The 144,179-nt window shown below is 35.9% G+C and overlaps 2 protein-coding genes across 3 annotated transcripts; one reads left to right on the plus strand and one right to left on the minus strand.

Moving 5' to 3' along the window:
* Positions 1–9,588: 9,588 nt before the first annotated feature.
* LOC136027018 (galactosylgalactosylxylosylprotein 3-beta-glucuronosyltransferase P-like) lies at positions 9,589–109,306 on the minus strand. Of its 2 annotated transcripts, XM_065703925.1 has the most exons (8): positions 109,001–109,306; positions 93,261–93,381; positions 85,032–85,145; positions 80,409–80,606; positions 68,044–68,204; positions 46,136–46,312; positions 20,069–20,179; positions 9,589–9,933 (listed from the first exon to the last, which is right to left on the minus strand). In XM_065703925.1, the coding sequence occupies exons 1-8, from the start codon at positions 109,118–109,120 to the stop codon at positions 9,826–9,828; spliced, it is 1,110 nt and encodes a 369-aa protein (XP_065559997.1). In that variant the 5' UTR covers positions 109,121–109,306; the 3' UTR covers positions 9,589–9,825. The 2 variants fall into 2 exon arrangements, with proteins under 2 accessions (XP_065559997.1, XP_065560007.1); XM_065703935.1 differs by lacking the exon at positions 85,032–85,145 and having other exon boundaries at positions 109,001–109,262.
* A 12,090-nt stretch (positions 109,307–121,396) lies between these two features.
* LOC136025679 (uncharacterized) lies at positions 121,397–122,065 on the plus strand. Its single transcript, XM_065701685.1, has one exon. The coding sequence runs from the start codon at positions 121,397–121,399 to the stop codon at positions 122,063–122,065; it is 669 nt and encodes a 222-aa protein (XP_065557757.1).
* Positions 122,066–144,179: the final 22,114 nt, after the last annotated feature.

Consider the following 144,179-nt stretch of genomic DNA (forward strand, 5'->3'; position numbering starts at 1 on the left):
TGAGTTGACAAGTATCGATGAGGGCTTTGATTATAAATCAACATGATTGTTCTTATAAAGTCGAATAAGTCGAATTATTCTTATAAAGCGTTCAGCCGATTTTGCATTTATAGGAATACGACTACGATATAGTATTTTATTATATTTCAATAAAACCTTTTTTTACATGGGGATTAACAAATTCACTACCTCATTCTGTTTGAATTTTTCTATATAAATCTTGTTCAAAAATAGATTCAAGGGCTCTAGTAACTTCATTGCCTCTCAATGCAACGGTATATGCTCAGCGACTAAAACACTGATTGCAATTAGAATATACTTGTTTGGGTTATTCTGGCGTCTTTGAATCTCGTCTAGAACCAAAAGATCTGCTTGTAAAACATGCAATGGGAAAAAGGCTTTAGTTTTCGATAATGATTGCCGCGAACTCTATCATTTCGATGAAGAGTGCTACTGGGTTCAATCTGTAAATACTCTGTTCCCAACTCCTTTTCATTTCCAGCGACAGAAGCGAGTTTCGTGAGGAAATTTGAACTAACCTTCTCGCCAATATTTTCATAAATATATTTCAAAACTTGAGCCATTTCTAACGTGAACGCGCTGTGAAGCATCCGCTACCTTTTAGCATGCTAAATGTGGTGGAAAAAGGCTTTCCTTTAATACCTTTTAAATTACCGCCCCCACTTCCGTGTGGTATCCGAAAAAATATATCTTTCTATATTTTACCATTATCTCTTAATCGTTTTAAAACGTGTTTATTCCCAATAAGACTTTTTGGAACATTCGATTACTATAAATATTTATACAAATGACTATCAAGTGATTCATATCTTTTATAATATTCAATTGAATCTGATACTAAATCAATTAAATTGTAATTTTTGCCATGGATTATAACTTTATTCCTGCTACCATCAATTTGTAAATGTTCATTTTAAGCGATACATGTCAAGAGTCTTTTACTTTGCTCATATACGATTGAGGCATTAAGTCTACAACAATTGATAAAAATTTAAATAAATCTTCTTCTTGTTTTGGAGCTTTCGAAGTTTCAGAACTTTCAGAGTTTTGAGGTTGATCAGTGACATTTAATTTGACGGGTCTTTCACGGTAGGGTTAATGCTTGTCTATACGTTGAAGGAAATTTTAAAGAAAATTAATTTTTCGTATCGGCAATTGTTTCATTGTTAATAAATTTATCAAGATTATCTTCAAGGTACTTCACGAACAAGTCGTTTTCTTTTAAAATATGTTGTTTTCTTTTTGCAAGATATGGCACCTACAAGTGAATGACGTTTCTTTGTATGTTGCCCAGCTACATCTGGCAGTTGAACGTTGCCTTCAGATAAATTTACAAAAAAAGCTCAGATAAGAGATTAATGAATTCATTACGAATACCCTGTTTGAGTATAACTTTCCTGAGTCAAGGTTTTGAATTACTTAGGACAGAAAACGACTGTTTGTTTTCATGTAGTTTCTTCAGTGTCATGATGTCGACTAATTACCTTTTTTTACTATTCAAGGGTAGATATACGGTAATTTCACTATAAAAAATATCCTCGACTACGCATAACTCTTCGGGCGTGTTTTGATTGAGATTCAATAGAATGTATCCATAGGGCATATTAGTAGCTTTATTATATGTCGAGAGTAAAAATTTCCGTTCACCAGGATATATTTTTAAAGTTATAAGAGAGCTTGAATCACTAATAACTCTACGGATGATATAGTAAGTACAATGGAAAGTAAGTGTTCTCATACATTTTCTCGGATGAAAGAGATTTTGGAGAACAACGGTTACGGAAATTTTTCATGATGAGACCGGACCGTGAATAACTGTATCTTGTCCTGAGACCATTCTTTAATGGATTTAGCTAAATCATCAATAGTCAACCACGAGTTTGGTTCAATAATATTAAACACTTCAAGTCCCCGTATGAGTTTTATGTCTGCTGCATATCTTTATTTATCGTAGGACTTTTGCCATACTCTATAGGAATGACAGATATTCTTCGGGTTTTTTAACAACGTTTTATCACGATTTTGAGTTATATCGATTAAAAGTGTTGTTTTGCAAGACATTGAAGGTCAGCAAAGAAATCATCTGAATGGATTTTTAATGGATACTTATTACAATTCTCGCTTTCACAATAGAACTAACCGAACATAACCTCTATTTGTAGGATAAATACTCGAAAATAAAGAAAACATGGTTTATTCAATAGAAATAAAACCACTACGATTATTTTGCAAATTATGTTTAGATAGACATATTTAAATGGGCAGTGGACATTAAAACAACATTTAAAAGGGCACTTAGAAATGGGTTCCAACCGGAGGGCCGTACGCGATCGGATCCCTCCAGGGGACGCGGCGACCAGAAGGCATGGCGTCTGCTGCGGCGGGGTCGGTTGACCGCAGGTAAAACAATAGTGTAATATTGGACACTTTTAAAATACAACGATTCTGCTTTGCACAAAAATAATTAAATAACACTACAAATAAAAAATACTACTGATAAAAACATTGGAAAACTACTAGAAAAACACACTGCTGAGCTGGATACTATCAGAGATAGAGATTGAGAAAAAACGTGGCCCACCTCCCACCATCTATTGAAGTTTCTCCAGACCGAGACGCCGTCTGTGCTCTACACGTTCATCTCGATCTGAAGTAAGGTAATGAACGAGTGGTGATCCCTTTACAGCGTCCGCGCGCATATAAATTTTATTCGATATTGCTGACATGACATTTTCTCCACTCGAACTGTATAGTTTTTATATTTTAAACAGCAAATCGCTATGACCTTCTCTCTTGGAATTAAGTTAGTGTCTACACAGTTGCTATGAACAATCGTATCGAAATTTTCCTTTACATAGTGCGAAGGCACCCACTTGCAGACTTTTTTGATATCCTCAATGTGCGTTTTCACACAGCTCACATTCGGATCTGCAAGCACACCAGTGGATATCAAGTCACTCCCCATTTCGGATTTTATGATTAACAACTTATTTGGGGCCTACCGCTTCACTAGTTCCGGTTAGATGGACTTGTCCTAATTGGTAAATTCCATTCGAGAGCTAATGTGCTTACCATTTTGTAAATGATCCAACAGATTATCTGTTTTAACTTTCATCAGGAGTGAATCAGTGTCTCCATAATACACTTGAACTTGCCCCTCTCCAGGCCATTGGAGCTTACACCCATTGTAATAAAATTACACCATGAGTTCCTTGGGAATTTCTAAAATTGCGTAACCAGCAGCAACATTTTTATTTAAAACTACATTGTTTCTATGTAAAATGACCATATTTGAGTCTATGATCGTGAACGATGTGAAATTCGGATATGCAATGTTTGGGGCACATTCTTTGGGTTTGGTTACAACGTCACAGTGACTCCTATTGCACACAGTCTCGCACATTTTACCGAAGGCTGAATTTAAAATGAGTTTAAAGATTTCCTTCTCAACCTTTGTTTCCGCCACAGATCAGTTACTGATAAACGTATCAATAAACGTCTTCATATATGGCTTTTCGTCAAACTGGAGGACTCTATGAATCTTTGTGACCTTGAAACCGTTGGCCAGCATCCACCGTAAAAGAACCTTATGTATGACAATATTCTGTTTTGGATGAAGGTCGGCAATAAGATTTTGTTTTGGAGGTGTCCAATGTATACCCAATTCTCTACCAAAGATAAATTATAGTGGCTCAATGAATCCTTAGGCACCGGTGTTTTTATGCACAAAACCGCACGCGAATTTTCACCAGTGCGTTGTCCAGTTGGATCGGTTTCCAGGATACGATCCCCGTGAAGAACTCACCCCCCCCCTATTGATCTCTCTACGAATAAGTGCTGATCCTCATTGGTGGTCAGACCTATTCCTTCTTTAAAGATTTTAGAATTAAATCCGTCGCCAGATTTGGAGTTGAAAAATAGTACCCGCAATCCAACCCAAATTCCTCGTAAATTTTGTCCGTTTTTTTTACAGATAATATCCAACAACGTCAATACATCAATTGGCAGGTACATTTTACAATAATCCTCCCCATCTTTACGCCTTCCCTTGGCCCAAGCATTTTTTTTAGAAAATTCATAGTCGATAATGGTGCATTGACAATCGCGAAGTGAATCATAAATCGCTTCCATGGGCCGTAAGTTTTCCTCACATAGACCCGTGGTCGAGGTGTAGTACTCTTACGGGTATATGCCCATACACGTTAATAAATCATACATTTCATTTTCTGGAAAGTGTTGTTTGAGGAAGGGGAATTATCAAAATCATCACTTTTTTGTACTTGAATGATTTGACTTAGGGATCTTGGGAAAAAACTATAGGAACCTAACAAACAAATTTTATTCAAGTATATAATACCATTTTCATCCATTTTCCATTTGAATTCTGAGAGCAACAACTTCTCAGATGACTTTGGTATGATATTATAAGAAAACGACCCATCTACCCATACGCCATCTACAACTTCACCTTTCTGCAAAATGGGCAACGCTGGTAATATGAATTTCAGATCATAGTTTGAATTTTGCATGTAAACCCGTAGAAAGTATTGTTACTTAACGTTTAATTTACAAGATTTATGAGCCAGTCCCTGAAAGTTACTCCCCCCGATAAAATACGATTGCTTAAATTGTCATGGTCGCGGACTGACATTTCCTACTACCCTCTACAAATTTTTCTTACAAGCCAAACAAATCTATTTATTTTTAATTGCCAATTCGTCTTCTGGTGACAGAGTCATTGGATAATTTACCTTGCGCAGCTGTAAAATTGAATTATTAGCTGTTTCAATAAGTGCAACCATAGCTGTGCCTACACAATCTTTCCCATCCAATGTCTCAAATACCTCTATCAATTGCATGGTATTGCTCGAGTCTCTTTGAGCATGTACATAAGAGACCGCAATGGCCTCATGTTCCTTAACACAATTCGAGCTTGATGGATTGCTCACATTCTTGGGTTTTCTTCGATGTCTAATGTCATCTTGTCGCTCTTCAAGAGAGAATTCCGAAAATTCTGAAACTGCCAGATGGCATGGTCGCCCGAAACCGTTTCTAGATACTGATAACCATGACGAGTCTAGTGCCTCAAGTAATGTTTTAGTTTCAATTCGGTACAGAATTTAGATAGACACATTGGACAGTAATAGCACGTCCCATAACGACCCGTTTTACCCTCACCTAAAACCCGACTATTGTGGAATTCGAAAGAAATGTGCAATTGACGCAGGGTCTTCGGCAGAATTGTGAAGAAGCTATACCGAGTGATTCACCGATATCAAACAGTTCGTGGTAACGAACTGTAGTAAGGAGCGACCCGGCTCAATAGTAACCAAAACTCTAAAAAATTGAATTTTGATATCAATAGCTACATCAAAAGAATCGCATTTTAATGCTGATTTAAAATATATAAGTTTCATCAAGTTTAGTCTTACCCATCAAAAGTTACGAGCCTGATAAAATTTGCCTTATTTAAGAAAATAGGGAGAAACACCCCCTAAAAGTCGTAGGATCTTAACGAAAATGACACCATCAGATTCAGCGTATCAGAGAACTCTACTATAGAAGTTTCAAGCTCCTATCTACAAAAATGTGGAATTTTGTATTTTTTGCCAGAAGACAAATCACGGGTGCGTGTTTATTTGTTTGTTTGTTTTTTTTTCTTTTCCCCAGGGGTCATCGTATCGACCAAGTGGTCCTAGAATGTCGCAAGAGGGCTCATTCTAACGGAAATGAAAAGTTCTAGTGCCCTTTTTAAGTGACCAAAAACATTGGAGGGCAACATTGGAACGCTCATTTTTTCCCAAAGTCAACGGATCAAAATTTTGAGATAGCCATTTTGTTCAGCATAGTCAAAAACCATAATAACTATGTCTTTGGGGATGACTTACTCCCCCACAATCCCTGGGGGAGGGGCTGCTAGTTACAAACTTTGACCAGTGTTTACATATAGTAATGGTTATTGGGAAGTGTACAGACGTTTTCAGGGGGATTTTATTTTGTTTGGGGGTGGGGCTGAGGAGAGGGGGCTATGTTGGAGGATCTTTCCTTGGAGGAATCTGTCATGGGGGAAGAAAAATTCAATGAAAAGGGCGCAGGATTCTCTAGCATTACTATAAGAAAACAATGAAAAATAAACATGAAAACGTTTTTTCAAATGAAAGGAAGAAGTAGCATTGAAACTTAAAACGAACAGAGATAATTACGCGTATGAGGGGTTCTAAAAATACTTTAGCATAAAGAGCGAGGTATTTAGGAGGAGATAAATACCTTGCTCTTTATGCTAAAGTATTTTAGTAATTTCAACTATTTATTCTACGACCTTTCTGATTCAGGGGTCATTCTTAAAGAATTGGGACAAAACTTACGATTTAGTGTAAAGAGCGAGGTATTAACGAGGGTACAAACCCCCTCGTATACATAATAAAAATATAAGGTTATGAAAGTTTGTTACGTAAGTTAATTCTTAAGTTACGTGTATTATTTACTAATAAAAACGTTCATTAAAATTAAAAGTTCTAGTTGCCTTTTTAAGTAACCGAAAAATTGGAGGGCAACTAGGCCTCCTTCTCCACCCCCTTATTTCTCAAAATCGTCTGATCAGAACTAAGAGAAAGCCATTTAGCCAAAAAAAAGAATTAAATATACAAATTTCATTTTTCTAATTTATGTGCGGAGAGCCAAAACCAAACATGCATTAATTCAAAAACGTTCAGAAATTAAATAAAAAAATTAATTTTTTTAGCTGAAAGTAAGGAGCGACATTAAAACTTAAAACGAACAGAAATTACTCCGTATATGAAATGGGTTGTCCCCTCCGCAATCCCTCGCTCTTTACGCTGAAGTTTGACTCTTTGCCACAATTCTACTTTTTAAAACAATTAAAAGCTTTAGCGTAAAGAGCGAGGGATTGCGGAGGGGACAACCCATTTCATATACGGAGTAATTTCTGTTCGTTTTAAGTTTTAATGTCGCTCCTTACTTTCAGCTAAAAAATTAGTTTTTTTTAAATAATGGACAGAGTCCTCACTGAATCTAAACCCCCTTTTCTGTTTCATACTGTAACAATAAAACCCAAATTTTTAAATTCTCATTTTCCCTCTAAAAAATGTCTATCTCCTTACGTTTTACAGGATATTACCCCTTTAATTAGTTAAAATCTACTTTAGGAAACTCCGGTCCCTCCCCGCCCCCATTAACTGCAAATTGTCCAAATGCGTCTTACTAGCATTATCTCTCGAGGGTTTATGCCCTGCTACGAGGACTGAATACTTGAAGCACTCTAAGCCCGTATCGAAACGAAAGCGCTGTACACCTCTGCAACTCTTTAAATCTGAATTGTGTTTTTCAACTCATTCCTCCTACGTCTTAAATTCTTTTTTAAACTTTGTGGCATCTAAATCTAATTTTTCTATAAATGAAATTATTGACCCAATCCCATTTCCATTATGACTCTCCACCCTATTAAAAATACTTCTTACCAAATCTAAAAAAAAACTTAAAAATTCTCTAAGTCCTGGTGAAGTGTCGGCTTCTCTGTTTGTAGGTAATGCGAGTACACCTCGTCTGACTTTTCATTTAAAAAATATTTTTGAGCGATTGATGCTTTCATACTATCCCGCCTCTCGAATCTGTCGTTCAAGAAGTGCCCGAATCTTGCTGACATAGGAGTGTCTTATGTCAACTGTATTCGTATGGATACTAACACTTGTAAGAGTGTTTAAGGGGTCTCTGAACTCAGCTCCAAAAAACATAGATATTGCGCAAAGCGGTGTCAGTTAAATAAAATTCAGGTAAAACAGGGGGTTGGCTGTCACCACTTTGCCGTGATTCCTCCATATTACTGTCACTGTAAGGGGTTAGTACTTGATGTTCTAGTACCCTCTCAACCTCGCTAGATGGCACTTGATTTAATATGTTGTCTAAGAATTCCGCACCGAGCCCAAGACCCCTCACTACATAGTTTAGATCAAAGATGGGGGAAAGTATACTAATGGGGATCACCCGCTAATTTAATCCCCCTCACGTTCACTTTCCACTGGGGCTTTAAATGAACTGTCACGAAGTTCTGAAGGCAATAAAAAATACGTTCCCGATATACGCCCCTAGTGTAGGTGGAAATTTCGGTATGTGAACCTAAAAAATAATAAGCGCTTAATAACTCATTGAAACTCTTTTGATTTCGTACTATGAAATAATTTATATTAGGCTTAAAGAGAATATATTAGTACTCAAAAAAGACGCTTGTTTGCTATTTTTAATTACTATAAGAAAGAATGTCATCCGTGCCCTCATTTAATGTCTAATTAAGTAACATTTATGCAACCGCTCTGCGCTAGAATTAAAATTTGTTTTGGCGGATGTTTTCCAGACGAATGCGCCTGGTATAAAATCGGGTCTTTTCGTGCAATTATTTAACGGTATATATGTTTGATACGTGTCCTACAGTAATTATGATCTAAGCTGAAATACACCCTACGCACGAGGGATAATAATTAACTTGGCTTAAACACATCTGTCAGCGTATGCAATTTTAGCCTGCTGATGGAATATGAAACCAGTAATGGAAAATGTGCTTTCATATGTGAGACATGTATTTCGTGATAAAAATTAGATACATTTATCACTGAGAGAATCGTGCAATAGCAAGAGGGAGAGGGTTTCTGGTTACTATTCCAATATAAGGAACTAAAGTAGGTTAAATTTTGGTATGGACACCTTTCTTTTTGGTGGGGGGTGGGGGATATATAGATAGAGAGACTCAACAGCATATAAGCAGAGGTCCACTCCTTTTTCGAATTTCTATAGGAATCCATTTTAGAAAATCTTGATATGTCACTTTCAGAATCTAATACAAGACTGGTGGGTAAGTTCGTTCTAGATACCCATAGAAAATGGCGGCGAAAATCCCTTGTTAGCTGAAATAAAATGGCTGTAAAGCAGGAAAATATTAGGTGATGAAGAATCAGGAGTATGCCCTTACTTGAGGGGGACCTTAATGTTTTTTAAGAAAAAATCACTCTCTATTAGGTAACAAACAATGCTTGCTACATAACAATCAGGGAAATCCCGATTTGGTGGGCCCCTGCATCTTTTAAAAAACCCTACCTGTTACGTAGCATTTGTATAACTAAACAATCCATATTATGTAACAGGCATTCCCCATTACGTAGGTGTACTATATAGTTACAGTTGCACTTTAGTATTGCGCATGTGCGCGTAATATCGTTTGTAGGGGCTAGTAGTTCTATGTTTACCCCCTATGTGTCCCTTTTAAATCATTGTTCTGTCACTACTGGCCCTGTTAAACTCAGAATCTGCATTGATAGAAATCAGTTTTCGACCAAGCAGTAAGATTGACTGACTCAAGTGTTGAAAAAAGATCAAATAGATGCATCTTTTGATCTTAACGCGAGAGCATTGATCCCACAGCTCAAGTGGCTACCTGACATCTTCCTTAAGCCGGGATTTAGAAGGAAGTGGAAGAGTGTGTTTTCGTTAATGCTGCTTCTTTCTTAGTTGAAGGGTATGCCTGCTAGCCATGCTTCTAAGAAAGAATTATTGAAAATGTTTTGCACTGACTCGAACTTTAATATTGGAAATTGTACTAGAAATAAGTTCGTTAAATATATAAACTTTGAAATCACTTGGAATTCAAATAATTACATAGGTCAAAGTCAGAATAAGCATCATCTGAGCTACATAATGGCGTGATATATCAATTTACAATCTCACAGCCCACTGAACGGAAGGGTCGGTTTGGCGCAAGTCTGAAGGAATTCTATCCCTTGTTTGAATACAAAATTATCACAGTATTTGATCCAGCAGAAATGGAATGTTTGTGTTGTTGTGCTTTGCCCCTGCTGCCTTCTCAGCTGGTTTGCTCTTCTTTGTTTGTGTATGCCAAACCAAAATCTAAAAATAAAAGAAAGGAGAGGTAAATAAACAAAACGAAAAGTTCAAGCATTGAACGATGATGTCTGGCAACATTGATACCAGACTGGACCAGGGGAGTCAATTAGGGAGGGGGGACAGCACTAGACTAGATTTTAAAAAGCGCATTTTTTATTCCGGTATTTTTATTAAGAAATACTTTCTTGGTATTTTCACTGAAAAAACAAAAAATTGTCGCTCCCCCTAGGTTTTGAAAAACAAATTTTAGCCCCTTCCCCACGATCTTCGCGAATTGACGCCCCTGGACTGGACTAATTTTTGAAAATAAGAATTTATTAAGATCTTAAGAGGAATAATTAGTTTTCCTAAGATATAGCTTGCTAGAGCATTGTGTATTCCTTATTATAATTTTTAACTGTTGAAACTTCTATAAATTTAGTTTATTGTAATATAATTTAACTACCTCAATTGGAGGGGATCAGCTCAGTCTATCACTAACGCAGGGTCTTGCGAATCAGGAACGTCATCCCAGGAATCCCTATGGTAGGATTATGCTAGATCTTTTGGCTGACCATTTGTAGTTGAGTATCTCCAGGTAAGTTTATCTACATCAACCATTTTGTCATCACCGGATTTGTTGCAACTTTAAGTTTTAATTTTGTTTCCCAGAAGAAAAATGTTACTTGAAAAAACGGTTTCTCTGGAATGAAATTTAAATTCTCGTGACTTTCTGTGTCATTTTGGAATGAGATTATAGTCCTTACACAATTTCAGTCACTGCTTTCTGATTTTCTTACATTTTACTTACTAAATCCTTTGTTCAGGTTTCAGATTAAAACATTAATTCACCAGGTTCTGACAACATCACTATCCCTATGCTTACCTGCATTTTCAGAAGGAAATTCCGAGGGAAATAATCCTATTTGTTATTTGGAACTTTTGAAGAATTAATACATTTAAAAGTAAAAAAGGTGACATCGAATCATTTAAATAATTGAATTGAATTTATTTATAACCCTTTTATAATGCACATGAAAAACGGAGTATAATGTGAATAAAAGAAAAGAGGAAAAAGAAAATGACCTAAAAAACTAAACGACACTTCCTCTTACTTAAAAACAAATAAAACATACAAAAGCAAAAGCAAAACATTCCTTGTATCAAAATAGCGCTCCATGGGTGCCGACCAATTCTACTATTATAATTTTCTATGCTTTTTCTGATAGAAGCATTGAGGTGTATGATGCCTTATCTTTTAGTGACCCAGTTGCTTGACCATGGTAAAAGGGTAAGCAGGTATTTGGCATACCGGAAATAGATTCGCCGAAGCTCCTTCGTCTCAATTATCGTAAATGTACGCCAAAATTGCAAGGTATAGGAAATTCGGGAGTGAAAACATGAATCCCAGTTCATGTTTCTAGGAAGGAATAAATTTCTTCCTAGAAACAATTTCAATTTTTTTGGTTATTTAAAATCCAATTATTTTATAATATGGCCCAATTTTGCTCAAATTTCGTCAGATCTGGACACATTTTGAAGAGATGAACTGAGGAAGGGAAAAAACACCTAATACAGCCATGTTTTAGAAAACCCATAAGAAACACACCAAGAAGGAACATTCCCGAAAACTGAGAAAAAATGTGTGTTTCTGCAGTATCATTCGCATTGGAAATTATTTAATTCTTGTCTCAACCTCTAAGGAAACCTGAATGATATATCTGCACGCATGGCCCTAGGCAGGTTCTGCCAATCCCATGTTCTCCTTCAAATGGTGTCCCTTAATATGAGCCGAAAGCGATATTTTTCTGATAATATAGCAAAAGTAGTAATATACGTAGAACTGGCACATTTTGTTCATAAGAACACATTTTGCCACTTCTTCTGTTGATCACAAATTTGTGCATGTCCACAAAAGAATCTAGGAATTCTCGATTAAGTATTAAGGTAGATATTGACATAAAAATGATAATTCATTGTTACATGTAATGTTTGAAAATTTCAAAATACGCAGTCTTTTCGCAATACATTTTCAAGGTGCTGAATGAGACTCTTAGTACTAATGCCCCTCCCTGAAATGAGGAAGGGCAGTAGATAATTGGCAAATTAAATCTAGTTTTCATAGCAAGAGGTTGTAGAAGTCATATGGCTATGGGAGGGGGGGCAGTGGTCAAACTTAAGTTTGTGTTTCAAGTTACTTTAGTTACTTCATATTAACTTTTTCCTCGCTTATGTCCACTCATTCAAATGTCAAAGCTAATTTTTAAGCAATTAAAAATAAATTTCTCAGTGTTTCGGTAATCCCTGTTTGATTGTTACTGGCAAAATTAAATAAACAAATAATTGGGAACATCATGAGTATCTGAATGGTGAGGGGAATGGGGAATTCCTCCATAGGTAAAAAACAATCTTCATAGAGTGCAAAATTTGTCTGATGTTCCAAAAATTTTAACGATTTTTTTTAGAAATAGGTTTGTACTTATTACTGTTAGTAAATAACAGTAAACGAGCCCCACTCGTTAGTAAATAATATATAAACGAGCCCCACTCTCGTTTATAGCCGATAATGGGCCGAAACTGTCACGGGGTATTGTTTGAGTTAGTGATGCCAATGCCCAAAAATGAAGGGAAAAGGGGGGTAGGGGCAAAATTTATTTGTCAAAATCCAGGGACGGCAGTTTTTTCTTTGATTTTTCCAATAAAAATAACAAAAATAATTTTTCAATGAAAATACCCAGAGAAGTATTTTCCTACGTGGGGGGACTGCCCAACTCCCAATTGGCACTGCTGACTTCAATAATAAAAACAGAACGGTTTTTATTTTAGCACTATTCACGTTGTTGCCAAAAAATGAAGGACTCTTGTTACCGTTGTTCGGCAATTAAAACAAGCCACTGTACCAATTAAGACGGATTAAAAGAGGAAATTAATAATCGCCATGGCATAACAATAAATTAGCCGTAAACAAAAAATTCACTTGTTGGCACGTCGGCCTCAGATAAGGATCATATTATCCACAAATAAATACCAAAGATAAGAATTATAATGTTGACATGCAAGGAATATGGTTGTATGTACGATAGACGAAGTTTTTACAAGGACATGTTGTTTCATAGCCCAAAAGATATGAATAGATAAGCAAAATGAACTGAAAATTCTGACATATATCTTGTTGGAAGACAACTTTTCAGCTAAATTGTTGTTCAGGTCTTATTTTAGAGCCACCTTTCTTACGTTCGTTTTAGGTACCAGTCAATTCAGTTCGGCTGGGGGGTTGATGGGGTCCCATGTCCTCCTAGATTTCCTCTCTCTTGATTTTGAAAAATAAAGTTTTTTTGGAGAGGGGGGGGGGGGTATTTTCATTGAAAATACCTTCTTTTGTTATCTGAGTTGAAAAAAACGACAAATCTATGTGTTGACTCTAGTTCGGCATTGTGGAGTGACATGAGAGGTGTAGCATAATGGGAAGTGGTAACGTCGGGAATGAGGGGGAGGGGAATTAACGCCATGTTTTTCTTCTCACTCAATTGGACTATCTGTCTTGGCTTTTTCTACAATTAGCGATGACTTGATGACCACGACTATTTCATTTTAATTCAAAATGACTTTTGAATTACAATGGAATAGTTGTGTGCATCAAGTCACGGCTAATTGTAGAAAAAGCCAAGACAGATAGTCCAACTGAGTGAGAAGAAAAACCTGGCATTGATTCCCACCCCCCTCATTGCCGACGTTACCATTTCCTACTTATGCTATGCCTCTCATGCCACTCCACAATGCCGAACTAGAGTCAAACATATTCGGTTCTTTCAGTGGCTTCACTGTTAATCACGCTCGGATTTGCAGTTATAATGGAAAATCATGCATTATAATTGCTAGTGGTAATTATAATGGGAAGTTGTCCAGTATAATGGATAGTTGGAAATATAATGGATAAAGTATAGTATAATGGATAGTACGTCAGGAGAGTGGAAAATATATTGGAAAGTTGGACTTATGCTGAAAAATCGATTTGAATGCCTGCCAAGATTCTTAGGCAGGTTGACCCAAGAATTTCAAATTGACTGCATGGAATGAGAGGTAAACAAGGGACGCTTACCTATGGTCTTAGGCAGGCTGAGCCAAGAATTTAGAATTGAAAAATGAGACCAATAATTTTGCCTAGAATCAGAGGCAAACAAGCATCTAAAGTCAAAATGTGGGCCATTCTTCTATAATAATAAATAAATAATCTTTATTCTTTTCCTTTATCACAATGCAATAACATGGGTATCGTCAAACAAAAAAAGAGAAAAACGCAAAAAGACGCAAAATAAAGAACACACATGATGAGCTATCACTTCGATTTGAGGATATTGTCGTTGTAGCGCTTCTCGTAGTATGGAACGAAGGAGTTTAAAAATCTTGTCGTTGGGTGTGTAGGCGGGCATTCCAACAGTTCTTTTCCCTCTTTAAAAGTTGCCAGCCTTGTCTTGTGTGCGTGGGTCACTGAAGCAAACTGGGGCAGGATACCTCGGTGCGTTGGGGACTTCAGGATGTCAGCTCCAAACTTCATCAGCGTTTCGTGCCTCCTTTCATCCAGGCTTGGGAGCCTGAGTTCGCTCAAGCTTTTATTGTAGTTTTTTTTTAATTTGATCCAAGAATTATTTTGCAGGCTCATTTCTGAATTGTTTCAAGCTGACTTCTGTGTTTCTCTGTGAGTGATGGGTGCCAAACAGAACAGCCATACATGACTACGGGCATTACATAAGTTTTGTAGCACGAAAGAAGGAGTTGTTCTGTCATTCCAAACCTTCTGAGACTTGCGTAGGATTTTAGAAGACCAGCTGCTTTTGCTGTGATCTGGTTGATGTGATATCCGAACGTAAGATCGTCACTTAGTGTGATGCCGAGTATTTTGGCTGATTTCTTTGTCTGGAGAGGTGCAGATTCGTCAATGCTCTTCTTCTTCAGGAAGTTGACACGCAACACATAGCTTTTCTCGAGGCTTAGCTGGAGCTTCACTTGATCAGCTTGATCCCGAAGCTCTGCAACCAGGAGCTCGAGTTGGCCGTGTGTTTGTGACAGGAATCGCTGTAGACTTATTGAACAATCATCTGCGAACTTGTACCTTTGTTTATGTTGTCTCATCAGTTGGTTGATTACTATGACAAATAAGATGGGACCTAGCTTGCTTCCTTGGGCTGCTCCACATGTGATGTCTTGGAAGTTGGATGCTTCCCCGTTTTCAAGGTGTACGCACTGTTGACGACCAGAAAGGAAACTTGCGATGATGCACAGCAAAACTGCGAGACCTCCAGGGCACGGGCTTCATTGATAACAGTCTCGTGGTCAAGGAGATCGAAAGCTTTCACGAAATCATAAATTATTATATCAGCAAGGGCCTCCGAAGTTTCTAGGTGCTCTAGTAGATCATGAAGTAATCTGACCAGATAATGTGTTGTGCTGTGCCCTCGACGAAAACTGAACTACATAGGTTCGATTTTATGTTCTACTTCTGCTAGTAGCCACTGTAGAATAAAGTCGGCCTAAGGTATGACGGTGAGGTCGGTGATGTTTTCTTCGGAATAGGTGTGATAAACGCCTTTTTAAACTTATATGGAAAAACGCCTTCCAGTAGACACTGGTTATACATCATAGCCAATGGCGTGGCCAGGAAGGAGGATCATGCGTATATCAGCCTTATAGGAATTTCGTCGGGGTAAGGGGCTTTCCTAATATCTCAGTGTTCGATTTTTTCTTGGACCTGGGAAACTGTGATGACAGGGATGGTTTCGATCGAACCATTCTGTGGTAAAGTCTTGAGGGGAGGCTGTTGGCGGCAAACATTTGAGAAGTGGGCATTAATTATTTCTGCGGGTAAATTTTTTCCTTGCTCGTCCCTCAGAATGGATTTTGACTTCTGCTGTCCCATTAACTTCCGTACAGTTGTGTGGAACTTCCTTGGATCACTGGCTGACGACTTAGCGAATATTTGGTGTCCATACAAACGCCTAGCTTGCTTTAGTAGTCTCACTACTATATCTCAGTAACCCATGGTAACTCCGATGAGCTTCAGGCATTGTGGAGTTCGGAGTTTGTTTCTGTAAATTTTTCTATTTATCGCTCAAAAAATATATATTGGCTGTGGGACCGGGTAACTGCCACATATATTTAGATTTGTCCCTAGTTACTGAAAAATATATTTTACCCTCACCTAAATTGTTGTGGATTGATATTTAATAGAAAGAAAAAAGTTAGACTGTAGACAAGCCGAAAACAGGTGTATTTTTTTTGAAGCGAAAAAATACAAAATTGTAAAAAAATAAACTTAATCTTAATTTAAATCACGAAGTAACTGTACTGAATAAATAAAGATAAAAAAAGGAAAAAGATTCTGCAGAGTTATTGCTAGCACATCAGGCATCGAATTGACGGTTCATTTCTCGGTCTTTTACATGGGACAAGTGGAAAACCCATCCCCCAGCCTTGTCACAAAATAGATCGATCCCTGGGCCTCACCAAGCAAAGTGCTACGACAGGGTATTGACTAAACAACGGTATTAAATTCTTTTATTTGAAAGTTTTCCTAACATTAGTACGTCCAAATTTTCCTTTAAGACCGTTGGATCAAACATCGGGGTGGGGGGAGGGGCAAGATGGCAGTTCTCGTTGCTGTAGCCCAGTGTGGAGGTTGTTAAGTTTATTAAAAAAACGCAGAAATAAACAAAATCAGTAGATGGACTTAATTTACCGAAAATCACATCCCGCAGTTGGCACAAATTAAATTGTTTTTCTTTTTAAGGACCAAATACTGTAATATTAATTGGTATTTCAGGCACACTTTTGACGGCCAAATTTTAGTTAGTGAAAACTAAAATTGATAAAATGACACCAACAAAGCTTTTGAATTAAATATACTCTTTCACCCGATGAAAAAGAGAAGCAGCAGCGTGCTTGCAGTATTTTTTTTTATGGACTAAAAACTTAGGGTGACTGGGGACACATACACATGGTTGAACAGCAGTAGCGCAATTTCGTCAAAATTCTGGGGGGGGAGGGGCAAAGTTAGAACGGATTTACCCAAGCCGAGTGAAAATGACAGCAAAAAATGAACCATAAATGAATATATATAACAAAGAAAATTTATTTCGTTTCTGTGGATGCTTGAATCATGCAGGCTTATGTCAGTTCCTACAAGATTTCTGAAGACACTAAGTTCGAGCTGGGAGAAAATTGGGGTCTGGGGGTACATCTGCTCTCCCCTTGCCCCATAGAAAATCACGCCCGGGTAGAACAGTGGGTCCGTGTCCCCACGAAACCCCATTATTTTTCCTTATTTTCCTACACCTGTCACATAAATCATCTGTTTTTAGTTGTTGTTTCGAAAGATGAATCCGCCCCTACTATTGTTTTTTACTTACGTGCCTAGAACCTAACATGAGCTAGCAAACTTGGTATAAAATGTGATAAAAATTTAAGAAATTGTGTCCCGACTTTTTCTAAAATTGTTAGAAAATATTTTCATTTGAAATGAGAACAACGACAGATTTGTTTCTGCTACTCAGTTCATTTCCACAAAGGATTATTATGTTGATTTCTAAGAGACCACTTATTCTCTTCAATCTGTAATCTTTGATCTAATATATATTTGTGATATGATTGACCCACTCTCTGTGAATTCTTGTTTTAAATAACACTTACTGACATGCTTTTGAACCCTTACGATTTATTATGCTATTCAGTGTCAAAATAAGAAGAACAAAACTGAAGCACTGTCCACAACCTACAAGACTTCCACGGCCTAGAATACCCGCAGTAGCAGAATACGGATAATGCGTCAGGTTTAGCAATTTAAAAGAGAAGGTAACGAGCTAAAACATAAATTTAAGAATGTGCTAAGTTAGATTAAAAAATAGATTGTATTATATAAAAGCAAAATAGTTATATTACCCACTATTCTATCCTTTCATGGAATAATCTTCAAACAGAATTTTTATTATTTGAGTTATATATTGGTTTTAGGAGAAGAGGAAAATATTGAGGGGGGGCTCAGAATCTTCGCTTGAAAAGGGGCTAGACAAAAAATCACATACAATTGATGAATATTGGAAGAATAGGCTATAAGAAAATACGGAAACAATCATAACATGTTCGAAATTTCGGGCGGGGACGCAGGGTTGCCATCCATAGGATTGCTATCCAGGGTTGCCATATTTATCACTGTTCCTTGTGATTTTTTCTCTTTGCGAGTGTGTGATAAATTGGAACAGTTTCATAAAGAAAAAAAATCTGACACGTTACTCAGAAATGCCTTTGTAGGAAATGCATATACAAAAAAATGATATTTTTAGCGAGTTTTTTTTCACCCTTATATATGCAGATAACAGTACAAAAAAACAACTCATAATTCAGTTTAGATATAGGTAAATACAGTATCGTAGAAAAGAAATATGTGTAAGTTTTCCGACCGGAAACCACCTTCAGGACCCATGCTTCTACTGCTCCCAGTTTTCTTGTGGTTTCCCGATTCCGGAAACCTAATTTTATTTTGGGAAAACTCTGAGAAAAGTCGGGGGACAGAAGAAGCACTGATTCTGAAGGTGAATTCTACTTGGACAATCTATTGAAATTAATTATCCAGGCTGCTGCATTGAATTAAATGCGAATTGAATTGAACCTTTCCCACATAAATTTTTTGGGCTTCCCGACTCCGAAGAACCCATTTCTTTCGAAACCCCCCCCCCCACACCTTAAAAAAGGATCAGGGGATAGTGGAAGTACTGTCGAGAATGGTCATTCAAATTTCAACGTTTTACTTATCACTCATTCTTTCTAAAGAAGGTGGTGTAGGAGTTAATAATACTCCCCTTGTTTATTTATGTTGTGGGCCAACCATAGAGTGACTGTATTATTTTTCTTTAAAACCTTTAATCTTTAATATTCTCGAGTGGCAGAGAGAATTACTTCCTTAGAAGCCTTAGTTGATGAACATGCAATAGAAATTAAAAATATCGACGTTGTCAAGGTCTCGTCCATTAATATTTTACCCGATTCTTCCACAGAGAATCCTAAACACTAAAAAGTAAGGAAATTGCAAGACAAACAAGAAAGCAGCAGTAAGAACTACGTTTAAGCGATTCTTTAAAATAATTATTGCTGATCCGATAAAGGAAACTCATAGGGAGTAAGAGTAGACAAGGTAGTGGGTAGCATAAGATGGAAGGATTTTGCCAAGGTACAATTAGCAAAGCCTTATTTAGAATTTTTGTTCGGGGGAGGGGGTAATCTTTTCATAGGGGGAGGGTTTACAAATAAAACATTAAAAATGCATTAAAATTTGTCTATATGTATTTTTGTTACGTTTTTGTTTGAGTCAAACAAAAATTTCGAGGGGGCGGTTTGCTCCAAACCCCCTACTCCCATGGATATGGCCATGGGAACTAGAAAAGAAAATTATTCCAATTGGTATAGCTACGGTTTGGGTATCACGCGTGTCCGGTTAATTAATTTTGGAAGGCGCAAAATACCCTTCCGGATGGGGGGAGGGGGAGATAAAATGCCTAAAATGAATAAGTTATGCAAGTTATAGAAGCTCGGATATTTCTTAGGGAATAATTGGCTAGAAGGGTCCATGGTTTTATTTTTAACTAAATCTTTTTGAAGATTGACCGTAAAAAGGTTAACGGCAAAATCTGACCATAAAAAGTTAGTAGAATCCGGCCTCTTTCCTTGTTTCTGTCCATAGTTCTAGCAAATAATGCCCTCCACCTTCTTTTCTTCAAAGGAATGGGCTTCTCACACGAGAATGGAAGTTCGCATGTCGAAAATCGAGAATTATACATAGAGAGAGGCATCGAGATATGCATCAGGGATTTTTGCAATGTCGATCCTGGAAACATTGAGCGAACACTGTTTTTAACATACAGGTCCCAATTACGTTCAATAATTACAACCCTATTAATTATAGTGGGATTTCGTAATTAGTGCTTTTAGAAAAAATAATATAATTTTCAAAATAACTGGAAAAACTACAGCTCAAGAACTTCGGCCAATACTGGCGACATCTACAGGTTCTTCAACCTTAGTCGCTAGAAGAATGAAAATACAAAAATGTCCTTTTCTTCATCCCCACCTCCTTTCCAATTGCCACCACTGGAATCCTAACCTGGTCTCTTACCTTTGTACAATTTTCGGCAAGTGGTTCAATATCATCCTTCGTGATGTTCAAGGCTCTAAGAAAACCTGTCTCTTCGTATCCAGGCGAAAAAGGCATCGAAATATTTGGAAACTAGAAAAGTAAGTGAAAATTCATCAAGTCGGAATTCCAGGAAGCCCACAAAAAGTGGCTTCTTAGCTATATAAAAAGTTTCAAACTAGGCTTGGAGAATTTTCTTTCGGTTACTATGTGAGCATTAGCTCCAAATAAAAATTTTCCAGCTGAAACTAGTTTTAAAAATTATCTTAGAAAATGAGCGTATCTTGAAACTTGCCTGTAAAGAGCCTTGAGTGTTAATGTTCTAGCTTCGCTATTTTTTTCTAATATTAAAGTTAGTTATTAACGAGGCAAAATATTTGAGTTTAGCTTAACCCGATCCAGAACAATTCTGTAACAGGCTCCTTCCTCAACCGCAAGTTACAATATAACGTCAAGAGTGACCAAAGAAAATAAAAAAGTGGCCAAAGCTTTTTTTTTGGAAAAAAATGGCCAATGAAAAATGCTGTTGCAGATACTTTTTAACCTTGCAATTTTCAAATTGATTGTGAGCTTCTGAACCCTAAAAAACGTTTAAACTAGGCTTGGAGAATCTTCTGTCGGTTAGACATACTCTGTGAGCATTAGCTCCAAATATAAAAAAAAACTTTTTCCGGCTGAAACTAGTTTTAAAAATTATCTGAGAATATGAGCGTATCTTGAAAGCTTGCCTGGAAGGAGCCTTGAGTGTTAGTGTTCTAGCTCCGCTATTTTTTTCTAATATTAAAGTTAGTTATTAACGAGACAAAATATTTGAGTTTAGCTTAACTCGATCCAAAACAATTTCTGACAGGCTTCTTCCTCAACTGCGTGTTACAATATAATGTAAAAGTAACCAAAGAAAAAAAAAGTGACCGAAGTCTGTTTTTTGCGAAAAAAATGACCAAAAAAGGCTGCTGCAGATACTTTTGAACCTTGCAATTTTCAAATCGGTTAATTATTGTCGGTGCAACTATAGATCATGGGCACCGGCAGGAGGGCCATGGCTCCCCTGGAAATTTTGGACTATAAAGTAATTATAAGGAAACAAAAGGAAAAAGAGCAGAATAGGGAAAAATCATGGAAAAAATTTGTATTGCCCCATTATTGCTGCCTGCCAATAGATTTTGACCATTAATAAGGAAAATATAAGTTCTAATTTGTGACTGAGTGACCCCTTTCCAGTTTTCCACGAACATTTTCTTTTTTATATGATTTGGTTGGAGCAACAAAAAAAACATGATCAAACTTTGCATAGTAATGAATGGCAAGTAAATAACGATCCATGTCAATGACGAAAGAATAAGAGCCTAACTAGTGATTACATTCAATCAAAGAATCCACTTTTTTTGGTGATCTTAAATATATATTTGTTTATTAGTAATTAGTGTTGTTATTAGTACACAAGAAAGTTAGTATAATTATGGAAAACACAAGGAAAAAACCTAATAAGGGGTAACTTCGGTAAAAATATGCCGTCAAATTTTGCTTGCATTGCAAGAGTGCTCATGAGCTGATCTATGAAGTCACTATAATCAGAAATATTTCTCCTTTACGGATTGCTGGGAATTTTTGTATTTTCCCTCTAAACAAATATATTTTTAGTTCTTATAATCATTTATTTTTTTCAGGAGCGATTGTATTTCTCTAGTTGTCACTTTGAAAAAGATTAAATAAAAAAAACTAGTTTTTTCAGCTGAAAGTAAGGAGCGACATTGAAAATTAAAACAAACAGAAATTACTCCATATGAAATGGGTTGTCCCCTCCTCAACGCCTCGCTCTTTACGCTAAAGTTTTTAATTGTTTTAAAAAGTAGAATTGTGGCAAAGAGTCAAACTTTAGCGTAAAGAGCGAGGGATTGCGGAGGGGAAAACCCATTTCATATACGGAGTAATTTCTGTTCGTTTTAAGTTTTAATGTCGCTCCTTACTTTCAGTTAAAAAAAAACTTTTTTTATTTAATTTCTGAACGTTTTTGAATTAATGCATGTTTGATTTTGGCTCTCCACACATAAATTATTAAATGAAATTTGCATATTAATTCTTTTTTTGGCCAAATGGTTTTCTCTTAGTTTTGATCAGACGATTTTGAGAAATAAGGGGTGGGGAAGGAGGCCTAGTTGCCCTCCAATTTTTCTGTTACTTAAAAAGGCAACTAGAACTTTTAATTTTAACGAGCGTTTTTGTTAGTTAAAAATATACGGAACTTAAGAATTAACTTACGTAACAAAATTTTATATTCTTATATTTTTATCATGTATATGAGGGGGTTTGTACCCTCGTTAATACCTCGCTCTTTACACTAAATCTTAAGTTTTGTCCCAATTCTTTAAATTGACCCCTGAATCACAAAGGCCGTAGAATAAATATTTGAAATCACTAAAAATACTTTAGCATAAAGAGCGAGGTATTTATCTCCTCCTAAATACATCGCTCTTTATGATAAAGTATTTTGAGAACCCCTCATATGCGTAACAATCTCTGTTCGTTTTAGGTTTTAATACTACTCCTTACTTTCAACTGAAAAAACTTTTTCATATTTATTTTTTCATTTTTTTTATAGTAATGCCAGAAAATCCTGCGCCCTTTTCATTGAATTCTTCTTCCCCCATAACATATTTCTCCAAGGAACAATCCTTCCAAATAGCCCCCTCCCCTCAACAACATCCCCCAAACCAAAAAATCCCCCTGAAAACGTCTGCATACTTCCCAATAACCATTACTGTATGTAAACACTGGTCAAAGTTTGCAACTTGCAGCCCCTCCCCCAGGGACTGTGGGGGAGTAAGCCATCCCAAAAGACATAGTTATTATGGTTTTCGACTCTGCGGAACAAAATGGCTATCTAAAAATTTTGATACGTTCACTTTGGGAAAAAATGAGCTTTGGAGGGGGCCTAGGTGCCCTCCGATTTTTTTGGTCACTTAAAAAGGGCACTAGAACTTTTCATTTCCGTTAGAATGAGACCTCTTGAGACATTCCAGGACCATTAGTTCGATACGATGACCCCTGGGAAAAAAAAACAAACAAATAAGATCTGAACAAACAAAATACTGATCTGTCTTCTGGCAAAAAATACGAAATTCCACATTTTTGTAGATAGGAGCTTGATATTTTTGCTATAGGGTTCTCTAATACGCTGAATGCGATGGTGTGATTTTCGGTGTGTCTAAGATTCTATGCCCTTTAGGGGATGTTTCCCCCTATTTTCCAAACTAAGGCAAATTTTCTCAGGCTCGTAACTTTTGATGACAAAGACTAAATTTGATGAAACCTATATATTTAAAATCAGCAGGAAAATCTGATTCTTTCGATGTATCTTTTAGCAAAAAATTTTTCTGGCAAAAAATACGAAACCTCACATTTTTGTAGATTGGACCTTGATATTTTTTCTATAGGGTTCTCTGATACGCTGAATGCGATGGCGTGATTATATATATAAAATCAGCATAAAAATCCGATTCGTTTGATATATCTTTTAGTATCAAAATTCCGTTTTTTAGAGTTTCGTTTACTATTGAGCCGGGTCGCTCCTTACTGCAGTTCGTTACCACGAACTGTTTGATTTAATTTTTTTTTACAGTTAAGAAGTATAAAGGCATCGAATATATCGGTTTTCGTTATTCAGAATTAGATTAAAAATATTTAATTAAAAATTTTTATTTGATTTTCTTAATTTTAGTTTTAATGTTTTATTTTTAACTAGCTACTTTGAAAATGCTTTACTTTTTATAAACAATTGACTCTAAAGGCTCTAAATATTTTGGTGTTTGATTACAAAGTTTGCTCAATAGAACTGAATACTGGGAATTTATATCTTAGTTTTTGTAAGTAGGCTATTGTTTTGTGTATTTTTTGTAATTAATTACTTTTTTCATTTTTATATACTTTTACTTTAATTGACATACTTTTTCCATTGCCTTTAGAAAAATGTTTGTCTCTAAGTTTTTTCAACTGAAATCGAGAAGCAAGATTGAAACTTAAAACGAACAGAAATTATTACATATATGAAAGGGGTTGCCCTTCCCCTCCTCAACACCTCGTTCTTCATGCTACAGTTTTCGGCACTTTAAAAAAAGTTACTTATTGTTCTAATTAAACGATCCCTGTGTTTCAAGAGTTGGTTTTAAAAAATTGGGACAAAATTTAAACTTTAGCATAAAGAGCGAGGTGTAGAGGAGGCGGCAACCCCCCACATATATTTAATAATTTCTGTTATTTTTAAGTTTTAATGTTGCTCCTTACTTTGAGTTGAAGAAACTTGTTTTTAAATTTAATTTCTGATCGTTTTTTAAATAACGCCAGGATATCTGGCTCCACTTCCACGGAAAAAACCCACCTTCCCAAGGAAATATCCTCAATGCAATTCAACCCTGGTTAAAATTTATTCTGGACAATTACCCTTAACTTCCCCACGCCTAAAATTAAATAGGTAAAGAGATCGGTAAAGCAGGACATATAAAGAAGTTACGGATAGGAGTTCTGGCGAATTAACCCAGTGTAAAACTTTCCCTGAAAAGTTCACTCCTGGAAACTTCCTTCTCCATGGAAAATCCTCCCAGCAAAAAATTTGTCCTCCCCACCCGAAAAATGACTGCATACTTTCCAATAACAAACAAAACAATGGGTTTAAAACACTTAAAAAGGGCACTAGAACTTTTCATTTCCGTTAGAATGAGCCCTCTCGCAACATTCTAGGACCACTGGATCGATACGATCACCCCTGGAAAAAAAAAACAAAAAAAAAAAGCAAACGAACAAATAAACACGCATCCGTAATCTGCCTTCTGGCAGAAAACACAAAATTCTACATTTATTGTAGATAGGAGCTTGAAAATTCTACAATAGTGTTCTCTGATACGCTGAATCTGATGGTGTAATTTTCGTTAAGATTCTATGACTTTTAGGGGCGTTTCCCCCTATTTTCCAAAATAAGGCAAATTTTCTCAGGCTTGTAACTCTTGATGATAAAGACTAAATTTGATGAAACTTATATATTTAAAATCAGCATGAAAATTCGATTATTTTGATGTATCTTTTAGCATATCTATTTGTATCAAAATTCTGTTTTTTAAAGTTTGGTTTACTATTGAGCCGGGTCGCTCCTTACTACAATTCGTTACCACGAACTGTTTGATGAAAGAAAGCTACTTTTGATGATCTTTAATTGCGTATCAGCTATAATAAGGGGAGGTGGGCCAGGATATATTCCTAAAAAGAACATTTCAATGGAAAAACTGCTTACTCTTCATTAGGCCTCAGATGAATGTTGAAAGAGGTAAGGCGGGAGTAGGAATGAATTAAATTGTTTCTCTATACAGCTAAAATGTTACATTCCCATATCTAAAAGCACACAGGCGGAAAAGGCAAGGCATGTCATCATCAGCTCTGCCAGCTCTTTGGGAGGGCAAGTACTGCTGGTAACTTAGTTTTCGGCGATTTTAAAAGGAGTTATTTCCTTTTTCTATTTGTATGAAGTACTTTAATGTATTGAAAGAAATGTATGTAATGTAATTATCGATAAAAAAAATCCTATTGTAGAGGTTGTGATGGCTTCATTTATATAGAAGATCAGAAGCTTCACAGAATTTCCATCCATACTAACAATAATACTCCTTTTCATCCAACCGAAATCCTTTAGTAGGAATATTAACAAGGAATTTTTGCCAAAATTACTATTCGCCAATTTATTAAATATATTCAAATTTTATCCAAAATTGATATTGCATATTTAAACGTAGGACTGTTCTATTCAACGTACAATTACTGATTTACACATTTTAAAAGTAATTGATCAGGGATTTAAGGAACCAGTAACTCAAATTATATCTTGGTTATGTTTGGGTATGATTTGGAAACAATCAGAAATTAAATAAAAAAGAGCTTTACAAATGAAAGCAAGGAACAGATTTGAAACCTATTGGAACAGCTTATTCTTTATGTTAAGGGGGATGTCTCCTCCTTAGCTCCTAACTTTTTACTGTGAAGTTTGGAAAATTTGCAATTGGAAAGATAAGATCTTTCAAAGCACTAAAAAACTTGCATTTAATGAGCAAGGTACTGAGAAGAGGGCAGTCCCCCTTATACACAGTGTAATTTATATTTGTTTTTAGTGCTAAACTTGCTCCTTACTTTATTTGAAAAACCGGTTCTATTTTGGATTTTGATGCAGGAAACGCTGGAAAAAAATCAATATTTCAGTGATCTCTGTTTGGATTTTGATGGGTAGTCAAATAGTTCGTGGTAACAAACTGTAAGGAGCGACCTGGCTCAATAGTTACTGAAACTTTAAAAAACAGAATTTTGATACCAATAGATATATCAAAAGAATTGCCTTAATATGCTGATTCCAAATATATAAGTTTCATTAAGTTTAATCTTATCAAACATTTCGTGGTAACGAACTGTAGTAAGGAGCGACCCGGCTCAATGGTAACCAAAACTCTAAAAATGGAATTTTGATACCAATAGCTACATCAAAAGAATCACATTTTAATGCTGGTTTTAAATATATAAGTTTCATTAAGTTTAGTCTTACCTATAAAAAGTTAAGAGCCTGAGAAATTTTGCCTTATTTTAGAAAATAGGGGGAAACACCCCCTAAAAGACATAGCATCTTAACGAAAATTACACCATCAGATTCAGCGTATCAGAGAACCCTGTTGTAGAATTTTCAAGCTCCTATCTACAAAAATGTAAAATTTTGCATTTTCTGCCAGAAGGCAGATCATGGATGCGTGTTTATTTGTTCGTTTGTTTTTTTTTTTTGTTTTTTTTTCCCCAGGGGTGATCGTATCCAGTGGTCCTAGAATGTTGCGAGAGGGCTCATTCTAACAGAAATGAAAAGTTCTAGTGTCCTTTTTAAGTGACCATAAAAATTGGAGGGCACTTAGGCCCCCTCCAACGCTAATTATTTTCCCAAAGTCAACGGATCAAAATTTTGAGATGGCCATTTTATTTAGCGCAGTCGAAAAACCTTATAACTATGTCTTTGGGGACGAATTACTCCCCCAGAATCCCCGTGGGAGGGGCTACAAGTTACAAACGTTGGCCAGTGCTTACATGTAGTAATGGTTATTGGGAAGTGTACAGGCGTTTTCAGGAGGATTTTTTGGTTGGGGGGAGGGGTTGAGAAGAGGGAGATATGTTGGGGGAACTTTCCATCAAGGAATTTGTCAAGGGGGAAGAAAATTTCCATGAAGGGAGCGCACGATTTTCTAGCATTATTAAAAAAAAACGAAAAAATAATTATGAAAAAGTTTTTTCAACTAGAAGTAAGGAGCAGCATTAAAACATAAAACGAACAGAAATTATTACTTATATGAGGGGCTCACCTCCTCCTTATACCTCGCTCTTTACGCTAAAGTATTTTTAGCAATTTCAACTATTTATTCTACGGCTTTTGTGATTCAGGGGTCATTCTTTATGAATTGGGACAAAATTTAAGCTTTAATGTAAAGAGCAAGGTACTGACGAGGGGGTGAACCCCTCATATATGTACTAAAAACATGAGAATACAAAAGTTTGTTACGTAAGCTAATTTATAAGTTAAATCAAAGAACCCTATAGCCACAATTTCAAGCTCCTATCTACAAAAATGCGGAATTCCGTATTTTTTGCCAGAAGACAGATCACGGGTGCGTGTTTATTTTATTTTTTTTCCCCAGGGGTCATCGTATCGACCAAGTGGTCCTAGAATGTCGCAAGAGGGCTCAGTTTAACGGAAATGAAAAGTTCTAGTGCCCTTTTTATGTGACCAAAAAATTGGAGGGCACTTAGGCCCCCTCTCACGCTCATTTTTTTCCCAAAGTCAACGGATCAAAATTTTGCGATAGCCATTTTATTCCACATAGTCGAAAACCTTAATAACTATGTCTTTAGGGATGAATTACTCCCCCACAGGCCCTGGGGAAGGGGCTGCAAGTTACAAACTTTGACCAGTGTTTACATACAGTAATGGTTATACAGTAATGGGGATATGTGTTGGAGGATCTTTCCTTGGAGGAATATGTCATGGGGGAAGAGAAATTCAATGAAAAGGGCGCGGGATTTTCTAGCATTACTCTAAAAAAAACAATGAAAAAATAAACATGAAAAAGTTTAATCCTCCAACTCCCCCGAACGTCACAGGATCTGGTCAGAATTTAAAATAAGAACTTTAAAGCTCAAGATCCTTCTAAATATCAAATTTAATTAAGATCTGGTCACCCTTTCGTAAGTTACAAATACCTCAATTTTCAGAATTACCCCCCTCCAATTCCACCAAAGAAGGCAGATCCGGTCCGGTTATGTCAGTCACGTATCTTAAACAGGTTTTTATTCTTCCCATCCAGTTTCATCCTGATTTTACCGCTTTAAGTATTTTCTAAGATTTACGCCCCCCCCCCCCAACTGCCCCCCAATTATGCTTGATCCGGTTGAGATTTAAAATAAGAGATCTGAGTTACGAGGTCCTTCTAAATATGAAGTTTCATGAAGATCCGATCACTCCTTCGTAAGTTAAAAATACGTCATTTTTTCTTATTTTTCAGAATTAACCCCCCCCCCCCCCAATAGACCGGATCCGTTCCAATTATGTAAATCACGTATGTAAGAATTCTGCTTATTTTTCCCATCAAGTTTCATCCCGATCCCTCCAGTCTAAGCGTTTTCCATGATTTTAGGTTCCCCCACCCCAAACTTCCCCCAACGTCACCAGATCCAGTCAGCATTTGAAATAAGAGCTCTGAGCCACGATATCCTTCTAAATATCAAATTTCATTGAGATCCGATCTCCTGTTCGTAAGTTAAAAATACCTCATTTTTTCTAATTTTTCAGAATTAACCCCTCCCCCCAACTATCCCAAAGAGAGCGGATCCGTTCCGTTTATGTTAATCATGTATCTAGCACTTGTGTTTATTTTTCCCACCAAGTTTCATCCCGATCACTCCACTCTAAGTGTTTTCCAAGCTTTAGGTCTCCCCCTCCCAACTCCCCCCCAATGTCACCAGATCCGGTCGGGATTTAAAATAAGAGCTCTAAGACACGATATCCTTCTAAACATCAAAGTTCATTGAGATCCGATCACCCGTTCGTAAGTTAAAAATACCTCATTTTTTCTAATTTTTCAGAATTACCCCTCCCCAACCACCCTAAGGAGAGCGAATCCGTTCCGATTATGTCAATCATGTATCTGGGACTTGTGCTTATTTTTCCCATCAAGTTTCAGTCTGATCCCTCCACTCTAAGTGTTTTCCAATATTTTAGGTTTCCCCCCTCAAACTCCTCCCAATGTCATCAGATCCGGTCGGGATTGAAAATAAAAGCTCTGAGACACAATATCATTCCTAACATCAAATTTCATTAAGATCCCGTCACCCATTCATAAGTTAAAAATACTTCATTTTTTCTATTTTTTCCGAATTAGTCGGCCCCCCACTCTCCCCAGATGGTTAAATCGGAAAAACGACTACATCTAATTTAAGCTGGTCCCGTCCCTGATACGCCTGCCAAATTTCATCGTCCTAGCTTACCTGGAAGTGCCTAAAGTAGCAAAGCCGGGACCGACAGACAGACAGACAGACAGACAGACCGACAGAATTGACGATTGCTATATGTCACTTGGTTAATACCAAGTGCCATAAAAAGCGAAATTCCACATTTTGAAGATTGGAGCTTGAAACCTCTATGGTAGGGTTCTCTGATGTGATGTATCTAATAAAGAGATATTCTCAATTCTAATAAAGGGATATTCAAAAATCAGGCAAATTTTTCACAAATGTTTATCACAAACAAAATGTACTTATGACAAAATTTTTTTAAACCTGTTCATTTTATTTAGTTGAATAGGACAACAAAACAAAGAGGGTTAATTTGACAGCTGGGTAGTAAGTTTAAATTTTGTTTTTATTTCGCTATTCTGTTTTTTCAATGTCTGAATATATAAGGGATTTAAGTCCAAGGGGGGAGGGGAACTGTCCTGTTTTGAAAGAGGTACATTTTACTTTGACGTTATAAAATCAAAACGTAGTACTTATGCAGGAAGGATGGTTTTTGAGTATCACTAATCCTTCTATAAACTATTCAAAGGCGTAGAAAATTGCATAAAGACAAGTCTACACAGTCATAATCTACGGAAGCAATTAATCTTTCTATAAAATTGGTTTGAATTTGACTTTCTTTTAAGATTAAATGCATAATAATTGAATATATTATTGATGAAATAAATTGATCCATTTGCCAGGAATCCATGCCGTTTAAAATTTACTGTATTTTGTTTCATTTTGCATGCAATTTAATTTCTTTTTTTATTTGAGTTATTTCCTAAAAGTATTTAAAAATAAACTTATTCTTACGAAAAAATTTCCTGAAATATATTCCCTGTCACCCAACCACCACCGATATTTTGGCGTTTGATACCCCCCCCTGGTAAATTCTCTGCCGGCGCTCTTGCTGTAGATTCAGTTAATAAATGCCATTTTTTATGTCTCCATGCTTTTCTACAATCATTCTGCAAAAAACCTCGACTGATCTGAGTTTTCTGGTTCATCAAAATTCTAAAACACATTCTTTTTTGTCCGTGTTCACCATCTGAATTGGGAGTAAGTAATTTGGGGATAATATAAAACTATCCAGACTGACTTTTTGGAAGATAGCGAACATATCAGAGGCAACAATTTAGTATTGCCTGTAGTAAAGAGCCATAAACCTTCACTATATTGTCTATTCTTTTTCTCCAGAGCCACTTCATGTGGAACGGATGGTCGTAACAAACTTTATGGGGTATTCCATCGAAAGAAAATTGAAAGTTCTAGTGCCTTTTTTAAGACACAAAAGTCATCGGGGGCAACCAGCCCTCCCCCATACCCTTTTTATCTCCTCCCTTCCCCCGAATACATTCCAACAAACTTCTAAAACCTAGTGTTTACGAAGAAACACTAAGAACAACTTAAGTTTCTAGTCGTAGATGGAACGCTGACAAGATAATGCTAATGAAAAAAAAGCGGCCAGAAATAGGCAAATCACTTTATCTATGTTCACAAAAAAAAAAGAAAAAGAAAAACTAAAAAGAATCAGAAAACAAACTAAATGATGATTCTCGATAACTTTGGGAGCCGAAGCGGTTTTAGGACTCTTAATCTGGAAAACCAGGAATATAGTTTCATATAGTATCATAGTCGGAAAAACCAGGGGGAGCAGCCCCCTACCCAGGCCTAGAGCCACCACTATTAGGGAGTTAAATATTTAATAAGAAGGATTCAAAGAATTCTTGACAATTTTTTGAAAATTTATAGTGTAAACACTGCCAAAACATTTTTTTTTGCACTAATGGAAGATCTATCAGCTCAGCTAGACTCTACGCAAAAAATAAGCTTCATAAATAATTTTTGACTCAAAATGCAAATACAAATCATCTAGCCCTGTCTCAGCGAAATGAATTGGCCTCGCACTTCAGTTTATTAAATCTCTGAACCTACAGAAATACACAATGTGAATCCATGTATAACAAATTGCTGGCAATATGTGTCTTTTCCCTTTGTGCGTTTAATTAAATTTAGGGAACTAATCTGTGAAATAGGGCTAGACACTTGCTATTTGATTTCTCCTGGGATAATCTTTTCCATGGCACTGTGAAGCCAATTCATATTGCTTAAGTGACAATAGTTTCTAAAATTGAATGTGCTTACTTAGACTTAAAGTCAGCAATTGAACAATAATGATTTTTGTTTTCAAACTTGCTACACCGTGAAGAATTTTAGCTTAATATAAAACTCTCCAATATACTTAAATATTTTTTAAAAATAATTTTTTACATTAATACTTAAATTAAATATTTTTGTGCAAAGTAAAACAAAAGATGAAAATATTTATGAAGCCTTCAAAGGAGTAGTCATGGCAAGGCCAGTATGCCATGGAGGGGTTTTAGATACGTATATTTTAAATTAGACTCGTATATTTTAATTTTATATTTTAATTTAATTTATATTTCGTATATTCGTATATTTTAGATACGTATATTTTAAATTAGACTCGTATACCCTACACTCTGAGATTTGCATGATATCTTTGTTATTTCCTGTACATCCACTTAGTTATTTACAAAAAGTACAAGATTTCAGATTAGTAGGTTTAAATTTTGGCATATCGTCACATGAATGTACGTATAACCTATTTTGGAAGAGGGGGGGGGGTATAAACTCTAAGAACTGTAAAAGATGACATATTTTTAAATGCGCAATAATTGGATATATTTATATTTTTTTTGACATCACCACGATATTAAAAAAAAAACTGGTATACTAAAATTGTCTGGCATAAAAAATGATCTAGATAGGTCAAGACTTTGGGAAAATTCTTTACGAGGGGTAATTAAGAGGGCGAAACACCGAAAAACCGTGAAAATGAAGTTCAACAGCTGGACAAGGGTTACCGAATATCAGTCACTTCATGACTATTCATAATACTTCCGACCTGAGCTAATTTTGCACAGCCGCCTTAATAGTCAATTGAAGCCTTAGCGAGGAAAAGTGACCTTAGCAAGATATTCAGCTAAAAACACAAATTGTTTCGGACTGAACTTTTAGTAAAGTAAGTTTGGTTTTCCTTTGCACAGTTCGGGGGTGCCAATTCACGAAGGGAATAAACAAAAGAATAAAATGAATGTCAATACAACTAAATCTATAAAGAAACATTTTTTCAGAAACGAAGAAACATTTTTTATCAAAGAAACGAAAAAAACATTTTTTATAGGTGAATCAAAGTATGGGTGAATTGCATTTCCGTGGGAGGGATATCCAACGCTAGAGGGAACACGCCAGACACCGTTTTAATGAATCAAGTTCGCTTCTCCGATTGAAGTTCAGTACCCTGGTATCAAACAGTTCGTGGTAACGAACTGTAGTAAGGAGCGACCCGGCTCAATAGTAACCAAAACTCTAAAAAATGGAATTTTGGTACCAATAGCTACAACAAAAGAATCGCATTTTAATGTTGATTTTAAACATATAAGTTTCATCAAGTTTAGTCTTACCCATCAAAAGTTACGAGCCTGAGAAAATTTGCGTTATTTTAGAAAATAGGGGGAAACACCCCCTAAAAGTCATAGAATCTTAACGAAAATCACACCATCCGATTCAGCGTATTAGAGAACCCTCCTGTGCAAGTTTCAAGCTCCTATCTCCAAAAATGTGGAATTGTATATTTTTTGCCAGAAGGCAGATCACAGATGCGTGTTTATTTGTTTTTTTTTTTTTTTTTTTTTCCATGGGTGATCGTATCGACCCAGTTGTCCTAGAATGTTGCAAGAGGGCTCATTCTAACGGAAATGAAAAGTTCTAGTGCCCTTTTTAAGTGACCAAAAAAATTGGAGGGCACCTAGGCCCCCCCCCCCTCCTACGCTAATTGTTTTCCCAAAGTCAACGGATCAAAATTCTGAGATAGCCATTTTATTCAGCGTAGTCGGAATACCTTATAATTATGTCTTTGGGGACGACTTACTCCCTCACAGTCCCCGTGGGAGGGGTTACAAGTTCAAAACTTCGACCAGTGCTTACATATAGTAATGTTTATTGGGAAGTGTACAGGCGTTTTCAGGAGGATTTTTTGGTTGGAGGCAGGGGTTGAGAAGAGGGGGATATGCTGGGGGAACTTTCCATCGAGGAATTTGTCATGGGGAAAGAAAATTTCCATGAAGGGAGCGCAGGATTTACTAGCATTACTTAAAAAAAAACAATGACAAAATAAATATGAAAAAGTTTTTTTCAGCTGGAAGTAAGCAGCAGCATTAAAAATTAAAACGAACAGAAATTATTACCCATATGAGGGGCTCACCTCCTCCTAATACCTCGCTCTTTACGCTAAAGTATTTTTAGTAATTTCAACTATTTATTCTGCGGCTTTTGTGATTCAGGGGTCATTCTTAATGAATTGGGACAGAATTTAAGCTTTAGTGTTCAGTAAGCTTTACTGACGAGGGGGCGAACCCCCTCATATATTATGTAATAAAAACATGAGAATATAAAAGTTCTTTACGTAAGCTAATTTATAAGTTACGTATATCTTTTACTTATAAAAAGATTCGTAAAAAATTAAAAGTTCTAGTTGCCTTTCTAACCGAAAATCGGAGGGCAACTAGGCTTCCTCCCCCGCTCTTTTTTTCTCAAAATCAATCGATCAAAATTATGAGAAAGCCATTTAGCCAAAAAAAAAAATATACAAATTTCGTTTTAATTATTCCTCTGCGGAGAGCCAAAATTAAAACATGCATTGATTCAAAAACGTTCAGAAATTAAATAAAAAAAACAAGTTTTTTAAATGAAAGTAAGGAGCGACATTAAAACTTAAAACGAACAGAAATTACTCCGTATATGAAAGGGGCTTTTCCTTCTCAACGCCCCGCTCTTTACGCTAAAGTTTTTTACTGTTTTAAAATGTAGAGTTAAGAGAAAGAGTCAAACTTTAGCGCAAAGAGCGGGGCGCTGAGAAGGAAAAGCCCCTTTCATATACGGAGTAATTTCTGTTCGTTTTAAGTTTTAATGTCGCTCCTTACTTTCATTTAAAAAACTTGCTTTTTTATTTAATTAAAACTTAAAACGATGTTTGTTTAACGATAAGTCAATATTTTTTATTTAAAATGGGAAAGAAGAGAGTAAGGGATTGTGCATATTATAATATATGTAATATATATTTACAATATATATATATATATATATATATATATATATATATATACATATATATATATATATATATATATATATATATATATATATATATATATATATATATATATATATATATATATATATATATATTTATCATGAAAAGAGAAATCACCAATGCTACAGCACAAACACAAAAAAAAAAAAAAAAAAAAAAAGAGAGAGAGACAGAAGGAGAAAAGGAGACTGTTTTCCTAAATTAGTGATTAATATAGACCAGCACTTGAATGAGGCCTTAACCCTACTCATCCATACAATCACACAGGTCAAACAGCATAGCCACACACAATCAACCATAAAGAATAATCCATGGACAGGCAGTCATGTCGTCAATAAGTATAAGTCGTCATTTACCAAACAATAGAAAAAATAATATAGACAAATAATTCAGAGGCAACACCCAACCTAAGGGCTCATCAGGAGAATACACTGGCCTATAGAGGGTTTCGCCACTCTAAATTCTCTACCCAGCACAGTGTTGTGGCTACCACAGAATATCCATGGCATCCCCACGTCAGGTATCACCCCCAAAATACATGTCTATGAAAAAAAAACAAAAAACAGCAAATGTAAAACAGCCAAGTAAAACCAAAACAAGCTTATCCTGTTAATATATCCCTCCCTTTAGCAACAATAGGTAGACTAAATATTATAAATTTTACTAAATCACAAATATTAACACATTGCAAAAAACCTGGATGAACTAAACTATTATAGAATTCATCTTTACCATGTGGCTAATTTTTTAGAAAATCCGCTCAATTAGAAACACAATTCAAAATAAATGGCGCTGTGACAACATTTCTCGAACCTCCGAAATTAGTTAAAAATTTTTTTTAAGTATTTCTAGATAATTCTTTTGATATTTATTTAAAAGTTCGTTATAATGAAAACTAAATTTTTTAAATTGCCAAGTTAATTTATTTGCAGAAAAACCTCTTGATATCAATTTTTGGCTTAAGATTTTACATCTATTTTTAAAATCAATATAATTACTACAAATCCTTGCATAACGAAGTAACTGTGAGAAAAACGCTGAATATGTGATATTTGAGTGTATATTACTTTCAGGGAATAGGAAACTAATCACTTCAAAATCAAAATCATCCGTTTTATATATTTTAAAACTTAATTTATTATTATCACAAATATTAGTATTTAAATCTAAGAAATGATCTTCATGACCAGCGCTGTGACTAGGCTCAAGAATAAGCTCTGATGGATATATATCTTTGGAAATATCAATGAAATCCTTACAATTTAAGACCAAAATATCATCTAAATATCTTTTATTATTTGACAAAGCATGTTTTAAATTAATTGGATTATACTTATCCATCATATATTTATATTCTAGTTGACTTAAAAGTCAGCTATAAATGGGCTGGCATTCCCCCCCCCCCCCATGGGAATTCCCATAGCTGTAACATCTCAAGTTAACTGTAGTATTAAAGCAGTTTGTCCATATAGCTTTTTTTATTATAAATGTCTATTTTTAAGAACCTTTTACTAGATAAGAGGAAAGATTTCTTGATAACAGTTTTTAAATTATCAAACACTACATTAAGTGATAAGTATATATATATATATATATATATATATATATATATATATATATATATATATATATATATATATATATATATATATATATATATATATATATATATATATTTATATATATAATATTTTGTAATATATATATAAAGGGATAATATATAAAGGGATTTGTGTATATTATACTATATGTAATATATTGCTGTATGTGGTAAGTATAAATTGCTATACGAAAAATTGCTATATGTGTATTGATGCAGTAAATATTTGTAGTAATGTGAAAATCATGATTCTTGTATACAAGATAAGCTATAATCCCAACAAATCTTTGGACTCTTTATTTTCAATTTAGTCTAAAGATCTGATAAATTTCTATTTTGGGTTTGCTTCTATTTTTTTCATTTGTAAAACCCCAAGAAATTTATTATAAGAAACCCGGAATGAGAAAAAGGCTCTTAGACTCTCCATTTGGCCAGTTATGACAATTGGAAGCGAGAGAATATAAAAAATACCTTCTCTTTTGCATCTTTATTAAAAAAAAAAAAAATTTGCACAAAATGTTTTTTCTTATGTGAATAAGGGTATGTGGGTTACGCAGTTCCGCGGGGTGAGATACGCAGGACACCCTTTTTTATGTGTAAAATTCATTCACCAAGCGATCTTCGGTCCCCTGGTAGGTAAATTATGCAGGAAACGTGATAAATTGCAAGAGAAATCAAGAATATGATGAACTGGTAAAAGTTAAAACAAGTGCTTGTGTCAAAAAAAGAAAGAAAAAAAAAAAGAAGGCCGTCCTGCATTCGGTATTTATTTATTTATTTTTTATTAATTTATTTTTTTCACTAACGTCGTAATTCTTTCGGACTGGAAAACCCATTCACTAAGGGATAATTTTGTCTCAACACCCATTCCTAAGAATTGTCTTATTTTGCTAATTAAATACAAGAATACAAGTTTCTTCTTCCACTGAAAGCAAGGAGCAAGATTAAAACTTAAAACAAACATAAATTATTCCACCAATGAGGAGGACATCTCCTCATTCCCTCGCTCTTTACACTAAAGTTTTACTCTTTGTCAAAATTCTTCAAGAACAACTGCAGAAACACAAAGGCCGCTGAACTGGAATGAGAAAGCACAGTCAACGCGGATCATAGCGGATCAACGCGCTAGCCTAGACACACATGTATCTCTTGTATATCATTTTCTTTCCCCATGCTATTGCGCATTGAACTTCTCGGAAACTTTGAAGGAAGCTCATTTGATTCGAAACAGAAAGTTTCAGTGCAATTTTGGGTGACAAAAAGTACGTGGGGGTAACCGTTCCCCTTCCCGTACCCATTTCAACCCGGTCACCCTCAACAACACTCCTCCCCAAGATATCAGATCAAAAGGCTTAAAAAATATGCCTTTTGATAGGAAAAACCCCACGCAGTCCAGGGGCTAGCCCCTCAAAAATGGGAAAAAACTTTTTTAAAGATCACTTCAGCACTATTGTTCGTAAGTACTTAAACCAGGGGAATCTAAGGCACAAAATAAATATTTGTTGTGTCGAAACTGGGCCCCAAAAAGGGCCAGACTAACTTTTTTTTTCCGAGTGGTTAGAAACTTACATTCGTAATTTCCCTTGCCAAGAAAACCCCACTAGATACACGCACATGCTAAGGCTGGGGACACGACCTCCCTGATTATAGACCCAAAAATTTAGTTCTCTGATATGCTTGAAAATTGTTACCGTAAGTCATTGGTCAAGGGAGCCAAATGTAGAGTTTTTATTTTTAAAGTATTGATGCGCCCTAAAAGAGTGTCATTTCAAACAGCAGAATTTGTTTTCCCGGTCGGCTTAGAACTGACGTCCGAAAGTCCTTGAGCCAATCAACCAAACCAACAGCACAAAAACCTTAAAAAAAATGTTAAAAAAGAATGCAAGACTACAATTTAAAAAAAATCGAACGAAATATTGGGCTGTTCAAAAAACGGGCCAAAACTGGGCGAAACATTTTTCCCCTAAACGGCTTGAATCTTATATCCGTAATTCCGTGGGCCAAGGGAAGCTCGAAGTCCGAATAACTTTATGTTTATATCTCATCAAAGCAAAATACAGAAGAAAAAAAGTTTTTCTCAGCGGCCGGAATCTATTACTCACAAGCCCTTGGGCCAAAGAAACACTAGCACACAAACAAATTTTTAGGTCTAGGGCCCAGATCCCTTCAAAATGGGTGATAAAACTTTGTTTTCCTATCAGCTTGAAATTTCTACCACCAATTCCGTATGCCAAAGCGTCCTCAACCCCCCCCCCCCTCAAAAAAAAGAAAGAAAGATAAATAATACTGAATCGCCCATAAATGGGACCTAAATATTTTGTTTCCCGGAAATTTGTTTTTCTCATTGGCTTTAGAGTTATCTCTGCAAGTCCCTGAACAAAGGAGATCCCAATACACAAAAAAGGGCTACTTGAATTACGATGTTGGTCAGCCTAGCCCGTAAGACCAAATGATTTGTGTGAAACAAAAAAAATACTGGTATCGTAGCGTTATTTTAGCAAAATAACAATTTTCGTAAGCTCTGCTGTATTACGCCCAAAAGCGGACCCGTATCCAGAGAAGGTTAGGGGCTTGTACCTCTAAAATTTTTATCTCTAAAAAATTACTAATACCCAATAATTAGCAAACAAAAAACCTTATTAATTAAAATCCTACACACATTATTTTAATAAAATCCAGGAGAGAAGTTTGTTCACGGAAAAAGTAAATGAAAAACCCCCAAAAAGTAATTAAAACCCAAGACAAGCAGAAAAAGATACATTTAATAATTCAAAACGGAGAATGAATATAATCTGCTATTAGTGACTAAATAAACTCTAAAACCAGCAGAGATTATATCTAATTATTAAAAAAACTAAAAAATAACATATATTGCTAGGGACAAATGAAGGAAGCCAAAATGAATAAAAAATTAAATGAATAATCAAGTCAAATTTGCGTGAATTTTAACTATTTGCGTATTATTATGCTTTAAGCAACGATTTTAACTTCATTACCCTGACAGGCAGTGAATTTTAACCAATACTTTCTTTTAACTTTACATCAATTTAAGAAAGGGGATAAAAAGAAAAAAGGAAGAATGCCCTTTGAAAATAGTAAAGTTAAATAAAAAGCCATTAATGTGTTTACTTTAAGAAATAATCTTTTTTTGTTTCCCGTAACCTTGATTAGTATTTTAACTCTTTTTTCGTCGTTAGTGCTGTGATAAGCAAATATACCCTGTTTGATATGTATGTCGTTTTCAGTAAAGTGGAAATGGTACTTTAGCCTTTTAGAGGGTTTAAAGGGTCGATAGCCTGTCTCTTATTTGTGGAGATTCTGTTTGTTTTAAGTTTGACCTGATTATTAATTTAAATTTGTGTTCAGTTTATGCCTTATTTATTCATACAAAGTAATTTGTGTTCGTTTTAACTTTGAATCATATGACTTGATTTCTAATCGCTTTGGGTTTTAATACACCTCTTTACTCTTTTTTACTCTTTAACTTTCCACTCTTTCAAAGAAGTTGTCAGATGTGCAGTAAAGTGGCGCTGCTGTTTTTTCCATATTTTCTTATTTCAAATTGCCAAAGACCTTATTATGTGTTATGTATATGTTTTATTTATATATGTACTAAGCATAACGAAAGACCTTATTATGTATAAAGAAGCTTAACATAGAAACCGAGAAACCTTGATATCTTTCTGGGGGGAGGGTGGAAAGGACCACTTTATGCACTGACCTGTACTGTTTACATTCGTTAGACCATTGCCTTTCTTTATGCGCAAAAGCTTGGCTTTTGGCTGTTACAGAGCCAAAGCTATCAACTTCTTTACTCCTGGTTCCAACTGCTGCAATTTCGCGCAAAATCCTGCGACATGCGACAAATGACGCAAATCTTGCGACAAACGAAGCAAAAACATCCGTTTTGCTGCAATGTCGGATGGGTTGAATAATTTCAACTACAATGACAAATCGTATGCGTTGTTCTGATTAAAAAAAAAAAAAAAAAAAAAAAAAAAAAAATCATAACCATGGTCATGGAGCTGATTGAAAAGCCAATTTTGGCTGTTTGTCGCAGCGACGCAAAAGTCTGCGTTTCTTTGTGAACCTCCATCCGATTCTGTCGTACGTCTGCTCCACCAGAAAAAAATCGGGATTGACGCAGGAGTGGGAATCAGGGGTTACGTTCCTAGTTTTCCAGAGTTTCTCCAAAGAACTGTACCTGTGGAGTTTTCTTTTTATGTAGATGTATCAAAAGATGGGTTTTCAGGCTAAGATTAATCAAATATAATTCCAAATGCAGCTTGCTAATCAAGTATTCAGGACGGGATGCTTCCTTTTTAGGTAATTAAACCGCACTATGTTTCTGCGTATTTGCCGCATTGTTTTGACGAATGGCGGCACAAGTAGATATAATGAGCAGGTCAAAAAGCTCCACGTTTTGGTTATATCCTGGTCAAGTTGTTGGATTTTTTTTTTTCCGACAAGGATAATTGGTTGGACAATGAGAAGAATTTAGTTAACAAAAATCCAGCGAGATTGTAAGATTTTATGTTGGATCTTTAGACGAAAAGAAATTATTTTCATTTTTCTGTTAAAACATTACAGAATAGTATCTGAAAATATTCAATCGCGTTGCTTCCCAAATTGTAATTGACATTTTTAATAAAAAAACTAAGCAGCTAAAAAGAGAGAAAGAACCAGATGCGACGTTGTAGCAGTGCCTATAGTAAAGGCCATACGGCTCCAATGTTTATTATTTATTTATTATTTTTCAAGAGGCACTTCATATGGAAGGGGTCTTCATATAAACTTTGGAGATAGCTCATTCGAGTGGAAATAGGAAGTTCTAGTGCCCTTTTTAAGAGTCAAAACTATCGGAGGGCAACTAGCCCCCCACGCCCCTTTTCCCAAATACATTCGATAAAAGTTTTGAGATAGCTATTCTGTTAATAATAGTTCAAAGATGATATAACAGAAACTCAGGGGTTGAGACAACTCCCTAGGGCCCGGGGGCAGGCGTAGTAAGTTATACCCTGGGTATACGGTTCTTCTGAAAAAACTCATTTGATAAACAGTTTGAGATAACAATTTTGTTAAAAATAGTTTAAACATCAGATAAAAAAAACTCCGGGGATGCCGAAATCCCTAGGGCCCTGGGGCAAGCGTTGTAGGTTATGCCCTGGGGGCATATATGGTTCTTATAGAAGAGATGCTCGTATAAACTTCAGAGAGGGTTCATTTGATTAGAAATTAAAAGTTCTAGCTCACTTTTCAAGAATCACAAGAAACCAGAGGGCAACTACTTCCCCCTTCAATCCCTTATCCCCCAAATACACCCGATAAAAATTTTGAGATAGCCATATTGCTAAAAATAGTCCAAACATCAGATAGTAAAAACTCTGGGGTCGGCACAACCTCCTCAGGGCCTGGGAACAGGCGTTACATGTTATGTTCCTGGGGGCATATATGGTTCTTATAGAAGGGATGCTCGTGTAAACCTTACAGAGGGCTCATTGGATTGGGAATTGAAAGTTGTTTGAGTTCACTTTTAAAGAGTCAAAAGAAAATGAAGGTAACTAGCCCCCCCCCCACGCCCCTTTTCCCCAAACCCATTTGAGATATTCATTTTATTAAAAATAGTTCAAAAATCAGATAATAAAAACTCTGTAGCGACACAAAATCCCAGAGCCCCGGGGCAAACGTCTTAAGTTATTCCCCGAGGGTATATAAGGTTTTGACGTAAGGGGAGGTCGTGTCAACTTTAGAGATGTCTCGTTTGATTGAAATTTGAAAGTTCTGGTTAGCCTTTTTTTAGTCAAAAGGGATCGAAGGGTATCTACACCATCCCTTCCCTCATCACAAACACATACACCCTCTTTTCTGCAACTGCATCCGATCAAAATTTTGAGATTGCCAGTTTCACTTCTTCACTTCTCGACAGAACTTGGGTATGGTGGCTATAATAAACGAGTACCAAAAAAATATTTACACTTTTTTGTTACTTTTGTACGAATCGGACAAAAATTTCGGATAGGGGAGTATTAAAACCGCCCATTTTCGAGTTGACCCTACATGACACACTAAAAGGCATTAGCCTATTGATTTTATTTTCTGTAAAAATTCCATTTTGTGGTAAAAGAGGAGCAGTGTGTACCGATATGTGTTAACGCCTTTTCAACTATTGTAAAAAGGTTTATGTTTACAAATTACTAAATAATATGAGACTTTTTAGACTGAGGGATGCTGTAGACAAAGTTTTGAGAAAAGAACAGCGCGGTTTTAGAAAAGGTAGAGGATGGGTCGACCAAATTGTTACTCTTATGTTAATAATTGAGAAGTGTCTTAGTTGTCAATTACCTTTGGTCCTCAGTTTTATAAATTATGAGACAACGTTCGATTCTGTTCATAGAATGGATTTAGCAAAGGTCTTATCCTTGCATGGTATACCAGACAATACATTAAAGTGATCAGCGCTATTTACGAGAACAATACTGCTGCGGTTAAGGTAGGAAATGAGGTTAACAGCTGGTTTTGTATCAAATCAGGAGTTAAGCAAGGTTGTGTTCTATCCCTTTTTACATGGATCATTTAGATAGACATTGTCCTAAGGAGCACAGGAAAGGCAACGGGAGATCACGGAATGAAATGGGGAGGAAAAACTCTCCTGAGCTTAGATTATGCTGGTGATTTAAGTCATCCTAGATGAAAGGGCGAGCAAAATAAATAACTTTCAGAGGTTTTGCTAGTTCATGATGCTGGAGTAGGTTTGAAAATTAGTGTTAAGAAGACTAAGTCACTAAGGCTAGGAACAAGTAAAGATGAAAAGGTGACGTTGAGTAACGAAAAGATTGATCAGGTGGGCAGCTTCGTTTACCTTGGTAGTATTATTAGTATAGACGGTGGGAGGAGTGAAGATGTTAAAAGAAGAATAGCCAAGGCTCATGGCGTTTTTTTTTCAAAGTTAAAAAAAAAGTTTGGAAGATTAGGAAGATAAGTCCGCAAAACAAGACTAGAATTTTGGAAGCTACACTGATGACAGTGGTAAATTATGGCTCAGAGGCAGGGCGCTCCGAAAAGCAGATGAGATTCACTAGATGTTTTCCAGAGAATTGCCTATAGATTGTTCTGGGTAGCTGGCTGACCGACCATATTTCAAATAGTAGGCTGGGTGAAAAATGTTGTTCAATCTCGCTTTCTAGGGTTATAATAAAAGAAAGTTTAGATGACAAGGGTACGTCTGCGGATGAAGGATGACAGATTGCCGAAGAATATCGTTTTCGGCCAATCGTCTAGGACTAAACTGAAAGCAGGTTGTCCTCGTCCGGGGTGGGAGGATGCGATAAAGAAAGATTTAAAGGAAATGGGAACTTCCTGGGAGGGTATAAAGAGGGAGGCTTTGAACACATTGGGATGGAAGAGGAGCTTGTGTAGCTGCGTTGGCCTCAGGCGACTTGGTGCTGCGGTGAGTTGTTAGTAGCAGTACTAACATGTTTGAAATATTTCAGCGATCAGATAACAAAAACTTTGGGGTAAACATACCCCCCCCCATACAGATCAGGGGAAGGGTTGTATTTTATGCCCTGGGGGCATAAACCTCGTATAAACCTCGGATGGGACTCAAATGATTAGAAATGGGTAACGGATTTGACCCCGCCCAGCCCTGGGGGAAAAGGCTGTAAGTTATACCAGCACCCCATCGTTAACATATAAAGCTTAAATGGAAGGCGTGGTCGTATAAACTTTGAAGAAAGTCCATTCGATTAGAAATTAAAATTTATTCTCCCCTTTTTAAGAATCAAAATGATAAAAAAGTATCAAGCCCCGCTCCCTGTTGTGCCTTTTCCCCTCAATACATCTTATAGAAATTTTGAAATACCCATTTTGTTCAAAATAGTCTTAAACTCAAATTGCTGTAACTTGAAGGTAGAGAAATCCCCCATAGCTCCCAGGGAAAGGATTGTAGCTTGGGTAATTTGCCCATTATTAGAATATAAGTTTTTTGTGGAAGGAGTGATAGTATTAACTTTGGAGGGTGCTCATTTGACCAGAATTTGAAACTTTTAGTTCTTTTTTTCAAGGGTCAAAAGTGATCAATGGGGCAATTAGCCCACACCCTACTTTCCCATAGGGCATCTGGTCAAAATTTTGAGATAGTCATTTCGATCAAAGGTCAACTAAATATGTTTCTAGGTTTGACCCCCCCTCCCCAGCCCCGGGAAAATGGCTCTGAGTAACGGAACTTGCTTATTGTTACTTTGATACTTTCTTACTTTATACTTTGATGCTTTTTCAAAATTACTTAGATGCTAGTTTTGACATTTTGATGAAAGTTTGATGTTGGAAAAAAAAAAATTTGAAATAAGGAATTTTCTAAAAAATTGAAATCTTTTGCAATCGAAATAGATCAAAAATCAATTGAAAAAGCCTTCTGAGATAGAAGTTTTTCAAAGAAAAGTAAAGGCTACGTTAAACTTAAAATCTGCAGATGCAAATACCTGTTAAAATTAAAACTAGAAACGACAAGAAAATACTATTAAAGAATAAACGAAACCCAAAACGAACAGAAATTTAATTAACAATATTAGCAAAAAACAAAAAACAACAAACAATAGGTACTAATTAAAATGAATAAATACATCTTAAAACGAGTGAAACTTAAACTGAACATGCAAATTGAGGAACAGAAATCACTACAAAAAAGAGTTTGGGTTTTTCCTCCTTCTCTCACAGTAAAAGTCTAAAAACTACTGTGTCATTGGTGCTTTACTGAAAACTATATGTATCTTGAAGAGTCTTGGAAAGTACGAATAAAAGCAAACTAAATATTTGATAAATAATGATATCAATGGTTGAAAGATAATCAGTTCTAGATCTTCTTTCGCTGTAATTTTTATTTTCACTTTGTAATTTTTAATTTTTCATTTCATTTCTTAATTTTTAAGTAGGCTACTTTCAATATTAAAAAAAAAAAAATACAAACATAAAACGTTTATTTGGCCAGGAAGCTTGGCTTGTAGTGAGCCATATAAGTTACTAGTTTTTAGTTTATGCTGATTCCACTGTCTTATCTTCATGGAGATTAAATAAAAAAAAACTAGTTTTTTTAACTGAAAGTAGGGAGCCACATTAAAAACTAAAACGTACAGAAATTAAGCCGAGTATGAAAGGGGCTGTTCCCTTCTCAACGCCCCGCTCTTTACGCTAAAGTTTGACTCTTTCTCTCAATTCTATTTTATTAAACAGTAAAAAGCTTTAGCGTAAAGAGCGGGGCGTTGAGAAGGGAACAGCCCCTTTCATACTCGGAGTATTTTCTGTTCGTTTTAAGTTTTAATGTGGCTCCTTACTTTCTGTTAAAAAAACTAGTTTTTTTTATTTAATTTCTGAACGTTTTTGAATTAATGCATGTTTGATTTTGGCTTTCCCCACATAGATCATTCAAATGAAATTTGCATATTAATTCTTTTTTGGCTAAATGGCTTTCTCTTAGTTTTTATCAGACGATTTGGAGAAAAAAGGGGTGGGGGAGAAGGCCTAATTGCCCTAATTGCAATTTTTTGATTACTTGAAAAGGCAACTAGAACTTTTAATTTTTAACCGAGCATCTTTTCCTGTATGGGTAATAAAATTTAAAAGGGTGAACATCCCTGACTAAAGAGTAGTAATTTAAATAGGGCACTCAATAATTTAGACGCCCACTATTTAAAGTGAATACAATGTAAGTTCAACGTACCTTGCTCAAGTAGCTAAGATTAACTCCGAAGGACGCCATATCAACAGGAAATTTTCGGTTACCTATCCATCCATCGTAAAATCCAACTATTTTCCCGTTCTTAACGACTGGAGAACTTAGACCAAATTTTGTGACTAGGCCAACAGGCCACATGCCGACCTTCTTTACTTTTCTTATCTATAAAATTAAATTATAATAATGGGTAAAATGAAACATTTAAGTGAAGAGGCTCTTCAGAGAAAGTAGTATTATTTTCTGTTATCTCAGTATACAATTTCTCTATATTGTCTTATATTGAAAATTTCTATAATTTTCTCCGAATGATATTTTTCCCTCCCGCAATGTTTTCAGACTCTTAAAAACGTAACAAAAGCGCATTTAAACAAATTTTTGATCCGTTTTTTAGGTTTTATGTAAACCTCTACGAAAGAAGAACCAAGCTTGAATTTTTACATAGTTTTTCACATTTGGGACGGGACTTCTAAGCAAGAATGCCCCGTGGACGCTTCTGGTATAAAGTAAGGGACCGTTCACGATAGTGAATAAGGCGTATAATTCATAAAATTATGCGCCCTGTACATGAAAATCTGTGATAAAATTTGTAAACACTTCTCTTAGTGTGTTTAAAATTAACAGAAGCGAGTCTTATTTACCGTGCTAAAAATTGTTGCCTAAAGTTTGTTTATTTTAGGCTAAAAAATTTGTTTTGTTCAATACAAGTGGTTATTAATCAAAACTTGGCCTACGCTCAGCTATCCTATGCTATGGTCAGTGTCACCAAACTGAGTCGAGGCTCAGGCCACAAAGGTCCATTGTCTCTATCGGCTATTCCATGGATATTTTGTTGATTTTTGGCGGTTTTTACTTTATGGTGGCTAATTGTGAGAAAGTATAGTAATAGTAAAGTATAGTAAATAATAGAAATAGTAAAGTAAATAGTATAGTAAAGTAAAGTATATATGCGAAAGTATAGAAGTAAAGTAAAGTATAGTAAGGACATGTTCAGGTAGGTAGGTTTGATTATGTAAGAATAAGAAAGGTTATGTACGTAGCCTACGTCTCATTTTCGAAGCCAATAGACTGCCGACTTTCATGTCACGTGTGTATTTAAGAGCGGGAAGGAGAAAAGTCTAAAAATTTGTTTTGCCAATGGAAAACCACTGGAATTTTAGGAGTTGTTTTATTGTGATAAAGAGAGAGTACCTACTTAAACTTGCTTTGACAATTGAAAACAATTGGTGTACAAATTTTTCCAACTATGAACGGGCGTGGAGAATAAGGGTTGTACATGTTCTGTTTTTTTTTATACGTAAGTTTGAAGGGTCTTTAATAAGTTCGAATTGTAGCTATTCGCCATTGCCGGGTCGTGGAAAAATTTCTACTTGAAGAAATGGCTTCAGAAAAGACGTTTTCTGAATGTGGGGAATTACTATAAACTAGATTCCTTTTCACAATCTTGCGAATCATTTTTTTTTTCTTTTTGGCTAATATCTAAGAGGAAGTACCGGACGCTGTTTTTTTCTGGTTTGTTAGTTTGTCCGGAACGTACAATTTTTCGTACTAATTTTTACAAAATTCTGTGTCCTGTGGGTGGGTATTAATTTCTTCGGGGGACAGACGTCCCACATAGTCTCTCACTCTCTTGGGAAACGCCAGAATTTTTCTCAAAAAATCTTTCGCAGACTTACGTCCTGGAAAAGTGGAAGGTAAGATAAGGTACGGTAGCCCTTATTAACACAAGAGTTATAACCAATTTTTTTTCTACTTTAGCTAACAGAGAGCAGAGCTCGATGTGTTAGCCTAATACATTGAAAATAAAGATAAAATTCACACTTCAAAGTAATACATTTTCAGACAAAATAACACCCATCAAGAAAACAAGCAGCAAAAGGCAAAAAAGAAGAAAAAGGAGAGAAAAAAGTGTAGAACCCAACCCAGCGCCATTTTAAACCAAGATTTAAACCAACAGTTTAAACCAGTTTAAACCAAGATTCAAAATGACTCTGGCATTCACAAGGTCCCACATCCTGACAAAGAATAATCTTCAAAAAATTATTTTTGCACCACTGTGTTCAGAAAAGAGAGCTCTACAACATATTAAAAATCTAAATCTCCATCCCGTTGCCAAATTCCCTTTTTTTCACGTTTTTTGCGCCTATTTTTTAGATATTTCCAGAATCCGAGAATGAGGAACCGTGAAAAGAAAAGTAGTTTATTGATGGTTTCCCTTTTAAGAAACGATTGTTTTTGTGCTCTTTTATTAGACAGAAACATCACGTTTAATCATTTAATTCTTTTTTATGTTTTGTTTTTGTTTTTGTATGAAGTAAAAAAAAAAAAAAAAAGTCAAGCGACACACGATCACGGGGTATTTTTCGAAGAGGAGCACGAATTTTTCGGTTCAGAATGAGGGTTTTCGTTGTAACATTCAACGACAGCTCACTTATTCCCAGTTCTCTTTTTTAGATGGCTGAGACCGCAGTTCTATGTCCCCTTTGTGAACGTTCAATAGACATCTCAGAATCGTCGGTACTGGCAGAAAAAGGAGCTACGGCGATCAATGAAGCTAGCAAAACGAGAGGTACCAGCAACTCTGTCGAGGCAGGGAACCAAGTCCATGTTGCTTGCAGAAAGACTTTCACAAACAAAATATACCTGTCGAAAATTGAGAATGAGAGACGACGAACCTTGCAAGAAAACACGGAAGCAGAAAAAGGGGTACTCCGATCACGGACTCCAAGTTTCAACTTCCAAGAGTGTTGCTTTTTCTGCACTACAAGGATAAATCTCCACACTACCCACAGAAAAGGACACGAGTGGTACAAGGTTCGGACTAAAGACTATGAAGAGAGTATAAAGGCAGTGTGCAAAAGCCGTGATGATGATTGGTCAAATAACGTTTTCCGCCGAATATGTGCAGTGTCAGACCTAAACGCAGTTGACGCCATGTATCACGCAGCCTGTTCTTCTATGTTTCGATTAAATAAGAGCCTTCCAGCCAGATTTTCGACGCAAGAACTTTTTGGAATGCTCGAAGATACTGAGCCAGATAAAAAACGTCCAAAAAGGGGGAGGCCAGATCACGATGAAAGATATCAGGCGTTTTTGAAGCTGGCTACTTTTTTCGAAGAAAATGACGAAGAACAGTATACAGTCAGTGAACTTGCTGTTAAAATGGGAGAGCTTGTGAATGGGACAGACCTTGAACCATACTGTAACAAGTACTTGAAGAACAAGCTTCTGGAATATTTCAGTGACCAGCTAGTATTTGCAACTATTGACGGTAAGGCTGACGTGGTGACATTCAAAGAAAAAGCATCAGCGATACTCCAGAATTTTTATTACTTGGACAAAACCGATAACGAAGAGAGTGAGAAAATCAAGCTTATTTGAGCAGCAGCAAAGATTATCAAAAGTGATATCAAAGGACTGCCAGCACAGAAGGAATCACATATGACCGCAAAGCAGATTTCTTCTGGAGAACAGCTGGAAGGCTCTCTACCTGATAGCCTAATGGTGTTCTTAGATGAAATATTCGTTGGAACCGATATTTCCTTCAAAGTGCTTGCCATTGGCAATTCCATCGTTCAAGCAGCTCGCCCGCGTGCCCTCATTTGTCCACTGCAACTAGGCTTAGCAGTGCAACTGGATCACCATTTCAAGTCCAGATTTCTTATTGAAATCTGGCAGGATCAATAATCTGGCAGGAATCTTATGGCAGGAGCCATGGATTCTGCTCCTCCTATGCTGAAGTCTAGAAATGAAGTCCTAGCAGGAGTTACCTCCGCACATGCTGTGCAGTATGTAGCTGATAATGTAGATCACGATGTTTGCACGATGGACGGAAGAAACACTTTCCATGGGATGGCTCTGCTAGCAACAGTCACGCCTCCTCTCATTAACAGCCGATCGCCCATTCCGAGAGTTGAAGTTTCATTAGATGAAGTAGCCCAAAAAGGAAAAATTCCCATCTACCCTTACCGCTTAAGTGAGACAGTGCTTTCAAAGGTGCAATATGAGAAGATCCCTGGCAAAAATGTCAACGACCCGTATGCCTCACTCGATCAGCTCTGGTTAGCTACCGGGTTCCTGAATGTCCCAAGGCCGAGCTGGAATGGATTCATGCAGTCAGTTTTCTCTAACCAAATACATCATGAAACGGGAAACCTTCGCAGCAAGGCAAGCGTCTTGTTTTTGCCCATGATTGACCTCCCGTCTAGCAACGAATCCTGCCTTTACTCAACCTTGAGCTTTGTAGCTTCGCAAGGCAGAACCTACGGATTCAGACCCGTTCTCACATTTGACCAGCCGCTCTGGTGGAAGTCTATGAAGATCCTCAAGTCCGACACGACGAATGAGCTGAGTAGTATTGTTCTCAAGTTAGGCGGTTTTCATTTGATGATGAGTTTCGTCGGATGCATAGGACAGCTCATGGAAGGTTCTGGTCTGAAAGAGGTTCTGGAATTGGTATACGCGCCTGGTGCAGTGCCGCACATTCTTTCTGGAAAAGCGATTTCTAGAGCTGTTCGAGCTTACATTCTCGTGAGCTCGGCCATATATGCTCATCTCCTCGAAGAAGAGCAAGTAACGTTGACGTCTCTAGACATGTCTACTGTCTTCTCTAACGTACTGGATGGATACCTCCCACCCGAAGATCTCAGTCATGATACCTAGCTCAAGCAACTTGAAAACTTTCTCAAGCAGAGACGCCAAGACCTGCTGACTCAGAGAACTGCGAAGCTCTGGTTTCAGTATCTTGAAATGGTTGGGATACTGCTTAAGTTCATACGTGCCGAGAGACTAGGCCTGTGGGATTTGCACCTACAATCTGCAGTAGAGATGCTTCCGTTTCTAGCAGCATCTGGACATAACCTCTATGTCAAGTCGGTCTGGATATACCAGCAAGAGATGGCTAAGCTTCAAACTAGTCACCCACCAATCTTCGAAGCATTTGAACAGGGAGGTCACACCATTAGAAGATCAGAGCGACGCTGGGCTGGGCTCTCGGCAGATCTTGTCATCGAGCAGGAGTATATGAGAAGTCTGAAAACATCGGGCGGTCTTACAACTGGAGGTGGGATGAAAGAACAGCAGAGAGCCATTTGGGTTCTGTCAAGACCGGCATGCCTGGAGATCAACCTCTTGATACAAAATTTGACAAAAATTGGTTACTCGACAAGTGAGCAGCACCGCGACATGAGTTCCAGTAGAAAGGAGCGCGACTTCGACGATTCCCAGAAGCTCGTCGGATACTTCGCAGAATGTTCTCCGTTCAGAGGTGATAATCAGCTTAGAAATATTGCCAACGGCATAACTTCTTCCCAAGATGTTAATGTTGACGAGGCCGATGTGGCTGGAAAGTTGATTCTAAGTAAGATGACGGGAAAAACCTCGAAGGAGCAAGTCTTCAAGAAAAAAGACCAAGTGACCCTAATGAATGCCAAAAGGCGGGGTCCTCTGTGGTAGCGGACATAGATCCTGCGCTCCTTTTCCAGCGGTTTATAATAGTAGCCCAACGAACTAACCTCCGAGAAGAATACTTCAAGTACGAACTTTGTACGATTCCTCCTAATCTTTTCGAAAGCGATGGCCTTATGAGAAAAGCAAATAAGCCAGAGCTTGCAAAAGCGATCCTTCTGGCTTGCGGGATTGAGACTCAGTCACCCTCAAGACCTGCTTCTGCGTGTAACATCGTCTTGGATGGTGGTTCTCTTCTACATCGAGTTCCATGGAAGGTAGGGTCAACCTTCAAGGTCATCTTTGCTTCGTACGTCCATTACGTACAAGCAAGGTACCCTAGTGCGATCGTTGTGTTTGACGGATATGAAGGTGGTCCAGCAATCAAAGATGCTACCCATTTACGTCGAGCAAGGATGGTTGGCCGCCAAGTCTTTTTCACCGAAGAGATGACCCTCTGCATGAAGAAAGAAGAGTTTCTTTCATGTAAGACAAACAAAGGACGTTTCCTGAAGCTGCTCGGCAACCATTTGGAAGCCGTTGGTTTCCGAATTTTCCACTCGGAAGGAGACGCCGACGTTCTGATTGTAGAAAAAGCCGTAGAAGCTGCTAGTCTTACATACACATTCGTGGTTGCTGATGATACTAACATCTTGGTTCTTCTGATCAGTCGATCAGATTCGCGTTCCGGGCGTTTATATTTCTCACCTGAAGCTAAGTTTGGCGGTACTAGTTCAGCTTGGGATATTAGTGAGATGAAGCAGAAGCTAGGAACAGATGTCAGCAATCTGATACCGTTCTGTCATGCCGTGCTGGGTTGTGACACAACCTCTCACCTTTACGGAATAGGAAAGGGCAAAGCCGTTCAGCTGCTACTTTCCAACAAGAGTTTCAGGGACAGCGCTGCTATATTTGGCGACAAGCTCGCATCGCTTGACGATATCGTGGCAGCAGGAGAGTGAGCATTGTTGATACTGTACGGTTGCCCTGATGTTTCGAACCTGGACACTGCCAGAAAGCTAATCTTTCACAGAAAAGTGAGCACTGCCACCACTTTCGTGCATCAACAAGAACTGCCACCGACTCAGGCAGCAGCGAAGTACCACTCGCTACGTGTCTACTGCCAAGTTCAAATCTGGCTCGGGAACCCAGTAGACCCTTTACGCCTGGGATGGAAACTGGAGGATAACGAAGTTTTTGCGCCAATAAAAACAGATCTCCCTGCCGCTCCGTCTCAGCTACTGAAAATTATCAAATGCTCGTGTCGTATTGACGGCTGTGATAGTGAAAAGTGTACCTGTAAGAAAAATGGACTTGAGTGTATTATAGCCTGCCGTACCTGTAAGGGAAGCTCGTGCAACAATTCGAAGTTTCAAGAAGAAGAACTTAGTGAAGAAGAATAACAGATAACTGTGATGATGAAAAATCTAGTTCCTATATTTTGATGATGTGCAATTTTTATATATTTGAAAAATAAGATAAAAGCTTTTCTCTGAACACATTAAGTTAGAACCTACCTTGTCTCATGGTGTTTGGACTGAGGTGTTTCGTCATTCCTGTTTATTGTTGTTTAGTCTTTTTTTTTCTAAGCCTTTCGTTTACATAGCCAAATAGACTACAACGCTGGTAAGAGTTTTTTCCCCCAAAGACACAGTTTTTTTCCCCATTTTTTTTTTTGCTGATAAATATTTTTTTTTGGTCAAGTAACGAAATGAGTATCAGAAATGAATTCAGAGCCAAAAGCTGATCTAAAAAGATGTGTAAAACATTATAGTTTACGTTCTTAATTTTTTTCCCGGTTTTTGAGAAAATAAATAAAAAAACATTAAAAAAAAAATTTCGCATCGAGCTAGAGATTTAGATTTTGATAAGTTGTTAAGCATTTTTTTCCGGTCCGGATGGTGAAGAAACCATTTCTGTACCAATTTTTTCCTGGTCAAAACTTATTTTTCTCCTACTAGGAATGATGTAAAAAAAAAACTACATTGCTGTTCGTATTTCTTTTAGTTCTTTGAGATTAAGTATATCTAGAAATAAAAATGGGGTATGGGTTTCTGATAGATGTTCAAGTTTTGAAGGGCGAAGATTAAAAGAGGCGAGCATTTTTACTGCCTTATTATGGATTTTCTGCAGGGGTTGTAAGTGAATCGTAAACATGCTGAGGTAAATTATAGGACAATATTTAAGATAGGATTCAATAAGTAAATGATACAAGATTTTAAGAATGGAGAAGGAAACACGTACTTTAATCTATAAAGACATCCCAAATTAATGGCAAACTTCTGACGAAAATAATCAGAATGCTTACGAAAATACAGCATTTAATCTAAAATAATCCCAAGGGACTTAAAAGACTAACCCTCTTTATATTTTTTGGAGACCTAGGACCTAATACGTGACCATTTACATCCACATGAATTTTTCGACCATGCAGGAAGATCTTAATAATTCAAGGCCTTTACCTCTGATTCCTGCATTATTATTTTTTTCGAGCAGGATTGTGTGATTTAGCGTGTCAAATGCCTCCTTTATGTCACAAAAAAGAGTAGAAACTTGATTTTTGTCAATTAGAGAGCCATTAATACTTAGTAAAAGTATGGCAATGGCTTGTACAGGTGAATGAACTGAACAAGCCATTTATTTATTTTATCAAAAATAAAACATATCGTTTTTGAATTAGTTTTCTCCAATAACTTAGTTAAAGTAGAAAGAATTGCTATTGGCCGGTAATTACTTGGGCCTGTCTTTTCTCCTTTTTTTTTTAAATTAGAAGGACTCGCGCAACTTTCCATATTTCTGGGAATATCACAAGTAGTATGGATGTATTAAAAATCTGAAGCAATGGAACAGAAACTGAACTAACGAGATTTTTAAAAATATTTGTAGATAATTCATCTAAACCTAAGGAATTTCCACTTTTTCACTTCATTATCACACTCTGAAGTTCATTAGGGGTAATAGGAGCATTGCATATACTAGAATTTTGAGATGGTGAAAGATATCTTTTGTGTAAATAAGGGGGATATTCTGGAGAATCAAGTCTAATATTTGAACTATTATTGGAAAAATAGTGACAGAAATATTAAGCAATATTACTTTTTTCTTTCAGCTTAGTACGGCTTTCATTTATGATCAATTCTGTGTGTTGTTTTGTTATTAGTTTCAATTTTTCATTTTATTAAATTCTAGGTAGTTTGAGGTGAACTCAATTTCTAAAATAAATTTTCGTAATAGATTTTTTCACTTATTCTGAGAAGAAAGTGTAGCTGCAACGCTAGGGGATAAGGGGGAGGGTGTCCTAAAACGAGTCTGCAATTCGTGAAAGAGAAGAAAATGCGATTTAGGCCTTTAACAGGGTAGCCCGCCACTGAAAAAATCACACAAATGTTTTTTCTATTGCCTTCTTCCAGATAAGGCCTAAGATGTCTTACCTCTAAAGACCTTTTGTTAAAATGAAGTGACACTTATGCACATACATAAGCTAAAAATCTGTTATTAGTGTGGCCAGTCATACGAAGATTGGTTTATCATGTGTGAGTAAATTATGAAGATCTATTCTTAATTAGGTTATTATGGACTGGATTAGTTCTGGATTAGTTCAGTAATTGCGAATCTTCATTTTACCTAAGGAATCCATGACGCTTAAGACCGAAAACCAAAACCATACCTATTCTCTTCTAACTTAGTGAAAACTAGGCACTCTTGATCTGTAGACTCCTTCCTGATTTGAGCATCAAGAGCCAGGATAAAACAACACTCCTCCAAAAACACTATTTTCCCCCGAGAGCCCCTTAAAGACATACCCTGCTCACAGTTAAAACAAACTCTGCCCTATGCATCTTTTTGCGCACTTATTTCTAGACTTCCTGTCTGTTTCTAACTGCTTCTTGAGCAATAATCAGGACTAAGGCACTAGTATTGACTCATTAAAGAGCAAAGTGCCACCCAAGTAAATATTTTTGCTGATTTTTCTCCTTGGCCGCTAGATATAGAAAGAGTGTCTTAGAAACTTTAAAGTTCTTGTACTCATTGTTAGGGTAAAAAGGGATTAAATAATTTCTGAGACCACACTGACTAATCATGACGAAACAAAAAAAAAATGTATTTATCTCGTTATTTGATTCGTTATTGTTTTTTTTATTTTTTTTTGTCAAAAGTGTTTGGAGGACAATCAGACTCATCCCTCTATTATTAGTTTTACTCTATTTTTGTATAATCCTTTAATTTTGTTGTATTTTCAAAGCTCAATTTTCGATAAGAAAAATTAGCTTCTGGAAAATTTCTTTATTTCGCTTTTGACAGCCTTCACTTTCTGTCAGTCAATTTAAACGGCTGGGAAAAGTTCTTTTTGAACTTTTGTTTCCTTGGAATTTGTACCTCAGATACATTAATATACCATTTCTTCCCAAGATATTCAGAATCCCCTAACTAAATGTAGAAGTCAAGTGTCAGAAGTGACATGTCATTAAAGCTTTTAAAGAATCAATAAATTCTGTATTATTGTATGAAAAGACCATCATTTGGAAATATGCCAGGAAAGTCGAGCCTTTCATGTTTAGAAAGTCTGATTGATCAAACAAGTAATATAGCAAAATAATAGTCAGGAAATTTGCAGATCTGCCCTACTTCAAAGGGAATGGAACTCATTGAATAACGACAAGTTGGCATAAAAAGCTGTTAGTTGACACGTGATTATTTATTTAGTTATCTGCATAGCCTGCAGACTTTTGTTGTTTTATATCAAGTCATGGGAGTTCATGCAGAAAACAACAGAAAAAGATGGTATCTTTGAAATGACAGGTCAAATACCGCCAGAGTAAAGAGATTTAAGGATTTAGAGGATATTAAAGAGAAGGCTGTAACTGAACTACCGTGCAAATGAACCACCGAGCAACTGAACCACCGCACAACTGAACCGCCATTCAACTGAACCCCCGTGCAAGTGAAGCGCATTTAACTGAGCCCTCGTGCAACTCAACCACCATACAACTCAACTCCATTTAACTATACCCCCTGTAACTGAACCCCGTGCAACTGGGCCATCGTGCAACTGAACCGCCATTCAACTGAACCCCCGTGCAAGTGAAGCGCATTTAACTGAGCCCTCGTGCAACTCAACCACCATATAACTCAACTCCATTTAACTAAACCCCCTGTAACTGAACCCCGTGCAACTGGGCCATCGTGCAACTGAACCACTATGCAGCTGAATCACCGTGCAACTGCATCACCGTGCAATTGAACCCTTGTATAACTGAACTCTCGTGCAACTCAACCACCGTACTTACCTTGGATATTAAATAAAAAAAACAAGTTTTTTTTAACTGAAAGTAAGGAGCGACATTAAAACTTCAAACGAACAGAAATTACTCCGTATATGAAATGGGTTGTCCCCTTTGCAATCCCTCGCTCTTCACGCTAAAGCTTTTAATTGTTTTAAAAAGTAGAATTGTGGCAAAGAGTCAAACTTTAGCGTAAAGAGCGAGGGATTGCGAAGGGGACAACCCATTTCATATGCGGAGTAATTTCTGTTCGTTTTAAGTTTTGATGTCGCTCCTTACTTTCAGTTAAAAAAACTTGTTTTTTTTATTTAATTTCTGAACGTTTTTGAATCAATGAATGTTAAATTTTTGGCTCTCCGCAGAGGAATAATTAAAACGAAATATGCATTTTTTTTTTTTGCTAAATGGCTTTCTCATAATTTTGATCGAATGATTGTGAGAAAAAAGAGCGGGGGAGGAAGCCTAGTTGCCCTCCAATTTTTTGGTTAATTAAAAAGGCAACTAGAACTTTTAATTTTTTACGAATCTTTTTATTAGTAAAAGATATACGTAACTTATAAATTAGCTTACGTAAAGAACTTTTGTATTCTCATGTTTTTATTACATATATGAGGGGGTTCGCCCCCTCGTCAGTACCTCACTCTCTAGACTAAAGCTTAAATTTTGTCCTAATTCATTAAGAATGACCCCTGAATCACAAAAGCCGTAGAATAAATAGTTGAAATTACTAAAAATACTTTAGCGTAAAGAGCGAGGTATTAGGAGGAGGTGAGCCCCTCACATGGGTAATAATTTCTGTTCATTTAAGTTTTAATGCTGCTCCTTACTTCCAGCTGAAAAAAAACTTTTTCATATTTATTTTTTCATTGTTTTTTTTTTTAAATAATGCTAGTAAATCCTGTGCTCCCTTCATGGAAATTTTCTTCCACCATGACAAATTCCTCGATGGAAAGTTCCCCTAGCATTTCCCCCTCTTCTCAACACCTCCCCAACCAAAAAATTCTCCTGAAAACGCCTGTACACTTCCTAATAACCATTACTATATGTAAGCACTGGTCAAGTTTGTAACTTTTAGCCCCTCCCACGGGGACTGTGGGGGGGGGGTAAGTCGTCCCCAAAGACATAGCTATAAGATTTTTCGACTACGCTGAATAAAATGGCTATCTCAGAATTTTGATCCGTGGAAAAATAATTAGCGTGGGAGGGGGCCTAGGTGCCCTCCAATTTTTTTTGGTCACTTAAAAAGGGCACTAGAAAGTTTTCATTTCCGTTAGAATTAGCCCTCTTGCAAAATTCTAGGACAACTGGGTAGATACGATCACCCCTGGGAAAAAAAAGAAAAAAAAAGAAACAAACAAATAAACACGCATCCGTGATCTGCCTTCTGGCAAAAAATACAAAATTCCACATTTTTGTAGATAGGAGCTTGAAACTTCTACAGTAGGGTTCTCTGATACGCTGAATCTGATAGTGTGATTTTCGTTAAGATTTCACGATTTTTAGGGGGTATTTCCTCCTATTTTCTAAAATAACGCAAATTTTCTCAGGCTCGTAACTTTTGATGGGCAAGACTAAACTTGATGAAACTTCTATATTTAAAATCAGCATTAAAATGCGATTGTTTTGATTTAACTATTGGTATCGAAATTCCAAATTTTAGAGTTTCGGTTACTATTGAGCCGGGTCGCTCCTTACTACAGTTCGTTACCACGAACTGTTAGATAACACAAGTTAGAATCTTGACATGTTCAACCTTGTTGGAACTGTTTGCTTTTTAAAGTCATTAATTAAAAAAACAACAACAAAGTTTTCCCGAGGAAAGTAAAAAGCGAAGTTGAAACTTAAAACGAACAAAAATCATTACTCCCCAACCCATATAACATATGTTAATAAAACTAGTGCAAATAAATCGACTGGTGATAATTCCCTATATTTGTAGGATTACAGAAAACTAGCGCTTTATTCAAAACACAAAAACCATGTAAAAAAAAACAAGGGTATTGATTTAGGAGTCGAAAGTAAATACGTAGCCTCACAACAACACAATAACCTATAACGCTTTTCATAGTCTTACAGGAGCTGTGGCATCAGTAACTTTCAATATACAATTGAAATTATCTTAAAAACTTAGGCATAAAAATTTTGTGTTTAAATTCATTAAACAGCATATAAAATAATGGACCGATTTATCACGTAATATTTTAGTTTCACCTACTATTACACGAAATGAAGAACATATCAACCGTAATATGAACTCTGGAAATCCAGAATTTGGAGATTTCCAGAATCTGGAAATTTCTCTCTTAAAAACGGAGAATTTCAAGCTGTGATACAAATTCTAAAGCGAGTCTGTAGTCTTAATACTAGTAAGATTTCTTCACTTAGAACTTAGCTCATTGTGCAGAAGTGATGTCAAATTAAATGAAAAAAATAAATAAATAAAGCAACAATCTAAAAATGCTTTACTTTTGTATTGTTTAAAGTGTTCTTAAATTGTTTGCATTTACCGTACCAAAACCCGTATATTGTTTTGTGTTTTCAGCAAAGCACTAGTTTTCTGTAGTCCTACAAAAAAGAAAATATCACCAGTTGATTTATTTGCACTTGTTTTATTGATATATGGAGATTAATAATTTTTGTTCGTTCTAAGTTTCAACTTCGATCTTTTCTTCCCTCGGAAAAACTTCATTTTTTAAGATTAATCTCGTTTTTAAATTACATTAATTAAATTAATTAGTTTTTAAATTAAATTAAAGCTCGTTTTTGATTAAAATTCAATTTAGAAACAGCACTACCATGATCTTTTTTATTTATACGGACCAATTTCTGCTCGTTTTAAGTTTTAATGCTGCTCCCTAGTTTCAGTTGAAAGCTTATTCTAATCACCTCCAATCTATGTGAGATAAGACACCTCAACCCTTATTAAGGAGCTGAATAAAGAAGCTGTACAAGAATTGACGGAAGGAATAAGTTTAGAGTGGAAAGAAAATCAAAACATAGTGTCGTTTCTTTTTGTAAAAATTTTTTAGATAAAGAACAAATAGATCTTTAATTCTTTGTTTAAAAAAATTAAATGTAGTAGCACTTACAAAAGTAGCTCTAGGCGAGAAGCTTCGGCATAAAAAGTTAACTAAGCGGACAGGTTTGCCTATGAACATGCTTGTGGAAAAATTAAATAAAAAAAAACACGTTTTTTTTAACTGCAAGTAAGGAGCGACATTAAACTTTAAATCGAACAGAAATTATTCCGTATATGAAAGGGATTGTCCCTCCTCAACACCTCTCTCTTTACGCTTAAGTTTGACTTTTTGTCGAAACTCACAAAAGTTTGTCACAAAAAGTTGGTGACTTGCAGCCCCTCCCACGGGGACTGTGGGGGAGTACTTCGTCCCCAAAGACGAATATTATCTTTTTTGACTATGCTGAACAAAATAGTTATCTCAAAATTTTGATCCGTTAACTTTGGGATAAAAATGAGCGTGGTAGGAGGCCTAAGTCTCCTCCAATTTTTTGGTCACTTAAAAAGGACACTAGAACTTTTAATTACCGTTAGAATAAGCCCTTTCGCAACGTTCTAGGACCACTGGGTCGATGCGATCACTCCTGAAAAAACACAAAAAAAACAACAAATAAACACGCACCCGTGAACGGTCTCCTGGCAAAAAACACGAATTTCCACATTTTTGTAGATAGGAGCTTGGAACTTCAACAGTGGGGTTCTCTGATACGCTGAGTACGATGGTGTGATTTTCGTGAAGATTTTATGACTTATAGGGGATGTTTACCCCTATTTTCCAAAATAGGGCAACTTTTCACAGGCTCGTATCTTTTGATGAGTAAGACTAAATTGGATGAAACTTATATATTTAAAATAAGCATAAAAATCTAATTCTTTTGATAAGTCTATTAGTATCAAAGTTCCATTTTCTAGACTTTCGTTTACTATTGAGCCGGGTCGCTCCTTACTACAGTTCGTTACCACGAACTGTTTGATACAGAAATGGTTATTGGGAAGTGTACAGACGTTTTCCGGGGGGTTTATTTCTGGTTGGGGGAGGGGACTCGAGGAGAGGGTTACGTGGGATGACCTTCCCATGGAGAATTTATCATAGGGGAAGAGAAATTTCATGAAGGGGGTACAGGATTTTCTGGCATTATTTAAAAAAACAATGACAAATAAATATGAAAAAGTTTTTTCGACTGGATGTAAGGAGCAGCATAAAAACTTAAAACGAACAGAAATTATTTTGCATATGAGGAGGTTCATCTCCTCCTAAATACCTCGCTCTTTACGCTAAAGTATTTTTGTAATTTCAACTATTTATTCTACGACCTTGGTGATTCTGGGGTCATTATTACAGAATTGGGATAAAGTTTAAGCTTTAGTGTAAAGAGCGAGGAATTGACGAGGAGATGAATCCTCTCATATACGTAATAAAATATAAGAATATAGAAGCTCGTTACGTAAGTTAATTCGTAAGTTACGTATATTTATTACTAATAAAAACGTTCGTAAAAAAAAGTTCTAGTTGCTTTTTTAAGTAACCGAAAAATTGGAGGGCAAATAGGCCTCCTACCCCATCTTCTTTTTCTCAAAATTGTCCGATTAAAACTATGAAAAAGCCATTTAGCCACAAAAAAATTAATATGCAAATTTCATTTTAATTATTCATATGCGGAGAGAAAACTTGTTTGAAAAAACAAGTTTTTTCAACTGAAAGTAAGGAGCGACATTGAAACTTAAAACGAACACAAATTAATCTTTATATGAAAGGGGCTGTTCCCTCCTAAACGCCCCGCTCTTTACGCTAAAGTTTTTTTTATTGTTTTAAAAAGTAGAGTTATGAGAAAGGGTAAAACGTTTAGGATGTACCACGCATATTGGAATAGCTGGGACTCTGATCACCAAAATGTACACCAGATAGTGGAGAGTGGATAACTCCTTTTAAAAAAAGTGAATTTAAGGGAGGTTTTAGACCGAGAGAATTTTACGTAGGCCTACCTTCAACAATCCATTTTTTCATTTAAGTTTTTAAATGCGAAGACATTCATTCATAATTCTAGAAATGTCACAGGAAATATAATCCTGGTTCGAGCATAGGTAATGTTTTTGGGAGAGTGATTTTCAAAACATCAAATGTAACTTTTTTATCTGTAAGATTCAGGGGTTGGCTCCAAAGCTTCCCAAGTACATTTCTGGTTTAAAACTACACATAGTCTTGAAAACGTGATATTTTATTTTATTGTGAGATAATATTTATTTTCAAAAGACTATTACAAGCTCTAAGAGCTCTAACGTTACGGGAATGATTGTTATTTAGATGTTATTTAGTTCAAATGATTTTTCTGTTCCCTTTCAAGATGGACCAACCCCTTCCCCTGAAAAATAATCCTGGCGGCGTGTCCATATTGGGCACTTCACCATTTTCATTTTGATCTCCGTTCGGTTTAGATTCCATTTAATCATTCATAACAATTTCTGTCCGTGGTACTCGTGTATTGTTCAGAACACACTCGAGAAGTTTGATGTATGTACGATCTATGAAAACCGGTCTGAAAACCGGTCTCATAGCCACGAATTCAAATGACAGGAGACAGAATGCATTAGACTTGTATAATTTGGGCTATATATTTGCACATTAGGGAGGGTGGGGTGAGGTTAGCTTAGGTTACTTTACGCCCCTCCCCCCCCCTAATGTGCAAATATATAACCCAGATTATGCTATTATATAAACTAAAGTATTATGTTTTCATCATTTTTTTTGGTATATTTCATTAGACTTAACCCAACTTCCCTTCTCGAGTGTTCTGTATAATACACGAGTACAGTGTCTTTTAATATTCTGACTCATTCCATGTTTGCGTTTCTGTTCGTTTTAAGTTTTGCTATAGTGCTTTACTTTTTTGAAAAAAAAACGTAAAGGAACATAAAATAATATGTATAAGACAGACGGTTAATATTAGCTTGCAAGCTGTCAGATATGTTATTCCGGTTCAATATTAAGAAAATTGTGTCTAGGAACCAAGCTAGAAAACCTGTGAACTACGTGAGGTTATCCTAGCCTATTTCCAGACGGATGTCTATGAACAGGTGAGTGACGGGTGGGCGTATGTCAGGTATTTTTGTATACACGATCGTTTGAATCTTATCGGCTTGGAAACAAATGGACATAAATAAATATCTTAGACCGGAAACAAGTGAAAAATTTCGTATCTCTGCATAAGATATAATACGTCACATGCCTTGTCCGCAAAAAGGGATTTCTTCTCCTATTACAAACATATTATATGTAACTAAGTTTCAGTGGATATCCTCAATATGGTGGCCTAAGAAGCGCCCGAGCCTACTGTGTGGATAAAGCCTATGCAATTTTGGTTGCAATTCTACCCCCCCCCCCCCAATCGTAAAAAAAATCTTTTAAATTTTGTTCTGAAGATAGAGACTATTAGCTATAAAAAAAAAAAAAAAAACTCACCTTAGTTCTCTCCCCAGCTGAGTAGCCTATACACCTCATAACCTTAAATATTATCCTGATCTTTTAATTTCAAAATCATTGTTTAAAACTGAACAGCTTAATCGTGTTCAGTTTCAGTTATCCCTTTGTGAGTGCAATAGTTTATGTGGAGACAAGGAATAATTCTATCCAGTCACTATTTTTTGGAAGAAGAGAATGTAATACGGTTATAGGCTAAACTTGGCTTATTCACAAATAAGGATATTTGTATATTTTAATTAGTAACACTTTATTGTTTTTATCTGCTTAGACGGTAAGCTTATATCGCCGCGGGCCTGTTGATATTTCTGCTTTGCTTGATTATAAACAAGATAAATGTATTAGGTTTCACGGCCTTATCCAAAAGAATGTAAAAAAGACTAATGATTTATGACTAGAATTATAACTAAAATAAAGTAATAAAATTTTAACAAAAACGAAGGAAAAAATCCTTATAAATTCGCTTTTTTGGAAGATTGGAAAGATCTTTTAATGAGAAGTCTTAAAATGAATTTGGAAAACACCTGAATTTACTTACTTTTTGATTATATTCGTTAGTGGCAGCGACCACTATTCGTTATATTCGTTAGTGGCAGTGACCACTATTCGTTATTCGTTAGTGGCATCAAAGGGAGTGACCCCATATCTTTTTTCGCTTGTGTGCAATTTACTTTTGCAGATTGTTCATACTTCATCTACATGACCTATTGAGGCACAAAGACTTGAAAATTCGTACCACCCAGCTCATCCCTTACCCCCAAAAATACCCCCTGGTCGTTGGACATCCAATTTATTGAGATCATCAGCTGCATCAGCAGCTACATCAGCAGCAAAATAACCAGCATGCAACCAAGATTAGGGACGAATTTGGTCTACTAAATTTTTATTAAACTCAAGCGGCTTGGTATTGCAGCGATTTGTTAGTAAGTAAAATAAATAAAACATGTTGTTCCAACTGGAAGTAAGGAACAATATTGAACATAAAACGAAGAAACATTGTTCCGCATGTGAGGGGGGGCATGTTCCGCATACGAGGGGGGCTGCCGTCCTTGTACACAGAATAATTTCTGTTTCTTGTAAGTTTTACTGTTGCTCGTTACTTTCAATTGAAACACTCATTGTTTTTCAAAGAATACTGAAAATCCACCTCCCTCTCCATGAGAAGTTCCTCTTCTGCTAAAATTTTCCAGACATTTCCATCCTTGCTGAAAATTCTCCCAGAAAATTTCATGGGGACAATACCACATGGAAAATTCTCCTTGGTCTAATTTCATTTGAAAAAACTTGTTTTTTATTTAATTTTTGATCTATTTTCAAATTATGCCAGAAACCCTCCCTATGTAGAAAAGTTTTCTTGGGATTCTCCTCCCCCTCTATGGAAAAATTCTACCATGGAAATTCCCCTTGGAGGATTTCTCTTGCCAAAAAACTCCCCCTCCGGAAAAATTTCCCACAGACAATTCCTCGTGAACAACTGCATATGTAAAATTGAGCTACCAAGCAAATATAAGACAAATAAAAAGAATTTGATATATGAATTATGACAAATGCACCCCCCTGTAAATTTCCTTTGAATAGTTCACCAATTGAAACTCCCTTCTCTCAGAAAATTCTCCCAGTGAAAAATCTCCCCTGCCAAAAAATGCCCCCCCCCGAAAAAAGTATGTATACTTAACAATAACAAATACCATATGTAAACAACGGGCAAATTTCAAAACTTAAAGCTTTTCCATGGGAGCAGAGGGGAGATTATTTCATCCCCTGAGGCTTAATCATTGAACCTTTCAACTATGCTGAACAAAATAGCTATGTAAAAACTTTGATTGGATGTCTTTGGAGGGGAAAGGGCCATGGGAGGGAGCTAGTTGTCCCCTTAGTATTATTGTTCATTTAAAAAACGCACTAGAACTTTTAGTTTCCATTCGAATGAGTCCTTTCCCGTTTTCGATCCCTCACCCCTTGGGGAAAAAGCTAACAAAGAAAGCACGCATCCGTTATCTTTCTTCTGTGGAAAAATACCAAATTCCATGCTTTTGCATATGGGAGCCTGAAAGATCTGCTGTAGATTTCTTTGATAAGCTGAATGTGCTGGTGTGATTTTTATTAAAATTACTTGACTTTTTGGGGATGTTTTCTTCCTATTTTGAAAACCAGGTAAATTTTCTCTGGGTCGTAGCTTTTGGCGGGTAACGATGAACTTAATGTGTTCTATATATTTGGAATCAGCTTAAAAAACAAATTCTTTTGATGTATCTATTATTGTCGATATTCCGTTTTTAGAGCTTTGGTTACTATTGGGCCGAGCCAGCCAATCCTTACTTACAGATCCTCACCATGAACTGTTTGATTATCAATGATAATATGGCCATAACACGGAAAGATATCAAGGGGACTGCCTCGACTGTCTTGACACAAAGCCCCTCCAAAAAAAGTGCATGGTTTCCTTAGCCCAGTCAAAGAGCTTTGGAAGTTTCAAGCCAATAGGAAAAAAAAAGTGTTTGACTCTTTGGGGCCGCAATTTTGAGGGGGTCTGAGTGCAAAACCTAAGGTTCCTCTTGTACACTAGGGCTCACTTAGCCAGGAACTTATGGTTTCAAATTTCAAGCCCTACAAAAAAAGTTTGCTGGCTTTTATGGCCCAATTTTAAGCCGAACCCATATCTTTTTTTCCTTTTTTTTTGCGGAATAATTAAATAAATTTCCGACTAAGATGTTGTTCCAAAGAAAAATAAAAACCCATATTAGGTTTAATACCAGCAGAAATAATTTCTCACAGTAATTCAAACTAAAAACGACCAAAAATTATTGTTATGGAATAAATGGAACCCAAAACGACAGAAATTAAATAAACAACCATTTCAAACATTAAGATAACTTGTACATACATAAATGAACAAATATATCTTAAAACTTATTACTATAAAGTTTGAAAAAAAGGAGAGAAACACCCCCCCCAAAATAAAATGATGTTAATAAAAATCACATCATCAGCTTCAGAATATCAGAGAACCCTATTGTGGAGGTTTCTAGCTCCTATTTTCAAAAATACGAGGTTTTGTAATTTTTGCCAAAACAAAGATCCCGGATACGTGTTTATTTGTTTGCTTGTTTTTTTTTCCAGGGATGATCGAGTTGAACAATGGTCCTAGAAGACTGGGGGAAAGCTCATTCGAAGGGAAATAAAAAATTCTATCACCCTTTTCAAGCAACCAAAGAGACTGGAGGATAACTAGCCCCCCCAAGCCTCTTTTTCCACAAAGACATCTGATCAAAAGTTTGAGATAGCAATTTGATTCAGTATAGTTGAAAGATCGAATAAATTTGCTTTTAGAATGACATGACCTCTCATAGTCCCCGAAGAAAGGTCTTTAAGTTACGCAATTTGCTCATTGTTGACATACAGTTTTTATTATTGACAAATATACGGAAATATTTTGGGCGGGAGATTTCTGCGAAGATTTATCGTTGAGGAGAATTTCTGTGGTAGGAAAGTTTCCGAGAGGAAAATTACAGAAGCAATTTTAAACAGGGATAGGAAAGGGAATTTCCGGGCGTGATTTGAAAAAGGCAAGAAATTAAATGAGAAAAAAAGTTTTTTTTAACTGAATGTAAGGAGCAACATTAAAACTTAAAACGAACAGAAATTATTCAGTATATTGGTGGGCTATCCCTGCCTCAACCCTTCTTTCTTACGTTAAAGTTTGAGCTTTATCACAATTCTTTGAGAAAGACTGCTCAAACATAAGGGACATTGAACTTGAATGACAAGTATTTTCAAAGAACTGTAAGACTTTAGCATAACGAGCAAGAATTGATGCGGGGGCAGCCTCCACCAATTAAATTCTAAAAGAGCTCAGTCTCTTTTCTGTATTATAAACTTTTATATGGATTTTAACATTATGAAATTACTCATACCGTCTTGGTTACCCCGATACATTGTTTCGGAGCAAGCTTAAGGGAAACATAGGTCATAGAAAAGCTATTCACATACCAAAAAGTCATATTTCATCACAACATTTAAAAAGTCGTTATTTATTAACTTCTAAGAGAAAGGGGATGTGGCAAGTGTCAGGTCTTATCTGCCTCCCCCGCTTCAGACACCCTCGAACACCATCTTCAAGTTTGCTAAATATAGAAGACGCACATAAAATTAAACTTTTCCTAAGATCATGGACGTTGGAAAAGAGGTGCCAGAGGATAAGAGTTGCCCTACCCTGGGAAAGCAATAAAATGAACAATTTCCATTAAGATTTAGGCTCCTGTGTCCTATCTCCCCGTTTTTCAGCTTTTAATCCAGTTAAAACAAAGCCATTTTCATTTTTAAGGAAGAAAACTAGAATTTCTAGGAATCTACGACCTATTAAGACATTTAAAATACTTTAGCGTATTATCATTACAGCTTTACTGTAAATTTTCAGTGTCTCAGCAGAGTCCGCATTTCCAGTTTTGATCTGCTTTTGATTTGGCCTATTTATATGTTTCACTCTTCATAAAAGGAATCCTTTCTTTTGTTTATTTTTTTTCGAATTTTCTTTTTGGAAAACTTTGCAAGTGAAAAGCTTTCATACTAAAGGAAGATTCGAGGCTAAAGAATGCAGTTTTAAATTGTAATTTGACGACCATTAAGATACTCATTTTGATATGGAGGGGAAAAGGTTCTTAAACATAGTTCTTACCTCTTCAAACAATTCTAAGTCATAACTATTGTCATCATCAGCAAAATAAATAACGCCTTCTGTTATGTTATTGCTTCGCAGCCACTGTAATGCTGCATTGCGGTTGGAGACGCCCCTTGGCTTGTGACCAGGTTTGGAAATGTATTCATCTGGCATGGGAGCTAAAATATAATTATATATTGTAAAATTTATCAATCACGATTTATTAAAAATATTTAAGAATGCCTAATTTTTAAAGCTATTATTTACTGATCAGTTATTCCTATTGGCATTATTTTATACTCTTAAAAATGGATGTTTCGTTTCATTACCCACTATTCGAGCTCGACACTCAAGCTTAACTTTTTTTTATTACACCTTCGATTATTAAAAACTGTAATTTTTGCTTTAGCTACTATTTCAACTACACGGCCATTTCATTACTTCCGATTGAAACGTGTGCATAGAGCACAGAAAGCGTCTTTGTCCGGAGAAAGCTCAAAATTTCACGGGAGGTGGTCCGATCAGTCTCCAGCTCAGCAATGTGTGCTTCTGATCGCTTTCTAGAGTTTTTATCAGTAGTGTTTTTGCACGTTTTTATTTATATATTTTATTTTTTTGTGCAAAGCAGAATCATTGTTTCAAAGTGCTTAATACTATACTATGAATTTACCAGCATCGCCCCAGCCCACAGTGGGCGCCAACCCTTCTGGCTGCCGTTCTGTCCGCCCCGTACTCTGGAGGGGTCCGGTCACGTCTGGGCCTCCGAGTGAGACCATTTATCAAGTGCCTTTTTAATTGTCCTAGTGCTTTTATTATACATGTAAATATATTTCCAAGTGCTTATGTAAATATGTTGTTTAAAAATTGTAGTGCATTTATTTATATTAAGATACAATGTGCTCTATATGTATCTAAAATATCCTTGTGAATCTAAAAATATCTAATATTGCCATAGTATATGGCAAAACGTCCTATGATAAAATAAAGAGTGTTACGCCAGACACAAAATTCATATGTGGAATTGGCGTGCTTAATATTATTGAACCAATTCGTGGTTGATTATGGATGATTTAGCTGAATCCATTGAAAAATAGTCTCAGGAGGTGTTACTATTGTTCACGGTCAGATCTCATCATGAAAAAATTTCTGTAACTGTTAATCTCCATAATCTCTTTCATCAAAGTAAATGTTTGAGAACACTTTGCACTTACTTACTATATTGTCTATAGAGTCTTTCGCGATTCGAGTTCTCTTATAGCATTAAACAAGAAGATGTATTCCGCTTGTTGCCCTAGCTTGCAAAAAGAAAGGAAAATATTTTAAAAGAAAACGGCTTGTTCAGGCGGGTGGTAGTTTCTTTTAATTGTTACTGCCAATAATCGCAGGGGCTGTAAACACTATTCTCTAGAAATGGCCAAACCGTACAAATCGAAGCCAATTGAGCTGGCTCTTTCACCAAAAGAGCACTTTGAAGATACTTTTGAAAAATTTATTAAAAATGAAATAATTGCATGTGATAAAAGATTAATTTGGCTTCAAAATGCTCTTCGACGGTCGATAGGCAAAAACCCTACTGTGAAAGACCGGTCCAAGTAAATGTAATTGATCAGCCTAGAAATTCACCACAAACATCACCACCGCCAACACCGCCAAAACAAGAAGAAGAATTACCTCAAGTTTCATCAAGTATTGTACACCTAATGCCTCATTCCTATCATGAGCAAAGTAAAAGACTCTTGACTAATCTCGATGAAGATGAACATTTAAAAATTGACGACAAAAAGAACGAAGTTCTAATCCACGGAAAGCCCTACAATTTAATTGATTTGATTGCGTATCGCAATCGACTTGAGCCTTGCGATAGTCATTTGTATAAATTTTTATATCAAATTTTCCAAAAATTCTCATTGGGAATAAACATGTTTTAAATTGATTAAGGAAATACGAAGAAATACCGAAATATATGTCATTATCGGAAGGCATGCCAAGCGTTGGTGATGATGTAAAGGGTATTAAGCGAAAGCGTCTTTCTACATTATTTAGTATGGAAAAGGGTAGCGGTCACTTCACATCGCGTTTACGTTCAAAATGGCTTAAGTTTTGAAACATATTTATGCAAATATTGGTAAAGCGGGAGGTGTAGGTCCCCCCAACACACATACCTGAGTCAACGGAGTTGAAAAGAAGTTGGCGACGGAGTATTTCCAAAATGAACCCAGCTACACTCTTCAGCGAAATCATAGAACTCGAAGTAATCATTATCGACAAACTAGAGCCTTTTCCCGTTGCAACAACGTCATAATAGACCGTAAAATTACATTTTACTTGCAATCAGTGTTTTTAGTCGCTATACCTATGCCATTCCATTGCGTTCAAAAGAGAGGTGATGAAGTTGATAGACCTCTTGAATCTGTCTTCGCACAAGATTCTTATAAGAAATTCCAACAGATCGAGGTAGTGAAAAAGTTAATCTGCATTTAAAAATGCTCTATCATAGTTATATTGCGATTAAGGCGGCATTGGCTGAGCATTTGATAATAACTATTCAACTTTTAATCTCAAGACAAAAAAAGAAAACGATCAAAAATGGGGTTTTAAAGGCTAAATGAAAATACCGAAGAAAACACAGAAAGCGAACATTTTGAGGGAACAACTGTCTATCTTCTATTACAAAAAGTATTTTCCACGTTTTTTTTGGTTTTCGTCTTTTCTCTTGATCCTATTATTTTTTTTTCGCTGAAGAAGAGAGGCGGTTGTTCTCTCGAGATATTCGCTTTCTTTGTTTTCTTCAGTATTTTTGTTTGGCCTATAAAAATCCCATTTTCGATCGTTTTATTTCCTTATGTTATGGAAGGCCAATGTAGTTTAAGAACTTATGTTTAATCTTAAGAATTTGCACATCGAAAAACACAGCTGCTTTTATTCAAGATTTAGATAAAATTAGGCCTTATGAAGTACGTCAAAAGTCCATGAAGTTCCTTATGAAGGAACTTCACAAGTCCGTGAAGTTAGGCCTTATGAAGTTCATCACATTAACAATAAACTTTACATTTACCTAAACAATATTCCAATGAAAAGGTTGTGAAGAAAAAATTTAATGTTGCTGAGACAGTTGCAATTAATCGAACAAGTAATATTTTTGAAAAGGGAAATTACTTGTGATCCACTGAACTTGTTAAAGTGTCAAAAGTCCTAGACAATAAACCCGTAAAGTATCGTATACCTGACATGAAAGATGACGAGATTCTTATTGGCTTTTTTGATTATGAATTACAAAAAGTCAAAACCATTAGAATATATCAAATTGAAAAGATATTAAAGATTCAAACCCGCAAGGGTAAGAGACAGTTGCTTGTTCACTAGCTAGGATACAACTCCGATTTTGAATCTTGAATTGCCGCTGATGATGTTCAAAATGTCTAATGATTTTAATGTGAAATTCATGTCCAATGTCTCTGACCCCCTCTATGACCATTTGAATAAAATAAGTGATTTTTGGACGAAACTCTCCTTGCCATCACAGTTGAGAGAAAGTATGAAGTTGCTCTTTTTGATTGTATTTCTAACAATACATATGATATCCTGATAATGAATCGTACATGTGATATAAAGTAAGACTAAATGATTCGCTATAGTATGGCGAGGAAGAGGAATGGATAAAGTCACTTAACTCTGATACATACCTGCATCTCACCTTAAAATACAAAGAATATGGTAGTATGACTGATTTGGGTCGTAGTATCAATACACAAATCTCTGCTCGTAACAATGGTGCCTTCACATTCAACTATTCAATGGAACAGAGGAGAATTTACGTTAGCTCTCCTATTGACAATGAAATGATTCATCTCAACGATAGTCTGAGATATGTTCTTGGTTTTAAACGGAATATATCCGAGAGTAAGTGCCGAAAGCATCAGTGGTATGAAACAGGTCAATTTTGGAGAATACTCCCCCGGCTTCTCCTCCGAAAATTTTATATTTCTGTACGCATCCTTTGTCATGACATCGAGAGTTGGTAATACCGATGTCCCCCTCCTGTGTGTTATTGAATGAAAAATCACACATGAACACATTCACCCCTACAATATAAACCATCTTCAATATATTTCAGTCAACATTTAGTATTTTTAGCTCTTTTAGTTGACATTATGAAGCAAATTGGGCGATCCTCTAGCAATAACGAAAGGTTTGCATGTGATTACATCTCATTTCCGACCTGTTCAGTGAGATGGCTAATAGAAAAAAATACTTTTGTTTATTCTGATATTGATTATTATGTTGCTAGTCTTGGACCACGACAATTGGGTCATGGAAAGGACTACTAAAGGGGTCGTTCGTTTACATCTGGTTATAGCTTCGGAAATTGGTTTGCTAATTTGTCTCGCTCTGCATTAACCCTCGCTAAAAAATAAATTGCATCGGCTGCCGCAGATTTTGCGTCCTCTAATCTAAACGATTCGGGGTCTGGGAAGGATTTTAAAAAATGTGTTCCACAAAATCTCAGGTCTGGCACGCGGTCCCTTGGCGAGTGATTGAAATCACGACAAAGCGGAAAAGGTTTAAAACATGCAAAAAATACCTCATCACTCATCAGTCGCAACTGAGGGCAGAAGCGTAAAACATCAGTCTTGTCAAAGAGGAAACAAAAGGTAAAAATTGTTAGACCGAAAAAAGGATTTGTTTTCCAAGAAATAGCATATCTACCACACAAAGAATCTCATCCTTCATTCAACTCATCTCTAATTATTTTCAATGTGGAAAATGTATACGTGAGTGTAAAACATTGTTACTATGAACAATTTTATCCGCAACAGTCGCTCCCTGAAAACGTATATTTTCAAACTTATTCTAGTGAAGATTATTTCATAGATTTGACTTCTACATTTATAGATTTACATGTCATACTCAAAACATCTAACAATGAAAAATCAAGTGCATCCGAGGGATCATCCTAAAATTATATACTACACAATTTGTTTATACAGATCAGCTACTACATAAATAGAACGTTGGAGAGCACAAGCAACAATGTTTGCAACATTTTGCAACAATGCAAATCATGGAAGTTATATAAAATTCATGTTGATGACTCCAGTGTCCTACAAAAAATTGAGAGCTATGGCTATTTGATATGAATATAAAACGGACACCGACGCTAGCAGTATACTAAGAGATTTGACAATTAAAGGTTTATCCTTGGTAGGGAAAATAAATAATGAGATATGCAATATACCTCAATGGTTGCCCCCCATTGTTAACATTGATATAACTCTACAACTTGCTCCATCCAGTTTAGTATTGCGAAAAGTGATTGGCACTGTACCCGATTTGACACTCTCTCTCACCTCGACAATACTTCATGTACGAAAACTGCAAGTTATGAGTTCTGTTACTTTGGCAATTGAAAAATTAAGGGTTAGTGGAAATAATACCGAATTGCTCGTTCCTCATGCAATCATGAGTAAACGATATATTGCTACGGGTACACTTAACTGCAAAGATTCATCATTTATAAATGGTGAATTTTCTTCAAAGCCTGCTTTGGCTTCTGTAAAAAGTGCCAGTGTCGTTGGATCATGGACATGGAAATTCTTCACATAGATTTGAAATGTTTGGACCTTTATCGCTTGTATGTAAAGTAAATGGAATTGAACTCTACACTTTATCCTTTGATATATACAACAGGATCTTGTATGAATTGACAATTCAGTCCGTAGATCGAGATTAACAGTTATTTGAAAATGGTATAGCCGAAGAAATCTTTGCAAAACTCATGGTATCGTCCTATTTTATTCGTCCGGTACTCTATATATGTCTATTGTCTGAACGGGCAAAGTATGTTTAGAATACACCTTTGCCAAACGATTTGAAGAAAGTATTGCATTAATCACGCAAAATAAATTTGAAAACTATTGGGAAATTACCCCTGATGGCAGTTTTCTATTAGACTTGGCACTATGAACGCAATTCAAATAATGAATGTATTCAATTTGGATCCCTACATATCCCAACACAAATGTTATTGCATACCCTCAGATTTCCTTGATCATATTCAAAGCGTTAACAACACCCTTATGACTATTAATAGTAGCGCATCAACTATAAAGACAAGACATTGGCTCTGCATCTTTCAAGCGGCAAAGAATATTGAATTTCTGGGTCCACTTGGCCTACCGTATACGTTCTACGCGCCTCACATTAAAAAATTTCTTGAGCCAAGTGAAAAATCAATTATTCAAAATTGGAAGACATACAATATTTATCAACCAAAATTTGTGCTTTTCATGTACTATTATATTTTATTTATCTATGTTGGAGATATACTTACAGTAAATTCCTTAGCATTTATGGCGACAATCCTCGATTGAACGACTTTCTTGTAGAAAATAAACTTTCCTACTTGTATAATACAAATTTCAGTGCCCTAAGAGTGAAATGCATTAAAAATATTTGTAAATTTGTTTATCAATACAATTTTTATGTACAAAACTCTGTGTCCTCTAGATTTCTTCTTCGACGTACCACATCACAAATGATCATCATAAATGATAAACCATCACAAATGATAAGTAACGTCAGCTCGTCAGGATTCAACTTGTATTCATCTTGGTATGCAAAGTAAGGGTCACATATATTTTCTACAATATAATATAACTTCATTTTGATTATTTCTCTTCGTAAAGTCAATAATACTATTCTGATTCATATTTTAAAATTCGCATGTTTCAATTTGCTTATTTGAAGCAATGTTGCACATTAAATTTTCATATGAAGAATCACTTTCTGTAACAGCCAAATAAAAGTCAGTAGGTTTATAATTATAGTGGCCGGTATCTTTACAGCGATGGCTTAAAAACCAGACTCTCTTATTATTCCCGCAATTGAGGCGTAGACATGGCTCTTCTTTGAAAAGCAATTTGAAACCACGATGATACCAGTCTCTTAAAAATAAACTGAAATCACGCTTAGGGTTTGTTGCAGTCATGCCTGTGTAAGTATTTTCCTATTAAATCACATTTAACATAGTTACCATTGGAGCATAGGAAACCTCATAGGAAACCTCTAGTAATGAGAGTCACAAATCTTTTCAAACATGAATTACAGTCTTTAATTTGCACATCATATGTTCTTTGCAATCTACATGGATTGCATTATCTACACTTTCCATTATAGTAATCAACAAAAGTGCAATTCTCACAGGATGACCAGCCGCTCAATGTAAACAAATACAATGGATATACATAAAACATTTTTTGATGTTGACTGACTCACTTCTAAAAACAAACTGACTGGAAAATAAATGTCTTCTAGGAGGAGTAACTGAGTGACGTCACAAAACTTACTTGAGTTATTTCTTGTTGCCATGCAAAATGACCCTCTAGGTATTGATTAAAACTAAAACCACAATAAAATTTGTTTTGTTTTAATTAATATATTAATAAATTGAGTAAATGCATCTAGATCACGACGTAAAAGCTCATACAATAGCCCAAAGACGGAGAGTCATTTCTAATATATCGTTGAGTATTCTTTGAGAAAATATTTTCCTTTGAAGAGATAACTCTAGAAAATCATCAACGAGAATCAACAATTTCCCGAAATCACTAGATTCCTTACGATTTTTGCCTCTCAAATCTAATAATTTTTAATCCTGACACTCTCACCACCGACTATAGACTAACAATAGATCTCACTATTAGCAAACTCACTCCTTTTTTATAGATTAATTTGGACCATTGTCATCAATATATTTCACTAATGCATTTAATCCATCTTGTCATCTTTGTATATGCATTATATTCGCCTTTTCTTCAAAGCATGACCGTTCTTCCGACTTGAATTTGCTTAATGATGTAACATATTCCGCAAGTATTTCATCCTATTCTAGAATTAGCTGGCAACCCATTGTAATTTCTATTGCAGCATTTGGCACTCTCTAGGTTTCATTTCGCCATTGTTACCACCTTCACTATCCAATAGAGTAAAAGCATCCATTACTACATAATAATATACTTGATGTTGACACAGTGAACTCTTTTCAATGCTGAAGCAAAGTCAGGCAAGATTATGTCACCCTCAGCTCCATTTACGTAACAGACGTTATGTAACCTTTACGTAACACCTGTATATCTTAGAAAATTGATAACATCTGCGTCTTGAGGGAATCTTCGTTCAACTTTAATCAGTAAAGGAAGAAAGGAGTAGCTAATATAAACCTCATAAATTCTATTGAGGCACCAATATTCGCTTAATCCAAATAAGTACCAACAAAGGAAAGTATTAAAAAGTGAATTATTTTGTCACTCCAGGCATCTTTCATGAAAATTTTTTGAAATATATATGTTGTTTGGGAGTTCAGGATTTACAACACTATCAATCAACTGAGTTCCTAAGACTATTCTTAGACAACTCCTTAGAAAATATCTAGCGTATCTTCACGAATGTTTAGACTCGCTAGCATTCCAGAACCATATTTACCAAATTCCAATTTCATGGCTTCGTGTGTTCTAATCAATCTTCATTTTAATGCTTAACCTCGTAATCTATTTTTCAATTAGCATTACTTGATCAGTTACGGAACATTTTCAAGGCTGTTGGCTATTGGACATGTTAGGGAATCTTCAAGATTGTCCCAACTACAAAAACATCCTTGGTTTTGATTATTTTACTTTCAACATATTCACTACAGGCTGTGACTAAAATCGTCTCCGGTACCTGGGTGAGTGTTCTTTGGGGTCCAAGCTCGATGTAGCAGTTTGTTGACTTCAGGGTCCAAAGGCATTTAAATTTTGGATAGGAGCTGGCTATTTTCGTTACTGTAGGGAATCCATTAAATTTGATTTTAGTGAAGAAGTAATTCCGTTAGGTTTCCATCGTTTTGAGCGAATGTTTACCTGCCCTTTTCCTCGGTTAGAGCAGTTACAAATACTTGGTAGCTCCCTGTTTTCTTCCACCTAATTTTCTCATCTTTGTTTTCCTAGAATTTTTTTTTTCAAACAATGATCCTATTGGTTCCCGTTGAATGTACCATCTTTGTATCTAAAGTTGTGTTTTCAATTAGCAGGTTTGAAACGTGTTTTGAGCGGGTTTGACAAAAATCATTTTCAGGCTCTCCGTGTTGAACCTAGCAAAACTAAAGCGTTTTCATCTTAGGGGTTCCAAGCGTGTTGGACATGGATTCTTTCAAAATTGTAATGCGATAGAATAGCATGGTCGAACAGAGGTTCTGAGAAGACATTCGCCGCGTCGAACACAGCGCTTAAAACGCTAATCTGCAAAATCTGTGTCGAACTATGTGTTGGATGTGGGTGGCCTGAAAACAAAGCTTAAATTATTTTATTGTATTTATTAAAAGACCAAAATTATGGATCAGGATACCGGTTTTTAGACACTTTCAAATTTCTTGGGTACTAAAATAAGCTTTTTACCCAACTTGATATTTGAATCCACGGGGTTCCGATCCAGGCACAGAAGTACCGCCTTTAGCTTTACCTAATACGTAACTTCCTTAATTGTAATGCTGACCAGTGAAGTTAAGCTAACTAATCAACGATAAAGTTTGAAAAAAATGTAAAAAAAATCTTTGTCAGTTTTTTTTATCACGTCAAGTTTTTTGTCATTAAGCCTCGTTAAGGACAAAGCTAAGGGTATAATCAAAGATTATAAAATACTTTCCACAAATAAATTTCAGATATGCAGCCGTAACGAAATAAGGAGTTTAAAAAAATGGAATATAAAATGTTCAATTTTCGATATGTTTGTTTTTTCAGTTACAGTGTAGATCTGGTGAAGGCATGGCATAGGCCAAGGCCGTATCTAAGATTTTGTTCGGGGAGGGTGGTATATTCTTTTCGGGGTGGGAGGAAGGGTGCAAAACAACTTTAAAAGCGCACAAGAAATTTGTTTATATGTATTTTGTTGCAGTTTTAACGAGTCTGACAAGCATTTCTGGGATGTGCTCAAAACCCTTAATCCAACCCTGGATATGCCATGGGTATAGGGCAAACTTGGATATTAAAAAGAAATATAGGCTTACCCTTAGATTCTTCATTTTTTTTTTAAAGTGTTCTTTCTTCTTCTTTTTTCCGTTCACCTTTACTGAAAATCTTTTGTAAATAACTCTGATTTCGAATAAATGCCCAAAATTTCTGCTCAATATCATCCTAGATCCAATTAATTCAAAAAATTTAAATTGAAAACCCATGAAGACCCCGATGCAACACTATGTTTTAAATCTATTTTGATTATCTTTGGCAAACAAGCAACAGAATAGGTGCATAATTGTAAAAACTATAACTTTCAGAATTATAGCGCTGTCGAAATAAAAGATAAATAAGAGGTAAAGAAAAACTGAGGCAAAAATATAAAAAGGTTTTGAATATTATTATTATATACGTTTTTTTTATTTTCGCCTGTGTTATTGTTTATTTCATATCTTTTCACCCTTTATTTGATTTTTAAGTTCTGTTTAATTTGATTTAGTCGTTTTTTCATTAAAAATGCTTCTGGAGTAAAGTTAAAACATTTCGTCTTTTATTATTATTAAAAGTTTGTTTATTTTTTCCTGTTTTGTCCTGTTTTTCTTTTATAAAATATTATACCCGTTTTTCTATATTTCCATTTGTTTAATTTGCAAACCAAAAGGCAATCTGATCTAAGAAATAACTTTTTGTCGAAATACCCCCTCGGGGAATTCATCCCGGATAATTCAACCCCCCATGGAAAATTCCCCACACGCAAAATTGAGCAGCCACAGAGAAAGTACAAACTAGGTACCTCAAAATGTCGATCAGACGTCCTAAGGGGTAACAAAAGGACCTTATATAAAAGCAGTTCCAGGACAGGGGCCAGATGTTCGCCAATTACTTTACACTTAAAAAAAGGAATATAAATTTTTATTTTCGATCGAATGAGCATCCTCCGAAGTTTTTACGACCACGAAGGGGAGGCTGGGAATGAGAAAAGGGCACTTCCACCTCCTATATGGAATAAGTTCAGCTGATTTTGGGATTCAGTGCTACTTTTTACTTTCTTAATAACAGTGTAAACCAGAAACATCCCCGGAAATCAAAAGTTATTGTATGTCAACTTCTATCTCACCCTCCACCCCTACCTTAGAACTAATTCTGTTTTTGTCTGAAGGTTCAATGAGATTTAGGATGCTATGACATTAGAACATTTACTTTAAGGAACCTGTCCCCTCCCTAACTACAAAACAATCAGAGAACTTTGCTCTAGAGGTTTCAAGCTCTCATCTACAAATAATTGGAGTTATGTATTTTACGCCAAAAAAAGATCATGGATGTGTGTTTTTTTTCGGTTTTCCCAGGGATGATTGTGCAGAACCAAGGGTCTTGAAAGATCTAGAGAGGACTCATTGGAACAAAAATTAAAAGTTAAAGTGCTCTTTTAAGTTCCAAAACAGAATGAAGGGAAACTATCCCCCTCCTATGCCCCTTTTCCCTCAAGACATCCGAATGAAATTTTAAGATAGCCATTTGCCTCATATCAGAAGGGGTTCTGAAACGTCAAAATCTTATTGAAGGATCATAATTTTCTTGGATTTCAAGGTGTATTACTTGAACCAACCTTTTTTTTATAGGGACATTACCCATGGACACTAGTAGGGGATGGCAGCGCCCCCTGCGGAACAAGACTACGTCAAATGATACACATAAATAGGAAAATAAGAAATATTATTGTTTAAATCTGAATGACAACAAAGCTCCTTGTAGCTCTTGCTACCCCATTTCTAAGCCTAATGATTTGCTTGTTGTTACTTATTATACCCCCTCCACTTCTCCATCTCAGTACCGTTAGTAATCAGAATATAAGGTCGCATCCCACAATGAATCCCCCTACCCCTGAATCTTCTATGAATATCTAAAGGCTCACCTAGAGATAGAAAATTAGGGCATAGAAGCACAATTTTTGAGAGTAGAAATACACTCCCCTAATCTACACAAATATCCATCGGCTCTCCTCCATAATGATTAATGCAAAATTACACAACACTGTACATAATCTTATCAAGCCTCAAATGAAAAACTGTGTTAAATGAATCTTCCAATGGATAGTTTTTTGATAATTTCAAATCGTTCACTTAACTCAGAATTTTTCACTCGCTGGCTTTATAGCACCTTTTGGGCTATAATTGTTGTTTTACGTCACAGAATGGCAGAAAATACCATTCCACAATATTTTATTGTTACTTAACAAGTGAGTAGAACATTTATTTCCTTTCTAGTGAACAATCAAAATTATTCGGGGGAACATTGGAGGGAGGTTTCGATGAGGAATTTTCCGGAAGGGGGAGGGGGCTGATTAGCACCGGTTGCTAAGTCCGATGTTGTTTGAACACAGAAAGAAGAGAAACTCACCGACAAGTAATGTATATGGAATTCCCATCTTTTCGACTGTTGTCCTTACAACTGGTGTCAAGACTTGAGCATCTTCTGCAACAATCCAATGCAAGTTTTTAACTTGTCTAAGAGTCTGACCTAGTCGAGTTAATTCTGGAATTTGTTCTGGACGGCGAAACGTAGGGGTTATAACATACACGGTTGGAGAAAGGTCGTCTGAATAAAGAGACAAATAATTAATTAGGAATTCAAGCTAATTTGTTAACCAAAGAACTAAACAATCGAAAATTAAGACGAGTATTTAGAGATTAAAGCTTTGTAAGGCTTTATGAAGGTTTTCTTTCACGATTAGGGCTCCCTCCTACGAAGTGAGCTGGGCACTTCCCGAAAGGGAAATCTGGGTGTATTTTTGGCCGGACAAAAAAAAAGAAAAGCAAAGAATCTTAACGTATCACGATGATAAATCCAACTAGTGAAAGAAAGATTAATAGCTTTTAAAAGCTATAGAAAGAAAAATGACAAAAATTTCAGTCGACATCTCTGCTCAACCACCTTCAATGAAGCAAAGAAAACAATGGATACATAACACAGACAAAGTCCTCAGGACAAAATATACACAAACCAAAACTCAAACTAAAATAAAAGAGGCTCTCTCCAAGCAACGTTGAAAGAGCAATTGGTTAGCTGCCCTTTTGCTGTTGCTTGGAAGGGGCCTAGTTTGTCATATATTAGATTCATGTAGACCATGGAATTATGTCTTAGAGACCTGAATAGAAAATTCCTACATTTATAATAAGATTCTAGAAAAGGATTCGTTAAAGCTCAATAGGCAATCCCAAACTTCGACTTTTGCTTTGATGTTTATAAAACTTTAGATTTTAAACGAAACTTCGGACATATTTTAAGTTTATAAAGCTTAGACTCTGAATTATACTGACACAAGTCCAGTTGCGAACGAATTCATAAGTTAGGGGTAGGGAAGGGTTTTTTCGAATCCTGCCATTCGCAGATCAACCAAAGTTCGTCGTCAGATCTCAGCCAAACTTGATAAGAAGTAAAAGCTTCTGTCGCAGTTGCACTTTAACCTCTTGTCATCACATGGACGTACGAGGGGTAAGAGCGGGAGGAGCCACTGCCCCCTCCCCCTAGAACTTCAAGTTTACACTAGATATGGGTGAAAAAGTAAGTGGTTGAAAAAGCAGTTGAAAAAGATAGATGGCTAAAAAAAGAAGTTGATAAAAGGTAGATGGTGGAAAAATCTATAAATGAATAGCTGGAATGACAGAATAAAAGCTAAACAAGAAGCAATTATCCACACGTCTTGAAAAGATTTAGCTATAATTCAAGAAGATTAATGCTGAAGTTCATTGATAATTTATGATTTTTGTCGATTACTTATTAATAAAGATTTCACAGGTATTATAGAACTTGCTGACAAAGTAAGGTTTTGTGAGCTGCTAATATAACTTCAGCTCCCCTGCCTTTTATCACAGAACAGGCTACCCCCCCCCCCCTAGAGAAGAAGCTACGTACACCCATGTACCCGAAGACGTTTTTAGATTTAGTAGGAAAGGAGATAACTCCTTTGCTTTTTGGGAATGAGGACAACTTTTGCAGACGGTGACAAGAATAACTTCTTGCAACGGGACAACTTGCTGAGGTGTCCTAAAATCATTGTAATCAAGACATCTACCAAACGCACAGTCTGATCCCACCAAAAGTGATGAGAAGTAAAAGTAATTATCCTAGTTCTGGCTTATGGTTCATATTTAAACAAATTATATATTTCTCATCTATTCTTTCACTTCTCTTCGTCTAAAATCAGCATAAGAAGACAATTCTTTTGATGTATCTATTGTTATCAAAATTCCGTTTTTAGAGTTTTTGTTACTGTGGGACTAAGTTGCTCTTTACTTACAGCTCGTTACCACGAACTCGTTGGTCAAACTTCACATCTAATTCTCCTGTTTGGGTAGAGGGATCCCTTTCTTATTATCAACAACAGATTTACCAGAAGAATTCACCTGATCTTAAAAAAATTAGTGAGAAGTAAAAACTAATGCTTAGATATAACCTTGCAGGTTGAGAGAATACATCACTTGAAATTCGAGAGTGACCTAGCAAGATGTTCCACTAAAAATATTATTATTTCGGATGAGATTTTTAGTAAAGCAAGTTTGTTTTCAAACAGTTCGTGGTAATGAAGTGTCAGCAAGGAGATACCCGGGTCAATAGTAACCACAACTTTAAGAATGGAATTTTGATTCCAATAGATACATCATAAGAATTGGCTTTTTATGCTGATTCCAAATATATAAAATTAATAAAGTTTAATGTTATCGACCAAAAGTTACAAGAGTAAAAAAATTTGCATGATTTTTGAAAAAAGGGGAAAATATCCCCCAAAAGTTTAAGACATCTTATTCAAAATTGCTCCATCAGATTCAGCGTATCAGAGAACCCCACTGTAGAGGTTTCAAAATTCTATCTACAAAATGTGGAATTTTGTATTATTTGCTAGAAGAAAGTTCACTGACGCGTGTTTATTTGTTTGTCTGTATTTTTTTTCTGGGATAGTCGTACCGAAATAGTACCCCTAGAATATTGCGAGAGGGCTCATTCAAACGGAAATTAAAAGTTCTAGTGCCCCTTTTAATTGACCAAAAATGATGGAGAGTAACTAGGCCCTCTCCAACGCCCCTGCTATCTCAAAATCGCCTGATTAAAATTTTGAGATAGCCATTTTGTTCGGTGTAGTTGAAAGGTCGAATACCTATACCTTTGGAGATAACAAGACACCTCACATTCCCTTGGGAAAGGTCTTTAAGTTATGAAATCTGCCAATTACTCACGCATAGTATTTGATATAGGAAAGTATGCATACATTTTCGGGTGGAGGGGGGAATTTTATGATGGGGGAATTTTCTCTAAAGGAAGAATTTTCCATAAGGAGAGAAGTTATCAGGAGGTGAATTTTTCAGGGAAAATTTTACACTAGGGGAATTTGCCAGAATTCCTATACGAAATTCTTCTAATGTCTTGCTTTTTCATGGCCGACTCAATTATATGCTTGGAAATGTTAAGGGCAAACTCTAGAGAATATATTCGTGGGAAGGAGGGATTTTTCCTTGGATGTGGAGCTAGATTTCCATGCATTATTTAAAAAACGATCGGAAATAAAAACAAAAAAAAACACGCTTCTTTCAACTGAAAGTGAGGAGCAATATTAAGATTCAAAACGAACAGAAACTATTACGTATATGAGGGGGTTACCCCCTCCTCAACACCTTGCTCTTTACTCTAAAGTCTGAGTTTTGTCCCAATTCTTTAAGAATGACTCCTGAAACACAGGGTTTGTTCAATTAGAACAATAAGATTTTTTTTTTAAAAAGTACTAAAAAAAAACTTTAGCGTGAAGAGCGAGGTGTTGAGGAGGGGGCTACCCTTCATTTATATGTAGTAGTTTCGGTTCGTTTTAAGTTTTAATGTTGCTTCTTACTTTAAGTTGAAAAAATTTGTTTGTTTTTTATATATTTAATTCCTTTGGATAGTTCAGGAGCACGAAATGACTAGGCAATAAAATAAAATAAATGTCAGTACAACTTCACGAAAAGGTTTAAAACTTTACAAAGCTTCACAAAAAGGCTTTTGTAGTAAGTCTGGGTATTGGGATTCCATTTCTGTAGGGAATATATCCTGTGGGGGGCCTATCCATGGGTGGAATTTTCCATATAGGGAAGGTGGGTATGCCAGCCACGCTTTTTGTGTTTAAAACTCGCTTCAGCGAGCTAAGTTTTGTCCCCGTGCAAATACATTTAAAAAGATGAATATTGTTTTTAAAAAGATGATTGATTATTGAGCCTTTTCAATAGAATATTTTTGCCATACGAAGTGCTACGCCGTTGTCACAAAATAGTTAATACTTCTGAAAAACATATAAAAAAAGACACTACACATAAATGCGCATCAACAAAATTTTCTCATTTCATATTTCTTTGATTTTTCTTTGATTGAAACTTATGTAAATACTTTTCTAAATATTGATTTTTCTGATAAGCAATAAAGCAATAACCATTATTCTCCATTAATAGGCCTATCACTCCTCAACATAGGTACACATGCGTTCTACTCTTAAAAGTTGACCAGAAGATTTATAAAGGCAAAGGAAGAGGATTGTAATACTTTAAAACTATAAATCACTGATTTTTTTCTAATTTTCCAATGAGAGATAATTGAACAAAAGATGCTAGCAAACTAGTGATGGTATTTTTTTTTATACTGATTCTATAATATCCAATGCGAACAAAGATTTTATATAAAATAGTCCGTGGGTTAAACCTCTATTTAATTATACAGGCATGGTGTTAACACGAAGAAAGAATATTGGATGGGGGTAAGGCTCCTTATATATATCATGATTTTGGATTTTTTCAGTATTTTCTATTTTAATTATGTAAGCAGCCTACTTACAGGATTAAATTTAATCCCTCTCCTCTGAAATCTATCCTTTCAAACGCCCTCCCCCCAGTCAGTAAGTATTTAGTTTAAATTCTGTGTTGTTTTGCTGTAGTTTCAGCGTTAGAAAGAGTTTACAACGAAAGCGGAGATTAGCGGTAGGATAAAAACGGAAACAAAATTCACCTGTCTTAGTAGGTACTAATTCAACGCTGCGGTCTTCGGAAAAGTCACTATCCGAAAGACATCGAAGAAGAGTATCCCTGAGTGCTGCATTCAAAGTAGACTCTTTCAAGCTGGCTAAAATAGTATTAATTTTTAGTATAAATATTATAATACTTTGTAAATATTGGATATTAAAATAATTACAACAAAGTAAAATAAATATCAGAAATACTAAAAAAAGTCAGGTCAAATACCCTGTTTTACCCACACACTGGCGGATGTACATTTGCTAGGTTATTACAAAGCTGATTTTCTTTTCTTTATTTAAAAAAAATATTTTTAATTTATTTATTAATTTATTTTTAATTTATTTTTAAATGAAAGACATTCATTGAAAATTCTCAGGCTCTTCTAGTCAAAATGGTAGGGTTTCTAAATATACAGTGTCTTCAACTACATACCGCTATTTACATGCATAAAATGTTTGCATTTTTTAAGGTTAAATCTGTCGTCCGAAAAGCAGAGCACTTTGAACAAAAAAAACATGAGACTGCATATTTGGCAACACCTAAAAAACGAAAAAAATAATAGTACATGCATCTGTGAGTGTCCATCTCAAAAAGATTTTGAAATTTAACACTTTTTATATATTTATTACACCTTTGTTCTAGAGTTATCGAGTATGTTGAACTCTATGCCTAGTTTTTACCAAAATTGCACTAAATTTTTGCGAGTGTTTTAGCAACCTTCTCGCCAATCATACACTTTTTAAAGTAAAAAAATTTCCCGATAATTAGCTGAAAATTTATTAACCTTTACATACTTAAAATCAGTATAAAATTAAATTCTTTTGAATCGCATATTGCTTTCAAACTACTAATTTTTAAGGTGTCGATTATCAAATAGTTCATGGTAATGGTGTTTGTTATTCAGGGGTCATTCTTAAAGAATTGGAACAAAATTCAAACTTTAGTGTAAAAACGTTCATAAATAAAAACTAACAGTTCTAGTGGGCTTATCAAGTAATTAAATTAAAAAAAAAATTTCTAACTAAAAGTAAGGAGCAACATTAAAACTTAAAACGAACAGAAGTTACTTTGTATTTGAAAGGGGCTGCTTCCTCATCAACGCCCCGCTCTTTACGCTAAAGTTTTTACTGTTTTAAAAACTAGAGTTGTCACAAAGAGTCAAACTTTAGCGTAAAGAGCGGGGCGTTGATGAGGAAGGAGCACCTTTCATATACAAAGTAATTTCTGTTGGTTTTGAGTTTTAATGTCGCTCCTTACTTCCTGTTAAAAAACTTGTTTCTTTTATTTAATTCAAAGAAAGATGCAGATAACATTTTTTTTTGTTCACGCAAGTTTTCAAAAGCACTGCATTGTGTTCCTAAACCACTTAAGCAAGTTTTGTTGGCTTTCCCAATGGAAAAATAATATATACATGTAATAACAATAATATAATAACGACTATAATGTTATAAATAGTAAAGATACAGAATTTAACAATAGTTGGCTTTGGTTAATTTGGTACTGTCGAATTGATAAACAGTTTTAATTACTTACTCAGCCGTATTATCTGATTTGACGAGTGTTGTTTAAGTACAGTATTTCATTTCATTTCATTTTACATAAGCTGAATACTGTTTAAAAAAAAGAATTGAGAGACAGAGTCAAACTTTAGCGTAAAGGGCGGGGCGTTGATGAGGAAGCAGCCTCTTTCATATACGAAGTAATTTCTGTTCGTTTTAAGTTTTAATGTCGCTCCTTACTTTCAGTTAAAAAAACTTGTTTTTTTTTATTTAATTTGTAGATAGGAGCTTGAAATTATTTCTATAGGGTTTTCTGATACGCCGAATGTGATGATGTGATTTTTGTTAAGATTTTATGACTTTTCGGGGGTGTTTCCGCCTATTTTCAAAAATAAGGCAAATTTTCTCAGGCTCGTAACTTCTGATGACAAAAAGTAAATTTGATGAAACTTATATATTTTGAATCAGCATGAAAATTCGAATCCTTTGATGTATCTTTTAGCATCAAAATTCCGTTTTTTAGAGTTTCGTTGACTATTGAGCTGGGTCGCTCCTTACTACAGTTCGTTACCACGAACTGTTTGACTTTGGCACATTTATGGTAGAAAATTTGAACCTTCTACTGATTTACATGCAAAAAATGGTGCTTGTAGCTAGTTTTCCCTTTTTTGACTGAACTATTTGAGACGTGCTGTGTATCCATCGGAAGCTATTTCTAAATTAAATTATATTTTCGGTTGGTTGACTTTTTTAAAACAATTAATTTTAATTTCAAACGTTATTTGATAATTCTGTTTCAAGATATCACCTTTTTTAGTTCTATTTTTCTATGAAATATATTAAATAATAATAATAGTGACTTTTATTACCCAAGAAAGACATAGTAGGACGTTCTCAAAAAGGACGGGAGATAACAAGAAAGGATTTAAAGAAGATTGAAAATTCATAGCAACGAGTAAAGAATAAAATTGCTATCTGTTTCACTTACTACCTTTTTACAACAAGTTTTGATCGGACATCTATTGCATGGTTTCTGTTAGTACCCATGGGGAAAAAAACACAAACAAACAAATAAACACGCATCCGTGATCTTTCTACTGGCAAAAAATACAAAATTCCCCATTTTCGTAGATAGGAGCTTGAAACTTCTACACTAGGGTTCTGTGATACGCTGAATCTGATGATGTTATTTTCGTTAAGATTGCATGATTTTTAGGGGGTGTTTCCCCCCTATTTTATAAAATAAGGCAAATTTTCTCAGGCTCGTAACTTTTGATGAGTAAGACTAAACTTGATGAAACTTATATATTTAAAACCAGCATTAGAATGCGATTCTTTAGATGTAACTATTGGTATCAAAATTCTGTTTTTTAGAGTTTTGGTTACTATTGAGCCGGGTCGCTCCTTACTACAATTCGCTATCACGAACTGTTTTACAAAAAAATTGGAGGGCAACTAGGCCCCGATCCCCGCCCCTTTTTCTCAAAATTACCCGATCAAAACAAGCCATTTTAGCCAAAAAAGTAAAATTAATATGCAAATATCGTTTTAATTCTTCATATACGTTGAGTCAAAATCAAAACCTGCATTAATTCACAAACGTTCAGAAATTAAGAAAAAAAAAAGTTTTTTTTAACTGAAAGTAAGTAGCAACATTAAAACCTGAAACGAAAAGAAATTTACGCTAAAGTCTGCTATTTTCTTAAAACTCTACTTTTTAAAACAATAAAACTTTAGCGTAAAGAGGGGGGCGTTGAAGAGGGGACAACCCCTTTCATATACCGAATAGTTTCTGTTCGTTTTAAGTTTTAATGTCGATCCTTATTTTCAGTTAAAAAAAACTTGCTTTTATGTTTATCAAACAGTTCATGGTGACGAACTGTAGTAGGGAGCGACCCGGCTCAATAGTAACCGAAACTCTAAATAATGGAATTTTGATACCAATAGTTGCATCAAAATAATTTTATTTTAATGCTGATTTAAATATATAAGTTTCATCAAGTTTAGTAACACCCATCAAAAGTTACAAGCCCGAGAAAATTTGCCTTATTTCAGATAATAGGGAGAAATACCCCCTAGAAGTCGTACAATATTAACGAAAATCACACTATCAGATTCAGCGTATCAGAGAACCATACTGCTAGAAGACCGAACTCGGGTGCGTGTTTTTTTGTTGGTTTTTGTTTTACTTTTTTTCTTTTTCCCAGGGGTGATCGTATCGACCAAGTGGTCCTAGAATGTTGCAAAATGGCTCATTCTAACGGGAACTAAAAGTTCTAGTGCCCTTTTTAAGTGACCAAAAAATTAGAGGGTAGCTAGGCCCCCTCCCACGCTCATTTTTCACCAATATCACCGGATCAAAATTCTGAGATAGCCATTTTATTCACCATAGTCGAAAAACTTAATAACTATGTCTTTGAGGACGACTTACTCCCCCACTGTCCCTGTGGAAGGGGCTACAAGTTACAAACTTTGACCAGTGTTTACATATGGTCATGGTTATTGGGAAGTATACAGACGTTTTCAGGGGATTTTTTTGTCTTTTTTTGGGGGTCGAAGAAGTTGAGGGGGGATTAAATGGGAGGATCTTTCTATGGAGGAATTTGCCATGGAGGAAGAGAATTTCAATTAAGGGAGCGCAGGTTTTTCTAGCATTATTTTAAAAAAAAACAATGAAAAAATAAATATGAAAAGTTTTTTCAACTGGAAGTAAGGAGCAGCATTAAAACTAAAAATGAACAGAAATTATTCCGCATAACAGGGGCTCATCTCCTCGCAATACCTCGCTCTTTACATTAAAGTATTTTTAGTAATTTCAACTATATATTCTACGGTCTTTGTGATTCAGGAGTCATTCTTAAGGAATTTGGAAAAAAACTTAAGCTTTAGTATAAAAAGCGAGGCATTGACGAGGGGGCGAACCCCCTCACATACGCAATAAAAACATATGAATTTAGAAGTTCGTTACGTAAGTTAATTCGCAAGTTACGTATATTTTTTACTAATGCAAACGTTCGTAAAAATTAGAAGTTCTGGTTGCCGTTTCAAGTAATCAAAAAATTGGAGGGCAAGTAGACCTTCTCCCCTCTCCTTTTTCTCAAAATGTTCCGATTAAAACTATGAGAAAGCCATTTAGCTAAAAAAAATACACAAATTCCGTTTTAATTATTTATGTGCGGAGAGCCAAAATCAAAACATGAATTCATTCAAAAACGTTCAGAAATTAAATTAAAAAATAATTTTTTTTACCGAAAATAAGGAGTGACATTAAAACTTAAAACAAACGGAAATTACTCCGTATTTCTAAAGGGATTTTCCTCCTCAACGCCCCGCTCTTTAAACTAAAGTTTTTTACTGTTTCAAAAAGTATAGTTAAGAGAAAGAGTCAAACTTTAGCGTAAAGAGCGAGGCATTGAGAAGGAAAAGCCTTTTCATATACGGAATAATTTCTGTTCGTTAAAAGTTTTAATGTCGCTTCTTACTTTCAGTTAAAAAAATTAGTTTTTATTTTATTTAACAATCGACAAGGATCAGTCTTTACTTACTCTTTATTGCCATGAACAGTTTCAAAGAGTTCGCAGTACCGAACTAAGCAAGGAGCAATACGGCTCAATAGGAACCGAAACTCTAAAAAACAGGATTTTGATGTCAATAGGTATAAAAAAAGAATCAGGTTGTTATGCTGATTCTCAATATATAAGACTCTTGAATTTAATATTACTCATCACAAAGCTACATACCATTTGAAAAAGGTGAAACAACCCCTAAAAGTCAGGGGATAATAATGAAAATCAAATCGCCAGATTCAGCGTATCCGAGAACCCTGTTGGAAAAGTTTCGAGCTCCCATCTGAAAAAACGTAAAATTTTGTATTTTTTGCCAAAATAGAGATCATGGATGCCTGTTTATTTGTTTTTCTTTTGTTTGTTTCCCTAGGGGTGATCACATCGAACCGATAGTCTTAGAAAAACAGGAGAGGGATTATTTGAACGCAAATAAAAGTTCTAGTGCCCTTTCCAAGTGACCAAAAGTACTGGAGGTCAGCTAGACCCCCTCCCACCCCCTTTTTTCTGAAAGTCGTCCGAAAAAACTTTGAGATCCCCCCCCCGACCTGGTAATCGCCAGGGGGGAGGGTAAAACCTATAACCCTTTTGCCTACCTTTACGATAAAATCTTCGGTTCCTTTAAATCCACGCTCCTCCTTCACCCTAATCGGTTTGGATACGCACTCCTTACCCCTTCAATAAAATCTCCAGTTCCTTTAAATCCATTTTTAGCTTCAAAATCCCTGCCCCGTTCAAGAGCATTCTGCTTTTTGTTTGATTACGGCTGGATTACCAGCAAACACAATTTTAATAGTCTTGTAAATTCTTATATATATATATATATATATATATATATATATATATATATATATATATATATATATATATATATATATATTTATATTATATGTAAATTCTATATGTAAATTATGTATATTATATCTATTTGTCTATATGTATATTATATGTAAATTCATATAATTATATTATATGTAAATTCTTATATATATATATATATATATATATATATATATATATATATATATATATATATATATATATATATATATATATATATATATATATATATATATATATAAGGGTCAATGTCAAGCAAGTAAAAATGTCAAGAAGAATTAAAACTCAAATTAAAAAAGTTAAGTGCCGAATGAAAAAATGTCAAAACGAAAAAAAAGTCGTAAAATAAAAAAGGCATAACATTAAATAAAATTAAAAGAAAAACAATTTAGTCATGCGATCAAAAATCAGAAAGCCCGAAATTTGCAAAATGAACATTAAAATTATAAGTGAAAAAGAAGATAACGCGGGGGAAGATGAGGAGATTCATTGATTGAATATGTAAACTGTGTAAGTGATGAATATTTTCTATATCTTTTAGTGGAAACTTTTCTTGGGGCAGGGAGGGGGATTTTTTTGAAGCAGAACGTGGGAAGCGGGCTCTAAGGGAAGAATATTGACTAGGGAAAATGTACTGGTCCAAGGGTTGTGAAGGGCATTGCTAGTGAAACCCAAAGAAATATTTGCTCTTCCTTCATTAAGGGTAAACAGATTGGCTCTCAGAAGAAGGGATATATAAGGCACTTTACCCTCATTAAAGATAATTCTTAGGCACATTTTTTGGACTCCCTCTTTTCTGTCCGACAATTCAATGGAGACAACAGGATTCCAAACAGGATAAGAGTACTCGAGGGTTGGGCATACAAGTGAGAGGAAAATCTTCAATTGGAAAATCCTCAAAATCCCGTTAGATTTGGCTAGCCTATGGCCTGCTTTGGTTAGGCTTTGATTAACTTAGACTAGGGAAGTGACGTAATTTTGTCAAAATCTTGGAGGGGGCAAAGTCAGAGCAGTACCATAAAGGCAAAAATATACTCAAGAAAATTGAGCTGTTTCGCTGGATGCTTGAATAATGCAGGCTTCACTTTGTTTTGACAAGATGTTTTGCAAAACTAAATTTCAGCTGGGGGAAACCAAACTGGGTTCTGGGGGGATAGTTTTCCTTCTCCTCCCCCAAAGAAAATTATGCCCCTGAACATGGGGATACCAACTAGGTATTTGGTCAGCACTCTTTATTTGTGGCCCTCCCTTTCTTTCTCTGTCTCACTCACTCCCCACATATTTCAAAATCTTCTTCCTTCCTAGTTATTTTTTCCACTCTCGTTCTGTATAAGGAAGTTCTTTAGGCTAAGCAAATCCCTCAACAGAATATTCCCCGCGTAAAATTCCCCCTTAGGAAAAATCCCCTAGAAAGTTATCCCCTAAGAAAAATTGTCCCGGAGAAATGCCTCCCGCAGAAAATCTCCCCCAGATAATCCCCTCCCCGATGGAAAATTCCCCACACGCAAAATCAAGCAGCCACAGAGAAAGAAAGAAAGAGAGAGAGAGAGAGAGAGAGAGAGAGAGAGAGAGAGAGAGAGAGAGAGAGAGAGAGAAGATTTATTATTAGACAAAAGACAATACAAAATACAATTCAAAATTGAATCACTATACACTTAATCCCCCTCGAAAGGCTCTATGACAAGGGATACAATGGGGAAAAGGGAAAAAAAAAGTACAAATTAGGTACCTCAAAATGTCGATCAGATGTCCGAAGAGGTAACAAAAGGACCAGATATCAAAAACAGTTGTAGAACAGGGGCTGGTGGGTCTCCAATCACTTTCAACTAAAAAAAGGAGCTGGGACTCTCAACTTCTGACCGATTTTTTATTTGTCTTTCTTTCTCTTTGGATACATAATTTACTTATGAAGAAATAATGTTATGGGGAAATTATTCGGGGAAAAATCAGTGGGCATCCAATATTCTGGCAGGATTTTCCCCTGGAAAAATGTGGGCAATATCCATGAGAGTGCTACAGGGTGACAACACTCTTAGTTTCTGGCGTTTATTTTAATGGTTTATTTAGCAGGGGGAATTTTATGGAGGGATAGTGACTAGTACCCTGTAAAATGATTAAAAATTCGCTGCTTATAGCAGTCTTGAGGTTTGGCTAATTGCAATGCCTTTTACCGCTTAAACTCCGTCTTAAATTGATCTCAAACTCTTAAATCGAACAAAGCTACCCTATTAAGTAAATAAAAACTAATCCGATCAAATACTCAAAAGTCAAAGATCAAAACTATCGACGAGCTATTGGAAATGATCGTGACCATCTTACCAAAAAATTCCTCGGTCTTTCTTGGAACAGGAATATAGGCATAATATTGCGTATTTTCTTGGTCTACATCCGCTGTAGGGGCAGCCTTCAATCCTCTTCGATTTACCACCAGATTTTTAAGCTTGAATGAAAAATATTGTTGTAGCACCATTATAATAGCACCATTTTGAAAAGCACCATTAGAATACTAACTAGAGATGCACCTTAGTCTGCCTATTACGCTTTTGGGATAGTGCAGATGGGACCTAGGGTATAAGCTTCTCTCCCTACAACTGAAACATACAGTGCTGAATATTTTAAGTTGGATTCATGACTTCAAGTTTAAGATGGTATAACCCTTAATTAGGTTTAAAATACATGCTAACACAAGAAATGACAATCAAAAATAAAATAAAACCTAAAAATTAGTACCACGCTCAAAATTACTACTAAATAACACTATAATCTTTATAACCGGCTGATAAATACTGAAAGATACTGAGAGATTTATTAAGTAGGTTACTTTCTAAATATTAGCGAGAACTTATTCGTAAGCTGAATGTCCGATTATGTCCGGAAATTGATTGTTCACCCCGCTTTATTTAAAACACAAAACTGACCCTCAAAAACAGGATGTTCTATTAGGAGCAAAAACTCCATCAGTTGTGCAACAGATAGAAGACTAATTTATGAGGCTCTCTCAATAAATTTTAACTGACCATGATACCGATAATGTCTAATATAAAATTATAATACTCTAAAAATACTCAAACAAACTCAGTTTTCATTAAAGCGCTAATTTTTAGAATTATACAACCATTGGAAAATATTTCATATCAGTTTGTTTGAGCTGGTTAAATAGATATGAGTTGCACAAATTTCGAAGTAGTAACGTAGTTTATATTACTTCATATTTGTGTTTTTTTAAACATAAACAACAAACCTTACACAAAGATCTTTGTTTAATTTAGGAGGTGATACTAAGCAAGTCAATATAATTTTTTTTTAAAGAGGACGTCAAACGTAGTTTTCACTTCCCACCTCCCTTAAACTCTACCACAAGGCATGTGCAACTTCATCAGAAAGATTAAGAGTCGGAAGGGTATGTTGTCATACGAAAATAAAAATCAGTGGATGACATTTTTTTAATAGGTAGTTTTCCCCCAGGAGGTATTTTCAGCTTTCGCTCCCTAAGGGGGCTGAGAGGGGGGCTGTACAAAAGGGAAAAAACCGTGTACAAAAACTGTAAAAACCGTGGAGGTTATAATAGTGCCTTTATCATGCTTCCCAACCTTTCAATTCCAGAAATAGCATTAAAAGTATCATTTGTGGCACCACTTATGTGTATTTACGATGGAGTAACTAAGATGAATTTATAGGTAGGGAAAGACAGAAGCTTTTGAGTGAACCCCCCAAGCATCTCTATGCGATCTTGTTGTAACCTACTAGCCATGACAAAAAAAGTTTTAGAAATAAATAATAGGATGGATGCTAACCGCGAAAGTAGTGATGCTATAAGACCTTTAAAATCACACAAATGGGGTATACTATTAGAGCTACCAACCCCTCAAGATGCTATTACGCACATCTAGGTCTTACGCAATGCTAGACTGCAGTTGCTTGTTATGTAATGGTACAGTAAAATTTTTTTTAACGTAATAGGGAATTTCACGACACATATATCCCACCATTTAACGACATACATATCCCACCATTCCATGACTGCCAGCAGGTGTTATTAATTTCCTTAAAGTTTCTTTGGTTTTTAGGTAATAGCGAAAGTTTATCTGCGTTAAGGATGACGCATTCTCGCGCGACTTGTTTCTTCAGACCCCGTGGGGAACCACCGCTTGTAACTGAGGAGGGCACACACCTCGGGTGTTATGTAATGGTGACGTACACGAGTGTTATGTAATGGCGTGAGTGTTACACGTTAGATGTTATATAATCATTTAAGAGATTTTTTTCTTCAAGATTTTATTTTCTTCAACATTTTTTTTCGAGGCGTTTTTTTCTTTCAAGGTGTTTTTTTTCTTCACGATTTTTGTCCGCTATATGATTCGAATGTAAGACCAGAGATTTCTCCAATGACCAAACCTGAGCATTAGACAGCTGGAACAGCAAACCTTTCATAACTTTTGATTCTGGAAATATCCTCTACGTGACAGGTTCTTTCCTCCGCCCAGATAATTCGCTGCAAAGTTGCCAGAAGAATTAAATGGATCGCAATTTTCCATCTCAATGCAATTGACTATTGATCTACTAAGCGCACCTGCTTGCTAAATTGTATTAACGTTCTAACGTGACCTAGGCAGATTAAGTTAGGTATTGAATCAGTGAGATGTTACATAGCATTGGCTTTAGATATTTCATTGCGTAAATTATTACACACTGAAGATTCATATTAGGAAATAATTCTAAAAGACAAAAATTGTTTGTATATACAAGTTTTATTAATAAAAAACATTATAAAATTTTGGTATCACAGAAAAAAACAGTTAAAAATCAATAAACGGAAGAGTAAAACGTGAAGAAGCTAATAAAGATACAATATAAGCAAAAAACGGGAATTAAAGAAAGGCAGGAATCCTAGCAACAAATTCCTGGGGGGATGGTTGTTATTAGAGGTAAATTTAAGCCATATTAAGAGATATTTTTGAGAGGTTTTAATGAAAATGGCAAATTATTTTTAGCCAAAACTGTGTATTCATGATTACTAGGCATCACAAGTATTAAAAATTCATGAAATCACAGAAAAAAGCAGTTAAAACTCAACAAACGGAAAAACAAAACGTAAAAAAGCTGATAAAGGGAAAAATATAAGCAAAAACAACATGAATTAAAGAAAGGCGGGAACCATAACAACCAATTCCATGAGAGAGGGTGACGTGTAGTTTTAAATGTAAATTTAAGCCACATTAAGAGACAGGCAAACATAGAGTCAGACACACAGGCACGATGAGAGAAAGACAAAAACACACAAAGTCAGACATACAAACATAAAAAGACTAACCCAGAGACAGGCAAGCCCACACTTGGACACATGCAGAGACAGGCAAACACACAGTCAGAGACACAGGCAGGGTGAGAGAGAGAGACAAAAACATAAAAACACACGCAGTCAGACATACAAACATAAAAAGATTAAAACAGAGACAGGCAAACACTCACTTGGACACATGCAGAGACAGGTAAACACACAGTCAGACACACAGGCACGGTGAGAGAGAGAGAAAAACACAAAAAAACACACAGAGTCAGACATACAAACACAAAAGACTAACACAGAGACAGGCAAACACACACTAGGACACACAAAGAGACATGCACACACACTGTCAGTCACACAGGCGCCGTGTGAGAAAGGAAAAACCCACACAAAAACACAGAGTCAGGCACACAAATAAACAAAAACAAGCACAGAGACAGACATACACAGACTTAGACACACACACACAGAGACAGGCAAACGCACAGTTAGACACACAGGCACGGTAAGAGAGAGACAAAAATGAAACGTGGCATTTTCACTCAAACCCCTCAGAAGAATCTCTTAGTATGGCTTAAATTTACCTCTAATAACAACCCTCCCCCTTTCTCTAGAATTGGCTGCTAGAGTGCTATTGGTTGCTATTGGTTCCCACCTTTCTTTAATTCACGCCTTTTTGCTTATATTTTATCATATATCAGCTTTTTCACGTTTTGTTTTCTGATTGTTGAGTTTTAACTGCTTTTTCTGTGGTTTCATGATTTTATTATGCTTATGATGCTTAGCAATCAAGAATGCATAGTCTTGGCTCAAAGGAGCGAGATATTTTCATTAATACCTCTCAGAAATATATCTAAATGTGGCTTAAATTAACCTTTAATTACAACCCTTCCCCCTGGAATCGGTTGCTATGGTTCCTGCGTTTGTTTAATTCACGCTTTTTTGCTTATGTGTAATCCCTTTTCAGCTTTCTTTATCTTCATTTTCTCCGTTTGTTGAGTTTTGACAACTTTTTTCCTGTGATTTTGGATTTAAAAATGTTTTTTTTTTTTATTAACGAAACTTGTATATACAAAAAAGTCTGTGTCTTTTAGATTTCTTGCTTCTGGATGAATCTTCAATACGTAATCATTTACGCAATGAATTATCTAACGTCAATGCTATGTAACATATCACTGATTCCATACCTAAGTTAACCTGTCTAGATAGCGTTAAAACATTAACACAATGTGGCAAGCAGGTTTGCTAAATAGATCAATAGTCAATAGCATTGGAATGGAAACACGCGATCCATTTAATCCTACTAGGAACTGTACAACAAATTCTCCGGGCAGGGGAAACAACTTGTCGCTTAGAAATTTTTTCTCGAATCAAAATATTTTAAAAGGTTTGTTGGTCCAACTGTCTAGGGCCCAGGTCTGGTCATTGGGGAATCTCTGTTCTTACATTTGATTTCTAAAGCGGACAAAAATCTTGATGAAAAAACAAAAAAACTTGAAAGAAAAAAGTGCCTTTAGGAAAAAATACTTGAAGAAAATAAAATCTTGAATAAAAAATCTCATGAAGTAATACGTAACATCCTACATGTGCATCGCCATTACTTAGCCCACTATGTGTGTGCCCTCCTCAGTTACAAGTGGGTTTTTCCATGGCGCCTGAAGAAACAAATCACGCGAGAATATGTCATACTTAACACAGGTAAATCTTCCCTATTACGTAAAAACCAAAGTAATCTTGAAGAAAATCAATAACACCTGATGGCTGTCATGGAATAGCGGGATATCTGTGTCATGGAATTTTTACTAAACCATTACATAACGAACACCTATACTATAGTATCGAGGAAGACCCAGGTGTGCGTAATAACGTCTTGAGGAGTTAGTAGCTCCAATAACATACCCCGTATGCGTGACTTTAAAAGCCTTATAGCATCACTACTCTTGCGAAAATGCGAATTTCCTCGGTTCTTAAGGTAAGGGCCTGAAAGTTTTTTCTTGTTTTAAAAATTAAAGTTGAGAGAAAGAGTCAAACTTTAGCGTAAAGAGCGGGACGTTGAGGAGGGGACAGTCCCTTTCATATACGGAATAATTTCTGTTCGTTTTAAGTTTTGATGTCGCTCCTTACTTTCAGTTGAAACAGCTTGTTTTTTTATTTAATTCCTGAACATTTTTGAATTAGTGTATGTTTTGATTTTGGCTCACCGCAAATGAATAATTAAAACAAAACGTTAATAAATTTAATTTTTAAAACAATAATTTAAACTTACATAACGAACTTCTATGTTTGTATATTTTAATTGCGTATGTGAGGGGACTCGCCCCCTCTTCAATACCTCGCTCATTACAATAAAGCTTGAATGTTGTCCCATCTCTTTAAGAATGACCTCTGATGACCCCTGATTCACAAAGGTAGTAGAATAAATAGATGAAATTACTAAGGATACTTTAGCATAAAGAGTGAGGTATTGAGGAGGAGACGAACGACCTTATATACATAATAATTTCTATTCGTCTTAGGTTTTAATGCTCCTCCTTACTTCCAGTTGAAATTTTTTTTTATTTATTTTCTAAATGCTAGAAAATCCTGCGCTTCCTTCGGAGAAATGCTCTTCCCTCATGATAAATACCTCCATGGAAAGATCTTCTCACACGTTCCGTTGCCCCCAATCCAACAACCCCTCCACAACGCGAAAAAGCCGCCTGAAAACGTCTTTACACTTCCCAATAACCATTACTAAGTCTCTACACTTCCCAATAACCATTACTATGTGTAAACAATGGTCAAAGTTTGTAACTTGCAGCCCCTCTCCCAGCGAACGAAGGGGACTCAATCGCCCCCAAAGACATAGCTATTGGGTTTTTCGACTATGCTGAACAAAATGGCTATCTCGAAATTTTGATCTGGTGACTTTGGGAAAATCGAGCGTGGAAGGGGGTCTAGGTGTCCTCCAATTTTTTGGTCACTTAAAAAGGGCACTAGAACTTTTAATTTCCGTTATAATCAACCCACTTGTGACATTATAGGGCAACTGGGTCAATACGATCGCCCCTGGGAAAAAAACAACAAATAAACACGTCCATGATTTGTCTTCTAGCCAAAAATACAAAAATTCCACATTTTTGCAGATAGGAGCTTGAAACTTCTACAGTAGGGTTCTCTAATACGTTGAATCTGATGGTGTGATTTTTCTTAAGATTTTGTGACTTTTAAGGAGTGTTTCGTCCTGTTTTCTAAAATAATACAAATTTTCTCAGGCTCGTAACTTTTGATGGGTAAGACTAAATTTGAAGAAACTTATATATTTCAAATCAGTGTAAAGAAAAGATTCTTTTGATTTAATTGTTGGTATCAAAATTCCTTTTTTTCGAGTTTCAGTTACTATTGAGTCGGGTCACTCCTTACTACAGTTCGTTACCACAAACCGTTTGAAAAACTAATGTCTCATAAATACGAAATTCTTGTCGGGAAAAATTAAATAAATATTTCTCAAAAGATATTTATCCTTCATTTACGTTACTGATAAGGAATGAGTTCTGTTGGATACTTTCATCTGAATGACTTGCTTCGGTATTGAAATACTTCTGTTTTCTTTTTTTTCTGGGTGTTCTTATCAATCTTTAAGTCATTCATTTGGAATGTTGTTTACATTTTTTTTGTGGCGTCATCAGATGAAAAGCACCATGACAAGTGGCCATTATGTAACATGTATTGGGGGGGAGGCAGGTCCCAAGCTTCCCAGTAATACACGAGTAATTCATGGATTCTGCGTACATTGGGGATTATATTGCTCAGATAAAATATTAAGTTATGTTGTATGTTAAATTTGCATGCAACCAATAAATTGAGTGAGGTGCAATCTGTTGTGAAGTTGGTCCATGACCCAATCGTGCACCCCTTCCTCCAGGCTTCGTGCTTATAATGCCTTTGGTAAAGGGCAAAGGGCACGCGAAACGGAATAAAGATAATAATTAATGGTATTTTGAACAACTGTCAATTAAGTTGCAATACAATTCAGGCTCCCAAATTTATAAGTTGGGTCTATTGGCTTATAGAATTTAAATTATATATTTAGCTCATAGAATTTAATAGAATACATTTGATTTCGTAGAACTTAGTGAAATAAACTTAATTTCTTTACCTTCTTAACGTTTGTTTTAACATTAATTAAAACACTATATGCTCCCTATTTACATGCACTCATATCAAATAAGCTGAAGTGACCAAATATTTTGAATAATATAAATTATAAATTCACTTACAAAATTAATCTCAATTTGACTGTTATACTAACCTTAAAAACTCCTTTTTTAAAACTTTCTTTAACTTTCTAAAACTTTCTTAAATTCTTTTCTTTTCAAAACTTTTCTTTTCAAATATTTCAAAAACTTGTTTTCACACATTGAAAGATTTATTTTATAACTTTTGACAAAATTTAACGGTACTTATTGGTTATACAATAGACACTCGGGAAGTGAAGTTTGATTAATGCTAATGAAATAAAACAAAACATGATGAATATATAATAGTTTAGAAACAAATTTGGGCTATATGTTTGCACATTAGGGGTGGGAAGTGGGGATCAAAGCATAGCATATATTAAATACGTAAACTAACCATTGCTGTATTTAATATATGCTATGTTTTAAACCTCCCCCCTAATATGCAAATATATAGCCCAAATTTGTTTGCATAAACCAAACCAAAATAAAACTAAATACTTAAATAAAATATAGCTATAATTTATTTTGCAACCAAACCAAAGCTAATTGCGTGATATTATATAAAAAAAAACAAGTTTTTTTTAACTGCAAGTAAGGAGTGACATTAAAACTTAAAACGAACAGAAACTATTCCATATATGAAAGGGGTTGTTCCTTCCTCAACGCCCCGCTCTTTACGCTAAAGTTTGACTCTTTGTCACAACTCTAATTTTTAAAACAATAAAAAACAAACTTTAGCGTAAAGAGCGAGTGGTTGAGGAGGGGACAACCCCTTTCAAATACGGAATAATTTCTGTTCGTTTTAAGTTTTAATGTCGCTCCTGAATTGCAGTTAAAAAAAAAACTTTTTTTTAAATTTAATTTCTGAACGTTTTTGAATTAATGCATGTTTTCATTTTGGCTCACCGCACATGAATATTTAAAACGAAATTTGCATATAATTAATTTTTTTCTAAATTGCTTTCTCAGTTTTGATCGGACAATTTTGATAAAAAAAGGGGTGGGGGAGGAGGTCTAGTTGCCCTCACATTTTTGGCTACTTGCAAATGCAACTAGATTTTTTTTTTTTTTACGCACGTTTTTGTTAGTAATAAACATACATACCTTAAGAGTTAACTTACGTAACGAACTTCTATATTTGTGTATTTTTATTACGTATACGAGGGTTTCACCCCCTCGCCAATACCTCGCTCTCTACACTAAAGCTTGGATTTTGTCCCAAATCCTTAAGAATGACCCCTGAATAACAAAGGCCGTAGAATAAATAGTATAAAGTACTAAAAATGCCTTAGCGTAATCTGCAAGGTATTGTGGAGGAGACGAACCCCCTTATATACGTAATATGTTAAGTTCGTTTGAAGTTATAATGCTACTCATTACTTCCTGTGGAATTTTTTTATTTTCTTATTGTTTTTTTTTTAAATAATGCTAGAAAAACCTACGCCCCCTTCATGGAAATTCTCTTTCATCATGATAAATTCCTCCATGGAAAGATCCTGCCGCTCCCTCTCCCCTAACCACCCCCACCCCAACGCAAAAAAGTCCACCCGAAAACGTCTGTACACTTCATAATAACAATAACTATATGTAAACAATGGTCAAAGTTTGTAACTTGCAGCCCCTCCTCCGGGGACTGTGGGAGATTAAGGCTTTCCCAAAGACATAGTTATTTGGTTTTCGACTAAGCTGAACAGAATGGCTATCTCAAAATTTTGATCCGGTGTTTTTTGGGGGGAAATGTGCGTGGGAGGGGGGCAATGTGCCCTCCAATTTTGTTGGTCACTTAAGAAGGGCATTAGAACTTATAATTTCCGTTGGAATGAGCCCTCTCGTTACATTCCAGTCACTGGGTCGATGTATTCAACCCTGGGAAAAAAACAAAAAAAACAAAACAAAAAAACAAACAAACAAACAAATAAACACGCATCCGTGATCTGTCTTCTGGCAAAAAAATACAAAATTCCACATTTTTGTATATAGGAGCTTGAAACTTCTACAGTAGGATTCTCAGAAACGCTAAATTTGATGGTGTGATTTTCGTTAAGATTCTATGACTTTTAGGGGGTGTTTACCCCTTTTCCAAAAAGAAGGCAAATTTTCTCAGGCTCGGGAACTTTTGATGGGTAAAACTAAACTTGATGAAACTTATATATTTAAAATCAGCTTTAAAATACAATTCTTCTGCTGTAACTATTGGTATCAAAATTCTGTTTTTGTGAGTTTCGGTTACTATTGAGCCGGGTAGCCCCTTACTACAGTTCGTTACCACGAACTGTTTGATAAAGAAGTTGCTGGACCAGTTTCTTGTGCCATGCTCGCATCATTCGCATTCGAGATTGTATATTATATAACCGATAAGTACGAATTGAACTTTCACACTACTTTTCACAAAATTAGTTTTTCTTAGTTACTCATTTTCAAAAAAAATATAAAAATCTTTCTGGTCATATTTCCTCTCCCTTTCATACTTCTCCGAGGTCAAATTCACCGTATTACTCAATGAGACTTCAAAACTTTTCAAATGTATCTTTACTCTTTGTTCCAATCTCTTCCAGATTTGGTCATGCAATTTTGCTATAACAAAGTATATCGATATTTCTTTTCTTCTTTTCAATCTCTGTCCCAACACATAGTCTCAAAATCTTTGGCAACATTAATTATCTAGTGTCTCAGAGAACCTTCTAGATCAGGCCTGTGTTACCCTAAAAGTGGACTTTAAAGTATTTGGACAGTGTGAAGCTAGAAAAGAATTCTTACAACATAATATGCAGAATAATTGTACCTAACATATTAAGCATGCAGACCTGCCTTACATTACCCCAACCCCCTAATGTGCAAATATATAGCCCAAATTTGTTTCTAAAGTATTATACTTTTATTACACTTAGGTATATTTCATTAGGATTGAGCGTCAGAAAACATATTAGGAGAATATTAGGAGAATATTAGGTAGTAATTATTTCATACAAGTACCCAATTTATTTTTTTTCAGTAGGAAACCGAACTTTTCAGTAAATAAGGAAAAGGCATATTTCATATTCTTGTGATGTCTTGTGGCTTATCACCAGAACTGTAAAAGAATTCTTTAAATGGTTTATTGCAATTCAGCAACTCAGAAGTAACTGACATCATATTTTGATTTTTGCTATTAGTTTTGCATCCTTTTTTTTGAAATTGTTATGGTTTAAATTCTTCCCCTTTTTCAACGACAAAGACACTTTGTTGTATACCGGCGTAATATTTGTTTAGTTTGTTCTTTTTCTTCCTGCTGTCCTGCTGGTTTCTGTTATGGTCGACCAGTTTGGCTTAAAATCTTAATGAATTATTACCGAAGAAGAAACAGAAGAAAAAAGACACATCAGCGCTACCTAAAGAAAAGAAACCTAAAGAAAGGCAAGCTCTGCCTTTTTCAGCTTCTTCTCTTTAATACAGATGTTAATCAGTCACTATTATACACCTAAGTTTACAAACATTTATCGTAGATTAGCTGCTCCGCATTGAGTCTGACCAAAAATCTCAGTTTCTTCCCACTGATCTTGGCAAAAGTTGAGCTAATCTAAAAACATAGCAAAGTTAAAATCCAATCAGTATATGATTTCAGTTAATGTATTGCAACACCGTGACCATGATCTAAAAATTCCAACATCAAATATCAATAGATATTGACCGGCATTTTGGCCTTTATCGGCTGAATATCTTATATGTTTTTCTGTAGTTGAGTAACTGTCAGCGAACTTATTGAATTCATTGTTTTAGTGTGTCTTCTTGCGTTCAAATCCAATGTTGTGTGTCCGATCACTCGTCTTACTAACCTGATTTAACATCATGTGACTTTCTCTGCGGTTTTTACTTAATTTACTGTAGAAAAAATCGATAAAATACAATTAAAAACCATTAGGCGGCATTGACCACAACCATTAGCAGCATCCCAAATTAACTTTTTATGCGGGAATTTAACGAGAGCACTTCAATTTGAATAAATTGTCTGACTTACAATAATTTAGCACGTGCCCTTTTTTCGTTTTACATTTCCTTTGCTCTTTTAGGGGGAGGGGGAGAGGAGGTGTATATAAAATTTCTGGGTTAATCCCAGCCATTGCTATATTTTATCGCTTTAGTGGTATCATTGACTATTTAAAATGACGCTATCATTCAATAAAAGATATGTGTATTTCCTTTGCTCTTTTAGGAAGAAGGAGGAAGAAGGTCTATATGAACTTTCTGGATTAATCACAGGCATTGCTATATTTTATCGCTGTAGTGGTGTCATTGACTACTTGAAATGACGCTATCATCAAACAGTTTGTGGTAACGAACTGTTGTAAGGAGCGACTCGGCTCAACAGTAACCAAAACTCTAAAAATGGAATTTTGATACCAATAGCTACATCAAAAGAATTGCATTTTAATGCTGATTTTAAATATATAAGTTTCATCAAGTTTAGTTTTACCCATCAAAAGTTACGCGCCTGAGAAAATTTGCGTTATTTAAGAAAATAGCGGGAAACACCCCCTAAAAGTTATAGAATCTTAATGAAAATCACACCATCAGATTCAGCGTATCAGAGAACCTTACTGTAGAAGTTTCAAGCTCCTATCTACAAGAATGTGGAATTTTGTATTTTTTGCCAGAAGGTAGATACCGGATGCGTGTTTATTTGTTTGTTTTTTTGTTGTTTTTTTTTTCAGGGGTGATTGTATTGACCCAGTTGTCCTAGAATGTTGCGAGAGGGCTCATTCTAACGGAAATGAAAAGTTCTAGTGCCCTTTTTAAGCGACCAAAAAATTGGAGGGCACCTAGGCCCCCTCCCACGCTAACTATTTTCCCAAGGTCGATGGATCAAAATTCTGAGATAGTCATTTTATTCAGCGTAGTCGAAAAATGTCGTTGGGGACGACTTACTCCCCCACAGTCCCCATGGGAGGGGCTGAAAGTTACACACTTTGACCAGTCCTTACATATAGTAATGGTTATTGGGAAGTGTACAGGCGTTTTCAGGAGGATTTGTTGGTTGGGGGAGGGGGTTGAGAAGAGGGGGATATGCTGGGGGAACTTTCCATCGAGAAATTTGTCGACTAGCATTATTTACAATAAAACAATGAAAAAATAAATATAAAAAAGCTTTTTCAGTCGGAAGTAAGGAGCAGCATTAAGACTTAAAACGAACAGAAATTATTACCCATATGAGGCGTTCACCTCCTCCTAATACCTCGCTCTTTACGCTAAAGTATTTTTAGTAATTTCTACTATTTATTCTACGGCTTTTGTGATTCAGGGGTCATTCTTAATGTATTGGGACAAAATTTAAGCTTTAGTATAAAGAGCAAGGTACAGACGAGGGGGCGAACCCCCTCATATATGTAATAAAAACATGAGAATACAGAAGTTCTTTACGTAAGCTAATTTATAAGTTACGTATATCTTTTACTAATAAAAAGATTCGTAAAAGATTAAAAGTTCTAGTTGCCTTTTTAATTAACCAAAAAATCGGAGGGCAACTAGGCTTCCTCCCCTGCTCTTTTTTTCTCGAAATCATTCGATCAAAATTATGACAAAGCCATTTAGCCAAAAAAAACTAAATATGCAAATTTCGTTTTAATTATTCCTCTGCGGAGAGCCAAAATCAAAACATGCATTGATTTAAAAACGTTCAGAAATTAAAAAAAAAACATGTTTTCTTAATTGAAAGTAAGGAGCGACACTAAAACTTAAAACGAACAGAAATTACTTCGTATATGAAAGGGGCTGCTTCCTCATCAACGCCCCGATCTTTACGCTAAAGTTTTTTTTTACTGTTTTAAGAAGAAGAGTTGAGAGAAAGAGTCAAACTATAGCGTAAAGAGTTCGGGGCGTTGATGAGGAAGCAGCCCCTTTCATATACCAAGTAATTTCTGTTCGTTTTAAGTTTTAATGTCGCTTCTTACTTTCAGTTGAGAAAACTTGTTTTTTTATTTAATTCAATAAAAGACATGTGTATTTCCTTTGTTCTTTTAGGGGGAAGGAGGTGGATATGAAATTTCTGGGTTAATCACAGCTATTGCTATATTTTATCGCTTTAGTGGTGTCATCGACTATTTAAAATGGCGCTATCATTCAATAAAAGATATGTGTATTTCCTTTGTTCTTTTAGGGGGAAGGAGGTGGATATGAAATTTCTGGGTTAATCACAGCTATTGCTATATTTTATCGCTTTAGTGGTGTCATCGACTATTTAAAATGGCGCTATCATTCAATAAAAGATATGTGTATTTCCTTTGCTCTTTTAGGGGGAAGGAGGGAGTAGGTGTATATGAAATTTCTGGGTTAATCACAGCCATTGCTACATTTTATCACTATAGTGGTGTCATTGACTATTCAAAATGACACTATCATTCAATAAAAGCGAGGTGTTGAGGAGGGGAAAACCCCTTTCATATACGGAATAATTTTTGTTCGTTTTAAGTTTTAATATCGCTCCTTACTTGCAGTTAAAAAAAACTTTTTTTTAAATTTAATTTCTTTTTTTTAATTAATGCTCGTTTTGATTTTGGCTCACCGCACATGAATAATTAAAACGAAATTTCCATATTATTTTTTTTTGGCTAATGGCTTTCTCACAGTTTTCATCGAACGATGCTGATAAAAAAGGGGGTGGGGGAGGAGGCCTAGTTGCACTCCAAGTTTTGGTTACTTAAAAAGGCAACCTAGAACTTTTTTTACGAACTTTTTTTTAGTAATAAATATACGTAACTTACAAACTAACTTACGTAACGAAAATGTACATTTGTATATTTTTATTACTTATATGAGGGGTTCTCCCTCTCGTCAATACCTCGCTCTTTACACTAAAACTTGAATTTTTTCCCAATTCTTTAAGAATGACCCCTGAATCACAAATGCATAGTTGAAATTACTAAGAATACTTTAGCGTAAAGAGTGAGGTATTGTGGAGGAGACGAGCCCTCTTGTATACGTAATAATTTTTGTTCGTTTTAGGTTCTAATGCTGCTTCTAACTTCCAGCTGAAAATAATTTATTTATTTATTTTATATTATTATATCATATTATTTATTTTATATTATTGTTTTATTTGTTTTATATTATTTGTTATACTCATTGTTTTTACTTAAATAATGCTAGAAAATCCTATGGCCGCTTCATAGAAATTTTCTTCCCTCCTGATAAATTCCCCCATGGAAAGATCCTCCCACGTAAACCCCTCCCCGACCCCCCTTTAACGTGAAAAAGTCTCCATGAAAACGCCTGTAAAAATCCCAATAACCATTACTATATGTAAACAATAGCCAAAGTTCGTAACTTGCAGCCCCTCCCCCGGGGACTGCGTGGGATTAAGTCGTCACGAAAGACATAATTATTAGTTTTTTCAACTATCATGGCAATCTCAAAATTATGATCCCGTGACTTTGGGAAAAAATGAGCATGGGAGGGGCCTAGGTGCCCTCCAATTTTTTTGTCACTTAAAAAGGCCACTAGAACTTTTAGTTTCTGTTAGAATGAGCCCTCTCGCAATATTCTAGGACCACTGGGTCGATACAATCACCCTGGGGAAAAAAACAAACAAATAAACACGCATCCGTGATCTGTCTTCTGGGAGAAAATACAAAATTCTACATTTTTGTAGACAGGATTTTGAAACTTCTACAATAGGGTTCTCTGATACGCTGAATCTGATGGTGTGATTTTTGTTAAGATTATGCGACTTTTAGGGGGTGTTTCCCCCTATTTTCTAAAGTAAGGCAAATTTTCTCAGGCTCGTAACTTTTCATGGGTAAAACTAAGCTTGATAAACTTATATATTTAGAATCAGCATAAAAATGCAGTTCTTTGGGTGTAACTATTGGTATCAAAATTCCATTTTTTAGAGATTCGACCAAAACAAATTTACAACTAATTTTAAGCTTTTCAGAGTATGTCCGCTATGGTATTTAATAGATGGAGAAGAAACATAATCAAACTATTATTCTCGAAAAACTTTGTCAGTGAAGCTAGCTAAAGGCCATCGCTACATTTCCTACTACCCTATGACCATAAATCTAAGTTTTATTATGTGCCATTCCAGCTATAATGTTGGGGCTGTATATTTCTTGTGAGCATACAAGCATGAGAGGGTTGAATTTATTGTTGTCTGCTAGTTTTACACAACAAATAATTAATTGCACGGACACACGCTTCAGATTTACACCCCCCCCCCCCATAATCAAATTTTGTGATACTTTTCCCATATCTTTCTAATCCCTTTCAACGAATTTACCCCTTTTTAGCGCTTTTTCCACATTGTAGCCCTCATCCCCCTGAATAAATCCATTTTTATGCATTCATTTATTTCCCATTCATGTTATTTTTTTTCTAGAGCACACCCCAGCAAAGATCCCGCCAAGGGTGTGTAAATCCCCCTCCCTCTAAACATAAAAATCCAAAAAAAGACATATAAATTTTTAATTTGTGGTGGTAATACTTTAAATATTTTCTGCAAGCTAATTATTTTACAAAAATTCGTGCGAGCACTATTAGCCCTCAGGATAGTAAATAAAATTTGATAGTCAGCAACATACCTGTCTAATTTTCGAGCTTTGTCCTATCAAAACTGAAAGGGAACAAACAGTAAACAGAAGAAATAGAATAAAACTTTTTCTTGTCACATATCTAGCCTTCGCCACTCTTAGCCAATTCATTCCTTTCACATGTAAGGCTAGCTCTAGACTGATTTGGTTCCTCCTAATTTATTTGAAGAGAAGTCAATTAGATAATGAAATCTAACTTTCTGCACAAGTGTTTAAATGAGAATTTTGCGGTGGTTCAACTGTTAATCAAACATTTCGTGGTAACAAACAGTCAGTAAGGATGGACCAGGTTCATTTGATTCCGACTTCAAGATGAAAACATGGATTTGAAAATACTGGATCTGAAATCCAGTATTTTCTTGAATTAATTCAGTGACCGGAGTTAAGTAAGAGATTATTTAAAGACCGTTAGATTAAAAGTATTAAAGTAATCAACATTTATTTACTGATTCAGTTTGGAATAAGTATGTCGGTTTTGAGAGAGCATTGTAGGCACATAAGCGGTGCCCCGCAGGTATCGTTGCAAGGAGCACATTTTGTCGGTTTCTGGCACAGCTGTTTTAGAGCATCCATGACCTTTGTCTCCACAGATGGAATAACAACTTTCGTTTATACATGTACGTGAAATATGTCCGTATGATTCGCACTTATAGAATCGAAGGAGAAGAAACAAAAACTCTTGACTGGGGAATCATCCGAAATCGATCACTAATGGGAACTCCATTGCTCGTAATAAATCCTCTTTTGTTTCAAATTTCAGCCAAAAAGATCCAGTAGAGCAACTTTGCTTGCTTCACTACAATTTGGCACAAGAAGTGTCGTCATCAGAGGTCAGACCATTTGGGACACGTTTAGTAATTCCAAAGTGAAAAGGACTTTTAACCTTAACGCTAATGGTTCTGTTAGAGCTACGAAGCGCAGTCTCTATTGCGTGAGCATACCATTTGGATGCAGTGATAAATTTTCAGTCACCTCGGGTGCACTTTAGCTTAACAATTTTCGAGCTAACGTCACCACATGCTCGTTCTAGGAAGTCCTTCATTGATTCCGGTTTGGCTAGGCTACTTGGTAGATTTTTGACATCCACGGCATAGGATGTTTTGGAAATTTATTCAACAGGGACTTCAAAAGTTACAGGTTTACTTTTCTAGAAGTTTAGTTCCATCAGAATGTCTACTTTGTTACAGATTTCCGTAATCTTGCGTGCAACAATCACTGTACTTTCACCTGGGATCGAGGGGATTTCTTCTGGCTCTAAAATAAGCTCAATATCTCAAGCAATTCTTGAGTGTATCATTGTCCAGTTGTATATATCTGATACTTAGAGTTGACATCTTTATATTTTTAAGTCTGGTATTTAAGCTCTTTTTCTGTTAGTCATGCATTGATAATTTACTTAGTGAACAATTCTAAAAATATTTCAATTATAGTATCGATAATGGATAATCGTTTGTGTAGGACTGCTGCTGCTAAGCAACTAGTTTGAAAAATTAAATGAGACAAGTCGAGGTATTGTATTCTCCTTTAAACTGTCAATTTTTCTTTATGAAAATAAAGCCATCACTGTACTTTCACCTGGGATCGAGGGGATTTCTTCTGGCTCTAAAATAAGGAAAGTAAGCAGAGCAACCTTATCGTCATCACAAGTCTGTAACAATTTGATCATTTTCAAAACAATGTCACTCATAGCAACCTTTGTGGACATTCGAGCAAGACAGTTCGCTTCTGTCCATAAGATCTCTTTTGCTTTCATAATGTCTTTTTTTTAGAAAAACTGGGCCGCTCTCTTTGCGATTGGATCATGTTTTTTTATAGTTTTTACTGCACATGGCAAAAAGTTTAATACGGCATACCAAATGAGCTTACCGGCCATCGCAAATATGCAACAACATTAACACAGCAAGTCCAAAAGCACGACCGTAATTCACAGCGTGAATTTTTATCGATAGGAAACATGTCAAGTTCATGAAACATGTCAAAGTTTAATACGGCATACCAAATGAGCTTACCGGCCATCGCAAATATGCAACAGTATTAACACAGCAAGTCCAAAATCACAGACCGTATTATACATCGTAGGTTTTTATCGATAAGAAGTACGTTAAGGTCACTTATTTACATATCAAGTCCGTCCAGGAACAAAGTAAGTGTAAATATCAACTCACCTATTCCCTGGAATTTAAGGGTAATTAAATACCACCAGGTACATACGGCCCTTGTGGTGGGCTCTTATCCTCTTCTGCTTGTTGCCTAGAGTGATTGGGGAAGTACTCCGAAAATAATGTTGGAAATCTATGATCTAGGAATTTGTAATACACAAAAACAAAAAAAAAGTTCAGTGACTAGTAAAAGAAAAATAAACAGGATTTTGAGTCTAAAAGTGTCTAAAATATAGTCACGGGAAGCAATCAAAAACAATGCTAAAGAGCAATAAAAGAAGAAAAACGCTTCATATAGGAATGTAGACAAAGCTGAAAATGTAAGATTTATGAATTGAAGTGTAGAAAATAGTAAAGAAACAGCGACAACCAAAGACTTAAAAAACAATGTTAAAGAGCAATAAAAGAGGAAAAACTCATGAAGTAGGAATGCAGACAAAGCTGAGAATGTAAGATTAATGAATTTAATTGTAGGATTTTGGAAAAAAACCAAGTTTAATGACTAGTAAAAGAAAAACAAATAAGATTTGTGGTCTAGAAGTGTCTGATATAGAGTCACGGAGGAGCAATCCCCCCCCCCAAAAAAAATCACAATGTCAAAGAGAAGTACAATAAGAAAAACACGTGATTTGGTAATGTCGACAAAGCTGAATATTTAGAAAGTATGAATTTAACTGTAAAAATTTGTAACAAAAAACCATAAAACAAGTTTTTAACTAGTAAAAGATAAACGAATAGGATTTGTGTTCGAAAAATGTGTACAATAGAGTGACAGGAAAGGCCCCAAAAAACAAGAAAACCGCTTGATGTAGGAATTCAGACAAAGGTAAAAATCCAAGATGCATGAATTCAAGTGTAGGAATCTGTAAAAAAAAAACAAAAAAACAAACAGGTTTTATTACTAATAAATGAAAAACGAATAGGATTTGCCGTCTAGAAGTGTCTGAAATAAAGTGATGGGAGAGGCATCCAAAAAAACAATGCTAAGCAGAAAGTAAAAACGAAAGAAAAAATGAAAGAAGAAAAAATGATTGATGTAGCAACGTTCACAAAGCTTAAAATCTCAGATTTAAGTGTAGAAATTTGTAAAAAAAAAACCAAAAAAACATACTTAATGACTAGTAAAAGGAAACAAATAGGTTCTACTGTCTAAAAGTGTCTGAAATAGAGTGATGGGGGACGCCCCCAAACAACTATATTAACGAGCCATTAAAGGAAAAACGATTGATGTAGGAATGCAGCACAAAGCTGAAAACCTGATTTGTATGAATTCGACTTTAGGAATAAAACAAAAAAAATTTCATGAATAGTAAAAGAAAAATAAATAGGATTTGTGATCTAATTTTGCCTGAAACAGAGTGTTGGTAGATGCCCCCCATCCCACATAAAAAAATATTATTGAACAATAGAAGAAGAAAAACTCATAATCTAGGAATTTAGACAAAGCTGAATTTCTAAGATGTATGATTTTATATACAAGAATTTATAAAAAGATGGAAGCTTTATGATTAGTAAAAAAGCGAATACGATTTGCAGTCTAAGAATATCTAAAATAGATTGCTGGGAGAGGTCCCCTTTAATAATAATCATGAGCTGTAAAGAAGAAAATTACTTCATGTAGGAACGTTGACAAAGCTTATAGGATGTAAGAACTTAACTGTAGAAAATTGAAAAAAAAAGAGTTTAATAACTAGCATAAAAAAATCGAATATAACTCAAGGTCTAAAAGTGCCTGAAATAGAGTGATGGGATAGCCCCCCCCCCAAAAAAGCAGTGTTAAAGCGTAATAAAAGAAGAAAAACTCTTGTTGTAGGAATGTAGACAAAAGTTAAAATCTAAGATGTATGAATTTGAGATTAGGAGTAACAAAAAAAAAGTTTAATGACTAGTAAAAGAAAAATGAAATGGATTTGCTGCCTAAAAGTGTCTGAAATAGAGTGAATCTAAATAAAAAACGTTGAAGACCAACAAAAGAAGAAAAAAAAGTTGATGTAGAACTATAGACTAAGATGAAAATCTAAGATGTATTAATATAAGTGTAGAAATAAAAAAAAATTATAGATATATGAATTCAATTATAGGAATTTATAGAAAAAAAACAAACCAAGTTTAATAACTAGTGAAATATGAAATACTTATGGTCTAAAAATTGTCTCAAATAGAGTGATGGGGGAGGCCCCAAAAAAGATGTTAAAGATTAGTAAAAGAACAGGAACCCTAGATTTAGGAATGTAGAAAAGATAAAAGTCTAAGATGTATGAATTTAATGGTAGGATTTTGTAAAAAAAAAAACGAAGTTTAGTTACTTGTAAAACAGAAACGTATAGGATATACGGTGTAGAAGTGCCTGAAATAGAGTCATGGGAGAGCATCCCCTCCCCCCCAAAATTATAAAGAACAATAAAAGACGAAAAACGCTTCAGGTAGAAACGTAGACAAAGATTAAATTCTAAGAGGCATGAATCTAATTGTAGAAACTTGTAAAAAATATAAGTCTAATAACTGGTAAAAGAAAATCAAAAAGGGTATGAGGTCTAAAAGTGTCTGAATTAGAGTAATGGGATAAGCCCCCTAAACAGCCTTAAAGCGTAATAACAGCGTTAAAGCGTAATAACAGCGTTAAAGCGTAATAAAAGAAGAAAAACTCTTGTTGTAGGATTGTAGACAAAGGTCAAAATTGTGGGAATTTGAGTGTATGAATAACAAAAAAAGTTAAATGACTTGTAAAAGAAAAATGAAAAAGTATTTGCGATCTATAAGGGCCTGAAATAAAGTGATGGGAGAACCCCCCAAAAATAATTTTAAGGACCATCAAAATAAGAGAAAACGGTTGATGTTGCTATGTAGACTAAGATGAAAATCTAATATGTATTAATTAAAGTGTGGAAATAAAAAAAAATGTAAAATTTATTAATTCAAATGTAGGCATTTTTCGAAAAAACAAGAAAACAAGTTTAAAGACTAATGAAAGAAAAACCAATAAGATTTGTGGTCTAAAAAATGTCTCGAATAGAGTGATGGGGGCGCCCCCTCCCAGAAAAAACATATTAAATAGTAACAAAGGAAGAAAAACGCTTAATGAAGGAATACAGACCAAGCTGAAAATCTGAGATTTATGAATTTAAGTGTAGAAACTTGTGAAAAAGAAAAAAAAACAAACAAAAAAACGCAATTTTAATGACTAGGAAATAAAACTATCAGGATTTTCTTGCTTAGAATTGTCTTAAATAGAGTCTAGATAGAGCCCCCCACCCCCGAAAAAAATGTTAGGAGCAATCAAAGAAATATCATAAAAACCTTATATACCCCCGGAACAGAAATTGCAACACTTTTTTTTATTTGCACGAATTTTAGTTATTTCAACTTTAAACTCTTTTCAAAAATTAAAAAAAAACAAAAACAAAAAACAATTCAAATCTAGAATTTTAATTGGATTCATGGGCCTTGGTGGCTAGTTCCTCTCCGATTACTTTCGACTTTTAAAAGAGCACATGAACTTCCAATTTCTAATCGAATAAAACCCATCTGAATTATATAAAAACACCCCTTCCATAAAAACCTCCTATGCCCCCAGGGCATAAATTACAACACTTGCCCCCGGGTGTTATCCATGGATTTTTTTTATATGATCTTTCATTTATTTTGAACAAAATGGCTGCAAAATTAGATCGGAATTAGATTTGGAAAAAGGGGGCTGGTCGGGGGAGGGGGACTAGCTGTCATTGGATCACTTTTGACACTTAAAAAAGGAATTAGAGCTTTCAGTTTCGAATCATTTGAATCTCCTCCAAAGTTCATACGACTACCTCTTCCATAGAAGCCTTATATGCCCCTGGGGCATAAGCTACAACGCTTCTCCATGGCTTTGGGGGGGGGGTTGGTGACCCTGAAATTTTGTTATTTAACCTTTAAACTATTTTGAATAAAATGACCATCTCAAATCTTTGATCGAGTGCAGTTAAGGAAAAAAGGGCCGTGGAGTTGGGAAAAACGCCTGCCTCTGGGTCTTTGAGGGTTGGGTCAATCCAAGGGTTTTTGTTATTTGATTTTTGAACTAATTTGAACAAAATGGCTATTTCAAAGTTTTTATTGGTTGGGTTTTGGGAAAAAAGAGCGGAGGGAGGGGGGTTAGTTGCCCTCCGATGTCTCTTGACTCTTGAAAAGGGAACTAGAACTTTGACTTTCCTGTCAAAGTAGCCCCTCTGAATTTTATACAAGCATCCCATCCATAAGAACCACAAATTCCCCTAGGGCATAACTTACAACGCCTACCCCCAAGCTTTGGGGGTTCTGTTACCCTCAGAGTTTTTTGATCTGATGTTTGAACTATGTTTTAAGAAAATGGCTATCTCAAGTTTTTATCGGATGGGCTTAACGAAAAAGGGCGTGGGGGGAGGGGCGTGATTTGCCCTCCGACATCTTTTGGCTCTTAAAAGTGTACTAGAGCTTTCAGTCTCCTATGAAGGAACAGCTTTTCTTTCAAAAATATGCTTTGTGAAAAAAATTTCTAAATTAATTTCTGTTCGTTTTTTTATTAACCCTCCAATGCTGCTAGAGACATAGTTACTGGACCGTTCTACAATGCTGAGTAAAATGACTGTCTGAAAATCATGAATGGATGTGTTTGGAAAATGATTGGGCTTGGGAGGAGGGCTGCTTGCCCTCCAATCTCTTTTGACTCTTAAAAATGACACTAGAATTTTTTTATTTAGGTCAAAATCCACCTAGCTGTTCCTATAAAGCTTGTCCTTATTGGACAAGCTTTGCTTCTACTTGTCCTTATAGGACAAGTTCTATTGCTACTACGCAACCCTTAGCTTGCGTAGTAGCAATATTTGAAGAGCCATTAGTAGCATTATGCGGACATCACCCTTGGTTTCTTCGACATCCCCTTCAACACACGCTGAAAGTTTCAGCTTAATACCATAAACCGTTCCTGAAGCTTTTCTGATACTTCCTCTTAACAGCCTGTTTTGTCATACTGTGTTTTGATTTAATTCCATACAGTTTAAGTATTTCACAAAATTTTCACCTTAATACCTTTAGTTTTAGTAGTAGCAGCAGCAGCAGTAGCATTAGAATTAATGGTAGTAGGCCTAGCCTTAGCATTAGTGGCGGTAATTGTTGTAGAAGTAGTAATAATAGAGGTAGTAGTAGTAGTATGAGCAGAAACAGTAGCAATAGGATGCGATTTTTTTAATGTTCAGCATCATTCAAAACAAGTTATGTTAGTTTCAACTTCATACACCAAACTGTTTCTATGATACTACTGTTACGCCCTTTTGACAACCTGCATTCAGGTGGCATGTTGTGATTAAGTCCCACCTCAACCCCCCCCTCCCTCAAAAAAAATTCCTTGAAAATGTCACCTTCTTATTCTTGGGCATAGTTGTAATAGTAGTCATAGTAGCAGTATTTTTATTACTAGTAGTAATATCATTGGCAGCGCAATAGCGCAGTCTAAGTAAATAGCGGCTTGGGCACAATGTATTTTTTTAGGCTACAGCGCTTCTTATAGAAGGAGTCGTCGTAAAAACTTCAAAGGGGCTCATTTGGCTTGAAATTGCAATGCATAGTGAGATTTTCAACACTCGAAACTGATTGGAGGAAAATCAGCCCGCCCCCAAGCAAACCGTCTCCCCGAATACATTCAATCCAAATTTTGATGTGGTTATTTTGTTCAACGCATCTTTGCAAAACACGAATTTTTTTTCCAAAATTAAGACTCTTACCGAATGCTCTCAAACTTCTGATTTATATAGATAAACTTTTTAGTCCAGAAACTCTCAGAATTCCAATGTTCCCGAAAAAATATGGAGCTGGTTTCGAGTAAATAAATATATACATAAGGAAATAAACAATTTATGCTCGTTTAAAGACATAGTATATATATAAGTATAGACTGGGAGCCCAGTGGCTTCGCCGCCTGGTCCTGGCACTTGGTACACAGCAGACTTTTAAATATGGATTCTCATCGTCACCTGTCTTCTAACCCGAAGAAAAGTTGAGCCTTTTCTTGACGCCAAGACCTCACCAACGTTTGAAAGAGCCACCCGGGGAAAAGTACGAATTCTTTCTTATTGTGACCTATTTAGATCGTTTCTGTAGCTATACTTAAGTAATAGCTAAGTAGTTAAGCTAAGTAGCTAAGTAGTTAAGTAGGGATACTTGCTGTGCTTCCGACCACATTTCGCTATGGAGCACATGCGATTCTTTTTCCTGACCACACTTCTTATGGAGCACCTGCTATTCCTTTTTCCCTATCGTAAATCCTATCCAGTACCTGTGATTCCTTTTTTTCTGGGCCCAAATCCTATGGAGCAGCTCTAACTCTTCCTTTCCTGACTCCAAATCTTATGCAGCAGATTTAATCTCTTTTTAGTGGTTGTAGCCAAGGGTTTATACGCCAAATCTTATAAACTAGTCCTCACGACATGTGTAGACAAGGGATAGGGCGTTTCTCACCCAAATGTATGGGACCTTTTTCACGATAAAGTGAGTTCTATCTCTCTTACCCTTTGTCTTGTATTTAAACATATATGTCCCTGAGAGGCAATTTTTTAACCTAGTTTAAGACTTCAAGACCCATGCAACGATTTCAAGAGATTTTTTTTCTGGCTAGTAGACATACCCCTATTATGAACAAATGTATTCCAGAAATACATTCCTTTAACCTAGTTCAAGACCCACATAACAATTTCTAATAGAACATTTTCTCCCTGTACGTATCCTTTATTAAAAGATGTAAACATCTCCTACGAATGTAAAAATATATTCTCCCGCCAGATGCTCTATCCTTAAAATTCCTGGAAAACATGATTAGCAAAATGTTGTATATCCTGACTAAGAAAATTTTCGTGTCTTATGAAGTGTTGAAAGTTACACATGAAAAAAAGAATTCTCTTATCGAGGAAATTTATCGTGAGTCAGACGATATTTTGATAATTTTGATGAACCCCCTCCAGAGAAAAAGAAGCGATATTCAGACTCCGATTTAGGCTATTCAGATATCGTTATACCTACAACTTCCAACTCAGATACATGCGCCCTTTTAAGCAATTTTTCTTTGGCAATTTTTATTCCCCATCAGCCTCCAACCCAGATATGGGTTTCATTGAGGCAGTGACCATTCAACCTCCAACCTATCTATACACAATAACGCAAAATTTGACTTTTTAATCAACAAATATTCGGAAAAATTTGGACCAATATCGAAATCTTTAACTAGTGGGCCTGTATTAAGAAATTCTATGCCCCTTCAACTTGTGACCCTTTAATAGACAATTTATTCTGCCCTTCATATGAAAACACGGATAAGGGCAATTTAAATGGCCCTTCAACCATTGACGTCTTCCTAGACAATTTGTATGCCTCTTCAACTAGTGATGTTTTACCAAGCAATTTATTCGTGTACCTCCAACCTCTAGCTCACGTATAGACTCTTTATTATTATTTAATGAGATTCAAGACTTTGATCTTAGAGCAATATATCGGTGATTCCCCTAGTGATTTTACTGATGTTTTTACCACAAGTCAAGATGATCGAGTTATTTTACCCCTTCAAGATAGTTTTGAAGCGGCCTCAAGTTAAGAGGATCTGTGTATTATATCCCCTCTAACACAATTTCAAGATAATTTTGAACCAGATATTAATCAAGACAGCCATTTTATTACTCCCCCTTATTTTGAAGCATTTAGTGAAGATTCAAATCAATGTAATGTTGTTTTTAATCAGATAGGCAGGAGAGAAAGTGAACCAATTCCTTTTTTCTTAAAAAATTGGTTTAGAGGATATTGGCAATCGTATAAATTTTATTTTTCATGTACTGCCGAGACACCGGGAGCTAACATAGAAGGGTTAATTCATAAACTAGGAGAATTGCTTGGAAAAATTCATAAAGAAGAAAATAAAAGCTTAAGGGTTCAACTGGCTGATCATATTGTGTTCTCTAAAGAAGGGAGGAAAGATCAACCTGTAGTTTAGGTAGAAAAACCAAGACATTTCTCAGATTTGAGAATGCCAATGAAATTTTGGACCGTTATATTTCCAAAATTAATAAAACCGCTGATAAAAATTCAAAAAACGGTTATGGGTTTGCAAGAGGTACACCCCCAAAGCCAGGGGTCAAATGCGCTAAGTTATGCCCCAGGGTTATATACTTTTTTGTGGAAGGGAAGGTCGTATAAACCTTAGGGGGGATTCATTTGATGGAAAGTTTAAATTCTAGTCCTTTTTTAGAGTAAAAAGTGATCGTAGGTTAACTATACTCCCCAATGCCATTTTTCTCCAAGTGTATCTGATCGGTGGTTTAACATAGTCAGGTCTTTCAAAATAGTTCTTGTATATTACAGCAATACCTTTAGGGAGGACAAAGCCCCCCAGAGCCTGGGTTCTTGACTCTGAATGCACCTGCGTCAAAGAATCTGCTCTCCAAAGAACTTTTCAAGAATAAAGTGTCGATTGCGAGTCTTACAGAAACCCCTCTTACCGGAAGCGGAGAAGAGCGAATAGGTAACAGTGATTGATTGCTCGGGTCTGGAGGAAGCACGAGAAAGAATGGCGTTGGCCTTGCACTAAATAGCCTTACAAGAAAGGGCTTACTTTACACGAAGCTATATTGGACAGATTAACAAAGGCCCCCTTTGGACACAAGCATGGCAAGATGACTGTCATCGTATGCTATGCCCCTACCAACGATTCTGATGAATTGACTAAGGAGGATTTCTACTCTACTTTGTCCAAATGCCTTGCAACAGTGCCCCCCATGATATAACTGTTCACTTTGACGACTTCAATGCGACAGTGCGCGATAAAATGGGTGTATGGCGCGGCACAATTGGTCCTGTCCCCCGATACACTTAACGACAATGGGCTTGCCTACTTGAACTGTGCCGATCTAACGAACTTTACATCACAAACACCTATTTCCAACACAAAACTATTCATCAGTATACGTGGTATAGTAGCGACGGTCATGCAAAGAAGATGATTGACTACGTCATTATTTCCAGACGCTTGAGATCATTGGTGAAGAACTGCAGAACTTACAGATTAGTAGAGCTCGGAAACAGACCACAGGCTTGTCTACGCCAATCTCCGGCTTTGCTTTCATGCACGATCAGAAGAAAAAACCGTCGCTGCAGATATTGGGAAGCTGGAGGAACCAAAGACTCGCCAGAAGTAAAGTATTGGGATATCGAATCGCTTTGAGCCCCTTGGCTCACTTAATAGTAGCGAAGATCTCTGGAAACATTTAAAATCGCAGACCAGCGAAGTAGCACAACTAGTGCTTGGCAAGAGAAGCTACCCAAAACAATCGTGGCTAACTAATGAAACACTTCAAGTCATAGAGCAAAGACGGAAGGCAAAACTTTTTGGGGACATGACCAAATACCGAAGGCTCAAACTGGGGTGCAGAACAAACTCATTCACCAGGATAGAACCCAGTTTGCTGAAAGGAAAGCCGATGAAATTGAACTAGCTGCACAAAAGAAAGACATGGGCAGCCTATTCAAGCATCTCTGGGACTTCACGGAAAATGAAACTCCAACCTTGGGTCCCGTTCCGTCCAGGGATGGGGCACTTCTTTTTGGTGAAGGTTCTTGTCTTGAGCGGTGGAAGGACCATTTATGATCGCTCCTCAACAATACTAGCCCATCTGTGCCTCCTAATGATAGTACTAGCCCACTTTGTAGGTAGGTAGGTAGGTAGGTAAGTTTTATTTTATCCACAATACAAACATAAATAAAAAAAAATGACAACACTAATAAATTATTGCAGCAAAAAGAAAGTCCTAAGGACTTGTGCTGCAATTTCATATTATGATTTACATCTTATAAATAAATATCTAAACATAACATCTCATGATTAACCACCTAGCCTATCTTAAATATAAAAAATAACAACACATACACATGAACACATTGTAAAATTAAAAGAAAAAACAAGATTCTTCGGCGTGACATGAAAGAAGTTAATCTGGCTAAATTTAAAAATGAAGTTAGTTCGTTGGATTGGGAGGTGGTTTACAATGAAAAGGATGTTGCTTCAAAAGCTTTTAACATTTTTTCAGATATTCTTTACCCTGTGTTTGAGAAAAATTGCCCATTGAATAAAATTAATTGCAAGAAAGCTAAACCGAGAAAGCCGTGGATAAATGATGAAATTTTGAGTTTAATAAGACAAAGAAATAAGTTGTATTGTCAATATCTTGATAATCCATCTGAAATGATTTTAAATGAGTTTGAAGAGTTGAGAAATTATGTAAATAATTCAAAAAGAAATGCAAAGAATGAGTATTATATAAACCGTTTGAAGATTAAGGAAGGTAATATAAAAGATACTTGGGGAATTGTCCGTGAAGTGATAGGATGTGAAAAAAAAGATATGTGTATAACCAATTTAAAAACTAGTAATAGAATTATTCATGATAAATTGGAAATAGCAAATTACATGGGTGATTATTTTTCGAATATTGGTAGTGTTATACAGAATGAAGTGTCTAGAGGTGGTTGTGCCGTCAACATTAACGTAAATCCTACAAGCATGCAGAATGGGTTTGAATTTGTACCATGTAATGTAGAAGAAGTTGAAAAAATTGTTTGTAGCCTTAAATCAAATTCTTCTGGTGTAGATGGATTGAACCTAAAGGCTTTTAATTATGTGTCGGTGTATCTTTTACCGGTACTGGTTCATTTAATTAATCTCTCAATGGTTAAAGGGCATTTCCCGTCGGAACTGAAACGATCTAAAATCATACCTTTACATAAAGGTGGGGACCCCTCAGAACCCTGTAATTGGCGACCAATTTCCGTAGTCTTACAATTTATGAAAGACCTGAAAAAGATGCTCCTCCAGACGAGCCTTTCAGTCCCTCAGAAATCGGATATGCAGTAAAAAGGCTCAAGAATAATAAAGCTGCTGGTATCTGTGGCTTAAGCTCAGAGCTGCTAAAATATGGAGGTCCTGCAATGCTCCTGTTTCTCCACACCCTGTTCTCTACAATCTGGCAAACGGAGATAATTTCCGAGGATTGGTGGATGGGTGTCATCATCCCCTTATGGAAGAGGAAAGGCTCAAGAAGCGACTGCTCTAACTACCGGGGAATAACCCTACTGTCAGTCCCTGAAAACTGTTTTCAATAATCCTGCTGGATCGAAGTCGAAATATCATTCGAAAATTCCGATGACCGGAGCAAGCTGGTTTTATGTCGAACTGTTTAACCATCAAGCAGTTTCTCACGAATCGACAAATAGTAGAAAAGACCTCAGAATACCAGAAAAAAATTTATTGCCTTCTTCGACCTCCGTGCTGCTTTTGACTCAGTCGACCGAAAAGCTCTTTGGCGGATTATAGAGTTGACTGGCCTACCCGAGAAATATTGCAGAGTTCTCAAGGCACTGCACCATGGAACGGAGAGCTGTTGATTTAAGAAATTAATTATTTAAAAATTATAGTAAAAACTACGTACAGATTATTTTTTGTGCAAATATTATATTAAAATAATAATCACAAAAATAATCTGTACGTAGTTTTTACAAATATTTTCAAATCATTCATTTCTTAAATTCCGGTAAAGATAAGACCCTAGTTACTCGCCAAAGAGGGGTCTATCGAATACCCTGTGATTGTGGAAATTACTGTGTCGGCAGGACCCATCAGAATCTAGAAAAACGGTTGCAACAGCATAATAAAGATATAGACAAGGCATTAATTTCAAATTATTATTATTTAAGAATTAACGACGCTTCTTGACTACTATGGTCCCTGCGTCGGCCATGCAGTGCATTCCTGCAGCGTGATTCGATCTCTGGGTCCCGTATTACCAAGCTAAGGTCAAATCCTCTGCGCCACCACAGGACATTAATTTCAAATAGTTCCAACAACTCCTTTGATTCTGCTTTAGTTTGGCATATATTTAATAATCCGTCCCACACGATATTTTTTGAAAAATCTTCACTCATCAGTGGTGATTTGGGAATAAAACAGGTGGTTCGAGGATCAATCGAAATTAATCTCAAAATAAATAATAATATTTCTTTGAACAGGGACTTAGGGGAATACTCACTAGATTCTTTATACTCAAATTTAATTGAAAATGATCAAACAAAATATTTTACTAAACCGATTTATAATAGTATTAAACCGGCTACGAAAAGGCCTTTGAGACAGGCTGCTAAAAAAGCAAGGTTGGCTCTGAAAATTGCATTTAATTACTTTGTTCTCTTTATTTTGAATGAGTTTATATTCTCACTTCATTCTTTTTGTCAGTCCTGGTTGAACTTCGTTGAAGTAAGGATGCTAGGGCTGTTTTTTTTAAAAAGTTTATAAATAACATTATTAGTTTTAATTCTCACAATCTAATATAAGTTTATTTATATATACATATTTTCTCTCTTGTTCTCGTACTGTGCTGAAGACGGCCCTTGGACATAGGGCCGAAATATTCACAGAACTGATTTCCACTGTATTGAGAAGATTTTCCCTATTGTTTCTACTTCGTATTTGTTTGTTAAAGTAATTTTATTAATTTCTACTATTGATTCTACGGCCTTTGTGATTCAGGGTCAATCCTAAGCAATTGGGACAAAATTTTAGCTTTAGTGTAAAGAGCGAGGTATCGACGAGGGGGCGAAACCCCCTCATATACGTAATAAAAACATACGAATATAGAAGTTGGTTACGTAAGTTAATTTGTAAGTTACATATAATTATTACAAATAAAAACATTCGTATAAAATTAAAAGTTCTAGTTGCCTTTTTAAGTAACCAAAAATTTGCAGGTAACTAGGCCTAATTCCCCTCTCCTTTTTCTCAAAATCGTCCGATCAAAACTATGAGAAAGCCATTTAGCAAAAAAAAATTAATATGCAAATTTCGTTTTAATTATTCAAGTGCGGAGAGCAAAAATCAAAACATGCATTGATTCAAGAACGTAATGAAACTAAATAAAAAAACAAAAAACAAAAACAAATAAAGATTAAAAGGAAACGGGAACTTCCTGAGAGGGTGTAAAGAGGAAGGCTTTGAATAGATTGAGCTGGAGGAGGAGTGTGTGTAGCTGTGTTGGCCTCAGGCGGCTTGGTGCTGCGATGAGTTATTAGTAGTAGTAGTATTTGTGTCCAGATTCAAATTGTTTAAAAATTTTCTCCAGCATACAAATAGCAACCCAAACTGTGTAATCTTATAGGAAAAACTTAAAAGATATATAATTTTTTTTCATGAAAAAACTATGTCAATAAAAAACAAAAAGAAATTAACTTGAATAACATTTTATAGAACGCAAGTCTTTGAAATAATATTAAAGAGCTCAATTAAGCCAAAAATGAGCAAAAATAAAGTCAAATAATCTTCCAAGCGTAAAACTACCACAACCAACAATCAATAAATAAATGAGACCCAAAACGAACAGAGATTACAATGATCAACTGATTCAAACTCAAAACGAGCAAAAAATAAAATTTGAAAGGCTGACATTACCCATACATTCTCAAGAGCACAGCATAATTCGTACTTTACTGAAAAATAGGAATGACCGTGGACTTTCAGTTTAAAATACATATGCTGATATTTATTCCTTGAAGTTGTGATAATTTTTTTACTTATCAAAGCAAAAAAAGTGAAAACATTTAAAATATATTTTGTTTTCAGTAAAATGCAAATCATGAGAAGGCATGTGGGTTGTCAGCCCTGTTCATCTTAACTTTTGCTCATTTTGAGTTTGACTTGAATAATTATTGTAATTTCTGCTTGTTTTTAAATCATTTATATACTGATGTGATTTTTGGTAGTTTTACGTTTGGAAAATAATTTGAATTTATTTTTTGTGATTTTTGGCTTAATGGAATTCTTTATGTTTTTTTGAAAAAGTTTTTTTGTGGAACAGGTTTTTTAATTAATATTGAGGAGGATATTGTATATAAAGATCTATAATATAAGGGAGCAAAACTTAAACATATGGAAACTGCAAATTAGAAACTGAATCACAAATTTAAGTTAGACCAGTTAGTGCAAGCAACCCTTTTGCCATTGAAGGCATTTCTTGGCTAGTGTTTTCTTGATTGTCGGTACCTGTATACGAAATTTCAAGCAAATGCTGGAAACCAGTTTTCTTTTAAACAACCGTAATTGACCTTTCGGGTTGCTGGTCTTTCTCCCAAAGTATATGTCGAAAAGAAACAAGTTGTTTGCCACGTGGAGATGTAGATATCAAGTTCCTACGGATTCTTTTTTTTTGCATAGTTAATGGTTTTTACTGGATTGTGCCATTTAAATTACATGTTACGAATGATTTATTGCCTTTATTAAGTAAAAAAAAGCTTTTTCTGCACAAAAGTGAACAAGGTGGTAAAAGCCAAAACCAACAACTATAATTGAAAATATGGGAGGGCAAGAACATTTCTTAAAGCTGTGCTCTTTACAAAACAGCTGAACTGGTGCATTAATGAAAACTGTGGGGTTGTTGACACTGGTTGGTGCTTCCCATCCATGACGAGAGTATGTCAAGCGTGTTGGAACTATGTCATTCATTGTAGATACTGGGTCACGCATGGTGAAACTGTGCGGCCCACTTGACGCTTCGGGTTTCTTAGTTAAATTTTTCTCGTTTAAGCTATTTTGAAAGGCAATAGGGCAATATGAATCAAATAGTTCGTGGCAACGAACTAAGGAGCGACACGGTTCAATAGTAACCGAAACTCTAACAAACCCAATTTTAATACCGATATTTACATCAAAAGAATTGCATTTTAATGTGGATTTTAAATATATAAGTTTCATAATGTTTAGTCTTACCCATCAAAAGTTACGAGCCTGAGAAAATTTGCCTTATTTTAGAAAATATGGGGAAAAACCTCTACAAGTCATAGAATCTTAACAAAAATCATACCATCAGATTCAGCGTACCAGAGAACCCTACTGAAGAAGTTTCAAGCTCCTACCTTAAAAAAATATGGAATTTTGTATTTTTGCCAGAAGAAAGTTCACGGATGCGTGTTTATTTGTTTGTTTGTTTTTTTGCTTTTTTGTTTTTTTTCCCAGGGGTGATCGTATCGACCCATTATTCCTAAAATGTCGTGAGACATTTTAGGAGACACTGGAATTAAAACTTCCAGTGCCATTTTCAAGTGACGCAAAAATTAGAGGGCACCTAGACACCCTCCCATGCTCATTTTTTCCCAAAGTCACCGGATCATAATTTTGACATAGCCATTACGTTCAGCATAGTCGAAAAACCTAATAACTATGTCTTTTATGATCTTTTGACATTTTTATGGGGACTTTATCGCGTTGGGGTGGATATGGGTCAGGGGAGGGTTACGTGGGAGGAACTTTCTATGGAGGAATTTATTATGGGAGAAGGGAATTTCCGTGAAGGAGGCGCAAAATGTTCTAGCATTATTTAAAAAAACAATAAGAAAAAAAAGTCTTTTCAACTGGAAGTAAGGAGCAGCATTAAAACTAAAAATGAACAATAAATATTGCGCATATAAGGGGGTTTGTCTCTTCAACAATACCTTGCTCTTTACGCTAGGGTACTTTTAATAATTTCAGCTATTTATTATACGGCCTTTGTGATTCAGGGGTCATTCTTAAATAATTGGGACAAAATTTGAGCACTAGTGCAAAGAGAGAGGTATTGAAGAGGGGGTGAACCCCTCATAAAATGTAATAAAAATATACAAATATAGAATTTCGTTACGTAAGTTAATTCGTAAGTTACGTATTTTTATTACTGATAAAAACGCTCGTAAAAAAAGATAAAAAGTCCTAGTTGTCTTTTTAAGTAAAAAAAATTGGAGGGAGACTAGGCCTCCTCCCCCGCCTTTTTTTTATTAAAATCGTCCCATCAAAACTATGAGCGATTAAGCCAAAAAACATTAATATGCAAATTTCGTTTTAATAATTCATTTGCGGTGAGCCAAAATCAAAACATACATTAATTCAAAAACGTTCAGAAATTAAATAAAAAAACAAGTTTTTCTTAACTGAAAGTAACGAACGACATTACAACTTAAAACGAACAGAAATTACTCCATATATGAAAGGGGCTGTTCTGTCCTCAGCGCCCTGCTCTTTACGCTAAAGTTTTTTTTACATTTTTTAAAAAGTAGAGTTGAGAGAAAGAGCCAAACTTTAGCGTAAAGAGCGAGGCGTCGAGGAGGGAACAGCCTCTTTCATATACGGAGTAATTTTTTTTCAGTTTTAATGTCGCTCCTTACTTTCAGTTGAAAAAAATTGTTTTTTTATTTAATTTTTAACAAAATAGCTATCTAAAATTTTGATCAGATGCATTTGGAGAAAAGAAGACGTGGGAGGGAACTAGTGGCCCTTCGATCTCTTTTTTCAAACTTCCGATATGCAATCAAATGAGCCCCCTCTGAAGTTTTACGATCATTTCTTCCATATTAACTGCCTCTGGGGGAAAAAAATAATAAAACATTAAAGCCTTATGGCCTTTATTCTAGGCAACGCTTTAGAGTTGCTTCTGACTTATTCTATTTACCAGAAGCACTTCGTATGGAAGGCGTGATAGTAAAAACTTTAGAGCTCTTACGACAGTTAACAGGAATTTCCAGAGCCCTTTTTAAGAGTCAAAAGTGACCGAAGGGGACCTAGCCCCCTCCCCTTACGCCTTCTTCTTCACAAATACATCCGATCTAAGTTTAGTTATAGCTATTTTGTTCATATAATACAAAGATTAGATAACAAACACTACAGAGCATACAAAGCAGCCCAGAGCCCGGGCTAAGTCAAGCCTTGGGGGCTTATAAGGTTTTTTTACATAAAAATTGATAATTTGAACTTCGGAGGGACCTCATTCGATTGGAAATTGGAAGTTTTAGTTTTCTTTTTAAAGAGAAAAGTGATCAGAGGACAACCCCCCCCCCCCCAATCCAGAGTCCAAGGTAATAATTGTAAGTTTTTCTCAAGACGCATATAAAGTTTGTATGGAAATTGTTGGCGTACAAACTTCGGAAGTGGCTACACTTACGCCATCTTTTCTCCGAATTCATCTGATAAAATTTTGAGATAGTCATTCTGCTAAAAATATTCCAAAATGCCTCTGGGTTTAACAACACTTTCTAGAGCCCTAGGGCAAGGGTTGTATTTTATACCCTTGGGATATGAAAAGGTTCTTATGCAAGTGGTGGTTCTATATACCTTCATACTCACAGAGGGGCTCAGAGACACCCACAGTCACTCACTCACACTCCATAACTAACTCGATCCCTCACACTCACTCGCTCACACACACTTACTGTTCAGAATAGTCCAAATATCATATAAAAATGCCTCCTGGGTCGACAAAACCCTCCATAGCCCGGGATAAAGGATTTAAAGTTATGATCCATGGGCATATAATGTATTTATGGAAGAGGTGGCCGTATAAGCTATGTAGGGGGCCCATTTGATTGGAAACTAATAGTTTCAGTCCCCTTTTTTAGAGTCAAAAGTGATTTAAGGGTAAATAGCTCACCTTCTCGCCATGTTCTCTCCAAATCCATCTGATTAAGATTTGGTGGATCCATTTTGTTAAAAATTGTTCAAATATCATAGCAAAATGCCTCTTGGGTCCAACACAAGAGATATTTTGAGACACAACTCCTAGAGCCCGAGGGCAAGGGTTGCAAATTATGACCTGGAGCTTATGATAAGGTTTCTATGGAAGGGGTGTCCGTATAAACCTTATAAGAGGCTCATTTGATTAGAAAATGAAATTTCTAGTTTGCATGTTGGAGTCAAATTTGATCGGAAGGCATCTTACTGAGCCCCCAGGACGTCATTTCCCCAAATCGTTCTGATTGAAATTTTGATTTTTGAAAGGAAAGCAAATACCCTCATTAAACTCAAGACGAGGAAATAAATTCCTATAATAATTCAAATTGGAAGATATTATGTGCATTCAGTTTTTCAAAAAAACATATTTGAATCTCGAGAATGGCTAAGGGTATTAAGGTTAAACTTGAGACCATAGTTGTATATTAAGGACGGATGTTGAAAAGTGATTGAAGGACTACAAGGCCCCAATTTGCCCTTTTAGATGCCTTCTCCCCTCTACACTAGTCAAAAATATTTTTTAAAGTAATTTTGTTCAAAATAGGCAAAAGATCTTGTAACTATCCCTCCAGGGATACAATCCCCCCAAAGCCCCTACGGCTATAATTGTAAATTATAAAATTTACCCTTTCTTACTGGCAGGCATTTTTGTTAGGGTAAGTGAGAATATGTGATTCTGATTTTGTTCGATTTTAACTTGTTTAAATACAAGTTTCCAATCATTATTGTTATTATTTTTCCCCCGGAAGTACGTCGTACGATAGGGGTAGTCATGTAAACTTCGGATGGGACACACAATTGGAAACCAGAAGTTCTAGCTCCCTTTTAAGATTTAAAATGATCATAGCGAAACTATTACCCCATCACACCCTATTGTCCCCAAATAAATCCGATCAAAATTTTAAGATAGCCACTCTGTTCAAATTAGTTCAAAGACAACAATAACTGCGGGTCAACACAACCCACCAAAATCCGGGACAAGAGTGGTAAATTATTTTTGGGAGGCACTTAAGGTTTTGTGGAAGCGATGGTAGTATAAATTTCGTAAAATGTTGTTTTGGTTTGAAATCGAAAGTTTTACTTCCCTTTTTAAGAGTCAAAAGTGATCGGAGGTAATTAGCCTCTCCCACTGGCCCTCTTTCCCTATTCATCCAGTTAAAATTTTGAGATAGCTATTTTGTTAAAATAGTCCAAAGATCATATAACAATGTCTTCAGGGTAGACAAAACCCACAGAGCCTAAGCCTAAGGATTGTAACTTGTCCCTTTGGGATATACAGGTTCTTATGGAAAGAGTGGTCGTGTGAACTTTCACACTCACAGGGGATCCCGCACACACTCAAACAACTCACTCACTCTCTATTACTCACTCACACTATGTCACTTGCTCACACTCACACTCGCAGTCACTCCTACGCAATCATACTCACTCACTCACATTGACACTGACTCATACCCGGGTGGAAGAAATGGTCGTATCAACTCCGGTTCAAGATCAGATAACAAAAACTCAGGAGTTGACACAAAATAGTTAAAAAACAGTAGCCCAAAAGAGTTCAAAATAGTCCAAAAGTTAAACAACTATAACTAGGTAGTTGACAATCCCCCAGAGCCGCCGGGGCAAGCGCTGTTACTTATACAAGCTGCCCGTTTTTAATTTAGCCTATAATATTTTTGTGCAAGGGATGGTAGTATTACCTTTGGAGGGGGGCTCATTCCACTTGAAATTGGAACTTGAAAGATCCAGTTCCTTTGTTGGGAAACCAAAGTGACCAGCCTCCCACCCCGTTTTCTCACAATGCATGTGGTCGAAATTTCAAGATAGGCATTTTGTTAAAAATATTCCAAAGGCCAAATAACTATGCTTTTGGGGGTTGAAATTACCCCCCCTCAACCCGGGTAAGGGCTGTAAGCTATGCAAGTTACTTTTTGTTACCCTGATATTTTATAGCGATAAAAAAACAGGAACTTATTTAACAAACTCTCTGAAAAAGAAGTTTTTCAAAGAAAATTATATTAAATTCAAAGGATATATTAATAGGTTCAAAGGATATATTATAAGGTTCAAAGGATATATTAAACCTAAGACCAGCAGAAGTAAATTCGTATAATAATTTGAACTCAAAACAACCAGAAATTACTATCAAAGAATAAATGAAATCCAAAAACGAATAGAAATTGAATAAAGAATCATACTAAACAAAAATACAACATGTACTTAGATAAATGAATGAATAAATCTTAGAACGAGAAAATCTCAAACTGAATATGCAAATCAAGCTTAAAAGAACAAAAATTATTACAAACAAGAAATTGGCTAATGCCCCCTTTCCTAACTGCAAAATTCTAAAGCTTACTGTGTCATTGGCGCTTTACTGAAAACTATGTGTCTTGAAAATAACTAACAAAATTAATGGCGATATCCGAAGTGTAGCAATATTATTGGCTTAAAGCTCATCAGTTCAAGATTTTATTTCGTTGTAATTTTTATTTTATTTTAAATTTGAGTAGGTTACTACAGATAATATTGTACTATAATTCGTTTTGATTAAAGCGAAAATGACGCAGTATGTTTTGTGCTTTTACAGTCAGGGAAGGGGGCATTAGCCAAACTCTTGCTTGTAGTAATTTTTGTTCGTTTTCAGCTTGATTTTCAAATTTAATCAATGTTTTTTTCATTTTAAGTTTGATTTACTAAATTTTATTAGTACATGTTGTATGTTTGTTTGCTATGATATATAATTTAAATAATTTCTTGCTCCTTTATATATTTCTGTTCCTTTGAGTTTCATTAATTCTTTAATAATAACTTCTGGTGATTTTGAGTTTGAATTATCGTAGTATTTAGTTTTTCTGATTTTAGGTTTAATATGGCCTTTACTTTTCTTTGTAAAAACTATTATGAACAAGTTTTTTTTGATTAGAATTAAATCAACAGGGGTTTTATTAAACACATGGCTTAATTTTTATTAAATAAAAAACATTTTTTTTTAACTGTAAGTAAGGAACGACATTAAAACTTAAAACCAACAGAAATTATTCCGTATATGAAAGGGACTATCTTCTCCTCAACGCCTCACTCTTCACGCTAAAGTTTTCTATTGTTTTAAAAATATAGTTATGAGAAAGAGTCAAACTTCAGCGTAAAGGGCGCGGCGTTGAGGAGGGGACAACCGTTTACATATACGGACTAATTTCTGTTCATTAAGTTTTAATGTCGTTCCTTACTTGCATTTAAAAAAATTGTTTTTTTATTTAATTTCTGAACGTTTTTGAATTAATGCATGTTTTGATTTGGGCTCAACGCACATGAATTATTAAAAGAAATTTGCAAATTAATATTTTTTTGAATTAATGGCTTTCTCTTCGTTTTGATGGAACGATTTTAATAAAAAAAGAGTGGGGGAGGAGGTCTAGTCGCCCTCCAATTTTATTTTACTTAAAAAGGCGACTAGAAATTTTTATTATTTTTAAGAGCGTTTTTATCAGTAATAAATATACGTAACTTACGAAATAATTTACGTAACGAAATTCTACATTTGTATATTTTTATTACGTACATGAGGGGTTTGCCCCCTCGTCAATACCTCTCTCTTTACACTAGTGCTCGAATTTTGTCCCAATTCCTTAAGAATGAACCCCGAATCACAAAGGCCGTAGAATAAATAGTTGAAATTACTAAAAATACCCTAGCGTAAAGAGTAAGGTATTGTTCAGGAGACGAGCCCCCTTATATGCGCAATATTTCCTGTTCATTTTTAGTTTTAATGCTGCTCCTTACTTCCTTACCTTAGACCTTGGATCCTCCTGTGCCTCCAGAGGCGCCCAGGGCATCAACAAGAAGCCGCCAGTCATCCCTCATGTGCGCCGCAGCAAGGACATCTTCCCACGCCGGTTGAAGGGAAGCATTTATGTTTCGCAGGTCCGTCTGATAGGTGCAACGCAGTGTATTGCGCGGCCTGCCTCTTCCTCTTCTTCCTTCTGGTTGCCTCTGGAACGTCGCTTTCGGGATCCGGGAATCGTCCATACGAAGTACATGCCCCAAGTATTTCCACCGACGTGTCCTAATGGCATCTGTCACTATGGGTTGTCCGGTCACCCGTCTCACCTTCTCATTAGAGATTTCTTATGACCAATGGATGTTTAGTATTCTCCGGAGACATGTATTCTCGAAAGCTAGAATTCACCTTTCTTGCATGTTATTCAGATGCCAGGTTTCGGAAGCATATAACAGGACGGGGATGACGTTGCTATTGAATAGACGAAGCTTGAGTCGGAGGGAGAAATTCTGCGACCTCCATATCGGTTTCAGTCTGTTGAATGTGCCGGAGGCCTGCCCAATGCGGCATGATGTATCTTTTTCAGTTGATCCCATATTTAACACTGTGCTCCCAAGATATTTAAATTCTAGATCCTGTTCAATGTCCTGGTTATCGTATCTCAGGTGTAAAGGTGAATCGGTTACTGCCATACTTTTTGTTTTATCAGCGTTGATTCTTAGTCCCATAAGTCGGCCTCTGTCACGTACATCTTCTAGAAATTCTTGTAGTCTTTGTTTACAAGACTCAATAAGCGTGATATCGTCGGCAAAGTCTAGATCATTAATTTGGTGTTCTACGTTTAATTGTATGCTTCTGGTGCCAGTGCTACGGAGCAGATGGTCAATGGCTAGCGCAAACAGGAAAGGTGACAAGACACAGCCTTGTTTAACACCGGAAAGGATACGAAAGTATCTTGTCCTTCCTTCTGTTGTTTTAACACAGCATTCAGATTCTTCGTATAGAGGCATTATGAGGGCTATTAACTTCTCAGGGATCCCACAAAAGGTTAGTAGTTTCCATAGAGTCTCCCGATGCAGCGAGTCAAAGGCCTTTTCAAAGTCTATAAATGCCATGTACAATTTGTTTTGCCATTCTCGGCTATCATCAATTAACACCCTTAGTGTGAAGATCAAATCGGTACATAAACGTCCTGGTCTAAAACCATGTTGTTCTTCTCTCAAGTACTTGTCAAGTGGACTCCGTATTCTGTGAAGGATTATTAGTGAACGAAGTTTGCCAGGTATGGATGAGAGACTAATACCTCTCCAATTCCCAGGTATTGTCTTATCGCCTTTTTTGAAGAGTTTTATGAGTGTGCTGCGCCTCCAATCTGTTGGTACTTTTTGTGTCATCCAAATTTTTCGGAACAAAGACAGCCATATAGATATGCATGAACTGATTGATGCCTTTATCAACTCCGCCGTGATACGGTCTTTGCCTGGTGACTTGCCGATTTTTAATTTCTTTGTGGCTGTTAGTAATTCGTCAAGATTCGGGGGTTCTGTATTGATGTCAAGCTTGAGGAAGGCTATAGAGGGTACATCTAGAAGCTCATCAGGCGGTGGTCTATTCAAAAGCTTTTCAAAATGGTTGGCCCATGTTTCATCAATAGCCGATCGCTCGGTGATGAGAACGCCATCAGGATTACTTACAGGTCCATCTTGAATCGGTTTCTTACCTATTATTTCATTCGCTAGTTTATAAAGGGTCCCCGAGTCTCCTCTCTTCGCTGCATCTTAAGCTTGTATTATTTTTTGCTCAATGTAGTTTCTCTTATCTACCCGTGCACTTTTCTTGATTTCTTTGTCGATCCTCCTATAATCATTTTGTTTGAGTATTTGTACACTTGGTACATGGGCATCCAGGAGTTGGCTTTTTATCTTTTTCCTTTCAGCGATCAGGTCCCACGTCTTTTGGGAGAGCCATTCATCATTCAATTTTGGACGGTACCCAATTGTTGATTCTGCTACTTCTTGATAGCATGACTTCATACTCTCCCATATTGTCTCACAATCTGCATCTTCGGGCAAAACGAGGGTTTCAAACTTATTGGATAGTTCAACACTGAACTACGTTTTCATTTCATTTCACTTTTAGCTTTGCTGATGCGAAAAGTGGTTTGCAGGCAGGGGGCACTTTCTTGTATGTTTCTTTAGTTTCAAAAGAATGGTGGCTATCATTAAACTGTGATCAGATCCTACATCTGCTCCTCTATAAGCTCTAACATCTTGTAGACTTAAGCACCATTTCCTATTAATGAGACAATGATCAATTTGGTTTCTTATTCGACCATCAGGTGAAGTCCAGAAGTATTTATGTATGTTTGGATGAGGAAACAGACTTCCCCCTATCACCAGATCATGTAAAAGGGCAAAATCAATCAGTAGTTCCCCATTGTCATTTCGCTCTCCGATGCCATGCTTTCCGAGGACCTCCGGACAGAAAGTGTAATCATTTCCAATTTTGGCGTTAAGATCTCCCAAGAGGCATAGCACATCATGTCTTGGTATGTCTTTAAAAACACCTACTAGTTCATTATAGAAGCTCTGTTTATCCTCTGTGGATGCTTCATTCGTGGGGGCTACTATGGACTACTATGGACACTATGGACAGTAGCATGTTACTATGTAACATGCTACTATGGACAGCTTCGCGTGGGAACCGAGAAATCTAGCCGTTATAATTCGTGATGATACTGGGGTCCAACTTATCATAGCTTGGGCAAAAACATTTGTTAGCAGAAGGGCCACTCCTTGATCTCTGGTCGCATCGTTGCCGCTATATATAATAGTATGTTCTTTGTCTATTCGCTTTTCGCCCATACTCGTCCATCGTACTTCAGATAGAGCTAGGATATCAATTTTATATTGAATCATCTGTTTTATGACTTGTTCCGTCTTTGAAAGCTGGGACATGGTTCTCACGTTCCAAAAGCCCAGTTTAAGCTTTTTCTTAGCTGTCAAAAATCTTTTCCGTGGGCATGCATTAGTCGTCATCGTTAAGGGGTTGATCCGAGGCTATTCGTTGATGTTTCGTTTGCAATTTGGTTTTCCTCCACTGCACGTTCGTGATGCAGAGTCTCAGGTGGGAGTCGCAAGCCCCCAGCCCAACCCTCCTCCTTTACCCAGGCTTGGGACTGGCTACTGACGAAATAATCCGACAATAGACAGAATTATTTCCGCCTTACTCCAGTTGAAAATATTTTATTTTTATTTTTTTTTCTTATTGTTTTTTTTTTAATAATGCTAGAACATCTTGCGCCCATTCACGGAAATTATCTTCTCCCATGATAAATTCCTCCATGGAAAGATCCTCCCACGTAACCCTCCCCTGACCCACACCCACCATAACGCGAAAAAATCCCCCCAAAAATGTTGGTAGACTTCCCGATAATCATTACTATATATAAACAATTGTCAAAGTCTGTAACTTGCAGCCCCTCTCCCGGGGACTATGGGGGTTTAAGTCGTCCCCAAAGACATGTTTATTAGGTTTTTCGACTATGCTGGACAGAATGGCTATCTCAAAATTATGATCCAGTGACTTTGGTAAAATTAAGCGTGAGAGGGGGTGTAGGTGCCCTCCGATTTTTTCGTCACTTGGAAATGGAATAGAACTTTTAACTTCCGTTAGATTGAGCCCTCTCGCGAAATTCTAGGACCAATGGGTCGAAACGATCACCCCTGGGAAAAAAACAAAACAAGCAAAAACACAAACAAACAAATAAACACGCATCCGTGATCTGCCTTCTGGCAAAAATACGAAATTCCATATTTTTTTAGGCAGGAGCTTGAAACTTCTTCAGTAGGGTTCTCCCGTACGCTGAATCTGATGGTGTGATTTTGTAAAGATTCTATGACTTCTAGGGGATGTTTCCCCATATTTTCTAAAATATGGCAAATTTTCTCAGGCTCGTAACTTTTGAAGGTTAAGACTAAACATGATGAAACTTATATATTTAAAATCCATATTAAAATGCAATTCTTTTTATCTAACTATTGGTATCAAAATTAGGTTTACTAGAGTTTCGGTTACTATTAAGCCGTGTAGCTCCTTACTACAGTTCGTTACCACGAACTATTTGATTCATATTGCCCTATTTCCTTTCAAAATAGCTTAAACGAGAAAAAATTTAACTATGAAACTCTAAGCGTCAAGGGGGCCACACAATTTCGCCATGCGTGACCCAGTCTCAACAATGAATGACATGGTTCCACCACGCTTGGCACACTCTTGCCATGGATGGCAAGCACTAACCAGTGTCGGTATTTCTGCAAGTCAACAACCCTTCAGTTTTCATTAATGCACCAGTTCAGCTGTTTTGTAAAGAGAACTACGTTAAGAAATGTTCTTGCCTTCCCATATTTTCAATTATAGTTGTTGGTTTTCGCTTTTACTTCGTTGTTTACTTTTATGCAAAAGTAAGCACTTTTTTTTACTTAATAAAGACAATAAATTAATCGTAACATGTAATTCAAATGGCGCAATCCAGTAAAAAACATTAACTATGCAAAAAAAAGAATCCGTTGGAACTGGGTATCCACATCTCCACGTGGCAAACAACTTGTCTCTTTTCGACATATACTTTGGGACAGACACCAGCGACCTTAAAGGTCGATTACAGTTGTTTAAAAGAAAACCGGTTTCCAACATTTGCTTGAAATTTGGTTTACAGGTACCAACAATCAAGAAAACACTAGTCTAGAAATGCCTCCAATGACAAAAGGGTTGCTTGAGCTAGCTGGTCTAACTTAAATTTGTGATTCAGTTTCTAATTTGTAGTTTCCATATATTGAAGTTTTGCTCCCCTATATTATGGATCTTTATATCCAATATCCCCCTTCTCAATATTAATTAAAAAACCTATTCCACAAAAAAAGTTTTTCAAAAAAACAAATAACTCCATTAAGCCAAAAAATAAATTCAAATAATTTTCCAAACGTAAAGCTACGAAAAATCACATCAATAAATAAATGATTTTAAAACAAGCAGAAATTACAATAATTATTCAAATCAAACTCAAAATGAGCAAAAGTTAAGATGAACAGGGCTGACAACCCACATGCTTTCTCATGATTTGCATTTTACTGCAAACAAAATATATTTAAAACGTTTTCACATTTTTTGCTTTGATAAGTAAAAAAATATCACAGCTTTAAGGAATAAATATCAGCATATGTATATTAAAGTGAAAATCTACGATCATTCCTATTTTTTTCAGAAAAGTATGTATGTGTGTATATACTTATTCCCCATCAAAAGAAACAGATAGAGTATAAGATAGGAAAGCAAAAAACACACTACAAAAGAATATTCAAACACAAGACAAATAAAGATTAAATGGATATCTAACTATAAAAAAACAAAACCTATTGCCTCAAAATAATTGCCCAAGGATGAGTAACAATATTAAAGTTATATCTGGCGATCTAGGCTATTATCGCTTCATTAGGGTCGATAATCCCATACAGACTTGTCACAATACGGTTACTTGTCCATGGTGGAAGCCGTAAGAGGTACTTCGCATATTTATAATATGTAGACCGCAAATCTTTCTTATCTTCCTTTTGGAATATCCTCCAAAAGGGAGTTAAATACAGATAACAGGGTAGTGCCATTGCATTATACAGATGGGCCAAAATCCGCCGACCAAACTGACGCTTATAAACTACAACACGGCTATACGTTAAAGTGATCCGTTTCTCCAGATGACTTTGCAAAAGACGACGTGTTTCAAGCATAGACCGACCAATAGGGATCCCCAAATAAACTATGTGTTCGGCAAGCCGAACAGTGCTACCACCCAGCCTAACGTCAACAGAAAACCCTTGCTTAGCATTAAAAAACAAAACATCCGACTTCTTTTCATTAAACTGAAGGCCTAGTTTTCCATATTCTACTTGAAACTGGATAAAATTCTCCTCTAAACCGCGAAAGAGGCGGCTCAGATTAAGTACATCGTCTGCGTAGCTTATTAATGATAGATCAGTCCCTCTCAGAATGTATGTCAGATTTGACTTAGATTGCGGTTTAACGATGCTGTTATTAAATGTGGTAGGTGATGTCAATGCACCATGCCTTACACCTTTTTTAACGGCAAGCACCGGGTTATTTGTCAGGTTTAGTGTTGTCGGTAGCTTAAGCCTAGCTTTTAAATTTTTTATACATATCATATAAAGGGTTAACATACTTGGGTCAACACCTGCTAGGCTCATATCTAAAATAATCTGCTCATGAATTAGTGAATCGAAGGCCCTTCTGACATCATGCGCAGCGAGAGCTATGCTCTCACCGCTTTTCTCAGCATCTATCAAAGCCGAAACAAGAGCAGAAAGAGCGTGGCCACAACCTAGACTAGGCTGAAAACCGAATCGATGATCAGGAACTGTGCATTTTGACCGCAGTTCATCAACAATAAGTGCCTCAAATAACTTACAAAAAACTGTAGCCACAGTTATAGGCCGGAATGACGAGCACTGGCTAAGTGGCTTTCCCTTTTTAGGCACAGATGTTATTATTCCTATTGAAAAAGAATCAGGCACTATATCCAGGTTAAAAATTATTTGAAAAAGCAGGGCAAGTTGCTCAAGGAACAACTCGCTGCAAAACAGCAGGTGCTGAACTGATATACCATGCAACCGCGCGATTTCTTTTTTTTACTTTTCTAATAGCAGTACGGACAGAACACCTCGTAATTATAACACCCGCACTGTTTTCTTCTCGCTTACGGGAGAAGAAATCATACAGTTTCACACCGAAGCTTTTTTGTAGCCTGATGTCAGGAGCCGAAAATTCATTTCTATAATGCTGAACTCAATTATCTCGAGATAATAAGGTCAATGCTACATGAGATCTTTCTTTAAACAATGAAGACCAAAGTTTATTTGGGTGGGTAAGCATAGCCTGAGATGAAGAACGAATAATTGCACTACGGTGTAGTGAAAGCTCTTTCGCGAATTTACGTTTTCTATGACTTCGAAGCTTATTCACCCACCCGTCTCGTGGACAGCCAGGCTCACGCCAAACCGAAAGCCAAAATTTTTCTGAATTACACACGCGTTTTGCAGATTAACATTTGCAGACCAGCCTGGTACTTTGGTACCAGACCACGCCCGTATAGACGGTACAGCTGACTGTTCAGCGAAACGTAATGCGTGTACAAGCTCACTACAATAAATATTCAACTGAATTCTTGATTCCGCCGGATAGTTCTTTGAGCTAACCATCAGCAGATCAAAAGGAACACGGATTTTTGAAGCAAGTTCATCATAAGTCGACTGAAATGAACTCATAGACCCCCGTTTCCAAACACAAACAAAATAAGAACGCTTCTGGAGCCTTCCAGGAGGAGACGAAAACTATTATTTAAATCAATATTGAAAAACAACGGAAAATGGTCTGATGTAAAATTGGAATCAGAAACAAGAACCTCACTCGGTGTAACTGATCGAGTGTGCATAACATGATCTAGATTTGACATACTTCCCGAATTATGAATATATGAAAAATTCTTATTCTTAGACGCGAGTATAATTTATCACCTAGCATACCGAGTAACATATTAGCACGATTAGAACTTGAACTGTTGTTGTCGCTCAGGTTTTCAAGATCACAGTTTAAGTCACCTGTTATCAGACACGAAAGTCCATACTTTTTTATTTTATCAATATACTTCGATAGCCTTGCAATACTTATGGCAAAAAGTCTATCTGATCGATCATCACGATAGTCCGTAGGGAGGTAAACATTCACTATAACCATATCCTGGATTTTCCCAGCGAGAAAGTCTAATGCCGAGTCAAACATAGAGGTGGATAGAGAGGATCTAACGTAAATCGCAAGGCCACCAGATGGCCGGCCATGAGTGCGAGAGCGTTTGGCTGCGACTGTAAAGACTTGATGGTTTGGTGACAGGTTCAATAAGGTAAGGCTGAGAGAGGTTGCAAAATGTTCCTGCAAACACAAAAATCACATCTTGAAAGAAGGTCCTCGATAAAAACAAACCGGTTAAGGAGATTTCTATTTAAATTCCGAATTGCAACTGCATGCTTAGCACGAGCGGGTTCTAGATTCATTTTGTTAGGGAATTCATATTAACTATCGATTTATTAGCCGGACATCTTATGTTATAGCATGTATGGCCTTTCTTTTTGCATAAGATGCAGAACATATCTTAGTGCACAAATTGTCCTTCCTGGATGTGTGATCAGAAGCACCACAAAGACCACATATAGGCATCAATACGCCATTAGTCGCTAAGTGACCAACTCTATGGCACGAATAACATCTTTTTGGGAGAAATTTGAATTCTTCAGCAGGCAGCTTCTCATAACCGATTCGGACTGAGACTGCAGGAAAGTCTTCGAGATCCTGACTGGTCCCAAAATACAGCTTGAACACTTTGGAACGCTCAAAGCTACTGATTTCTATTGCTTTTAATGCACTTGGAACAAGGGATTCTATATCAGTATGGGTCATACTGATCATCATCACTGATCCCCATTATCATTCCTCATTTTCCCGACATTTTCCATTTATTTTCTCGTTAAAAATCATAAATTAAATACAATGATTCATGTTTTTGGAAGCAAACACCCCGCGATATACCTTGTCAATTTTAAGGCTCAAGCTATTCCGAGAACTAAACTTTTATCTTTATTTTAGGCAAGCCCCGAGCAAGAAGTTCCTCCCACAAAGAAAGAGAGGGCATACAATGAGGATACATACATACCCTCCCCCTGTGAATTCTGGAGACGGTCCCTTTTGTGTCCCTCATGCAAAGCGGCGAGACGGTCTCAGAGAGTAAGATCGGAGAGTGAAAGTATTTTTATTCCCTTACTAGATTTCCGTTTTTATTCGTCCTATAATATGTTATAATAAGTAAGAAAAGGTAAAGAATACGGCATTAAACTTTACTGTCCCTACCGGTGGTGCTGATCTCTGTTTCTTTGCCCTTCAGCCAGGAGGTGCAATGGGGGGTTGGGGGTCAACCATCCTGTGCTTTCGCACACCCTTCCTGTTTACCTTTCCCGGATTTCTCCAGGTACCTATGTTGAGCTGGGTTGACTCTGGCTGAGCTTACAGTGTGTTGCCACTGACCCCCGTCCCAAATTAGATAATTGGGTAGACTAGGATTGGAACCCTCGCCCTCTCAGACAAAGGATCCTGAATCTAACTCACCAATCCACTCGGCCAGGATGGCTCTAGTAACAGCACTGTTATAGTAAACGAAATCATTCTATTCTTCACACCTTTTTTGCACTTGAGCTACAAAAGTCTTATGCAACACTATTTAAATGCATAAAATGAACATTATGAAATAAAGAATTAATTCCTAGTTTTCCTAGTTTCATCATATCCCTTCTCTTTAAAATCGAGTTTAATAAGCCACTCGCACCAACGATCAGCCTCAGCATGCAAAGCTACTACCCCCGTTCAAGATTGACTTACCGGACCTTCCACGTTTCCCCAACAATGAAGTTACTCGCCTTTTGAGATCGGCACCCCCAAGGACGGGGAAAATGCGTCCCCCATGCAAGATGGGGTTGCCGGGCCTTCAGTCCCCTATCTCCTCAAGCATGGCAAAGTTGCCTGTCCTATTCTAAGTGTAAATTATTTGACATTCTTTGATATTTTTCAAAAGCTTGATGGCTTAATTATGTGTCTATTGACGGTATTTTCGGGAAGGGGAATCTATTCTTGTTCAGGCTGACAAAACTGCACCATTTAAGAGGGAGAAATAGCTGGAAGCTGTTGGTGACCATGTTCGATGCTGCTGGGAAGGGGGATGGTATTCTCAATCCTAAAAATAGACTTCTCATCACTGCTAGAGTAACACCTTGTTTTTGGCTAAATAAAGGAAGAATATCTAGAATGAGGCTGGTCCTAAAAATAGATTAAAATAATACATTTTCTTAGAGATTAACCACATCTTTTCACAAATGAAAATAAGAAGTTCTTATAAAATCACCTAGAGGTATTTTTGTTATCTATTCCTGCTTTCTAGGTGTATAATGATATTAAAGTTTTGCCATTGGTGTTTTTTCAAAAAGAACAAAGAAGGCTAACTATGAGACTTACCCAACAATGTTTTAGTAGCAAAAAACTTAGAATATTACACTTGGTGGAGTACTTATATAGTTGAATATCAAGAGAGTTTATGTTCTCTATTTCTGGGAGGGGAAGGAAGGTATTACCCATCCTAAATATAGTTTCTTTTTCAGCACAGCTAAAGTAGCATATTCTTCTCGGCTTGATAAAGGGAGAATGAATAGGATGTTGTTGGTTCTGAAAAAGGTAAAGTAACTAATTCTTTTCAGTTTAATTCTTTAATTCTTTTCTTTTCTAATTCTTTTTAATTCTTTAATTTTTTTCTTTTTATTCTTTAATTTTTATATCTTTAATTTTTAAGTCTTTAATTTCTAATTCTAATTAATTTGATTTTAATTCTTTTCTAATTTTTTCTAATTCTAATTCTTTTCGGTCTAAAACTAATGCTTTTCGGTTTAATAAATCGGGATTGACTGTCCATCAATCCCGAGTGATTTGAGGACCCTGGTCCAAAGATTACTAATATATTCTGTTTTACCCTAATGTATATTCCCTTTCAGATTATTATCGTATGCCTTTCAAGATAAAATAAATTTTTATTCTTTTTTCATGTTTTTTTCATTGATGATGTTTATATATTGATAGATGATCCGTTAGCCAATATCTATGGCAAAGGAGCAAGCAACATCCTTCCAGTGAGCAGCATCAGTATCAATCCCTCTGTAAGTCTATTTATTTAAGACTCATAGTTTCAAGGAAGACTTCGTAATAACAGGCCTCAGAAGAACTGAAGTGTAAAGGTTAGGGGGAAACTAGCTCTCATACGGAATAATGTTTGCTCGTTAAGCCTTTAGATAGTAGCAGGGGCACTTTATATCCAAACGGACACTCCACCCAAACATTTACGGAATAATTTCTGGTTGTTAAACTATAAGGTTGAAGTTTGGTCTCTCTACGTCCAAGCGGCCACTTTTTCCCCTCAAGCAATTTACAGAATAATAATATTTTCTATTTCAGCCTAATATACATTCTTTTTCAGGATGAAATCTAAAGTGTTTAAAGGGTAGTAGGTTGCTATTTATTTTCAAGGTTCAAATACCAACATAATTACCTGCTCCAGCGGCCTACGTTGACTGCACAGAGACTCTTATCATGTCACTGCCGATACAATGATGCAACAGTCTTTGTATGGGCTTCGTGGAAAGTGAACGAGAGGGGGTTTGAAGTATGAGACTGAGCCCTATTTTATGTACCTTAACCCAATTTTGATCTAAACGCTTTCGTCAGGGATCTCGGCCTCGAGAAAATTTTTAGGACTGTTTATTAGAACAAATACCACCTAGCAAGGTCGAAAGGGCTCTAAAAGATCGAGTACCCATCCCTCACTTTTGAACAAAAAACCACTCACGAACCCATTCACCACTACGAAATAAAACGTTTTCAATGTATTCTTGTAAACACCTCTTATTTGTAGCTCTGTCGATTAACATTAAGAACTGAATTGGGCAATCCTTTAGCAATAACAAACGATTTGGCTCTGGTTACATGTCATTCTCGACCCATCCAGTGAGATGGCTCATA

This window comes from Artemia franciscana, chromosome 1, assembly GCF_032884065.1.
Source record: "Artemia franciscana chromosome 1, ASM3288406v1, whole genome shotgun sequence".
NCBI classification, from domain to species: Eukaryota; Metazoa; Arthropoda; class Branchiopoda; order Anostraca; family Artemiidae; genus Artemia; species Artemia franciscana.

What these genes read in the sequence shown, in the direction of transcription:
- LOC136027018 (XM_065703925.1), bottom strand. Translation starts at nt 109,120, where the DNA reads ATGAATTGGCTAAGAGTGGCGAAGGCTAGATATGTGACAAGAAAAAGT. An exon ending in AAAGCTCGAAAATTAGACAG is followed by an intron (nt 93,382 to 109,000) that starts GTATGTTGCTGA and finishes TTTTCATTCAAG; the next exon opens with CTTAAAAATCTGGTGGTAAA. An exon ending in ATCTTAGCTACTTGAGCAAG is followed by an intron (nt 20,180 to 46,135) that starts GTACGTTGAACT and finishes TTACTTTTCTAG; the next exon opens with TTTCCAAATATTTCGATGCC.
- LOC136025679 (XM_065701685.1), top strand. Translation starts at nt 121,397, where the DNA reads ATGATTTTAAATGAGTTTGAAGAGTTGAGAAATTATGTAAATAATTCA.